The 128,112-nt window shown below is 44.0% G+C and overlaps 1 protein-coding gene across 1 annotated transcript; it reads right to left on the bottom strand.

Annotated features, from left to right (window-relative positions):
* Positions 1-27,933: 27,933 nt before the first annotated feature.
* Slc1a3 (solute carrier family 1 member 3) lies at positions 27,934-104,205 on the bottom strand. The gene is made up of 10 exons (XM_041631151.1): positions 104,064-104,205; positions 102,147-102,422; positions 81,417-81,554; positions 45,321-45,525; positions 42,530-42,572; positions 39,046-39,338; positions 36,170-36,403; positions 35,348-35,542; positions 32,764-32,898; positions 27,934-30,234 (listed from the first exon to the last, which is right to left on the bottom strand). Exons 2-10 carry the CDS (start codon positions 102,325-102,327, stop codon positions 30,027-30,029), a joined length of 1,632 nt encoding a protein of 543 aa, XP_041487085.1. The 5' UTR covers positions 102,328-102,422; positions 104,064-104,205; the 3' UTR covers positions 27,934-30,026.
* Between the last annotated feature and the right edge of the window lie 23,907 nt (positions 104,206-128,112).

The raw sequence follows: 128,112 nt of genomic DNA, 5'->3' as shown, positions 1-128,112 counted from the left end.
AACTAGGGATATCATGACCTGGCTCATATTCTATGCTGAGTGCCAGTCAGAGGGCTTTATCTTGTGTTTTTTTTAGAACCAAACTGAGTCTGACTTTAAACTTCTGGATGTAACACACAGGAATACATGCGGTACACATTTTTTAATGACGTGGATTTTCATTCTTGTGAAGGGGCCAACTGTATCTCTCAACTCAGAGAGATTAAAATGCTAACTCATTGCTGCAAGTCACTGGATTCTAGGTGAAATCCTGAAAACCTGAAACAAAGCAAAAAAACCAAACCACTGGGGAGAGGTGCCTGCCTCCAGGAATTGGATAAGGATTGGGGAGAGCATTAGTGTGTTCATTTCATTGCTGCTGTGACTTGGTAACTGACAGAAGCAACTTCAGGGAGGAAGATAGATTCCAGTTCATGGTTTCAGTGTGCTATGGTTGGGAGGAGATGGCAAAGAAGCCCACATCACGGTGGGCAGGATGCAGAGCGGAGAACTAACAGGAAGAGGCCAGGGTAGGATATAGTTTCCAGAGATTTACTGCTTTCAGCCAGGCCCTACCTTCTATAGTTTCACCACCTCCTAATAGTCTATTAAAAAATAGAATTCACTAATGGATTCAACCTACCAATTATCTCCAAAACCCTCCTCATCTCTGGCAATGAAATGCCCTCTGGGAAAAATGGAGTACCATGCCATGTTTGGAGATTTTTGAAGATGACAAAAGACTCAGTGGGCAGGGAAAAAGACATGTGCTTCTCCTTTCGAATCTTTCTGCAAAAGTGGCCCCAAGCTGTCCCTCGATTGCTTCTGTGTGAGTTTCTGCTCTGATTGCACTCTCAGCATCAGCAATGTTGCCCCTGATGCCGCCCTCCCTTCCCCGTCTACATCCTGATTGTGCCTCCTTTGGCCATGACAGACACCAGCCTCCTTGGCCGCTTTTGATGGTATCTTCTACTTCCTTTTTGCCCCTTTTGTACTTAACTGTGCTCAGCGAAAACTTGTTGAATTGAGCTTGGCTGGAGGATGATAAATCCTTTCTCTACAGGCACTGTTGCTTTCAGAGGCCTGTGGAGTCTTCCTCAACTCTCTAACTATATTGAGATCTCCCAATTAATAGAGCTGGGAAGGTAGCATTTTTAACGAGGGTCAGGAAGCTGGGAGACAATGCCAGTGCCTTGGGGTGCTGTAACTTTTCCATCAGCAAATCATTCTGCACTCTTTGTATTCGGTTGCATTTGGATCGCTTTACAGCCAGTAGCACTCGGAAGGGACATATATTTAGACTAAGCATCCAGCCTGTTATTAAAGCTTTCTGTATATAATGAAACACAAATGTTCTGGGATTTTTCTCTGCCTAACTTTCCCCCTCTCTAGCGCAGCCTCTGCCTGCAGTAGACATTGCTGTAAGCAGTGGCTAGGTGGAACCATTCAGTAGGGGACTGCTAGCTGGATTCCTTCTCAGATGGCAAGCTACCCAATTTAACTTCCCTATGAATCTGGAGCCACCTACGTGAGACTTCCCCATGGTGCCATATTCAGGTAGGCAGCTTGTACATTATACGACTATCAAGAAATATCCACATTGTAGTAAAAAAAAAATGCAATGAATGAAGGTTCACCTCCTTCTAACTCAGAATCTCTAAGGAGGAAACGCTGCATTTTAACAATTTCTCAGGTTCCTATAATTGCTAAAGTTTGTGAATCACTGTTTAGGAGATTAACTTTAAGAGAAAACTATGCCAGAAGGAAAGAAATGAGGGAACTCATCTTAGTGTCTATGCTATCCATAGATCCTCTGTTTCCCGACTTCATGGATAACTGTGGGTTATTGCCAATCAGAATACATTCGCCTCATTAGTGATCCATTCTTCCAAGCAGGTCTCTCTCGCTCTCTTTAACTGGGTAGTATCTCAAGCATGCTGTTTCCTTGGCAACATTCATGTTCCAAGCTTCCTTAGATGCATCTGCCTTTGTCTAGGGTACTCATCGTTGGTGCAATGAATGTTCTAGCTTCCTTCTTTACCTGTGGCAAATACGATGGCCGAAAACAATGTAAAAAGGAAAGGGTTTATTGGCTTCTGCTTCCAAGTCATGATCCATCAGTGAGGGAACTCAGGGCAGGAACCTGGAAGCAGGAACCACAGACGAATGCTGTTTGCTGCCTTGTTTTGGGCTCACTCGAAGGTACGTACCCAGCTACTTACACAGTGGCTTTCTTATATCGCTCAGAACCACCTCCCCGGGGATGGTACTGTTTACAATGGACTGGGCCCTTCTGTATCAGCCAGTCATCAAGACAATTCCCCACGATCTCTATGGGCCATTCCGATCTAGTCAATTCCTTGATGGTAGTGACTCTCCTCAGATGACTTTAGGCTATCTCTAGTTACAACTAAGGGACATTCAAGAAAGGGACCATCTAACTGACTCAGTCATGGGTCTTGTGTGTGTGTGTGGGGGGGTACAATGTGTGCCATGGTGTGCATGTACACACATCAGTGGACAAACTTGGGTGTTGCTCTTTACCGTATACGTTGTTTGAGAAAAGCCTCTTGTTCCCTGCTGCACATACCAGGAGGACTGGCACGTGAGCTCTGGTGACTTTGCTGTCCCCACAGTTTCTCTAAACACAGAAGTGCTAGGATGACCAGCATGAGCTACCTCGTTCAGTCTGTCATGTAGATTCTTGGGATGCAAATTCAGGTCCTCTGCTTTCCCCACAGGACCATCTTCCTGGCTCAGCTATGATCTTTTAATAAAGAAAGAATCTCTCTTTTTTGGAAGAGGTGTGTTATGATTTGAATCCAAAATTGTCCCCAAAAGGCTTGGTTGCAAGGCAGTGGGCTTTTCAAAGGTGATTGGCCCATGAAGGCTCTATGTCACCAAAGAATTAAGCTATCAGTGATTTCATAGCTGAATGGATTATTAGGTAAGGCCTGGTTGGAAGAAGTAGGTCATTGAGGGCAAGTCTTTCAAGGGTGTGCCCTATGCCTACCCTCTGACTTTCTCTATCTCTCTTTGCTCCTTAGCTGCTATGAGGAAAGCAGTGTTCCTTTGCCACGTCTTTGGGCTGTGACGTTTCTGCCTTGACATGGCCCTAAAAGCACAGGTGTTGACTGACTGGCCATGGACTGAAAACACTCTGAGCCTATGAGCCAGAAGTAATCCTTCCTCCCAAGTGTTTCCTCTTGATGGCTTGTGGTAGTGATGAAGAGTGACCCACACTGGACATGAACAAGGCTAGCACTTAGTATTAAGATGTAATAACATGAGGCCCCACCCAGAGGCATGTCCAGAACAGTAAGAGCTGATGTAGATGACCACACTTCACTTCAGACATTCTTTTCTAAGCGCTTCACTAGCCTTTAACCCTTCAAAACAGTGATCTGCTGTAAGTGTTCTACTCTTCTCATTTTACAGATTAACTAGCTGGGGGCTAGAACTTGCCTTGCAGTTAGTTCACAGATGACACTATGACTGGAAGCCACATAGGAACGGAGCCTTAGAACTGAACTGCTGTGAATTATGACTGCTGGATCATGCAAGAAATGCAGTGTGAGTGTATGCGTGAGTGTGTGTGTGTGTGTGTGTGTGTGTGTGTGTGTGTGAGAGAGAGAGAGAGAGAGAGAGAGAGAGAGAGAGAGAGAGAGAGAGAGAGAATGTTAAGAGGGAGAATACAAGACAGAAATTAGGTCAGAAAGGCAAGAATGCTGGAAATCCTCCACTGGAGAGATTTGGGGGAGGGAGTTGAAAGATGCCCTTAAGCAGCAAACTAGGCAGCATTCCAGCAAGAAATCCCTGGTGTGTGTGTGTATGAGCGCGTGCGCATGCACGCATGCATGCACACGCACATTGTGTGTGGGTCCTCTTATTCCTTCCTTGACTTCTTAAAAAGCAGTAGGAACGGCATATAATTATCAATGGTCTGATCTTTTTTTTTCTTTTCACATTCAATACCTTTCTTTGGAGTCACACCAGCTAGTACCAGCTGGGGCCTGCCTCTATTTGATAGACAAGTAGCGGGTTTAGGATTAGACAGGGAAGCTGGGATCAGAGTGCATTTAAAGACGTAAGGAGGAGGGGGGGGTCTACACATACTGTGGGGGAAGCACGGAGTTCACAGCAGGAACGTTGAAAGAGAAGTTAACTGTACTGCGATGACTCTTAGGATCCAAGCCCAGAACAGCCACTAAACCTGTAATCCAGTCTCCACCAGCGAGAGGCAATTATTCCAGTAACTCAGGTGGAGAGGGAACTATTGAATTACTGGGATAATTATCTCCATTTTCTTTCCTTTTTCAGAGAAAGAGAGAGGAGGGAAGGGAAGGAGGGGAGAGGGGGGAGAGAGAGAGAGACAGACAGACAGACAGAGAGACAGAGAGAGAACTTTTTGAGTAAATATTTTTCTGGGTCTGTATAGACCTTGGTGAGATGGTGCTCCTGAATCCGATCCTTTTACCCTTCTTGGCTGCCTTTCCCTTTCAACCAGTGTCTTGATAGGCAGCAGGGGTGGGACTGATTTGAAAAGAAAATGGCTATTTAGTGTCTCGTGTCATTGCAACTCACCATCAGTTTCTGCACAATGAAGAGTGACTTTACAGTCTCTACTGAAGGCAGAGAGACGAATAGGATGACCCCACCTTCCATATTCTAAGTGGACAGGTGACTGGGTGATGCAATGGGAAGGTTCTGCCCAACACTTGGTGCCCTGTGTAAAATGAATATGTCTGTACTTCAAATAGGTCTTGGTGTTGAGCGTAGACTTTGAAGGAGGGGACTGCTGTTCCTTTGAGAGACACTCACAAATATCTTCTCTGTTTCAGGCAGAGAGATTACTCCAGAGACCTTGGGAGTTTCAAGACAACTGAATGGAAGATAAGAAAGAGGATATCTTGAAAAAGGTAGACTGGTCATCCCCGCCGGGACTCTTCTGTAGGGCATGCTATTGACTTCAAGGCAAGAGGCCATGAAAGTGATTTTCTTCAAGACAGTAAACTCTCTGTTTTTGGAAGTGAATGGGAAAAGGGGTGTTTCGGCTCCCTGTATCAGTTTTCAGAAATGAGTAAATTGTACAATGTGTTTCAAACGACAATGCTACCAAATATCCCTTACTGGTACCTGACTGGTTTAGAAGCTCCTTGGGGAATCTGAAGAAAAACAGAAAGTGTTCTGTGTTACAGCAGAGTGAAGGAGACATTTCTCAATGACATCAAGCAAGCAGAAACAAACCATTACCTTTCCCTGACCCACAGCTGTCAAAGGATCACGCTAGACAGGTGGGGAGTGTAAAGAACAGTTTGCCAATTGCCACCTTACATCGGAGCTTTTGGCATTGCGCCAGGTAAGAAGCCAGTATTTGGGATTAGTGATGAGTTCTGTAGATCTGCCCCCAATGTCCATCTCACCTACCGTCCAGCATGCCTCTCTGCACCGAAGAGCCTGGACTAGTCATAGTAGCCACAGTTTCCAGACTCCTTGCCCTCAGGGGTTCTGGATTTGGGTTGAAGTCTAACCATGATGATGAATGGGTACAAGGCTGCGACAGACTGCAGTAGGCCAAACTTTTGCTGCTTCTCATATTCTTTTACATAAAACAAAATCAGTCATAGAGGTGTTTGCATTATGGATGTTAAGAGGCAGGCCACAGAAATCACGTTTTGCCTGGCCTGGTGTGAAGCCAACTTCCTGTCCATGAGAGCTTCCACTCTGTGTGACTTTCTGACGTTGGCAGTGAGGCTGTGGTTTACGAGGTGGTAGATTCCTAGTCCTGGGAGAGCTTAGACCTCCCTTGGTGACCCACTTCTACCGTGTAGCTGTGTGAGCTATTTTTGGACTCTCGACCTTAGTGCATTTACTCGGCTCTTCCAGTTGCTAAGTGAGCTTTTTAATGTCCTCTAGCAAATCCCTTCCCTCTCAAACTCACTAGAATGGCTAGTGTCCTCTTCAGTGGAGCCATGATTGTGCTCCCCTTTGTACCTTGACGGTTGGGGGCATTGACTAAAGAAATTAGAACTCCAAATTTGGTTTTTGTTTTCTGATGCAGTTTGGTATGAAGGAAACATTGATTAGGTTGGTGTGAAAGCATGGAACACTGGCAGTGCCTGGTAGGCCAGGGCAAAATAGTTATCAATTCATAACAGTAGCAAAATTACAGTTATGACGTAGCAACAAAAATAATTTTACGGCTCGGGGTCACCACAACATGAGGACCTGTATTAAAGGGTCGCATCATTAGGAAGGTTGAGGAACACTGGAGCTGAAGGAGGAGTTGCAAGCAAATGGGCAATAGTAAAACATTGCTGTACTTACCATGAACAAATACCAATTCAAAACCAAGCATGCATTTCTAGCCGTTTCTGGCAGTCCTTGGCCTGTGGTGCTTATGTGCCTTCATGGTAGCCTTGGTTCTGAGTGTACAGCATGAGCACTTTGCACTGTGCACGCTGTCGAGACACAGGATGCCAAAGAATATGCCTGCAGCACTGCGGTCAGAGATGTCACACGCTATGAACCGCAGTGATTTTAACTGTACTTAACAGACTTTTCTGTACTTGGAAAGACATAATGGTTAGATTATGAAAAGCAAACAAACAAAAACTATCCCACTGCTTGTGTGATGTATTGTGTTTCAGAGTTTGACTTTAACATTTGTTGTTTGAGTGGCTGGCTGGAGTTTCATAACAAATCATCAATTGAAGTTTGGCTTGGGAATGGGACAGATTTTTTTTCAACAATTTTTGAAATAGTCCTAGCCATACCTTTCCATTTTATACTATATTTCTGCAAAGCATTGTTCTCAGCCTTGATGTTTGTCAGAACATGGTCCAAGAACGGCGTTGTGTGAGGAGAATTCTGAGAGCTTGTATGAAAACTCCATGAAAACAGACAAGAGTCTTGTGACCTCTGTTTCGTCAAAATGCGGAATTGTTTTTGGAATGTGTTTCATGCTTCTCCCAGGTGTAGCAAACAGGGCTGAGTTTACTTCAGATTTTTTATTATCGCTTGCTGACACTACTCAATTAAATGTTTAAACTATCCTTTATTTGCCTCTATGAAAAAGCACGTTTTTGCCATGTGCAGCTAGTCCCTGTGATTGTATACTTTACTCATGTGATTCCTCTTAACCCTCCGAGTATGACCTGTCTATTGCTCTGAATAAAGCTGGCTACCGCACAGGGCTTTAGGCTGCCTCTTTCATTGGTCCCCATCTCCCAGGATTCATTGTAAGTCTAGAGTGGTGAGAGATGATCAGGAAATAAAAATATCAACTAACCCTGAAGAAACAAAAACTGAATATGTTCTGCATAGTTCAGAATAAAATATTAAGCCATGATTTCTACATAAAAACACAGAACACCCACTCACTGGTGGTCAAATTTGCCTTTATCTTTAATAAGCTGTTTGTACATCAAAGAATTGTTTTCAAAATAAATTTTTTTCTTTAGGATTTATTGTTCATAGGTGTTTGACTTGTACATCTACTTTTCAGGCTGATATACATGCAAGGGTTTCTTGGGTGAGCAGAGGTCACAGATGGAGAAAACCTAAGATCTATCATAGGACAACAGACCTGCCCACTGTACTGATAGCAGGATTGGGTGAACAAAATCTTGTGTGCTCTTGGTCCATGATCTAGACTATTGTTTTAATCATAAAAATGGAAGGGCTTATCACTTCAGTAAAGTTTATGGGAGTCTGTGGTGGTTTGAATGAGAACGGCCCCATAGGCTCATATATTGAATGCTTAGTCACCAAGGAGTGGAACACTTTGGAAGTGTGGCCTTTCTGGAGGAAGTGTGTCACTGAGGGTGGGCCGTGAGGTCTCAAAAGTCCACGTTAGGCCCAGTTCTCGCTCAGATCAGGATGCAGCTCTCAGCTCCTGCTCCAGCACCATGCATGCTGCCTTCTCCCCTCCATCATGAAAATGGACTAGACCTCTGAAACTGTAAGCCAGCCCCGGTTAAATGTTTTCTTTTCTAAGAGTTGCCTCGGTCATGGTGTCTCTCCACAGCTCTAGATCAGTGACTAAGGTACTTGCTCTATGATGTCACGTGGCAAAGTGGATTAAGGTTGAAGTGGAATAGAGTTCTTCATCCAGACGTTGCGATGGGAAAATTACCCTCATGGACACACTCTAACCACGTGATTCTTGCACTCAGAATGACCATCCTTGGAATCCTCGGCAGGCTTCAAAACACTCAGGCCTGAGCTGTATGGTCAGGGATTTTGGTTTAATTGATCCAAACAGCCCAAGAATTTCTCTTCACCACTTAGTCTAGTGTATTTTTAGGTTCCGGGGACTAGGCTATGACACTGTTTTATTTACTGTGAGGAGATAAGGAACAAGGGTATCGGGAACAGACACCGGGGATCCCTTTTCCACACTTAAAAAAAAAAAAAGCAAAACAAAAAAATGAGCCATTTAGTATTAACACCTCCAGTGCAGGTAAGGTTTCAACACGTCACCCAGGCTGGCCTTGAACTCTCTCTTCCATCTGCCCCAGCCTCCAGTACTAGGATAACAGCTTTGCACCACCACACGTAGGTTAACCATTTGAAAATGACAGTTTTTGTTAGCAGTTTCGGCAGCTGTCCTCGCAAATTCCTTACTCCACAGCTGGCTGCTCTCTGCTGCAGGCTAGCTCACCTAGCTCCCCTGGGCACTGTTGCACAGCTAATCCACCCAGACAGGTTCCCTGGGCATTTCTGAGACTTTTTGGTTTTGCTCTTTACCTTGATGCATGACTGGGAACACATGATTGAGCATTTTCTGTGGCAGGAGTGTTAGAGTTACGACCCCTGATAAGGACGCCAGGAAGTTCACCCTTCATTGCTGACCTGTCAGAAGCTGAGTGCTTCTCCAGGAAATCCCTGGCTTTGCCCACCAGTCGCCTACAATGGTTCATTTTATTTTTTTGCTCACCTGATGTCAAAAGCATCTGGGCCCACCCTCCACCAGCATCTCTATCCACACACTAAATTGTTACGGATTAGGCCCCAATATGTGTCTGGAGCCACATGGCAGGAGGAGGAAGGGTGGGTTATTCTGCAAGGACAGGAGCAGACTAGCCCTATGCCACACTGGTCATCCTGATGCAGATTCCAGGCCTTCCATCCTGGTCCTGGTGTGTGGGCATACTTGCTATGTTCTGGCGATGCTGGTGGCCGTTGCTTTCCAGGCTGAGGTGAATCTCTTGGGTTCAGTTCCTAGATTGGCATGCTGGCTGTCTAGAAACATCTTTCTCTACTTAGATTGAAGCACACTTGCAGTGCATGGGTTTTCTTCAGTCTTGACTTTCTATTTTTATATGTTGTAGTTCTTTATCACAACCTACATGCTATTATAATAGGGTATATACTTTTGCTGAGAAACTCTTCAAATCCTCCTGGACCCAGGATGTTCTAGGACATCAATGGTTAATACCCAGCCCCACCCCCAGAGAAGAAGTGGACACGAACACCAGCTACTTAGCTCACTCCAGCACACCAACAGGCCAGAGGGGGGGTTGTCTTAAATGTCACCCATTTCAGTATGGAGATCAAGAGGCCCTTGGTTGCCTGGTGAGAAGGGAAAAGCTTTACCTGATCAACCTCACTTTCCAAATATTACAAATAGGTAAATGACCCACGAAACCACAGTACCAGGACTGAATCTCAGGGGCGAAAAGGTGAAAGAAAATAGCCACCTGGGGCTTTCGCTTTTATTAAGAGAAGAGAATAAACAGGGCTAATTGCATTTCCAGCCAGAGACTGTGTTTTCTGACACGAATATGACTATTTTGACCTCGGTTGGTGGCATCTAAAAGTCAGATAAAAGTGCATATTCTGGATGGTGTGTCCTGGGTGTTCGTGTATACTGGGGAAGCTTGGGCAACCCCCCCCACCCCATTGGTCTCTTTTCTGCCACCTCTCTCCCCCCACTTGCTGTGTATGTCTGCTTCTTATTCTCCTTTTCCTAATTCTGCATGGAGTTTCTATGTGGGCCCCGCTGTTGGGCTAATAAGAGCACCAGCTACTATTTATTAAGCCAGTTCTACTTGCCAGGTTCTTCATGGACACCCTGACTCCGTCAGCCTTCCCGGAGTATGGCCTGATTTGTGTAATGAGACCAGTCTGGCGTGGTGTTTAATTGCCCCCTTATGTCTTTTGTCAGCACTGCAAATAATAAAATTATTGGTCTTCTTAATGTTTTCAAGCTTGACTTAAAATATATTGGTAAACAGGATGCTGGCCACTGGGAAAATTAAAAGTAGCAGGCTACGGGGAATTGGGGTTATGTTTCAGTATTGTTTTGAATTTTCTGTTCTTGAGTGACAATTGCTGGTGGCAAATGAAGGTTCTGGAAGCAGTTGTTTCACATTGAAATGTAGCCCATTCCTTCCCTGCAGTAAAACAGATACCGGTGAGTAAGAGTGCGGGAGGCGAGGAGGCGCTGAGCTGTGAACTCCCCTTCTCCCGGCAGGTTTGATATTAGTCATCCTTCTCAATGCCCGATCACCCGAGAAAGCAAAACTCCTACGGCTCTGCTCTGAAGTCCCCAGAGGAGACCCTCTAGGCTGTGTTTGGCAGATCCAGCCTGTGGTTGGAGACAACTGAATCTGGAAAAGACGCCGCCAACAAAGTTTGGGAATGGCGTCTTTTCCTCCCTCCTGCTCTGCCTCTCACCTTGGTTTTTCCCTGCGCTTTGTACATAGGATTCTCCAGAGCTCTGCTTCACTGGTAAAGAAAGCTCTGACGGCTGCATGCAAAGCCAGGGCTCTGGGGACTGGTGAATGTTCCAGTCAGGCAGCCCAGGTGTCACACAGGGACACGGAGCCAACTTGCTCAGGCACGGAAGCCCCGGGAGCCTGACCTTGCATCAGCCCTTGTGAGGCTTTCGTCAGTTGCCCTGCTAAGGAGGTTGGAATCTCTGATGCAACAGGACAGAACAGGAAGGCAGACTGGGACTCAGGTGACCCTTGCCCATGGGAAAATGAGAAGCAGTATCTTAAGGCACAGGATTTAACCAGCCAGTTCATATACCTGAGAGCATCCCACATCTTCCAAGATGACCTAAAAGGGAAGCAGATAAAGTCTCTTGGAGAAAAGCTTTCAGGGGCTTTTAGAGAACAGAATTGTCAGAATTTTTCCCTCTTAGTTTTGTCACCGTAAACAAGGTGTGGCCAGCACTTCTGTGTGTGTGTGTGTGTGTGTGTGTGTGTGTGTGTGTGTGTGTGTGTGTGAGAGAGAGAGAGAGAGAGAGAGAGAGAGAGAGAGAGAGAATTGTAAAACGAAAAACTTCAGTGTATTTTGAAACTTGCTGTAGTGAGCTGAATTATAGTTCTCTAGGACACCAAGTTTTAAACCTTGGAACCTGTAACGTCATTTGTTGTGTTGATGCAAAACCACAACCTCCAACTTAGATGGGTCTGAGAAAGTTTAGTCTGGAGTCAAATATGAGTGACCATGGACCAGATTTAGGTTACCCATAATTCCTTGCTCCAGTATGGAAGCAGTTTCACGGAATTTTTACACTAACAAAACAATCATTAATTAAGAAATCTTGAAAAAAATATTTTCAGGTATATTGGCAGTTATAGCAAGGCAGAGAAATTTCAGTTATGGGTCTCTCTCAGATGCTATCTGATGACTCTTGGCCTTCCAGTAGGTAGAAACTAAGGTTTGGTTAAATTAATATGCTACAAAAGCTTTTTATCCGTTAGTCACAGGTGTTCAATCTGAAACACAGGTGGGCAAGGAATGCCACTTAGGGGGCTAATGATAGCCCATAATAAAATATAACTAGGCTGTAAGTACTAGGGATCAACCTGCCTCCACTTCCCCACCACTAGCCTGGCATGTATGCACCTTCGTGCCCAGTGCTTTATGTTGGTTCTAGGGAGCAAACTCAGATTCTGTGCTTGCAAGGCAAGCGTGTTACCGACTGAGCCTTCTCTCCAGCCCCAGGGTGCAGTCTTGAGACCGATGCAAAGGAAGGCCAGTCTCTTCTACGGCGGCACTAAATGTTGTAACGTCACCATCTGACACCGAACAGTAGACTGTAAGGGACTTTGCGTCTTGCCTGATCTGAACATTTTTCTGGGTAAACTTTAGATTTCCGATACACAGAAACAAATTCTTTCCTCCTCTCGCAACTAGCGTATAAGACTTTTCTTAATACCGTGTGAGTATATAGACACTTACCCACCTCTTGCTTTCAAGAAAATTATACATTGGCTGGGGAGCTAAGATGAATGAAAAGGCAACAGATGATGTGTGATAGGAAGATAACTCCATAAACCTAACACATGCATGATTAAATTGTGAAAGTATCAAGTGCAGGAAGCGAGGCCTCTTATGGATGTGGTTTACACAGCTGACCAGCGAGTGTAAACAGAAAAGATCCGCCATTACTCCCCCACGCAGGGTCCTGAGTGGTTACTGCCTGCCGTTTCCAAACCGTTACTGTAAAATCAACTGGCAAATGTTTATCCTCAGCCTAAGAAGTGGGAATGGCGGCCTCCCAAACGATTGTGGTTTTCACTCCAGCTGCAACACTGCTATGCTCAGCTCGAGCTGTGACACATCCACACTCCTCTGTCACCGGAGAAACCAACATATGCATGAAACAGTCGGAGCTGAATGGGAGCTAAACCGAGCAGACGGCTCCATTGCCTATGGGAAAGGGAGAGACCCAACACCTGTGGAATATCTATTCCCCCCTTCCAGGCACAGTTAAAATCACTTCACTCGGTCTTCGTCCTGCGGTCCTGTGGCTGAGGAGGAATTTGGACGCTTAGGGAAGTTAGGCCAGACGTACAGCTGCTGCATGACAATGGAGCTAGGACTCACCCCAATCCTGACTCTGAAATTTATCAAGTTTCATAATTTTAGGGAATAAAGATAAATGCATTTCACAGCATTGCCAATTCCCGATATCTCAGTGGAGACCTCCAAATGCCGCGCACTGCGCCCCCATGTCTGTGCTCTGTGCGCTTGAACCCAGTTACCGAGCTTTGGGCAAGGGAGCTGGAGGTTAAAATACACAGACACATACAGAGAGACAACGACAAGATTCATCCTTGAATTCCCCAAGAATGTCCCCTTTATTGTGTTCAGGGGCAGCTTATATAGAGATAGCCACGCCCCAGCCAAACCCACCAGAAACCACTCTCCTGCCATCAGGAACTCCTGAAGGTCTCGTGCTCAGAGCAGCTGTAGGCACTCAGATCGGGGCATTACAAGAAATTCAGGATCTGGGGTCTCACTGCTCCCAACACAGCATAGTACTAGGAAATAATTAAAGGAAGACATAGCGAAACTGTGGTCTTGGAACTCTATGCCCTTGCCTGCCTTGCTCCTATTGGGCCCACATTGTCAGTATTTCTATTCTCAGATTCCTCAAATCCCTGCCGTGTCTCTCCTGGGGCTCATTCTAACCACTGATCTTCTCCTCCCAACCTTCAGCTACTCAGTGACCTCTTTAGTTTTCATTAGTAATGCCATGAACTCTTCCATAGCTTTCTCCTGATAGGTCATTTCTCCCTCTGGCATGCGTAGTCAAGGGTCATGTGTGTTTCTGGTTTGTAAAGAGAGTCTCTGTTTCTTCCATCGTATTCTAACTTTATCACTCTTCATCTTTCTTTCCCTGAAGTTCGGTCCAGTGTTCACGGAGCAGATTATCTGCAGGGATTTCTCCACCCGAGTTCCCTTCTGGCCGCTCTGTAATGTCCACCGTCCACTGCAGCTTCTCTTCTCCAGCCGTATTGCTCTTGTAGCACTTCACCACCAAATCCCAGCTCTCCTCCACCCACACGCTCAGCGGGAACTCGACAAATAAGACTTTCTGACACCATGGCTGCATCCTTGATAGTATTCGCCTTCTCCAGCGTTGTAGCCACTGGCCATGTGTGGGCAATTGAAGAGTCGACTTGCTGTTTTTATGTTGGGGATTGATTCAGAATTAAGAATCTGATTCGAGAAGACTGGGATGGCTGGGAGGTGGTGGCGCATGCCTTTAATCCCAGCACTCGGGAGGCAGAGGCAGGTGGATCTCTATGAGTTCAAGGCCAGCCTGGTCTACAGAGTGAGTTTCAGGACAGCCAGGACTGTTACCCAGAGGAACCCTGTCTCTAAAAATAAAAAAGGAAAAGAGAAAGGAAGAAGAAGAATACTGGGGATATAGTTCATAAAGTGATAAAGTGCTTGCTCACCATGCATGAAGTTTTGGGTTTGCTTCTTCGTGTTGCCTAAACCAGAAGTGGTAAGCTGGGAATGGTGGTGTATCTCTATGATCTCAGCACTTAAGACCATCCTCGGTTGTACAGGGAGTTCAAGGTCAGACTCGGATCTTTCTCTCTTGCTCTTTTCTAAGGGGGGGGGGGAAATAAAGAAAAGGATAAAATGAATCAACTTATTTAATTTTCTTTGAAATAATATCAATTGTTCAAATAATTGCTGCCTATTGGACAGTTCAGTTATCTCAACAGGGAACATGCTAGTCTTCCTGTATGAAGCCAGATGCCTGTGGCAATCCCACAGAAGTGCATTGTTGAGTTTATATGAACTGTGTCTGGTGGAAAGGTGCGCAATTCATTTCTAGGCGAGTAGTGGTTTAGGGCTTGCTCTCAAATTGTTTGGAGCAAGACATCATTCAATAAATCTGGGGACCAACATGTAAGCACTGTCTCTTGCCAATAGGGTGGCAGCGCTATTAAAATGACATTCACATCTATAAGGGAATGTGGGGAGACCCTGAAGCGGGCTGTTACCGAATTGCCCTAAAATCTCTCCAAAGACATTGAGATGCTAACTGGAAAAAATTCCTTCTCTTCTTTCCCTTCACTTCTGTCAAATTTAATTTTCTCATTTTCTTTTTCTGAAACTGTAGTAGCTGTCAAGAATGTATTGCTGGAAGCCAAATTTGTCATTTTTATCTCCGGTGGTTGGAGAACTTTGATTTTTCTTTCTGGGAGTGATGTGTCTCCAGTTAGAGGGCAGCTAAGTGAAAGTGATCTCCGGAAACAAGATTTGTTCCGCTGCCTTCCCTCAATTTGTCAAAAAGACAAAAACCTCGGCAGCCTCACTGGGTAATAATGCCTCGAAATTACTTAGAGCCATCTTCTACCTACTTTTCTCGTCTCTATTATCTCGCACGCATAGTGGAGAAGAAAGTGAACACATTTACAACATAATGTTCTGCTTGTACGTGGGTTGCCGAAGCTAATTCTTCTAAGTGATGGGTGTGTTTATATTCAAAGTGACCAGTGCCTGTGAGTATACATGACCTAAAGACAGAATTTTATATCTTTTCTTTGACAGTTAACCCTTTTGTGTGTTGACATGGATAAAGGCAACACAAGGCCTTGCATACGTAAAGGTTGTTCTTCAAAGTGGGAAGCTGAATGATACGCTCGTTACAGAAATTTCTTCGACTCAGTTGGAAAACAGGTATTAAATAAAAGCCTCCATTTGCAAAGAAGGATGCTGGGACCAACCACAAGTCAAGGCCTTTTACTTTCTCACCATGACTGTGTATCAGTAATGTTGAATATTCATCCTAACTTCTAAGCTATCAAATCCCAGCATATAAGCAGCGCTTCAGGCTGGCCCCTTACTCTCAACCCAAACCTGATGTCTATAGCTTGTGTGTCTAATGCTCACAGTGGAGAATGGAAAATCTTAGAAAAGGATTGTTGCTGTTTTCACAGGGTTGGTTAGGAGGGACAGGGTGCGTCCTCCCTGCTCTGGCAATCTGCCCAACGTGCCTGTGTAGAGTTCTCCTATGATCCCACCCTGTCGCTGTGCTGCACAGGCTTTTCATGACAAGGCTATGGCTGTATGTCAAGCTCAATGACACCAAGAGAGGCTCCAGATGAGGCGTGACTGAGAAAGCGATAGTGTTAGAGAGAAGGTATTCAAAACACAAAACAAAACAAAATACCTTGAGTGTGCCTGACTCAAAAGAAAGTAAATTCTATCAGAACTGGAGCCAGCATTTAGCTATCATGGTTCTTGACCTGGGGGCAAAAAATTTTCTTCTCAGAAGGACAGCTTCACTCAAAATTCCAATGAGTTACATCATCCCAAATTCCAATATTATCTATGCCTACACTGGAAGAAGAGCTTACCAAAATAGGTACTAACACTGGCCATTTGTTACATGTATGTGTGTATGTATTATCTATCTATCTATCTATCTATCTATCTATCTATCTATCTATTTATCATCTCTATCTTTCTATCATCTATCTACCCATCTATCTAAATTTTATTCTGTTCATTAGAGTACAATATGAAATGAAATACTTTCTGGCCCCCAAAGAAAAATCTCAGCTGGGAGTGAGGACTACAATATTTTACTACACTAGTAGTAGTCTTGGAGGTCAAGGCATGAAAAGGAACAATTTCGAAAGCCTTTGAGGGACCTGCTGTTCCTGTTGAATGGAAGATCAGGGAGAGGGTGGGTAGTGTTTGGGAGTGGGAGGATTAAATGGAGTGATGCAAGCATGGGTGAGACACAGGGGCCTGGGATTCAGAAAGCCCAGTACCGCTGGGATAGGACACTAAGTTCATCTTGTTGTCAAGGGCAAAGGTTGGAGATAAGGATGAAGAGGGGCGGGTCCAGAATGAAGGGCACAAAACTCTATAAGAATGTGGGCTTTATCTGGAGCTGAGAGAAGCCAATGCAGGCTTAAGTCAATGGTGACAGAAGCCTGTGTCAGTGACGATGCCGCAGCACTTAGAACTTTCCTAAAATCAGTATTGTCGCCATGTTTACCTACTGGGCAGGAAATAAGCTGAGAGTCACCCGGGACAAGGCTCTTCTTTGTTTATTACTCTTTAATGTGGGGTTATGGTATGTTCATAAGGTCTGGTGGGCCTCCCTTGCCAGGCTGGCCTGATCACAGCCAATGTCACCAACTGCCAGCTGAGGAAGGACGTTCTGTGGACAGAGTGCTCAGTTTTCCTCATCACAACCGGGAGGCTGAAATCACAGGAAAGGCTAGGGGACAAGACTAGCCAAAGCCAAAGACCGTAACATCAGACTTTTCTGGTTGGAGTTCCAAGTTTACCATCTGTTTACTCTTCAATGGAGACAGCAAACCAGTTAGCTTCAGCTTTCTCACCTGTAGATGAGAGGAGCATCTCCAAGGGCTTCATAAAGATTACATGGGAAAATACATGTGAAGAGCCCAACGCTTACTAAGTCCTCTAGGAGGGTTGAAAGGCATTGAAGGGGCTATTGGAGGTAAATATAATAAGATACTGATTCTCACTGTAGATGACTTTCTTCTTATGATGTCACAGGGACTCAGTTTGAGCAGCTTACGCAGAAACACATGACAGGAAGTGACCCTGACCCTGTATGACTCTAACTGACCTGTGGATTTCAGTTGCATGGAGAAGCAAGGTGGAAAAGGAGAAGAGAAATTCTGCTGGAGTTGGGGTTGGTATTTTTTCCCTGCTGTGCCGGGCATTGACATGCTGGCTTCTCCACAGTCACCAGATGTCAGTGCTGACGAAGGGTTGCTCTCGGGTTCTGCCTTAAGAGTTAGTTCCAGAGTGTTCTGGGGTCTTCCTTGAGCAGATAACGCAAACCTCCTGCTGGTGACCATCTTATAATTTACTGGGCTGTGGGATGCTCTCAGGGAAGTGGACCAGAGTGAAGGGAGACTCGCCCACTCGAGCATGTGGCTCTGGCAGCCTTTGTCCTTCTCCCCAGTTCCTCTGCCTTGCTAAAACCTGTTAGATTACATTTCTGAAGCTATCCACCAAGACTGATTCCCTTATTTTCCCAATCCCTCCTCCTGGAGCTGACTAACAAGGTTCAGCTACCAAAGTGTTGAAGTCCAGCAATCAAAAGTCCCCTTTGACTCACCTAATGACGTACCGAGTTAAAATTAAACATCTCATCCTAACTCGGGTTTTCCCCTTGTACCTTTATAAACTGCCATTTGTCTATCTGCCATGTGTCCCCCTACAGTCCTTTGTCCTCTGGGACAAGTACCCCTGTCCCCTTTCCCTTGATCCCTTCCCCTTCTTTCTCTTCTTCTATCTCTTGTCTTTGTATCTTATTCCCTGCCCTCTGTCCTTCTGGGGCAAAAAAATCTCCTTTGTGCCGAGAACTTGGTCTAAGAACTTGGTCTGAGAACTTGGCCTTGGGGGTCCTGAGCTGAGAGTTTTCTTCTCACAGAGGACCACACCAACAGAACTCAGAAGTGAATTTGCAAAATGTGTGGTAGGAAAGCATTTGCCTTTTTAAAAGCCTCAACATTACTCCCTAAAGTAGAACCTGTCTGTAAGAGACGAACCTTTGAAAGCTGTGAGTTCTGGAAACTAAAAGGTCCTCAAACTCTCGTAGTTCATAACATGAAATATTATTGATCAGCTATTAGTTATTGATCAGAAAAAGCTTAGAACTAAAGTTTTAAGCTTGTGATGCATGAAATATACAAGAATAAAAGTCTATACACATGAGTAACTGAAAATTTCTCAAAACAGGGCTTTTGCATGTATGACTATATTCTTTTCATTTAGAAATGATATCTGGGGCCACTAACCTCAAAACCTACAGAATGTTTTAGATGAAGTCCTGGATGTTCAGTGCTTACCTGGAGTTAACTTCCCGGGTTAGAGCAGACAACGGCAGGGGAATACCTGCTTTGGATGTAGACATGATTTAAGTTGCAACTTTACATTGAATAAAATACACAACCCCAGAGCTTCCACTTTCTTATAGTCAAGTAAATAAATTAAGGCCTATTTACAGAGTTGTTGTGAGGTGTTGACATGGAGCGGGCTTTCAGCACATGCTTCCCACTTCTGTATGTGAAGATTTTTATACTATACATCACAAGAGCCACTGTAAATGAAATAGGAGCATTTCTGATGTGCGAGGGAGATTGACTACTTAAACCAGAGCCTTGTAGATATGGACTCGCCCCCTGTGGTCCATGTGTCATGGTGCTTGGGACCAAACACCTGGCTAACTATCCCCATCGAGATTTGGAAGATGGACCTGGTTTGTAGGGTTGTTCCCTGGGACGCCCTGTCTCACCCTCTTCTTGTTTTCATCGCATGAATACCATTGCTAGTCTGTTTTCCATGGTAGGGTCTGTGCTTGTCTAGCTGATGCATGATTAATAAAACTCAGAGAAATTGGGGTTCAACCTGAAGGTCAGAAAAGCAAAGCAGCTAGCCACTGGCCCTTACCTCTACCTCAGTCCAAAATGGTGACCCTGCTTCCAGGAATCTCAGAATGAGACTGTGTCTGAGAGCTGTCTCCTCACATTTTATAATCCTTTCTAGGGCTTGGATTAAAGATGTGCATCACTGAGATTAAAGGCAAGCACTACCCAATTTATATGGCAACTAGTGTGGTTACTGGGATTAAAGGTGTGTGTTACCACTGCCTGATCAATGGGGCTGACCAATGAGGGTGTTTTACTCTCTGATCTTCAGGTAAGCTTTATTTATTAAAAACACAAATGAAATACCACTACATCTAGAAAATAGTAGGCACCCCACAAATAGATGAATTAATGCATCATTATCATGAGCCTGGAACAGGTAGACCAGATGTCTTTCTCAGAGGATCCTACTGAGAAAGGCTTGGGTGGTGAGGAAGATCTGGAAGGACTAACACTAGGGACCTAGGAACCTAGGATTTGTTTTATAGGAGTTTCTGTATTTTATAGTTCCCCAAGGAAGCAAGGGATTTGTTGTACTCTAGCTCCTCTGAGCCTTAATCTGTGTTACTGTTTCCTTGTGATGTGTTGATAGATAGCCCTCCTCACTGGAGCACTCATTCCTGCATCTGTCTTATTCTGGCTAAATAACTCACTTAAGCGACTAATAGACTTTAGCGCTAGGAAGCACAATGGTGGTGATTTGCTGCCCTCCTGTGGCAGCATTGTTCCTTATGCGGACTCAGTCACAGGAGGCTAGACACAGGAAAGCAGCACTTTGTGGTATTGTCACCAGTGTGTGTGTGTGTGTGTGGGGGGGGGGTGCTGATTTTTTTAGAAGTGGTGTGACCACACAGAGCCCTTGCAGCCAGAGTGGTGCCCTGATGTCCTGCTTAGTTTCAGCCAGAATAAAGATACAATTTTTTGAGTACCGTAGGTGCTGGACATGAGCCAAGAGTTCTTGATTCAATCTCCATAAACTTCTTTGATGCTAATGTTGCTTCCCCAGAGGGGGAGGTGGTACTGGGTACAGAGATGTGAAGTTACTAGTTCAGGCAGTGGACTGTGTCAGAAGAGGAGGCTGGGGCTGGAGAGATGCTGACTCCGTGGCTTAAAATATTTGCTGACAAACCTGATGACTTGAGTTGAAACCCTGCAAGCTAACAGTGGGAGGAGAGAACTGACTCTCACAAGTTGTCCTCTGACCTCCACACCAAACAAACAAACAATAATAATAATAATAATAATAATAATAATAATAATAATAATGATAAAGGTTCTGATGTTACCTGGAACTTCAGGCTACAAAGCCAGTACACACACTTAAGCAGGAGTGACTCCCAGTCTCAGGAGCTCAGAGCGAGCACTGGGTGGAGCAGGATAACATGAGAGAAGGCAATGGAGGAGGGAGTTTATTTATTCCGATAAGATGGGCCCTTGATTTCCTTCTGCACAATGGGAATTGGGTTGGAGAGGAGCTGCCGCAGCTGTCCCATCGCTGTTTCCTGCCGGGACAAGAAGCCAGTGGCTGTTGGCTTCTTTTCTATATTGAAGTTTTCCTCCATCCTTTTTTTGGGAAGGCTTTGAAAAGATGCCTGTTAACTTTATGTGAAGCTACCTCTCCTTACTAGGGCTCTTTTCTAAGGAAAGACCCAGAGAGGATTCAGACACAATGTGTGCCAGGCCAAGAAGTTGGGGCCAAGTTCCTTCAGCATCTGATGCCAATTCAGGTGGCGCCATCTCCTTCTTCAGGGGAGGGCTCTTAGTCCTTTATCTCATGGGACCTCCAAAGTACAGGAAGTCCAATGTGACCTGGTGGCCTGACCTGAAGCGACCTGCAATTTCAAGGGAGGGATGTGTGGAATAAATTACAGAGGAAAAACTCAGCCTGACATAAAAGGCCCAACTGGTTTGAGTTTCAGAAGTGAATAAATCTCCAAGGGAGACCTAGGAGGCAGGAGATGAGGGTTTGAAAAACGTATATAAAAAGGCAGGAAGAACAGTAGAATTCTCTTCTGCCAGGCCTTTTCCCCGCCTCCATAGCAATGACATAATATTTGAGGAAGAGTTGATGTAATTTTCTCTTTTACTTCTCAGAATACACTTTCTGCCAAGCCGGCCAAGGCCACTCATTTGCCTGGAGAAACTGGGATAATTACAGTTGAGGGAAATCAACAGGACTGAGTTTTGGTTCTGGAAATAGGATCTTGTTTCAAGGCAACAGGCTTGAGAGCAGGTATTAGGGAAGGATCCCATTTGCTAAATTCCCTCATTTCCCACCTTCCTCATCGCGAGCCAGACCGCAGGGCTCTTATGCCAGAGGAGGAGCGGGCAATGCAAAGCCTCTTCAGCTGTGGGTACGGCTGAGAAAATAAGGATGCCACACGGGAGGTTTCTGAGGAGGATGCTGTGTTTTGTGTCTTGGTCAACAGGGGTGACTCCCATACCTGAGGTTTTCTAATACCTATGAAATGGGGGTGACAGGCTGAGAAACAGGGGGTCCCATGGGGTGCTGTCTTGATAGGCCAGCCGGGGATGATTGGAGAATGAAGAGAAGAGGGAACAGGAAAAACAGGAGGCGGTGGTGAAGGATGCCAGCCATCTCAAAAGAAAGTGGCTGGAGGCTGGGCTGTGGTGGTGCAGGCCTTTAATCCCAGCCCTCGGGAGGCAGAAGAAGGAGGATCTCTGTGAGTTCAAGGCCACGTTCAAGGACAGTTAGGAGTGTTATACAGAGAAATCCTGTCTTGAAAATATGTAAAAAAAAAAAAAGAGAAGAAAAGAAAGAAAGTGGCTGACTAACACCGAAGATTTGGGCAAAAACTGGGATCGTCAAGCACTGGGGAATTTATGCAGAGCAAGGGTTTACCTTCCCGATGCTAGAGGCGAGAGAACTGAGGATAAAGGTTCAGTTGTCTGGCAAGAAACTCTTCCTTTGGAAGTTAAGAATAATGTTCTCCCAGGTGGAGGGCAAGAATGTGAGCAACCCAGGGCTGTAGGAGCCCCCTTTTATAATGCGAGCAAGGCTGTAGGAACCCCCTTTTATAAGGGCCTTTATTACCCTAGTCACCATCCATGAAGGAGAAGCCCCCTTGTCCTACTCACATCTTCAAGGCCCAAGGCATGCTGTCCCCATGCTATTGGTGAAGTTTGGAGGCATCACATTCACATCTAAGTAAAGGGTCTCAGCCCTTCACTCCCAGAGGCATCCCATCCTGTGTAGACTAAAGTCCTCCTCCTCCCTGTGGTTTGTAAGACCCTCCCAGATGGAGCCTTGGTCCTTGTCTGACTCCACCCCCTTATCCAGCCACTCTGCTTCCTAGGCAGCCCACACTGCACACCCAAAGTGCGTGGCTGCCAACTTTCTCTTCCCTTCGAGTCCAAAGCCCGTGCCTTCCAGAGGACCCAGGTTCAATTCCTAGCACCTACATGTCAGTCCATACCTGTCAGTAACTCCAGTTCCAGGGCTTCAAATGTGCACGCAGGCAAAAACCAATTGACCTTAAATAAAAATCAATTATTTTAAATAAATAAATAAAGGACCTGAATTTTCTTTCTCTCGTGAGCAAGTTTGCTAGTTTAGTATAGTAAGCCCCTTACGAGATCCTTTTTTCAAGCATATACGACGCTCAGTTTCACAGGGTCTTCTCAGACTCAGGATCAGTGATTCTAAAGCCTTGGTGTGCAACAGTTCTCGTGAAAGCGGACTGCTGGGTTCCACCAGGCCCACGATGGCTCCTGAGAACGAGTATTTTCAGTAAGTTCCTCAGGGATGCTAATAGCCATACACTTTGAGAATCACGCTGCAGGCACAGACCTCTTCAAGTTCAGTTTTCATTCGGACTTCTGAGCTATTTCTCAACTCACAGCCCTCCTTGAGCCCACCCATAAAGGTTTCTAGAGAACCTTCGATCTTTGTATACAGGGTGAGCTGATCTGGGCCGGGAGGCCCTTTGCCACGTGGTGGCAGCAGTGTTCCAGGCTCAGAGTGGCTTTCCTCTCCGGGCAGTTTTAGCGTCGCTTCCCCTGGTTCCCACCAAGGGGAGGCTTGACTGGCTTTTCCATTTCCACTTGGCTGTGAGGCCAGAACAACAGTGGGAGGGGGCCGGCAGCGAGAGAGGTCACCGGCACACAGAGGGACAGTTTTGTTCTCTGGGAGACTCTGGGACAGGAAGCTGGGTGGTCTCTTCAGAGTGCCGAATTGTGCGCTTCACAAAACCACCATGCAGCGCCAGGCTGCTAGGAGAACCAGATCTGACAAAAAGCTTCGCAGACCCTGGCAGGGACTGTTGGTCTGCCCCCGGTGCAGCGCCTGGGCCCCTCCTGAAGAGCACTGGCAAATTCTGGAGATGATGGTTTCCAGGGGTGAAAGGACTCCTCCCATAGCCTCCCTCCCAGAAGACACCAGTTTACAGCCTTCCCCTTAAGTTCCTTCCAGCCCACAGTGGACTCGGAGCCTAACACAGCTACAGCGCCCCACCCCCTACAAATCCCAACCCCCGCCTGCCCTCCGTGTCACCCAGAGGCCTCTTCTGCCTTTACTGGTCCATTTTGTTATAAACATTTTAAGAATCGTTGTGAGCACCAAGAACTAAGCTGAGAATTTCTTAAACACACACAAGCATATAAACGATGTTCATGTATTCCATTTATTTTTCCTTGCCACACCTGCAAAAGGAATGATTATATTCATTTAAGATGAAGAAGCGGGACATTAAACTACTATGTGCCAATCTTAGGTAACCATTTAAGGCTCATAACTAAGGTTATGAACATCCCTTCCAACGTATGGTTACCCGTGTGAAACCGATTTGGAGATGGTGGCCTTTATCTGACACCCCCCCCCCCACACACACACATGTACGGATGAGATCCCTGAGGTCCAGGGCCTTTGACCAGCCCATTGCCGATTAAGAATTCAGGTATTATGGTGGAGATTAACCCATCGTTGTGTGCAGATTTGGGCTTAATCAACCTCTCTGAAGCTGAAGGCCTTTAAATTTTAGGAGACATGAAGTTTTCTTTTCTTTTTTCTCTCCATCCCGTTTTCTCTCTGGTTGAGACATGATCTTGCATTGAGTAGTCCAGACCGGCCTCCATCTTGTGATGTTTTGGCGTCATTCTCCCAAGAACTGAGGTTACAGAAGGCATAAGCTAACATGCTTGGCATTGACGTTTTCCTTGGGACGGCTGTTTTCTATTTGTTTGGTTCATAGTTCTTCAGGGTTTAAAGGCAAGACTGACTCTTTGGGCTCCTGTATTTCAACGCAGTGGATCTGGGTGACAATTTTTCAGTTAAGTATTGGTGTCAAATTTTGGCTGCCCACATTCTCCCCAACACAGGCCATCTGATAGGCTCACATTGAGCTGAGCTGATTCCTAGATGATCTTTATGTTCTCTTCCAGTGGCTGTGTCTCAGAACTCCTGACTGGCACTTTTGGGATATTTTTTATGATTTCCTGAACCTACAGAGTTAGAGAAAAGGACTCCTAGGTTGCCACCTGATGTTCACTGCCGTCTTGAAAGCCGCGTGCCTGCCATCACTGGGGAGAATGTGGTTCTACTTGTTCCTTCTGCAGTCCCGGGTGATCCGTGCTTGTCCTGGTCACCAGGCCTGGCCTATGTAGGGATTTTACGGTGTAACTGCCATTCCCATAGACTGGAAGAAGATTTCACCCATTTCCCTCTCTATGACCCCTGGAAAATAGGCTAGAATAGGACAATATGGCAGGCACACAGGCACGTCTCAAAAAGCCACTTCCAAGTAAAAAGAAAAATGCCCATCTCTTGAAAGCAATGTTAGTGACATTTCTGTATTTTAATGGAGTCAGGACAGAGAGGGATGAGGGGGAGAAGGGAGAGAGAAAAATGAGAGGGAAGCAACACAAAACAAACGTGATCCTTCAATGACTTCGAGCATGGATAAGCTATTTCAAACAGCCGTGCAGAGCTCCAAAGGCCGTCCATCCATCAGGCTTTTAAATGGCGGCCACAAGATTTACAAGACATAATCAGTGCTAATGCTGCCAAGAGAAACAAATGGTAGGGAATTCTAGAAGAGGAAGTTTTAAAGAGGGTTTTTCCTCTCAACGAGCAATTGAAAATTGCAAAGGGGACACTGAAGACACCTCCCCCAGCACAGACTCTTTCACGTGCTGAGGCAAACAGAAATTATTCTCTAATTTCCATTTCATTTGTACGTGGGTCTCCCAAGTTATCAAATAATACGGACTATCCAGTGCCCTATTTTGCTTACTCCATATATTATTTAATACTTCCACTAAACAATATTGGTCGCTTATCTGAAGTTCAAGTTGAATGGGGTGTGCTGTATTTTATCTGACAACTCTACTTACACAGGCAGAATTTAGTGAAATACGAATATCTTAAAACTCAAAGCAGTGTTGCGGGCAGGATGACTGCCCTGTGGTGGGAGATGTTGCCAGGCTGCCTTCAGAGTGTGCTGGTCTGGCTGAGAAAGGAAAGCGTGACAGAATGAGAGTCCTCTCAACTCCAAAGCAGGGGCTTCTCAAGCTTCCTAATGCTGCAGCACCGGCCCGTTAGTACAGTTCCTCATGTTGTGCTGAGCCCAACCATAAGATTGTTTCTTTGCTACTTCATAACTGTAATTTTGCTACTGTTATGCATCGTAATGTAAATATCTTGAGTTTCTGATGGCCTTAGGCAACCCCGTGGAAGGATCGCGACCCACAGGTTGAGAACCACTGATGTAGCGGCGCCTGAGAAGTCACTCAAGGAAAATTCAAGGATGCTTAGGAAGATGGGGTCCCTTGGAGAGATTTTGCATAGGTAGGGTGGCAGAGGGAACCGAGAAATGGAGACCTTCAGGAATTTTGCGGCACTCGATGGCTTTTTGCAAATTAAAATCTGCTTGTTACTGCAGACTTTCCAATTAGGCGTCTGTTACTCAGGTGACTTCTCGGGCAGCAGGCCAGAGCCTCCTCCATGGTGGTCCTGGATGGGCTTCTGTGATAGCTAGTGGATGTTCCCCGGATTTCTCTTCGCTACCCCCCTCCCTCCCGGCTCATTTATTCAGAATGTGCCCTAGTCGTGACGTCTCTCAGCTGCCCTGGCCCGGAGAGGCGGCCACACAGAGCTAGGCATTGTTGATGGAGATCTGGGACCACCCGGGTGCGAGCAGAGGAGACACAACCCACTAACACAGAGGCCTGATGACTGACAGCAGCTTCGGGTCAAGTGCCCAGCGGGCTGCCCGGAAAGAGGCCCTGTGTTCCGGACCCCAGCGGGGTCTTGCCCACAAAGCTCCCCTCCAGCGGGAAACAAACCCTTCCTCCAAGCTCCCTTCAGACTCACTCTAACAGCGGTGCTGAATCCTCCAATCCCATCCCCAACCCCTTAGAAGGAAGGAGTCCTGTTGCTTTGGGCAGTGGGAATGACAGGTTGAATACAGGAAAAGAGCAAGAGATGGACCCTATCTTCTGAAGACCTAGAAATTTTTAAAAAAATGTTGGGGGGGGGGAACCAAACAAACAAAACACTAAATATATTTACTTAGAAACAACCAAAAAACCTAGCCTGATTTTTTTCATAGTTCTGTTTGTGAGCTGACTTATGACCTCCCACGTGGGGGTTCTCTCCCTCTTTCCTTCTCATTCTGGTTAAACTGGACGGTGCCCTATCCTCGGCCTCAGTGCCCCCTCCACAGTCTCACCGCCGAGATGAGCTTAAGACGGCTCTGTGCGGCGGCACAGACTCCACCTGAAGCTGAAGAGCGAAGAGAAATTGGTTAAAGAGGGAGTTCTTTCTAGCAGTGGGTTGATCTGCGGTGGTGTTTCCCAGAACACAATCCAGTGTCCAGAATATTCCACAGGTTTGCAGATAATCTCTCGGGGAGACCAGGTTTTGTTCTCTTGGATGTAAGCAATCTCCTTTCTATTCCCAAATGGACTAAGTGGCCATCATCTATGCCTTGAAAAAGAGGCTCAAATACAGTGTTTTGTAAAAAAAACAAAAAAAAAAAAACAAAACAAAAAAAAAACCCCAACAACAACAAAAAACCCCACCCTAATATCCTATAGAGAAACCGGTGCAAATTTAAAAAATTGCAAATGGGCAAAACTTTGCAAGAGGTGAAATCATACTAAAGCCTTCCCCAAGATGGCCTAGGCTCCTGGGCTCTCTGTGTAGTTAACTTTTTTTTGCAGGTGACTGCCCTCTGCTGGTAGCCGGAGAGATGAAAGGACCTACGGTTATAACTTCAGGCTAGAGATTTCATGATATTATCTGTCCACCAATTCTTTCTTTATTAAGAAGCTAGAGGGAAAATAGCCCTCCATAAGTGGTTATTAGTAACTAGGGCTGCTTTTGAAATACCTTTTGGGATCTAACTCTGCTCTTTTCCTAAATGGCAGAGCTAATCACATCGATAAATTTACTTAATTTGAAGGTTAGACAGGAAATCGCGGTTTGAAAGCATCCCACGGTAGCATTCACTTTTCAGATTCTTACACCGAAATGACTTCCTTTATCTGTGAAATCGGAATCCGACCTGGGAAACTAAGCACAAGCTGTCCCAGCACCACGCAGCCCACATCTTCCTCTGTGCAGGCTCCCGTTTTAGGAGCCGAGGCACAGGTGTCATTACATATTACGTCATGGCTAACTCCCCGCCCGCTGGCTCTGCCAGGACTTTCCTGTCCAGAGCGACATCTTTCTTTGGCATGCCTTGAGTTCAGTACAGTATCTCCATAAGTGGGGAAAACAATAAAAACAACATGCAAATACATTAATGTAAAACTATTTTTCTTTATTGAAAATACATCTACAAAGTAATGTTTTCCAGTACACAGTGGGTACACACGTATGCAGAGCCTCTGATGGACTGGCAAAGGGACCACCTTAGAGGACCTGATTTCATAAGAAATGGTTAGTACAAAAAAAAAAATCTCACACTGGGTAACAGCATTAATTTGACGTGGTTAAGTTTTGTTGTGCTAGTGTTATAAAATGACTGCCACATAATTAACTTCAGTAGTGTGCTTCCCAAATACAGCTTGCCATTATTAAACGATTATTCCACCATAGCCTAGTGTTAACCTTTATATGTGTGCCATGCTCAAGATCTCTATAAAATATCTCTAATTGTAGATTGGGAGACACATTTCTAGATACTCAGTTTGTTAGCGTCATTGTGAGCATTCGTCATTTTCGGTCAGAAACTAACGCAGCTGGTACTATCTGATGGCTCCCATCAAGTGCCTTTGACTGAATATTCCTAAGGGGGTAAAAATAATTAATCTTTTTTAAACCTGGGAGCTGCCTTGCCTGAAAGCAATGCCCCTGCTGTCTTTTCTTCCACCCTCATATTTTCATGTTGACTCATCTACCATTTTTCTTTCTTTCTTTTTCTTTTTTCTTTTGTAGAGCCACAAACAGAACTAAAGCAAACCCCACTCGAGATGAGAATTTTGAATGATTTGCCAAGTGGCATTTCTGTACAAAGGAGTATCTTGTTAATTTCATTCTAAGAACTTCTGTTTAAATTGCTAAACAAAACAAAACAAAAAAAACAAAAACCAAAACAAAAAGAAACCCAAAAAACAAAACATTTTCCGAGATGAGATCATCCACCTAGCACATAGATCTGTCCCAGAAATTTCATTTGCTTGACTTTGAAGTCCGAAAGAAGTGGCATTGTGTGTCATTTTTTGGGGGGACTGATTGGGAACAGAAGACAAAGTGTTCAGGTTAACAGAAAGGGCTGAGTTGTAGCTCCACCTTTTGCTTATCTTTAAAGAAGACCATCTATTCTTGCTCTTCCTAAAGAACCCTCTTTTTGTTGGCCATACCCTCTTCTTTCTCTGCTCTGTAGCGGTTCATAGTAAGACCATGAGCTAGTTGCTAGTTTTCTGTTGATTTCCTGAACATCTACTTGTCAGTTGATGGTGGGAGGCTTTCTTAGGGCCATCCCTTGGGTTCGGGAAGAATACCCAAGATGGGAGTGCTTCTAGTGTTGGTAAACAAAACAAAACAAAACAAACAAAAACAAAAAAGCAGGCAAAAGGGCCCCACAAATAATCCCACTCCTGGAATGGCCGTCCGCATTTCTACTTCTATAACCAACATTTTGGACCCAGGATCTAGTGAGCCACACACAGCCTGCCCCTAGAGAAAAACACCCATCCCTATGAAGTGTTCTTTTTGAGATCTCCATGTGATACAGGGCAGGGCCTTTCCTGATGTCACAGAAATCTCGGCTAGGGAGGCCCAGAGTATCTAGAGTTTCTCGTTATCAGGATGAGAACACGGAGGCCCAGGCATGAGATGAGTCTCACTCGAGACCACGCTTTCTGCTCCTCCTCCCCACAGCTGTGCTGTGTGCATGTGGGCATTGCCCTGGAACTGATAAAGTCAGGACAGAAGTCAAAAGAAATGAGGGACCATCTCTGCTTCCGCAAAGGTGACCTAATTGCTCATCAAGCTGTTATGTTCTTCAGACTAAAACTCAATGGTGTTCTGAAGGACTTTTGGATTTGGAGAGTTGATTTAGAAATATTTTTAACCTATCACTTACTTTTCCTTATAAAACAATCACACAGGATTGTTTGCCATCTAAATTGGTGATATCAAAACTATGTTTGGTTCCAGTAACTTACTTGGTAAGAATAACATGAAATGAATTAAAAAACTTCAAATGTGGTCCGAAACCTATACGTTTTGGCTGCTGCCAAGCCCTCCCTTGTTTTTGGACATTCTCCAATCCTATCAGAATAGGGAGGAAAAAAAGAAGGGGCTCACTGTGTGCGCGAGCTCAGTGAGATGGACACACTGCAGAAGAGCCTTCCAACACCGGGTGCTCGAGAGAAGCTCTCCGGCTTAGCCTACATCTTGGTTTCACTGTCAGCCACGGGTTTCTCAGGCTCATTGTCCTGGGCAATCAGCTGATAGGGCTTCTTCATTTCATTCTCCTCAATCACGGAGTTCCCCATTTCAACGTCTCGGTTCTTCAGTTCGTGTCGAGACAAGTGCTCAACGATCCCTGCTCCGAGGGAGTCACCCAGCACATTGGTGGTGGTTCGGAGGCGGTCCCTGCAGGTGGGGCAGGAAGAGAGGAAAGAGAGGGTCCTGTGAGCACCAGCAGACCCCAGCTTCTATTGGGAGCTGGCTGGAGGAGGCTTTGGAAACATCTTTTAACTCTGTAGTGGGTACCCCTCCAATGGGATGATTTCATCCTCGACACAACCTAGCACAGTCACTGTCAAAAGCAACAAGGGCAAGTAGGTGATTAGTTTTCAGTAATTAGTCTGGCTATAAACAGAAGGTGAACTGTGAGAGCTGACCATCCCCCTACATACATGTGTGTGTGTGAGAGAGAGAGAGGGGGGGAGCTCATCTGTGTACACGTATGTGTGGAGGCTCAGAGTGTGCTCTTTCATTATTTTCCACCTTATTTTCTGAGATAGGGTCTCTTGTTGAAGCTGGAGCTCATCGATTTAGCAAGATCGGCTCACCAGCCCTTCCCAATGTCCTCCTGTCTCTGCCATTGCATGCCAGTGCTGGTGTTAGCGGTGCCATTATGCCCTGCTCCTTTTTAACGGGTCCCGTGTGAGGATGGAACTCAGGCCTTCATGTTTACACAGCAAGCTCTTGTTCCAACTTAGCCATTTCCCCAGTCCCCTTTTCTTTTTATATAACATTTTTTTCTTTCCTCTCTTCGCCTACCATTGTACTAATGGTTCCTAAAGCAAGGTAGAGAGACTCCTTGGGGAGGTGTGCTAGGATAAAACCTTTTTTTTTTCTTTAGCAATACTATGTTCTCGTTTGTTCCCTTTACTCTTATTTTCCCAGGAATTTGTGGTAAATTTTGCATAGACTACACAATGTGTAACCTCATAGCACACTGGATGCAGAGACAGTCGGGAGAGTTGCAGCTGTCTGACGTAAAGCAGGATGTTAAGGGGACTTACAAAACCTAACTCTGTGCCATTCTTTTCAATAAACGTTTTGTCTAGAGGTGGCTATTTTTCACAGAAAAAAAATGTTATTTACGTCAACACGTAATGAATTCTTATACTAACTTCTAAGAGCAATGAAAACACGTGTGAGTTTTTAATGCTATGGTAATGGGTATAAACTATATAGCTTTCGTATGCTGCCCAGTTCAATCAGTTTTATGCATGAAGACAAAAAGAAAAAAAAATTTCAGAGTGGAAGCTTGTATTCTACCAAAGTCCTCTTGGCTTTAGTTGTACAAGTTTTCACTTGGCCCAGGCTGCCCTTGAAGTCATGCGGCCTCAGAGGACAGTCTCTAACTTTTGACCCTCTTGACTTCATTTAGCACACGCTGAGATGACAGGTTTGCACAATCGTCCTCCCCTCCCTCCCGGAGTACGGGGGACTGGCAATGAACACAGAGCCTCATGCCCATTAGGAAAACCCTCTACCAGCCGAGCTACAGCCCCAGCCCAGCCCCAAAGCGCTGGTGTTAATAGATGCCTCAGAGCCAGACCATGCGCTGAATTCTTTTTTTTTTTTTTTTTTTTTGGTTTTTCGAGACAGGGTTTCTCTGTGGTTTTGGAGCCTGTCCTGGAACTAGCTCTTGTAGACCAGGCTGGCCTCGAACTCACAGAGATCCGCCTGCCTCTGCCTCCCGAGTGCTGGGATTAAAGGCGTGCGCCACCACCGCCCGGCTATGCTGAATTCTTTCTTACCTGTCACTGAATTTCAGACCTAGAGTGTGAACAGGAGGCAGAGGGTGTGGGTATCTACACTTCTAGTGGAAGCTATGGTGGTCAGATAGGCTGACACTGTCACCGGGCCTGAGATGATGACCCTAGTAACCCGGGAACTCATGTTATGTCCCCTGGCCTTGGCGCACACTGTTGGACTCTTCTTAGCTCTAGTGAATTCATCCCACTGGACTCCAGCATCCAATGTGTTCTCCTAGGTGTTTGTTCTCTTCGGGCACACTTAAACAATTTTCCCCAGTAGATGGACTTTATGAGAGACTAGGAACAGAGAATGTCCCTGGAAGGGAAGAAGGCATGAAGACAGGCCCTACGTGGTGGGGTCTAAGGATGTATGGGTACATTTCTCGGGATTTTTCTCAAACCGTCAGATCGATTTTGCTTGATGGCATGAGCTCTGTCTGCACGGCTATCCCTCAACTCATGGGTCTCAGACACAACATCTGCCCTGTATTAGCCCTCTGTACTGGGAAGCACAAGGAGGAAGGGCCTGAGCTGGCATTTGGGGTCTGTAGCTCCAGCTGCTGAGGGATGTGTTGTGCAACCCAGAGAGAGACTGGCTGGCTTGTGTCAGCTCTGCAGACACTAGGTTTCCCAACTCTGCGTGGCTTTATGGAGTGGGAGGGAGAGCGACCAGATGTGCCCTACAGGCTGAGAGAGGAGGGACTCTGCATGGCGTGTGAGGCTGGGACTCCGTGAGGACTGGGGACCAGGTGATGAGGAAGATTCAATTGCAACCCGGTGTGTCTTTTGCTCTGTTCTGCGAGCCCATTAGACTGTTTGCTATTCTAGAATTGTGGGGTGCAAACAGGGGATGGGCTTATGGGTGGGAGCTATGGCGTGAGTCAAAACACGGTCCCTGAATACTCACAGAAACCAGTCCACTGCGATGATGAGTGTGATGTCATCCGTGGGCAGGCCCACAGAGGTCAGCACGATGACCATGGTGACCAGACCAGCCTGAGGAATCCCAGCTGCCCCAATGCTTGCCGCCGTGGCTGTGATGCTGTTGACAAAAGAACCCAAACAGAAAGGTTTACCAAGGAGTACCTCGCAAAACTCGGGTCTCCATGCTTGAGTGGAGGACCTGCTTTATAAAAATGGAAATAAATAAGTAAAAGCAATTCACGGAACCGAGTCATACTAACTAAAATCAATTACGCACTTTTTATTATGTGTCAGCTGATAAACTGAGCACGGTTTGCCTCATTCGATCATCACAGCGACCCTTGTGAAGTGGGCTTTGTTAAGTAAAGAAACTGGTGGATGGATCCTTTTCTATGTTCTTCCAATCATTCTGTAAGGTCTGGAAGGTCGCAGAAGGTGACTTGGTAGAGCATTTGCCCAGCACGTGTGAGGCCCTGGATTTAGCCCAGCACTGCCAAGATACTCATAGGTGAATGTGAACGTGCATGTGTGCATACATGCATGTGTGTGTGTGTGTGTGTGTGTGTGTGTGTGTGTGTGTGTGTGGTCAGTATGGACCCAGTTGCACGCGTGTCAAGTGTTTAAGATTTACTTGATAGGGCGTGTAACTGTCAATACAGTGTTGCCAAGATCTAAACTGCTCATGATTTCCCCCATCTCCTTCCCTGCTGTGGCACTAGAATGCCTACGTGGTAAGGCCACCTATAATGACACTGACACTTGCAAGCCTCCTAAATTCTAACTCACGAAACACAGATGGAAGTGACTGGCCAACCTTTGACTCTCCTTCTCACTGGCAAAAACTGGTAGACGGTGAGAAGTCGTAATGGAGCACCTGGGTGGGGGGCGTCACCTCGAAACTGGAACTGCAGCTTTCATTCCTCCCGTTGTGGAACACTGCCCAGCCTTGAAGGCTTGGTGGGGCAAACCTTACAGAGAACTGTATTTGTATTTTGTTTGGGTCACTGGTACCATTTTTATTATTAATTCACACGCAGCTGAACCTTTGTCTTAGCTCAGGGCTCTTCAGTCAATATGTGTGTCTGGGAAGTGTGTCTGGGAAGAGGTTATAGTGCAGCGAGACACTGACCTCCAGCCTCCGGTGTGGTTAGACTGAACCTCCCGATCCCTGGTCAGCCTATGATCCCGGATCATAGAAACCTCACCTTATCATTTCACTCGAAAGTACGCCACACCTATTACCCCTTCCTAACTACATACACACGCGTACAGACTATAACCTACTTCTAGATACACATAAGAAAAATGTGGGGTGAGTGATAGAGACTAAAAGAGACCCAAAACATATTTTAAGGCTGAAAATAGAGATTTGATCTGAAAGGAGAAAAAACTTGCAAAGGACATTTTGGGGGGGCATCTGGGGAAATCAAGATAGGATGGTATTTTGGAAGAACTTTTGAGACTATATTATTGTGGGTATGTAGAATTCTTAGGAGATGAATGCTGAGTGATGTAGCAGTGATGTATCATGACAGGAATACAGAGGGGAGAAGACAGTGAGAGCGGGGGAGAGAGCACAGACACCACAAAGTGTTAATTTGTAGGTCTAGGCAGAGGACACTGTAGTTCTGTTTTAACTACTCTCTATGTAGGGAACTTTACTAATAAGAAACTGTGAAGACCAAAGTCCGATTTCTAACACTGTTACTATTAGCTAAATTCAAGCTCACAGCAAGTTGATCTGAACTTGGAGTCTTAAAGCCTCTTGCTGCCCTTAGTCTTTCTGACTCCGCCAGGCAAGAAAGGGCAAAGGGTTAAATCTGCAGGGACACACGGGCTGTTTCAAGTGTGTTTTCATTTTTCAACATCACCTACAGGCATAGTTTAATGTTTTAAAGTTGGAGACTAACTTAATATTTTTAAAACATAATTATTCATACTATATATCTTATAGATATTAGAAAACGAGCTAGGTAGGGCTGGAGAGATGCCTCAGAGGTTAAGAGCATTGACTGCTTTTCCAGAGGTCCTGAGTTTAATTCCCAGTAACTACATGGTGGCCCACAACCATCTATAATGAGATCTGATGCCCTCTTCTGGTGTGCAGGCATACATGCAGGCAGAACACTGACTACAAAATAAATAAAAATAAATAAGTAAATGAGCGAGGTATACCTGTAAATTCTATATTGACAAACAAACCCATCAAGGAGTACATGGTATATATGGTATAATTAATTACTGAAAAGAAGTGTGTATGTGTCTTTGCATTGGAAGAGGTCTTTGGGAATCAGTCATGGACAATGGGTATCTAACAGAAAGATTTAATATGGTAACAGGTAAGTTATACTTTGCATGTGATATACTTCTGTATTATTTGAATGAATATTCTCACCTGAAGTTAAAAAGCTGAAAAATACATTCATCTAAACCCAAGACTGCTCCTTCCAACAGCAATCTCCTGTTCATGCCTGAGTCCCTCCCCGTTTCTTTGCCCAACCTTGCTCATTCTCTCATCTGTTAAAAGCATTCTAAAGAGAACGTTGGAGAGAAATCTCCCCTTGTACCTTATTGTAATAATCTGTCCAAAGTTCAGGTCAAAGTTGTTAACTTGAGCGATGAAAATGGCAGCCAAAGCCTCATAGAGGGCAGTCCCATCCATGTTGATGGTGGCTCCCACGGGGAGCACAAATCTGGTGATGCGTTTGTCCACTCCGTTGTTCTCTTCGAGACATTTGAAAGTGATGGGGAGGGTGGCAGAGCTGAGGACAGCGAAACAGGACATGTCAGCTGCGTGTTTCCGACAGTTCTATGTTTCGTCTTTGGTCTTTTGCACAGACAGTTCCTTCCTCTCTTGTGTTCTGACTAAGTCAGCACTTGTCTCACTAGGGGGTTAGGAGCAGTGTGGCATCGTCCTAGGGTTACTTGGCTACTCTTCTGTGCCTGGATTCCTCTGAGGAGTTACTCATGATTATTCCTATACCATGGATGCCTGGGCCACATCATTTTCTACCTTTTCTCTTGGGCAGATGTCAACAGAAGACAGGAAGATAGTGGATAGGAAAGGGCTCTTCCTTCCCTTTCACCCCACAAAGGATTTACATATAACCCTTCCTTGGATCCCAAGAAGGTATCAGAGGTGAAAAAAGTCAATTCAATGTTCCTGATTTTTTGTTTGTTTGTTTGTTTTTTGTTTTCTGTTTTTTGAGACAGGGTTTCTCTGTAGCTTTGGAACCTGTCCTAGAACTAGCTCTTGTAGATCAAGCTGGCCTCGAACTCACAGAGATCTACCTGCCTCTGCCTCCCAAGTGCTGGGATTAAACGTGTGCACCACCACTGCCGGACTAGACACTCTTTCTTAGAGGAGCAAGCCACATACACACACATACCTTGAGGAGGTCCCCAGAGCTGTGATGAGCGCTTGCAGCAGCCCTCCAATGAAAACCCAGGGGTTCTTCCGGGTTACCAGGAAGTAGAGGAGGGGCAGGACAATGACGGCGTGAATGAGGAGGCCAATAATGACTGTCACTGTGTACATGGCCAGCTGCCCACCAATCACACCCATGTCCTCCATCTCAACAATTTTCCCTGCGATCAGGAAGAGGATGCCCAGAGGTGCATACCTGTGGGAAGTAGCACAGGATCAGTTGGGGAGAAAAAAAAAAAAAAACCAAAGAGGGAAAGACGGGGAATTTTCAAACTGAACCCTGCAGAGACTACAGCTGTCATTCTTTTCTGTTTAAAACACAGAATTCCTCTGATTTCTAAATCACTCTGAATCGCTCTAGGACACCCCACCCTATACCCACCGGCCTTAGACCCAAGGAGGGAGAAGAATTTTTGGTCCTCATCTCCATTTTCCTAGACACAGTTGGGTCCCTGCTTGGATCTTCAGATACCTGTGATTCCCTCTCCCTCTTGACTCCTGCCAGGCACCTGAAACAAACCACTATGCGAATGCCCATACTTTTCATAACACTTTCCATACCACAGCCTGCTTCCTAAGCTAAAACAGGAGGTATGCTAAGCTGTGCTGTGCTATGCTGTGCCAGTGGTCATGTGGTCAGCTTTCTTACTCTAGGGTGATGTTTCTCAATCTGTGGCTCACGACACCCTTAGGGGGTGGAACAACCCTTCACAGAGGTCACCTAAGACCATCAAAAAACACAGATATTCACATGACGATTCATAACAATAGCAAAATAGAAGTATGAAGTCGCAATGAAAGACTTTTCTGGTGGGAGGTCGCCACACCATGAAGAACTGTATTAAAGGGTCACAGTGTGAGGAAGGTTGAGAACCACTGCTCTAGGGCCATTTTATTGCTTTCTTCTGTAGTTACGTCCCACTTAAGATATTACTTAGTGGATTTTCTTCAAGTCACCTTTTATACTTAAGTCAATTTCCTTCCTCAGGAAATTTTATGTTACTATGCAAACTAAATTCTAGTACCACTTTACCATAAATAGAAGACCATAAAATAAAGCCAGAGCTATTAAAATTAATAAAGTGTGTGGATGTACGAACTGCAGTCAGGTTATAGGCATTCGAATTAAGTCATTATCCACAGGCTGTTACTCCCAGTCCCTTGCAAGGATGGGCAAATGACCCGACAGCGACGCCTATATGCTGGACTAACCCTACTTGTTCAAAGGTCTACTTTCGACTCCCTTTGTGTGATGTATGCACTAAGCTAAAATGAAACACACTACTAGAGACAGAAGCCAATCACCCTGAAGGAGAAGGGTCTGTTGGGAACCGCGGAGGAGTTGCTGCAGCCCAAGAAATACAACGCTCCTTTCAAAGGCCAGGAAATCACAGAAGTACCTGTTCTCAGAAACGCAATAATTCAGTGCGGAGTGTGGAGGCGAGCACGGAGCCAGAAAGGCTCCATGTGAGGTTCGTTCAGTGGCCCTGAATGGGCTCCTTTCATGGAAGGGGTGAAAGGTGGAGGCATTTTAATAATATGAAGATAAATGTCCACTTTCAGCCCGGCCAGGATTTCAAAGGGGCCTTCCAAGTGGAGGCTCCTGTGGGTACCACATTCTGACCTGTCTTTGTGCCGAGTTCATATTCATCTTGTGCAAACTCCTAAGAAGTGGGTTTCTATGGGCTTCGGGGGCATTGGAGACAAAGGATATTTTTAATCATGTTGGTGAGTGAATGCTTTTCGTAGCGATGGATGCCTTCCTGCCCCAGGTGCCAAGAAGGACCCTAGTTATTAAAAATAAAGGATGAATGAAAACCAACTCCCACGCAAGGCCTAGGCCAGCAAGGGGCTCTGTCCCTGCTGGGACAGTTTACTTTCCAAAGTCAATGCTCTCCCCTTCGGACTTAGCCTTTCTTTTGTCTTCTGCTCTGAATTTTATTAAAGGTAGTTCTGTATAAATTGTGGCTTAGCAGCCCATAATACTTCTGTGAGCTCTTCTGTAGGCTGCTATGTAGCCTGAATAAGAATATATCGCTCTGGGTGTTATTATTTGTGATACACTGCTACAGCTCTGACACATACATTTCTTTCTTAGGGGTTAAATAAAAGGGGAAACTCATCGCCCCCTCTCCCCAAGGATCCAGGGCCCTTGATTGCTTGTTCTCCTACTGGGAATGCTCTTTTTGTACAACTGGACGTGCCTAGTCATTCTGATCTGAGCAAAAAAGCCACCCCGGGCCTTTCCGTGCCACCCAAAGCAAATGACACGCCTCCTCCCCCTTTGCTTCTTTCACCACACCTATGACTCAGGAATATGATATTTATGTGCTTGATCATTGTTTGTCTTCCTTAAAAGTGTCTGACATGCTAGCCGGCCGGTGGTGACACCTTTAATCCCTGCACTGGGGAGGCAGGCAGATCTCTGTGAGTTTGAGCCCAGCCTGGTCTACAGAGTGAGTTCCAGGACTAGCTCTATAGGTACTGGGAAACCCTATCTTGAAAAACCAAAAGAAGTGTGTGAGATCCATGCAGTGTACCCTTGTCTGCTCTCTGTTGTTGCGGCTAGTATGCTTGGTCCTCTCTTCTTATCGTAGGGTCCAAACTCAGTAACTAAGCACGTATAAAGTGGTGGATGGGGTAAGGAAGCCGAACATTTTCAAAACAAGGAAGTGCAGGGCCTCTGCAGTGCCAGGAAAACACCAACTCTCTTGTGGTTTCCAGAAAAAGATCCCTGCAACCAGCCGTCTGGCTCGGTGGCATCTTCCTCGGAACAGAAGACGCCGCCATCTCAATAAGCATCTCGGACACAGCTAGGGGGCACACAGGAATACCTACCACATTATCACGGCCACCAGTCTCATGATGGCTTCGTTCAGAGAATCAAAGAAGTCCCTCAGCGCTTGCCCCTGCTCCTTCATGTTTCCAATCACGAAACCGAAACACATGGAGAAGACAACGAGGCCCAGGGCGTTGACTCCGTTCACAGACCCGGGAACGGGCACCATCTCCTCCCGGATCCGGGTCAGGGTCTCCATGGCCTCCGACACGTTGCTGATCACGGCGCCCAAGAGTGTTTCGTTGGCCTGGAGGGGCACTTTAAAGCTCCTCTTCTCATAGCTGGTTTTAAACTTAAAATAAGAAGCACAGCAGAAATCAACTGATTTTTATTTGTCTTTTTATACTCCCCTGCTGTCCAAGTTTCCTATCATGATTTATGTTAATTTGTATTCACAGGACCGTGTTATATGTACCTGCCTATGTATCACCTGTTTCATTTGTGGCAGATCGCTGTTTCTCAACACAGACAAGCACACTGAAACACATATGAATCATAACAGACACTGAAGATGTCAGAATCGACATACACATGAACCTTTGCTTTCTTCGAAATCTTAGTAAAATGACTAAGAATTTTAAAGAGTCACAGACTCAAATATTTGTAAGTCCTTCTTCCTTTTTTCTTTCCTTCTTTCTTTCTTTCTTTCTTTCTTTTTTTCTTTCTTTCTTTCTTTCGACCATGCACAAATAACTTACCCTTCATTTCATATACCGCAGCTGTGAAACAAGATAACCACTGATTTTTCACCTCACAGGCTTGTGGCAATGACCAAATTAACCACCACAAGGGACACCATTTTGCAAACATAACGTCCAACATTAATGTGGACTAAATCTGTCCAGTGGCAATGCCCTTCATGGTTAGAAAGTTCAGAGAACGGGAAAGAAACGTCATTAAACACCTGGTCTTCAAGACTTTCCTGGCGCTATAAGTCCCTATTCTTAGGAGCTCCTTGCTTAGTAATTGGAGATGATAACCTTCTTGTTTCATCTCTCCTAAGCCAAGCCATGCTCTTTCCCAGTAGCTCCTGCAGAGAAGTTCCAGTCAGCAAGTGCTGAGAACATTGCTGTGGATGGCCACAGTGAAGCCTATCCCCCTGTGATCTCCAGAAAAGTGAAATTGCTGCCCTAGCCTTGATAGCGTTGGTAGTAAAGCAACAGTGTGTGAGTAGTGACTGGGTTTAGAATCCAGGAAGGAAGGCATGGCCGCATGGGAAGTGCTTGGACGCTTTTGTATCAAGAATGAGCAGGGGACTTTCTAGTCTATTGGAAAACCACTATCTCCAAACAAGGACATGGTCAGCTGTCAATGCTGGGGATTGCTGGTCACTTTCAAAACACATACAATCCTTTTACAGACAATGCTCAGTCTCTTCCTTCTGGCATTTGCGAATTCTGTGGCTTCTCCAGGGTACATTTTCAGCCTGGTCATCCTCTCTTAAGCCTTCTACACCCTCCACCTTTGGGCACAGTTAGAGCCTCCTCAGAAACTATTTGCATTCTGGTCTAAGGCAAATAGGCCTTAGGGCGACACATTTTCTCCCCCTCACAGTCCTGCAAATGCACCCGTACTAAAAGCCAGTCTGTAAAGGTCAGCACTTTTCCCATCTAACGGATCTAGAAATCAGCATTTTTGGTGTCATCCACTGCCAGCTCGTGAACAGACTCACGATGCCGGGTGGGTTTGTTGGATTGAAAGGGATTTATTCTTTATTGTTACTGTAGTTCTTGAATAAAGAATTTTGGCCGCCTGAGCATTTTTTTACTTTTGTGGTCCTGGGAACTAAACTCAGGGTCTTGAATGTGCTCTATAAACTCTCCACACCTAGACTGTATCCACATCCTTCTTTTTGTAATATACATGTACATATATGTTCAATTAAAATTTGGTTGCATTTATTTATCTAGTGGGGTTAGGGACACACGCCATGGTGCACATATGGAGGTCAGAGAACAATCTGGGAGAGTCATTTCTCTCCTTCCAACACGTGCCTCCCAGGGATTGGCTTCAAGTTATTAGACCTGGTGTCAATGCCTTCCCCAGCTAAGCCATCTGGCCTGCCCTTTGCTTTATACTTTGAGACAATGCCTCATTAAATCATGCAAGGTTGGCTTGAACTCACTCTGGAGCCTTGGCTAGCCTTGGGTTTGTGGTCCTCCTGCGTTCCACTGTTTTCTTTCTTTTTCTTTTTCTTTCTTTTTTTTTTTTTTGAAGGGAGTGTGTTTTGATCTTGCAATCTGCTTGCATTAAGAAAGGGGGAAAGATGGTGTCTTACATATGCAAACCCAGTTCTCTAGGAGGTAAGAGTTTGGTTTTATTTTGTATGTCCCAAGCAGAAAGGTTAGGTGAACTGACACCACACAGAGGAGTGTTTGGGAAGCAGCATTTGACCTACCGTCTATGCCCCCTTGCATAGCTTGGCGTTTCTAATCAAGTGAGGTTAGCATTTCCCAATATTGGGAGTTATTTGTATCTACCAAGTAGAGAGCCAAGAACTGCTAAACTAAGAGGCAGAGAGGGCTGGACCGCACCTTGGCCTCCAGGTGGAATCTCTGGGTTGCTTTCTAGGAAGCAACACGGAGCAGTAGGAAAAGGAGAGAGGACATGGCTCCGAATTCTGGGTCTGCCATTTACGACTTGCGAGAGCTTGTGCTTATTACATAATCCCCATCCTCATAAATGAGCGGCCTCATGGGTGAAGTGAAGACAGTGCTACTCGTCATGTTCATGTGAAGACTAAGTATAACACTGGTGCTTGGCACACAGCAGGCATTCCATAAGCCATGAGGCCATTCCTTTTCGATATGGTTCCTTTCTCTAGACTACCTAAGGCTCTTCATAATAAGTAGGCCAGAGACTTTTAAATCAAGCCCAGAAACTAGAATAATCTGTCTAACATTAATGCAAGTTGTTAGTGCATTTATTTATAATTGAATTTGCTTGCTTTGCTGAGTTTTTGCATGGCAGCCCAAGGAAGGGGAAGAAAAGAGAGGCATCTCCCCCCCCCCCAAATTAGTTCTCTTAATTAACACAGACTAAATGTGCTGTTTGTGTGCAGTATGTGTGAGCCTGGCAACTACCTTTAATACAAGTGAAGGACCATTGTCACCTAAGTTTCCCTTAATCCTGGTGCCTTCCATATGGTTAGCCAGAGAAGGATTTCTTACTTTAGAGAATGGAAAGGCAAGAGAAGGGGGTCCTACTGGCTTGATATATCCAAAAGGAATTTAAGTTTTATTATTTTTAATTATGTGTGTGTGTGTGTCTGAGTGTAGGTGTGTGCATGTGAATTCAGGTGCCTGGAGAAGTGTTGGATCCACTGGAGTTGAAGTTACTGGTGGTTGTGAGCCACTAGACATAGGTGCTGGGAACAAAACTTAGCTCCCCTGGAAGAGCAGTCAGTGCTCATAACCACTGAGCCATCTTTCCAGTCCCCCAAGAAGAATTTAAAAGGCGACTTGGTAGCTAGAGAGCATTTACCTGTTTAAAGCAGGCTTCCACCAGGTTGGGAGGGAACATGTTCCTGCGAAGAAAACAGCAGTCATTGCAAAACTTCCCCAATAGTAACTCTGTCCCTTAAATACTGCTTCACTGTGTCTAAGGTAAAGACTGCATTGAATCAAGTAGCAAAATGAGGAACAGAGACACTGTGACTCGAAACTGGATACATGGTTGTTCCAGGTATGGCCCATGCAATCCACATCTTTCAGAGAAGCCCCAAATTCAGCGCACACATCCTCTTCTCAGCTCATGAGATTCTCCAGTCAGTAAATTATTAAAACCTCACTGCTTGGAAGAATCAGTGAGAACAGAGACGCTATTCCCATCAGCAGGGTGGCTGCCTCTGGACGTACCCAAAAGTGGTTATGTTGCTATTGTGCTATGGGTCTAGGGATCAAAAGATCTGAATCAAAAGACAGGATTAGCAGCATCGTGGCATATTTTTCTCTGCGGGCTTTCAGGGAGTTAGAGATAGCATCCTAAAGTCTGAGGCTCTTTGGGAGTCAATGACGAGCTTGACCCAATATTTGAACTTGAGGCCTCTGTGGCAAGGTTTGTCACTTCCTCCAAGTGTCAGGGTGGTGGTTGAGGAGGAGGAAACAGTCTTGCTCAGGAATGTGACAATGGCCAAGTCAACGGCCAACCACTGATGTCTCAGTTGATTCATCTGTTAAGAAGGGGAGTGGATTAAACTGTCAATGGGATGCTAGGATGGAAGACTGGGAGAAAGAGACATGACTCATGAACTTGAGATTCTGGAGATTGTATGCTGTTGAGCTCATACTTTAAGGGTATATTTGCTTGTTTCTTTTTGCTGCTATCTGGACCCTCCTGTTTTCTTTTTCTTCCAATCTGTGCTCTGTGGGGTATATGTTCCCCCTACGATGCAAGTGTACATTCAAAGAGCTTCTAAGATAAACGCCCAAGCTAAGGGACTGCCACACACTCTTTACTGGGGCAAAAGATAGAAACTTACAGTGCTCTGATGGGCCAACCAGGCTGGGAATAACAAGATGTCAGCTTTCAAAGGTAAAAATTACAAAGACGGACAACATAATATTCCTAACCCAAGTTTAACATAGTAAACGCTTTAATAGTTCAATGAACTTAATAAAAGCATAGCTATCAGTTACTAATCTTCGGGGATCTTCATCATAACTTTTTTATTTTTTGAAATTATAATATAGTTCTATCATTTCGCCCTTCCCCTTCCTCTCTCTAACTCCCCCCTGCACATGTACCTTCCTTATTGCTCTCACTGGGCAGGAAATATTAGACAGCTGTTACCCCTACTGCCCTGGCATCTACTCTATGATGAGGCTTTCAAGAAAAGGTCTCATTGTGTTTGGGTGAGGCTAACATCTGGGTGACACAAGTTTGTCCCTGGAGAGAATGGAGAGCTGCCATAAAGAAGACCTTCTCCAAACGTCTCTTGACTCGCTCGTGAAATGACGTTTGGAATCAGTAACTTGGGGGAAGCTTCTTTCAGACAAGCAATGGGGAACCCTTGGGAGTGGCTGTCTAGCACAGGAAACTTTGGTTCTTTGTAGGTAAGATGGAAAGAGGGGAAAAAAAATTAGGCTTTGACCAGGAAGATTGGTACCACACAGTGGGAGAAAGCAAAGCAAACAGGAATCTAGAGAGGCCTGGGTTAGGACATCCTCCATTTGTCCTGAGGATCCATCCTGTATTCTGTGCTGAGCTGTAGGACCGAACCTGTATGGATTAGGGTATGGATTTGCTTCTTTTCTGACTCCTCTTGGTTTTGATTAGTGGTGTTTGCTGACAGCTTACGGGGTAATAAGAGAAAAAAGGTCCGTGTACATATCCCATCAGCCCATTGCCTTTTCCAGTTTGATTGAAGCTTCCTCCATCTCCTTCTATTAGCGTTCCTACTCTGAGGCCTGTTTCCTACAGGGGCAGTTCTTTCTGAGCTCTGCTAACAGTTCCCTCTCTGTGTCCCCTTATAGTCAAGGGTGGTGACAAAATATCTTATCTCATTATACCTTGGGGCCTCCTGGAACCTGTTAAGAGCCAGGATCTTGCTCTGCAGCTCAGGTGAGGCAGGCCTTGACCTCCTGATTCTCCTGCCAAAGTCACCCAGGGCTGACTTTCAGAGGTCCTTTGGAATATGTAGTGTGTAGAGAGAAAGAAGGCTCAAACTTTGGCTTGCTTTGATGATCATCCACTTCAATTTAACTGAGAAGACTCAATTGTAATCAGCGGTCCAGCTGGTTTATAAAATATGGCCAAAGAGCATCCTCCAACTTTTTATTACTCGTCTGTCAAATCCTTTCTTTGCAAATAGTATAGAAGAAGGATCTCTAGTCAGAAATGGTCAGAGGAACACGGAAGTCCTGGCTGAACCACGCTGTTGTTTACCATGGACGATGATGCAGACTACTCATTTCAAATCAGAAATCTAAGGACCATGTCATATGCTACTAAAAACTATTTTACAGAGCAAGACTTGGGAAAAGCGCATGAATAACCACCCAGTTAGTCCAGGGTGAACTGCACAGTGAGACAGCTTAGGGACGAGATTTTGGGAACTTCCAGCAGGGCTCATCCACTTCTTGTTCCTCTCACATCTGCTATGTGAGATCGGAAGCCAGACCCTCAATATAAACTTCCGTTAGAGAAAAGGAGAGTGTGTGACTTCCATGTCAAGCCTGACAGGTCTGGTTCTGTCAGATACCTCTTTGAGAGTTTGGTTGGCTTCCCAAAATACGAGGGTTTGGGTGGTCAGAGAAAGGTTATAAGGACATACCTGATTAGATCCAGGAAGGCATCGGCAGCAGTCACTTGGACGATTTTACCTTCTCTGTGCATGTTTTCCTTTGTGCCCTTTCCGGGATGGATGATGATGACAATAATTATGCCAATCACCACAGCAATGATGGTGGTAGTCATGTAATAGACTACAGCTCGCATGCCCATCTTCCCTGACGCCTTACTATCTAGGGCCGCCATTCCTGGGGAGGGCAAACAGAAGGTTTTCAGGAAGTCAATCCAAGGGATTCTCCAGTGGAAGACAAGGGGAATAGCATTTCCTTCTATACCCGCTTTCCCTCAACCCTCCCAGAAATATCTACGAGAATTTGCCAGTGAACATATGATCACCCATGCTCTACCCCAGATTGATGTTATGAGGGCCAAGGAACACCAGCTTCCTAAAGGCTCGAAGTGCAATTCATTTCTTGCTTGGGTTATTATTAGTTGGGAAGCTGACACGTGTCAGTAGCATGTGTTTGCGTATGTGAGGATGTTTATAGAATTACTTGAGATTTCCACCATGGTAGCATGCATTTACTAAAGTCCAAGCGCCATGTTGAGTCACGTATACATGCTGCCACTGAATTCTTTTTGAAGCTATTATTTTAGATGCGTGTTATGGAGTCTTTCGGGTGTCTGCTATGTAACACTTGTTTTTATTACAAGCACTTGCCAGTCGACAGTTTGTACTTCAGGCAAACACTGGGTTCTAAAAGCTCAAGTTCTCACATCACGTCTCTGCTGCTTTATGTCATCTCATTTAATGAAGTTGATTTTGTGGAATTCGCCTTGTTCTTGTACCCTGTCTCCCTCTTCCTTGCCCCACAGGACACCTCATGACATGTTAAAAATGCCCCTTCTCCTCGTTTTCAAGACATACTCAATGTTTACTGAAGGGGAGGTCCAGTGTTAGTCCAGGTGAAAAGAGATGTATGGCTTTCAAGGGCTCCCTGTGGTGCAAACTAATGGGACTTATCCCAGGATGTGCTGGGCTGGAAAACAACGGGAAAATAAATCCTCCAAAGACTAACTTAGCTATACTAACATATATAGTTATCTATCTATCTATCTATCTATCTAGACTCTGGTTTCCTTAGAACTCTTTCCACTTCCTTTCTTCATCCTTTCCAACCCTATCACAATACTGAAATCTAATTATTGTGTAATCTAATCATAGTTTATCAGAATACTTTACTGTTTTTTTTTAAAGATTTGTGTGTGTGTGTGTGTGTGTGTGTGTGTGTGTGTGAAAGAGAGAGAGAGAGCGAGAGCGAGCGAGAGAGAGAGAGAGAGAGAGAGAGAGAGAATGTGAATGCTCACAGAGTCTGGAAGAGGGCATCAGATCCCCAGGAGCTAGAGTTACAGGCAGTTGTAAGTTGCCCAGTGCAGGAACTGAACTCAGGTCTTCTGGAAAATTGGAAAGTACTGTTACCTGCTGATCCATCTGTCCAGTCCCATTATTTACTATTTAATTTATGTTTTCATAAATGTATTAAAAGATAATACTAGTGTATTTCTTTTTCTTCTAATGATTTCTTTACTTTTATTTCATGTGCATTTTATTTATTTATATTATATTTGTGTGTCTGTGTGTGTCTGTGAGAGGGTGTTGAATACCCCAGAGCTGGAGTTATACAGTTGTGAGCTGTCAGGTGGGTGCTGGTAATTGAACCTGGGTCCTTTGGAAGGGCAGCCATAGCTCCTAACTTGTAAGCCATCTCTCCAGACCCTTTAGTGTAATTCAGTGATATATGTCAGTGTCCACAGTTATACAAACATATTTAAGATAAGCACTTTAAAAAGGTTTTCATTATTGTTAAGTAACTGGTTAAATTTGCCTTAAAATATTGACACAAAGGTACTGAAGGAGGGATTGAAGTTCAACTTCCCATTTTAATTCCAATCATATTTGAATTGTATCATTTATAATTTTCATAAGCATTTACTTAATAATCATGTAAAGACTAAGGTTCTAGTAAATAGCAAGTAGAATGTACTAAGAACTCAAACTTAGATCTTATGTGACTAGGTTTTGTGAATGTGTGAATGTATTGCCCCTGAGACAATCAGTCTCATCTCTTAGAGATGAAGAGGCTGACTGGCTTTAGTGAATGACCTTGACCTCTTATCCTGGAAACCCAGGGCTAAGTGTCCATTTACTGAGATGGTACCACTCAGTGCTCCAGCTACATTGTAACTGGGCTAGTATGTTCTCAGTAGACATGTTCATTCACAGGACTGATTCATGTGCCAAAATAGCTTTCCTTTGCTGTCATTGTAATGATATTTCCACAAAGGGGCCACCCTCTGGCAGGACTGCCTGACTGGACACCACTTTACTACCCCATCCTTCTGGCTCTTTCCCTGTCTACTTAGAGAGTGACTGCAAGGGCTGATATCTCTGCCAGGAGGGACCAGGTGGCAGCGTTCTCTGCCCCTCAAAGAAGGCTTTCTTTTCCTCTGCCTCCTGTCCTGCAGTCCTCAGATGTCTTCTCTGATGCTCCTGCCCATGACTGCCAACCTACAGGCTAGTTAGAGAGAACACTGGTGGTCAAGACAGCACTGGGTCCAAAGTTGCCGATAGAGGAGGAGGCTTCTGTGCTCCTCCCCCTCCCCCTGTCCAGAGGCATGGGAATGTGATCATAGTACCCATGGCTATAGGGATAGTACCTTTAGGAAATGGTTAATAGATTTTGTTTTGTTTTTTTAAGTGCTTTGAATGAAAACCAAGTATCGTTTCATACTTACTAATTCTGAAATAACAAAGGCAGCCACCAGAAGGCATTTTCTTAGCAATAAGCCCCAAATGAAAACGATTAGTCAAAGAAGAGGTTTTGCCCACTTCTGCATATTGGCCCTTTAGTTGTGAGAGAAAATACGCTGCTATTTCAGCTGAAGAGGATCCCATCACTAACCAGTTCTCCACGAGAGTCCTTCTCCTAAAGGGAGTCTGATGTCCTGCACAGGACAACTTGCTCCCTCCTGCTCCTGGAATACTTCAGCTTCTAAAACTAAAGACAATACTAAGAACAAGGCCATATATCGTTGTCAGGGAAACAGCATGGCAGATGTGTGCAATTTGTTCCTCACACAATGGCCTCGCAACTAGTGGGGCCGGGGAAATGATCGGAGGATTTTGGAAGACAAACCGCAAGCAAGCAGGACGTTGTTCTTCCTCTCCCACACCTGGACTCTGGAACCATCCTCCCTCCCCCACATGATGAAATATGAGAGTCCAAGTTCTACAGCAGAGACTAAACACAAATGCAATGAGAGTCTGGGGCAAGGTTACAGCACTAAATCACTTTCGTAGAAAAGGGAACTTTGGCAGGAACGTCCCAAATGTTTAGAGACGGAAAGTTTGCATAGATTCTTGTCATTTAGGTTAAAATACAGGGGAGGAAAGGGCATTGAGGCGACAGGAGATGCGAAGTCACTTGGGTATGGGAGCGTGTTACGACCGCCGTGTAATCATCTAACATGTCTGAGATCACATTCCAGAGGGAGGCATAAAGATAATGATCTCACCGGTCTCTGTTTGCTCCTTTGACAGCTCACCTCAACATCTGTATGAGAACAAAGCCTGCTACCAGCATCCTGGACTCTGAAAGAAATCCTATATTGTGTTCTTGTAAAGGACCACGTTGGCTCTCCAGGTACGACCATATGCCCTTATGGTTTGTATGTTTTGTATTAACTGCTGTGTTCATCTGCAGGCTCGATCATCAAGTCCTGATGCTGTATATTCATGTAACTCCAGGGCATGGCAAAATGCAGATGTCATTGGTACTGTTTTGTGGGTAATGAGACAAGAGCCCAGGATATCACAGCTAATAACCGCGGTGGCAGGATCCAAACCACACTGCTGAAAGACCACCTTGCTGCTTCCCTCCTTCCAGAAGTGGCCCATAAAACACGTCTTGTTGCCCATGTTGACTTTTCCCTACCTTTTCTGTGTTGAGTTGAGATAAGCTACTTGGTGTGAGGAGGACACTATTTATTGTAGGGATGTAATTATGGAGAAAGCCTCTGCATGTCTTAGATCTACCTAAGGGCCAAGCTGAGTAGTCCCTGTCACAGGAAGGACTAGCGAGGAGCTGACCTGGTAGTGCTAACCTTCCCTCCAGTCCTGGCAACGTGGTGCAGAGCAGGCTGGCATATGGGAACGGACGGAGGAGGGACGTTCGTTTTTCTGACTGTGAGCAGGTTTTGCTTCTGAAAAATCTGCTCCTCAGTAAGCGATTATTGTGCAAGTAACCATTCCTGAAAACCTTCAATCTGCAAAGGAGTTAAGCACTAAAAAGAGATTAAACAGGGTCCTTTCTAGACTATTAAAGATAACAAATTGCTACAAATACCTGGGTGCCATAAGAAGCAAGCTTCTTGGAGCAAATATAGAATAACTTTTTTTTTTTTTTACCTATGAAGAAAGTCCTTGGGTAATCCGTTTAGCACAACAAATATGCGCCAAAAAAAAATTCATGGAGGAATATTTTGGAGGGGGAAGAGAGGCGTATTTCCTGTATACTATGTGAAACTCTGAATTGTAAATTAAATTTCCTTTGATACAATGTTTTGTATGACTCGGATAAATGAAATATGTCTTCAGCCAAGTTTTAAAGGGGCACATAAATAACACCAGGCTCCCGAGGTTCTGTCGTTTTCATGGATTCCTCTCTCCCATCTGCTAAAAAATCTATGCCTTACAAACGAACGTGTTTCAGTCTGCTTCTCTCACAATTCCTGTCTCTGGTTTTGGAACGAGAAATCCAAAGCAGCCTTCTGTTTTGAATTGTCTTTCCACATATCCTTATGACACTTTATTGTTCTTCCAAGGCCCCTGGACCAGGCCCAGGAGGGATAGAAAGGGCAGTGGCAGTTCCTGATTCAAGAAGATTGCTCTGCTTCGGTTTGGGGTTCTTTTTAGATGCGGTCCTTCTTCACAATGCACTCCCAAGCTCGCATCTAATGAAAGCCGCCTGTTCCCAGCCCTCCTAGAATTTCAAGATGGGCAAACTTACAGCAAGGAACTCGAGGATGAATATGTACCATATTCACGGGAATACGAGGTGATGTGGTTTTTAAAGACAGGAAAATTAAACTCTGAAAATACCGTTTATTTCATGCCTGTATAGTAGATAGAGAAATGAGTCCTGGTATCTTGAGCAGCTGCCTGCTGTTGAGTATTGGGCAAATGGTCACCTACAAAGGTGTTGGAATCAGAGGATCAAAAGGTCACAGAGGAAGGGGCAGTGGAGTTAGGGCATGAGCACCCAGCAAGTCATTTTAAATCCCTGACTAAAACTCTGCAAACATCTTTTGTATTGCAGTATTTTCTTCTGCACTCTTTATAGAGTAGGCAGTAATGAAAACGAGAGTTCTATGATTCTATTCGCCTTTGCGTGAATCTTTAAAAGTCAGGCTTCAAATTGTTGGTAAAGAATGATGCGTCATATTGGGCCTGGTGGTCTATAGACCTGTCAACTCTAGCTACTCAGGAGCTCAGGATTGCAAGTCCAGGGTCAACCTGGGCTTGCTAATGGTGCGACGGGGGCTGTGGCTCTGCGCAGCATTCGCACCCTCCTGTCTTAGCTTCTCTGCTGGCTGGTCTCCTCCATCCTTCCAGGTTAGCACACAGGGGCAATTGCTGTTGTTCTGTCTTTCCAGACTTGGACAGAAGAGTGAGTGAACCAACAAACAGACGACAAGAGAAAAGTAGACAGGAGAGGTGAGGTCTAAAGGTGAGTGCTTACTGTGCTTACTTTCTCAGGTTGTGCTTTAGTGGGTCATGACTGCGTTTTCTTTAAATCAACTAACCGAAGAGGACAGCACAGAAAATACCAGAAGATATCACATGCAATAAAGACGGGCAGTGTTTGGTGGAGATGTTTTTCAGCTTTCGACCTGCAGATATGAATGTGCCAGGCCACACTGAAAGATGCATTTGTCATTTTGGGTTCAGCTTTATAAACCCTGGCTCTACCCCCACTCAGCTGACAGCAGGGGCTCCATCTTCCCTTCTCTTCACTATCATTACCCATGACTCTGGGCTCCTCCTCTGACTTCAGAACTAGCGTTTTTTTGTGATCAGGTCAAAAGAGTAAGGGTGTTGATTTCCAATGTCTGCTCAGTTCATCTGAACAGAACTCTTTCAGGCATTACGATAAAGGAAAAGCTGCACTTCGTGGAGTCGTCTACAAGAATATGTGTGCGTGTGTGAGTGAGGGGCGCCTGAGTGTGCGGAGTCAAAGGAGGTGCCCAAGTGCCCTCTTTTGCTGCCTTAGTCCCTCGAGACAGGGTCTCTCACTGAACCCGGAGCTTGTCAGGTTTTCTGGACAAGGCTGATCCCAGCAAACCCCAGATCTCCTCTTGTCTTTGTCCCTCATGGCACTTAGATTACAAGAACATATAACTAGAGTAGCTTTTTTCTTTTAATTCAAAATCTAATTTCCATACACTATATTTGATCCTATTCCTTCCCCCTCCCCAACTCCTCCACATCCTTCCCACCACCTCTCTACCCACCCAACTTCACATTTATTCTTTCTGCCTCTCACTTTGTCTTTCTCAGCAAAAGCAAAATCCTGAAAATCAAACAACTATCTAAAAACAAAACAAAACAAAAAAACCCCACAAAACCAATAACACAACACAACACAACAACTAGGCATTTTTCAATTGGATTTAAAGCCCATTCCAATGAGAATGAATCCATACCCACCAACATTAAAGTGGCAGAGATCCCGAGGCTCGATAGGCTGTGGGCGTAGGGAAACCCGACTGCTATTATTCTGCTAGATGAGCATAGCAATAAAATGAGTCCTAATGGCACACTGCTAAACCATAAATCAGTGCCTTTGTATGACTTGGATAAATGAATATGTCATAAATCAGTGCCTTTCTCAGCCCTCATAGCAGAAGTTTCTTTTGGCAGTGGATGGTAATTCATACAGAGACCCACAACTGGACGGTGTGCAGGGAGGGAGAGTCTTTGGAGTGCTCAGCGCCTCCTCCAGAGGCTCAGAGACTGATATGAAAGAGAGGGCAGAAAGATCGGAAGAGTAGAGGAGGGACTAGATGACCCCAAGGAAACAATGTCTTCCAGACCGGACAGGACTGATGCACCTATGAGCTTACAGAGACAGTGACAGCATGCCCTAGACCTGAATAGGTTCAACCCAGACGAAATCTCAGCACTGAGAAAAGGAAGTACACGTACAACCCCTTGCTTATCCAAGGATTCCTTTGCAATTGGTACCTCTGGGACGGGGGAAAATCAGTTTCGTCAAGTGGAGTATCACTAGGTATATCAACCACAGTCCAGGAGAGGCCCCATGCTCATAGTTGACCAACACGGAATGGACACCAGAGTCAGCTTTTTAAGTGGGTGCTGGGCGCCCAAATGTGGGTCCTCAGCCTCCTACTTGCACCTCAAACCTTTTCAGTAAGTCATTCCCCAGCATTTTCTTTTCTCTTCTTTTTGAGACAGGGTCTCACTATGTAGCTATAGCTGACCCAGAAAGCACCATGTGGCTCTGCAGTCCCAACAATGCTTCTCTCTCAGCCTCCTGAGATTGCAAGCGTGAGCCCTCCTGAGGGTTAAATCATCTCCACAAAGGCTGACAGAGATTTCGCAGCATTCGCTGCCAGTTCAGTTACAAATACTTTCACGTGTTTTTGTTGTTTGTTTTCACTGCAGCCAAAGTTTCCGTCCTAATGATGGCTGATCATATCGAAGAACCTGTCGTTCTGTTTTCCTGGAATGCCATTTCGCTTTGGAAGGGTGTGCACGGGAAAACAACAGGGGCGCTAACACTTGGCTGCTTGTGGCTGGCGTTTGATTTGTTGGGAAAACTGATTTTTTAATTTGACCTCTAAAACTGGTTAACACATCTTTGAGTTACAGTGCTCCCTAGAAAAATAAAGCGTAGAAAGGTAAACAAGGAATGCCTTTTTGAAAGATTGGCCAGTGGAGGTGGGGGGAGTCAGTGGAGCAGACAATATTATTAGTGGCAGAAAAAGCCAAATAAACCACTTTGCTCCTCAGATTGCAAGGGCTAAGCTATTTTCTTTTTCTGTGGCCGTAGCTGTGGTGCGATTTTTTTTTTTTTTTTGGCTTAACATAGAAAAAGCAGCGAGGGGAAACTGAGGCCCATCATGGCTACCTCTAATATCAGAGCCAAAGTATCTGTTGGCTTAACCTTAGCTTGGCCTCGCCCTCCCTTAGTCATTCAGGCAAGGAGATCCCCGAGTGCCAGCGCTTTCCCTCTGTCAGTTTCCCTCCGTCAGTTCTGGTCCTAATCCAGCCCTGGAATTCTGGTGGTGCTGTTTACTCTGGACCCTACCCCAGGGACTTCCTGTCACTCTCAGCGAGGTCACCGGAAATGGTCGCAGAAGGCAGCTCTGAAATTCTTGTCTCAGAGGCTCCCAGCTGTGGGTGCAAGCCCTCCTGTGAGGTGGTTTAGATACCCATTTACCCTTCACAGTAGCCCATCCTTTGCTCACAGTATTGGAATGTGCCACACAATATGCTTTTTTGAAGAGGAACCAGAGAGTAATTCATCTTCTTTATGTGTGCTAAGCAGAGCAAGAGGGAGAGGCAAGCGGGCCCGCGACAGGCAGGGGAAGAGTGATTAGTAACAGCTGACAGCCTCAGACCAAGACCCATTCTTTGGTTACTTCATTGTAACAGGTCCGGCACAAAGGAAGCACTGTCTCCCTGCCAAGATTTAGAAACCCCGGGGACCACGGAAAGGAGCAGGAAAAAGACAAGCGTGAGCCGGGTAGAGGGGACAGCGGGGTGATCAGAGACGCTCGGGAACACCTTCGTACCTGTAGAGCTAGCGGACTTTGAGAGTACTCCCCTTTCTAGTGGGGAGACATGCCTTCCTCTGCGTGGTAGGCCTCTAGCGGCACCGCCAGGGGCCCTAATAGTGGGAAAGTGGGTGAATTCGCTAGCGGAATGAGCCTGCGGAGGCGGTCAATGGCTCTGGGTTAATGAGGGGAAGGAAGTCTTTTGAGGGCCAGAGCCCCAGCTGAGGGACCCCCCTCTGTCTCCCCCCCACTCCCAAATCACAACTAGCAACCAACCACTGGAGGAGTAGTATGGGATTTCCAAAGCAAGTGTTTTTACAGTTAGGCTGTGTTTCCCTGCTGTGGAGAAGACCTTCCTGCAGACCTCTTTTTAAAATGAAGATGCCCGAGACAGTTTGTCTCCTAGCTGCCAGAATCCTGAATGGCCATAGCGGATCTTACAACTGGGCCCCACTTGTGCAAAGTTAACCAGAGGATGTCTGTAGTTGAGTGCAGAACATGTCAGGTTTGTGTGTGTGTGTGTGTGGGGGGGGGGTGGTTGCTTTTTCTTTCTTCCCACACAAGGCTTCCTCCCACACAGAAGAGAAGGAACTGCAATGAAAGTCCCCTAGAAGTAGAAAGCAGCATGGATGCTAAAAACCAATTCAAACCTGGCCTAGCTTCATAAAAGAACAGCAGATGCAGGACAATGGCTCAGGCCCAGTGTATATCCTCTTGGGGTCAAAATAGCCACATGCGTCCATGCAAACCCATATTCATTCACCCCCCCCCCATTCCTTGGCATGCCACTGTCCTGGAACCAGAACCTAATTTGGATTGGGATTGAGGTTCAAGTTCAAGGCCCAAGCCTGAAATTAGGAATTTTTAAAAAAAGATTTTTTTTTAAAATCAATCAGAATAAACCTTACTCATCTATATCCTAAATTAAATATAAATCGTATTTATTCTTTAAAAGAATATATTTAAAAGCCAAATTCAGGTCCACTTTCTGATCAGTTAGAGCATTCCATCTGGGCGGTTGATGGCACACACCTTTAATCCCAGTGCTGGGGATGGAATTAAGGCTGGGATGAAGAAAGAAGGGTGTATAGAGAGAAGAGAACTGATTGACTGACAGGAAGAAAGAAAAGACAAAACAGAGATCGGGAAACCGAAAAGCAGAGGAACAAGGACCGTGGAGGAGAAAAGTACAGTTGGCGCCTTTATCTCGCTGCTATTTCTTGGCTGTGTCCCATGACTCCCTTTTGGCTATGATTAGCTTTCTCAGCATTTAAAAGCTCATCGATTGTTCTTATCTAATCTATAAAGGAATAGACACACCCAAGGCATCAGAGATTATATTTTCGCAGCTACCTGAGCCAAACAATAAAGCGATATCAGCCCCCGTGTGAAATGGTCCTCAGGTCTGGAGCCAGTCAGCCTTTCCCATCCCAGTCCTCTGCGTAGTATGGCCTGTTTCCCCCCTGTAACAGGAAAAGCTGTGTTGTGGCCCCAGGCAAAGGGGCAACAATGGATTGAAAGTTTCCTGAGAGGTTTTACAAGCAACACTGTCCCTACTTGCTGCTTTCCAGAGAAGAGTTAGATCTCTGGCTGCTGTTTAAGCTCTGCAGTGCTCTCCGGCATTCGTTCCTTTTGCTTAGTTAAAGGCTTTTCTTACTTCAAAGCCATCACTCCCCTATTTTAAAGGCTTTTCAGCGGCCTTTAAAAATTCTCCGAAGAGCAGGGCGATGGTGGCGCATGCCTTTAATCCCAGCACTCGGGAGGCAGAGGCAGGTGGATCTCTGTGAGTTCGAGGCCAGCCTGGTCTACAGAGCTAGTTCCAGGACAGGCTCCAAAGCCACAGAGAAACCCTGTCTCAAAAAACCAAAAAAAAAAAAAAAAATCCTCCGAAGAAAATTGGACAGTTTCTTACATCAAACTACATTTATTGCCAATGGACCAGGAATCCTGGGAGTGGTCTAGGATGGCTCTGTAGCCCTGGCTGTCCTGAGCTCCCTATGTAGCCTAGGCTGGCCTTAAATGCTCCTCAATAAACTACATTACCAAAAGTCCAGAGATCCAAAAGCATGAAGAAAAAGACCCAGAGGTGACCTTTGGTTGACCTGAGAGTGATGATATATGGGGCTGGCTGGTAGAGAAAAATTTAACTCAGAATTCAGGAATAGGGTAGATGTCGATGAAGCCAATGGGGAGGCAACCAATGGGGATACAGTCAATGGGGAGGCAACCAATGGGGATGCAGTCAATGGGGATGCAGCCAATAGGGATACAACCAATAGGGAGGCAGTCAATGAGGAGGCAACCAATGGGGCTGCAGTCAATGGGAGGCAACCAATGGGGATGCAGCCAATGGGGATGCACGGGGGATGTTGCTAAGGAGAGGCAAGGTAGAGGGAAACAAGATTCAAGAATGGATTTTAAATGAATGATTCAGGGCTGTGGCTGGCCCATTACAACAAGAGAGTTGGAGAAGTGGCAAAGTTGTTTTAACAATATCCTGCTTGTCCTAAAAGGGTATTTATTGTTGAAACAATTTTTTTCATTCATTCGTGGATTAAATCACGATGATGATTCTTCTCAATATTCAGGCTAGAGGCCTGAGTCTATCTGCAGTGGTACTCACAAGAGGGGAAGTGGTACAGTTTTGATTTCAAAACAAAACCAACAAATAAAACCAGCATCAAACCTCTGCTTAGGAACATAGGTTATCCTCCGAGACACCTTTTTTTTTTTTTCCCTTCTGGAAGTAAGTATCTAGAGCAAATCTGACCCACAACCACCAGGTCAATTTGGTCATCCTTCCTCTTACTAAATACCCTACTCCAAGGGTTGTCCTGTGTCATCATTTCCCAAGGTTCATTAACTGCAATGTCTTTTCCACCCAAACCACTGTCCTCACGCTCTGTCCCCAAGCTTTTTCCAGGTCTGTTTCCCACTCCTCCACCTCACCCTGCTCTTCCAGCCAGCCTAGACTGCTCAGTATTCCTCAGCCATGCTGCAGTTTTCCTGTCTCCACATCTTTGCTCTCAGGTCTTCCTCATTTCCTGTACAAATCCTACGGCCAGCCCAACCCCCAAGTTCCCACAGCACATTCTTTGTGCTTCTTGCTTTCCGGGTCTGCTTTGTTTTACGGTCATGTGCCTACCTGTCTGGCTCTCCATTTATATGGCCAAGTCCTTGACGCTAGTGGCCAGCAATGTCTCTTCCTAGCTTTATTGCCGGCACTGGTTTGCACACTGCCTGCTCGAATCAGGAGCCTCATAAATGTATCTTGGACTGGATTCAACACCCTCTTAATGGCCACTTTGCTTTGTCAAAGTCCCTCCTGAATGCGCTTGGAACACAGCACGTTACTTCCAACTCAGTGTGACCACTGCAGAGTAAAGTGAACTATTAATATTTCTACTGTGGAAGCACACAGCTACATTCATTCTCTTTTAGCCATCACTTCCTACTGTGGCTTCATATTGAGCTTTTAGCCACAGGAATTGCTGCCAAGCTCAGTCGCTCCCATCCTGTCGTTGCACAACTGCCTTTTGAATCCAAAAGTAGAAGTGTACATCTCTTGCCTACTCCACTTCATCTTGTTGGGTTCCATCCAGCACTGTTGAAGTCATTTTCATTGCGAGTGCAGGCATTTGCAGCGAAAGCCATCTTTTGTTTTTCTTTCTTTCTTTTTGGTGGTGATAATCCGAGGGGGGTGCAAGAGGGGCCTTATACCATCTAAAAACACCAGTAAGTGATTTCCATGTCTTTGAGTTGTTGATAAAATACAGAACAGGATGGATTTTTCTGGGAAAAGTGCACCGGGGTATTTTGCGAGGGGTTTTCCCAGGTTAACATAGAACCTTAAATACTTGAGATACAAATGTTCAGTTGATTACAGTCTTGCTCATCATCTTTTGTGTTTGTTTCTTTGTTGTTGGAGGCAGGGTCTCACTGTATAGCCCTGGCTGTCCTGAACTCACTGTGTAGCCTAGGCGGGCCTTGAAAATGCCTCCATCTTTCTGTGTCTCCCTCCTGAGTGCTGGGATTATGTGTGTGTGCCACCACATCTGGCCGCTTCAGTGTTTCTATCAAGCCCTCTTACTGATGAAGATATTGGGGGAGAGTTTACATGTTCCAGAATAACTGAAATAAATCTTATCACCAAAGTTACTATAAAATTAACACCAAGAAGTCATAGCAAAGGAGCACTTTTTTTTTTGAGTGTGGCGTTTTATTAAAGGGGAGGGAAGAGAGAGAGAGGGAGGGAGAGCAAGGGAGGAGAAACAGAGCTGCCTCTTCAGAAGAAAGGTGGGGGAAGAGACAAAGGAGCACATTTTAAAAGACAGAAAGAATCCTTAGTACATGGAGCTATTGCAAGATCTTCTGAAAAAAAAAATGTTAAGACTGAGCTTGTAACTTTAGGAAATAAATTTTGTAAAAGTATCACAGTGTATATGCCAAGTATTTACGTTCAGTAGCTGATATGCCATTCATACTCAATAATGCTACCCATCAATCAGAAAATAATTTAACCAGATTAAGGTGGACAGTTAAGTGATCAGAGTGACAATAACGCAGGGCTCAATATTTACAGCTTTGGCTGCAAGCTGCATATCACAGAATCACTGAGAGCTACCAATGTCCAGGCTGGTTCCAGCTTAAGTAAAGCATACAGTATGGCTTTTAATTTGCTTAAAATGCATTTATTTGTTTATTTACTTACTTGCTTATTTGCTGCTGGGCTGAACTCAGAGCCCAGGACAAGTCTCAGCAAACCTCCCCTAGAGCCACATTCCCACCCCTGCCCTCATTTCCATGCAAGGGGAACAGAGTTACAGAGAACATCAATCCACGGGGAATCCACAAACCCCCTTGGAAACCAAGTCTGTCATCAGAAAGCCAAAATTAGCCATCTAAACCTGAGGCTAAGTTAGAGCCCAGGCTCTCCTTGTTTGGCAAGCTGTACCAATGACCCCAAAAGGCTCCCTGATGTACAAAAATGACACTATTTGTCGCGGGTGCAGCCAGGACTGAATGACAGTGTCACAGCTTTTGCTAGCACGAGTTGCTCAAGGCCCTGCTTTAACACGAATGTGAAACCAGTACACTACACACCTGAAACCTTCCCAGTCTTGCAAAGTCACGTGCTTTCTTGGCAAACTCCTTTTTCTTTCTTTTTCCTTTTCTTTTTCCCCACCCGGGGGTGGGGGTGTTACAAGAATTAGTTTTCCAGGGAGCCACACCCACAGTAGTAGTGAGCAGGATTCAGGAGGCGTGTCAGCTGAAAGTGTGGAGAAACACACTCATTGTCCTCTCTGAAACTGGCCAGCAGTGGCCAGTGGGGATAACAGGAGGACCTGGGCCACGGCTCAAGAAATATTGCTCTCTAGGCTGCCTCTGCATGTAAGACCTCATGCCTGACCCTCTCCACCAAGGAAGGCAAAGGGCTTCTGAAGTTCATGCTCATGATGCTAAAACAGAATCTGAATAGTGATTGTGACTGGTGCTAGCCCAGACTCAGGTTAGATGGTATATAGCCAAGCTCCTTACTGAGCCCACCTCCCGGTGCAAAGGGTCTTTTTGTTATTCTCACTGCTACTACGATTTCCACGGCACAAATGAGCTCCAAATATAAGGAGGGCTTTCACAACCAGTCAGGGCTGAGTGTAGTATAGAAACTAGCCTGGTAGCCCTTAAGTTTATTTTCTTAAAAACCAAGCAGGAATTACCAGAAATAAGCCCGCGGTAGCCTGATATTCTCTGTCCCTTTCGCTGGGCCCCAGTTTAACTTTCCAGATGTAAACATCTTGCTGCAGTGGAGAGAGATGGACGGACTAGAGGCCAAGGTTAGCAGCTCCACGCTTTCCCTCATCAGTGTTTTGCCAGAGGAGTACAGTATTGGATGAACGAGTAGCCTTAGCTAGGCTGCTGCACAGAACTCGGAGCACAAATGCAACTAGGACTGGAAAAAGGAATGCAACATGGTCGCACTTGCTATCGGGACTGTTCCCAGCACACTCAGTGACAGCCCAGAGCTTTAAAGGGTTTGACGGGAAAGTGAAGACAATGCTGTGGTCCATACCTCCAAGATGAATATCAACTGTCTTTGTAAAACACCTCCTGGATACTCTGGAGCATCTTTCAAAAGAGGTTAAGTGCAAAGTTGGGAAGTGAGAGAAAGAAAGATGAATAGAATATCAATCAGATATTAATCAGAACGTAAGACAGGCAGATGAACTGGAAGTTCTGTTTTGAAGTGAAGTTTGGAGCATAGGAACATTTTCACTGGCTCTGACAACACCCACTACATTTTCAGTGCTTCGAAATCTGGGGTGTATTTTTCAGCAGCTCTTGGAGGGACCTCACAGTCGCCTGAAACTGATTCTGAGTCTTCTGAGCTTAAGTGGACAAAGAAGAAGGCATTGACATTTTCCATGTTCTTGTCTGACCATCCTTGGCTATCTCATTTGGGATACATGTATCGATCACTGACTGTGCTAACTGTAGGAGCAATAGGCAGAAATGCCGCATAGCCTGTGCTCTCAAAGCCTGACTGCCCAGGGGAGCACAGTGTCTTATCAGATCTGTCGCACAGAATGTGAAGTTGAGAAAGAAGGGTCCCGCATGCTGCAGAAGAATGATGCGGACGTTGGTGTTCTGGCAACACCTCCTGCTGTCGGCTAGAGAAGCTCATCTCAAGAGAAGGAGTGATTTAACTGCCCTGTTGGATCTGTCCATACATGTTTACCACATCTCACCAGAAGCCAAGGATTTAGCAGGGATCTGCCAGAACCAATGAAGAAGTTATGAGACCTGGTGCGGGGAGAAACATGGAACCGGCAATTGAATGTTTTTGTGAACGTGAGAACATGGGAACACATGGAGAGCTTAAAGGCTGCTGAAATTCTAAATAGGAGACAAGAAATACCCCAACTCCTGAGGGCTAGCATCTCTCATGATGCCCAGCACCTGTTCTCATCTAATACGAGTCATTTCCTTGGGGAGGAAAACATCGGAATGGAACGCAGCAGCCGAGAATTGCGCAGCTACAGAAGCTGCTTCCTTACCGCAAACCTGCGAGGGAACGCTAGGGCACACCGCTCCCGGATATACGAGTTCGGTCAAGATCCAGGTTTCTAGGAGGTGTGGGGCCCCTTCAGGAGTCCATCTTAGAAAACGAATCAAGAAGCAAATGAGATTTCAATCTGAGTTCTCACACAGTTTTTTGAAATCGCCCCTGTGTTCTCCAGCAAAGGCACCATGGCTTTCTGCACTTTAATCCAGAGTATTTCACAGGATTTATGACAACCTTATTAATTTTCCCAGTTCCACTTTGGGAGGTATTAACATTATTCTTGGTCTAGAAACCATGTGTGTGTATCAATTTCCTAAGCGTTGTTCCTGGTAAAAGCTTGCATTTTGCATCTCCATCCTACAGTGACTCTGGAAGAGTGTAGGTAACATGCAGCTAGGTTGGGTTACTTCCATTTTTCACTGGGCATTTAGGCCCAGTTCTTGCTGTGTGGGTAACTATGGGAATTCTCCGGAGGCCGGTAGAAGACGTGAATCTAGGGCTTTGTGTCAGTAACTGTACACCTGTTATTGATGCAGACTATGAAAAGAGCACACTAATCACACACTGTTCTGTTTTTACGCGATTGTACTGAGCTCTGGGAGAGGGAGAGATGCCCTTTCTCCCCTCAAAAGTCACTGAGAGCCAGCTATTACGTTGTAGTGTAAATGTAACTTCTGAACTTTGAGGATGTGTAGTCCTGGGCACTGAGGGTGAGTGTGTGTGTGTGTGTGTGTGTGAGTGTGTGTGTGTGTGTGTGTAGTGTGTGTACATGCCCGCTCTCATTGGAGCTGGGATGCCAAAACATATCTTTCTTCACATCAGAAATGCCTGTCAGGGAAGGGACTTAGCTGGCAAGCAGAAAACTCCCATGCCATGCTTACTGCTGTCACAGCAGGCTGACACAGCCACGTATCCTAGGGCGGATTGCGTGCTTGCTCGCCACAGCTTTAAGCGGGTATTCCACCAATAGTAACTGAAAGACTGAGTCAGTGAATCTTTCCAGGAAAAGCATGACAAAGCCATCTGACTGGGAGAGAGGGAGAAAGGAAAAAGGGAGGGAGAAAGAAGGGAAGGCAGGCAGGCAGGAGGAAGGAAGGAAGGAAGGAAGGAAGGAAAGAAGGAAGGAGGGAAGGAAGGAAGGAAATCCAACTGCATAAATTGGCATCAGGAAACAAAATATCTCTTAGGCCAATCTCTCTCTCTCTCTCTCTCTCTCTCTCTCTCTCTCTCTCTCTCTCTCTCTCTGCCCCCCGCCCCCAGATGTAACACTGTTGAAGGGAGCAGTTCCAAGCAGACCCTGGAACATCATTCCTTCTCCTCCTCCCAAAAGAACTTCTGTAAATTTCTGTATAGAATTTTTCAGAAGTAAAAGTGGTGACATTCGCAACACCATAAAATAACTAAGGACCCTCAGGAATGTCAAAACCACAGCTGCCAGTTCTTAGGGATGGAATGTCGAACAGAGCGGTCCTTGCCTTCAGGTCACAGTGGGATGGAGGACGTGAAGATGGACAGTGGGACTATAACGCAAAGGTAGAAGAGATTCTTGGAGCAAGGCTTGCCGGGTAAGACCTGAGAGTGAGGCGGGGTATCGCGTGAAGACGCAGGGAGAAGGAGTTCAGGTAGACACGTTGGCAGGAGTGCAGGGAGTGGCTGGCTGGGATGAGAACTGAGGTGGAAAGACAGACAGGACCCACACCAGACGTGTTCAGAAGTTGGGACTTCATTCAGCCATGTGGGAAAAAGCTCAGAGTTGAGCTTGGGAAAGATCATCCTGGCTTCATAATACAGAGAAAGTCGGCAGGAAGAGTCAGAGCCTGGAGAGAGGGATTGGGAGAAAAAACAGGGAAGGAAGTTCACCACACACCAGGATTGACATGAGTTGTTCAGAGGGTGCAAGAGGGGCCATTAGCCAGCATGGCTGATTGGGGGAGCAAGCCAAGGATAGACCTACTTCCTGGCCCAACCTTTAGCTTCTGCATTACCTCTGTCCTCTCTTTTTTCCCTGTGAAATCTAAAACAGGTGACTTCTCCAGACTCAGGTTCTTTTTCACCCCCTCCACACACACGTGAGAGAGAGAGAGAGAGAGAATGAATGTGAGAGGGTATGGTGGCACACACCTTTAATCCAGGCACTCAGGAGGCAGCGGTAGACGTGCAGACCTCTGCGAGTTCAAGGCCAGCCTGATCTACATAGTGAATTCCAGATCAACCAGAACTATAAACTGAGAGCCTATTTAATCAAACATTTTTTTTTAAAAAAAGAAAGAAAAGGAAATGGAGGGTTATCTTGTTCTTACTTTTCATATTTTTGTTTTTAGAGGTTTCACTAAATAGGTCAAGCTAGTTTCAGATTCACAATGTAGACCAGGCTGGCCCCAAACTCAAGCACTTCCCGATGATTCTCAGTATATTTCATTGTGTGCCAGGCCTAGTGATGAAGACTTTTGAAACTGGACTGGCTGATAATAATAACGGCGTCTTGATAATTTTAAAGAGCAATATGGGTATTATAATTACATTTAGGAACCAGGCGGTGGTAGCACCGCCTTTAATCCCAGCACTTTGGAGGCAGAGGCACAGAGGTCAGGTGGATCTCTGTGAGTTTAAGGCCAGCCTGGTCTACAAGAGCTAGTTCCAGGACAGGCTCCAAAGCTACAGAGAAACCCTGTCTCGAAAATCAAAAGAGAAAGAAAAAAAAGCCATCTTCTAGTTTTAGAGGCAGATAAACAATTCCAGTAGAAGGCGATCTTGCCACCAGACTCTGGCCTCAGAAGAGAAGGCTTCTGCCCCCTCCCCGGACTCACTGCGCACGCACTTGATCTCATAGCTTTCTGTTTCCTCACAGGTCCATACATGAAGGCGCCTCTGACTTTCCAACTGTAAATTAGACAGACATCTCCAAGCTCAGCTTTCACAATCGCTCAGCAATATATCCCTCGAGGAAGAATACGAATGCTCCTGCATCTGAGTGCACCACAGTGATCTGCGAAGGAACTAACACCGAGATCTCCAATTGCCAAGGCAGATTTCCTCAAGAGTTGAGAGGAGGGAGCGAATTCTCAGGATATGAGAGGAACTTTCAAAGTCTCCACAAAGCTAAGTTTGCACATTTCCCTTTGCTTCTTCCACGCCAACAGTAAAAGCAAAATAAGTGGCTGCATTACTATCCATGACTAAGAAGGGAGAGGGTGATTTTGTTCTATTCTGTTGAGACTGGCACATTTTCGAGATGCACTGATCTGAACTTTTCTTTAGGGCATTTTCTTAAAGTGGATTATACCTTGCTCTTTCAGCATAGTTAGAGGTTGTTTTAGAACAGACCTGTTGAAATGAAGCTCCTGAAGACGACAGACATACCTTTCTTTTTAACAGGTAACAAATCACAGAAAGGCTGCAGCCCGGCTCTCCATGCCTCTTTTTGGTCCCAAATGCCTCTATCACACAGTGTTGGGGTTATAAACATATACTCCCACATGCCTGGCTTTATAGTGGGGATAGAATCCAGGGCTCTGTGCACGCCATGCAAGCGCGACTGAGCCTTTTCCAGCCCCTAGGAGACCACGAAGTGCTGTGGAACAAACATTTTGTACAATATGAATATGTACTGCTCTCATTGGTCAATAAATGCCAGTGGGCACCTTCATCAAATGAGACATTGAAATGGTCACACAGGGCATTCTAACTCCACGGCTGTGGGGAAGTATTGATGATCCAATAACAGGGCTCTGTAGCCCTTTCTAAATCAAGGTTGGGATGAAAGAAAAACTAGAAACAAAAAAGCCATGGAGTTACTGGATAGACTGAGATGCTAAGGATGATAATAATTGTGGCAACTGTTCCCTCTCTCAAAAACTGATTTTAGTTATAAAATAAAACAAATCTCTGAAGGCTGGATTCTCATTAAGGAAACATCCTTCTGTTGAATATAAATCTCCTTTTTTTCTGGAGCTAACACAATTCACCATCACTGGAAAGATCACTGCCTTTTTTTTTTCATTTTGTTTGTTTTATAATTTGCTTGTTTGTTTTAAAGATGGTTTCAAGTTGTCCAAGCTGGCCTTGAACTCCTGATCTTCTTGTCTTCCTCCCCAAAGTACTGGCACTATAGGCGTAGCCATCACACCAGGCTCTGTCCTAAGTATACAGGGTAGAAAGGCAGAAATTGCTGCCAAGGAAGATTTTCCTTTCACTGATGCATTTGTTCGCTGTCCCTTCTTTCCCCAGGGCAATGTTTGGGGTGATTTTTGAATGCCAAAGGAAATACTCCCTTAGTGAACAGTCCATCTGAATTTGAGCATATCTTGATGGAATGTCAAAAGAGAAAACATTTGTTTGGAAGGATCAAGGATGCTTTGTTCCAGTGAAATTCATGTCAGATAATGTTGCCCTTTGTAAATAGAAAATAGGCAATTTATTTTGTTTAACTTAGCTTAATAGGTTTCATTGTGAGTGGTATGTGGCTGAAAATGGGAACTGGTCAACAGGGAGTGTTTGCTGAAAACTTGCCGGGCCCAGAGGGTATTTCGAGAGGAAAATGATCAAATTTGACTCATTTGAAATGAGAGGAAAGAGAAAGAGAGAAGCACATTTCCAATAGAGTAATTAAAAAAAAAAACAAATGAAGCCATATTCCACAATAGATAGTGTCCCCTAGCCCCTGTATTTAATTAGAATAGATAGGTAGAGGGCCCTTGACTGGTGACATGAGGTTTGGGAATGAAGTTTTTTTTTAACCAGATACATGCTATGAAACCAGTTCTATCTATCTCCTTGTACTCCAATAGCACAGTTAATGCGGGCGAGTTTATTGTGCTTTTAAATTCTTGTCAGTACCCCTGCTTCTCACACTGTCCTCCACTGAGGCAGGATTCAAGGTATTCCTTCTCTCAGAAGTATCCCTTTCAATACTACTTTTAGGCACTGTTCAAATAAAAAGATGGAAAGACTTAGGGGTAACGTGGAATTTCCTCCTGCAGAAACCACATTATGAAACTGTGAAGGATTTCCCACTTTTCGCTAGGCTGGTGACACACCCTCATGAACCTTTGCACAGGCTTGCAGAGTGCCCAGTCAGGGGTGCAAGTGGCAGGGCCAGGCTGCCTGTAAAGCCCAGAGTGGAGCCATCATGTAGCTAGCGCTTGGAGAGGAAACTGGGCTGAGCCACCAAAAGCAGAGCCCCAAACGGAAGAATAAAGCCCATACAACATACCAGAGTGTGGTTTTGTTCAACCGCAGCGAGCGGACAGTGTGAAACAATGCCTAACATTCAGATTTCTGAGAAGTTTGGGATAGTTTGTTTACTTTCTTTTTTGAGGGTTTGTATTTTATTATGCCCCCGTGTAGATTTCAACACAGAAAAGATAATCTGCAGAAGCAAAATAAACAGAGGAAACCAATTGTTAGTGGAAAACAGACATCCCTTGTCATCAAGGGCAGTGTGCAAGATACAGTGGTGTGCTTAGCCTCCAGTGTGCCTTTGGTCTGACTAATCATCCATCCTGTTTCCAACAGTTGCACCAGCAGAGTATTTAAGGGTGACAATGTGGTCTTCTTTGACAGACTCAACCATCTTTCATTTCCCCTTACTGGCATAGCTCTGATTCCTTAAAGATTATTTAGTAGCTCACATTTTGATTATACTAGGGATTCTTCTGGGGGTGTTTTCTTGAATGAATATAATGGAATAACCTATGATCTATACATGCATTACAGTCAGGCTTCCATATCTATGAATGTCAAACCTGTGGAATCAACCAAACACATAGAAAATATTTGGGAAATGCTTTCATTTTTCCTGAACATACACAATTTTTTTTAAAAAAAAATAACCTTTAGGCCTTAACAGTACTTAAATAGAGAGTCCATCACAGGTATTAAAAGTAATCTACAAGAGGGAGAATTATGTAGGTTACATGCAAACACTATACCATCTTATGATGGACCCAAATAGAACCTGTAGCCGCAAAGTCATTCTGTAAATCAAGGTGTTCTGGGGACCAGGCACCCTGTAAAATCCACTTCATACCAATGAGATTTGTATCAGCATTCTGGTCTTGGCATTCACAGTTCCTTAGTGGAAACTCCTGTAAAATCTAGTAAGTTTTATGCTGAAGTTTGTGCCTTCCCCGACACCTTCTCTGACCACCACCTGAAGTCAATTACAGGGACAGCTGAAGAATGTCTTAACTAGGAGATAGCTAGCTGACCACTGCCCCCAATATTTCTTATTCTGAATAACTCAAGTATTTGGATGACTCATCTCAAAGTAAAACCAGACAGGGGGAAGGCTATCTGATGCAAAGTATCAAGTGTTGAGCTTTGAAAGCTTTTTCGAAAAACTGAAAACTAAACAGAACCCAGAAACAGTGGTAACAGAGTTAACTGTAGTAGGTTATATTGATAGGCTAATATTAAACGCTTAGAATGTTTGTGGCGTTTTGCTCAGCCACAAAATAAATAAATAAATAAATAAATAAATAAGAATTGCCAAGTACGATGATGCATGCATTTAATCCCAGGATTTAGGAGGAAGAAGGAGGCTGTTGTCTGTGGGTAGTGAGGCTAGTCTTATCCACATAGTGAGTTCCAGGCCACCTGGGATGACATAGTGAGACCTTGTCATTAAGAAAGAAGAAAGGGAAAGGAAAAACGGAAAAAAGAAATGAAAAAAGAATTAAATTATTCTGTTTGAAACAGATCAACTGGATGAAGATCATCAAATTAAGTGAAACAAGCCACACTCAGAAAGACAAACACCATTTTTTTTCTCATTTGTGGATCCTAGGTTGCCTATAGCTGCATAGCGCACACACACCTGCACACATAGCAATTGCTATGTGGTTGTGTGTATTTCATTTTTAAAAAGTAATTTTAACATAGAAATGATGAGAGTTCAATAATAGAAAGACAGTATGACTAAAAATGGATATGAAATCTGAACAGACAACTTTCCAGGAAGGATTTGAAAGGGCCATGTATACATATGACACAGAGATAGGAGGAAGTCTGGGAAGCAATGCGCACAGCCAGGAGGGAGTAAGGGGAGGGTGGGGAGGTATGGTTAAAGAACATGATAGATTTGTATAAAAATGTGCTTATGAAACCCACCACCATGTACAATAAATACATGCCAGTGAAATTTATAGTTAAATTAGATCAGTCTTTAAAGTTTTTATTTTTGAAATTAAAATATAATTACACCATTTTTTCTTTCCTCTCTCTAACTCCTCCCATGCACCTCCTTGTTTTCTTTTTCTTTGTACACACACACACACACACACACACACACACACTCTCTTCTTGATAAATAAACACATACTGCTCCGTCTGTGTAATGTTACTTGTATATGTAGGATTTCGGGGCTTTTCCCTGGGGAAGGCTGTTTTCCTTCTCTCAGCATTTCTTAGTTGGCCACAGTTGTCTGGGGTGGGGGCTTTTCAATTTTAATTGTATAAAGTCATATAACACAATTATCCACCCTAGGCGTTTTAAAGCATAGAGCCAGCTCAGTAGAGTCAGTGCGTTCAAACTGCTATGCTTTAATGAACTTCATTTTCATTAACTGTAACTAAAAAGTTTTAATACTTCTTTACTGCATTCTATTCTATTGCATAAAAAATGTGCAATTGGCCAATTTAGAATCTATACTTTAAAGGAATTCAGCCAAGAGTACATGTGCCAAGACTGCTGTCCCGCGGTGTCTAGGTTTTAGCTAAAACACAATACACAGGAAAGCAAGAGTCTCCCTGTGCATTAGAGGAACAAGACATAGTTTAAATCCCATATCCCTGTATTAGACAAAGTCACCAGCACTTACGTTTCTAAAGGAAGAAATATGTTTCATTCAAGAGTCCAGAACTTTCACTAGTGTTTTCTTCCTCGCATTAGGTTTTGTATTCAGTATTTATGAGTGCTTACCTACAGCATTAACTAAAGAATCCTTCTCAAGAATAATCATGACCATCTTATGGCAAATGATACACATAGTCATTGCTGTGTATGGAGGGTTTTTAAAGCACAGCTTTAATATAGAAGGAGCAATTACAGTTCAGTGCTGAAAAGAAAGATCTAAAGAGCCATCCCTCCAAGGGAGAACTAATGGACAATAACACGTGAAAAGATATTCAGTATTACCATCTGAATACTCCAAATTAAGTCACGAAGAGATAAGGGTTTGTACTGGCTTTGACAAAAAAATACATGTGTCAACAAAATGACAGTTCCCAGCAAGTATTGGGAAGAAAGTGACAAACACAGAGCTGTCCTACTGTTAAAGGATAAAACAGTGCAGTCATTAAAAAAAAAAATACGCTGAATTTTTAAAGGCAAAAGAAAATTACTTCAAGTCCAAATGGATCAAAGACCTCAAAATAAAGTCAGCCACACTGAACTTTATAGAAGAGAAAGTGGTAAGTACACTTGAACGCATTGGCACAGGGAACCACTTCCTAAATATAACCCCAGCAGCACAGACACTGAAAAAAAACAATTAATAAATGGGACCTCCTCAAACTGAAAAGCTTCTGTAAAGCAAAGGACATGGTCAACAAGACAAAACAACAGCCTACAGAATGGGAAAAGATCTTCACTAAGCCCACATTAGACAGAGGTCTGATTTCCAAAGTATACAAAGAACTCAAGAAATTGGACACCAAAAGATCACACAATCCAATAAAAAAATGAAGTACAGACCTAAACAGAGAACTCCCAACAGAGGAATCTAAAATGGCTGAAAGACACTTAAGGAAATGCTCAACATCCTTAGTCATCAGAGAAATGCAAATCAAAATGACTCTGAGATTCCATCTTATACCTGAAAGAATGGCCAAGATCAGAAACATTGATGACAACTTATGCTGGAGAGGTTGTGGGGGAAAAGGGAATACTTTTGCATTGCTGGTGGGAATGCAAGCTGGTACAGCCCCTTTGGATGTCAGTGTGGCGATTTCTCAGAAAATTAGGAAACAACCTTCCTCAAGACCCAGCAATACCACTTTTGGGTATATATCCAAAGGATGCTCAATCGTGCCACAAGGACATGTGCTCAACTATGTTCATAGCAGCTTTGTTTGTCATAGCCAGAACCTGGAAACAACCTAAATGCCCCTCGATCGAAAAATGAATAAGAAAAATGTGGTACATTTACACAATGGAGTACTACACAGCAGAAAAAAATAACAACAGCTTGAATTTTGCAAGAAAATGGATTGAGATAGAAAACATTATTTTGAGTGGGGTAACCCAGACACAGAAAAACAGTTATCACATGTGCTCACTCACTGGTGGTTTTTAAACATAAATAAAGCCAAGAAAGCCAGCCTACAAACCACAATCCCAAAGAACTTAGACAATAGTGCGGACACTAAGAGAGACTTACATAGATATAATCTACATGGAAAGTAGAAAGTAGAAAAAGACAAGATCTTCTGAATAAATTGGGAGCATGGGGACCTTGGGGGAGGATTGAAGTAGGGAGGGGAGAAGCAGGGAGGGGAGCAGAGAAAAATGTAGAGTGCAATAGATATGAATTAAAAAATAACAAGAAAAAAAAGAAAAGAAAATTATTATAAAGCCCAGTAATTCTGCCTGGACGGTGCTAGCACATGCCTTTAATCCCAGCACTTGGGAGGAAGAGGCAGGCAGATCTCTGTGAGTTCGAGGCCAGCCTGGTCTACAAGAGCTAGTTCCAGGACAGTCTCCAAAGCCTCAGAGAAATCCTGTCTCAAAAAAACAAAACAAAACAAAACAAATAAAAAGAGTGTAAAAGTAGGCACCATTATCAGGTAACTACCAAAAGCTTCATGGGTATTAGCTTGAATCCTCACAATAGTCAGTAAAGAAGGTATCAATCATTCCCATTTTGTGGCTAAAGAAACTGAGGCACAGAGAGATCAAAGTAGTTTGTCTAAGGTCACTGAGGTGGGAAGAGTTCACACTGGGTTCTTCGTTCACTCTGCCCTCAGCACACACTGCTTCCCAGATGACCGTGAGCACTGTGTGCAGCGTCTACCTCTACAGGGTGGCTAGCTTTTCCCTCCTCCCTTTTTGCTCATCAATATTTATTGGTGTCATTTTTAATGTTCTCTACATACGACTTTTGTCATTAAAGATAACCATTAAAATACATGCTATCAAGTAGGATGAGCAACAAGTCACATAATTACAGAAGACACGATCCCAGGGGAGACCTTAATGCAGTTGGTGGGATAGGGCAACAGTGTGTGCTGGTGATGTGCATGTGACCCTAGTAGCTATTCCAGGGAGAAGAACCTGGCTTTCAGTTGGAGCTGGCAAGGACAACTTTATGCAAGGTCTGAGGGCTAAGCCGGCTCTTGGAGGAGTCACAGAGCCTCAGGAGGGCTGTGCAAGAAGTTGTGTCAAGAGACAAAACACCAGGAGGAAGGATGAAGTGCTGAGGGTACTAAAGCATCGAAAGAGGAAACTGTGTCTGGGAAGCAGCGGGCAGAGAGCTGGCACAGCGGCTCGTCAACTCTGTCAAAGGTCTTGGCTGCCTTTCCAAGAACTCATTCTTCAGGCGATGCAAAGAAGAGATGAGGCAAAGACACAGCATTCTGTCCAGGTCTCAGTGAGGGAACAGATGGTGTTCCAGTAACTACGAAACAGAAAGAAACCCATGCCTCTAAGAACTAGGAACTCTGCTAGAGCAGAGGTCTGGGCAAGCCAGGATGGCTTCCTGGAAGAGGGAACAGATGAACTAAATGGCAACACTGGGGACCCTAGCACTAGAAACCAGAGGACAATTCTAGGGAAACTCTAACATGGGAGCTCTCAACCCTGAGTCCACAGTGGAACCACCTTGAGGAGACATCAATTTCCCGGCACCATTTTGAACCAATTAATTGAAGATCGCTTATGGTTAGAGTGATTTGAGGCCCCAATGCTGCCCCCAGATGGTGTGATGAGTCTGAACGGGTCAGCGATTCTTCTCAGACTGTGAGCTCTGGACCTAAGGCAGTTATGATGGTTAGTTTAAATCAACAACTTGATGCAACCTGGAGTTGTTATCTGGTAAGAGAGTCTCAACAAGGGACTGTGTACGTCAGGTTGCCTTGTGGACACATCTGTAGGGATTGTCTTGACTGCCACAATTGTTAACAAAAAGACCCACCCTAAATGTGGGTGGCATCTTGGTGGCTGCCCCGATAAAAAGGCACGGAAGAAAGGCCTTTTGCTTTTTCCTTGCTTGGCTTCCATTCTTGTGGCCCGGTTCAGGTTTAACCATGCTATTACCGACACTCCCAATTCCTTTGCTGGTATGGGAATCAGCTTCATCATACTTTTGGATGCATTGAAGACCACTGGCTCTCCGGGAATATGCAGACTGGGACAACTGAAACACCCAGCCTCATGATCTGGCCAGCTGCTGGCTTCTTGGCCTCTCAAGTATGAGATGGCCATCTTTGGACTACTTGGATCCTATTGTATAAGCCAATCTAATAAATCCTGTTTTAATGCATATTCATTCTAGTGATGTTTCTGCTACAGAATCCTGACTGACACATGATGTCTCATTTTAGGACCACCCTGCCCCCTTAAGGCGCCTGCAGTACCCACCCCAGCACAGACCTCCATGACAGGATACATCCTGATCTTACTGTACAGTATCAAGTGCACAGGGTTGTCCATTTCCAAGGCACCCAGAGACCTGTGTGGGTTGCAGGTCTCGAGGAGACCATCCCATTGATAATTAAGCTGAGAAACATTTGCTTTTTCTTAGAGGAAAATAGGAGGCTTTTTACATTTTTTAACAATGTTTTCTAAGCCAGAAATGACCTGAAGCACAGGCTAACTTGAAGTTTCTGACATTCACAGATAAGAATCTTGGCCTCACCCAGCATCCCACCCTGAACCGTGACCCTGTGACCTCTAGTGATGAACTGTTTTGCTTTCATCAAAAAAATCTTTCCACAACATCCCGTTCTGTGGGACTGACTGGTCTGTTGTAGCTGGGCCAGATCACTGTCCCCACCCTGTCACCCAGCAACTGGAGTTCCAGGGTCAGTCCTGGTCACATGGCTGGGTGTGGGAGGTGGTCAGGATGGTGAAGGACTTGAGGAGCAGGCCCGTCAGAAGCACTGGGACACCTTTCGCAGGCTCAGCTATCCAAGAGACACATGTGAACCCTGTCCTCTCCGCTCTTCACTTGGCACAATTAGGGCTAGCAAGGCAGCGCTGGAAGAAATCAAGTTTCAGGGCCAGGTGGTGGTGGTGCACACCTTTAATCCCGTCCTTGGGAGGCAGAGACAGGTGGACGTCTCTGAGTTCAAAGCCAGTCTGGTCTACAGAGCTGGTTCCAGGATGGGCACCAAAGCTACAGAGAAACCCGGTCTCGAAAAAAATCACACACACACACACACACACACACACACACACACACACACGCATGCACAAAAAAAGGAACAAGAAAAAGAAAGCTTCAACTAGACAGCCAGGTGTAACTTCCTTCCAAGGTGCTGGAAATGCCTCTCTGATAACACAACATTGCCTCTGCTTCCTTTTTCGCTCAGGGGCTCCCATCTGCTATCTCCCCTATGAAAGGGACAATTTCTGTCTTTGAAACCTCATCAGGCACCCCTTCTCCCTCCCTGACTTTCTATCTGTGAGGTCACATTTCCTGTGGTGACTTTCGGTGGGGCTCCAAACTCCTTGTTTTCCAGGACTCACAGGGCCCCGCCCCTGGCTCCTGTAGCATTTAATAGCGAATGACTCAGGTAACCACTCAAACAAGACCTTTCCCCTTCTCGGCATGACTGGCTCAAGCGGAAGTCCGAATGCTCGAGAGAAAAGTGAGAAGGCAGCACTATGCCTCCTCACAATGTCTCCACCAGGGTTATTCTACTGTCACCATCACCCTCCATATCCCAACAGTGGATTAAGCTCCACAAACCAGACATCTAAATTTTTGGATGACAGGGACCTTATCTTCTTCATTTAAGAATCCTTAGGCCCTGGCACTACAATGCTCGGCATTTACGAAGCCTCAATAACTGCTCGTTAAGTGAAGTTGTCATACTGGAAAAAATGCCATTTCTGTGATGGCCAGATTTCAATGACTTTGTCTATACCTTACTTCCACCCAAACTCACGGACATAAACATTTCCTTATTTCTTTTATACATGATGCAAAAAGTCTGGAGTTTGACTTGCCCCTCAGATGGACTTTTCTTACTATATCCTAGGTCTTCCTTTTCCAGGTAGGCATTGCTCAGCCTTCTTTCCCACATTTGTGACCAGTAGTTGACCATAGGAACAGTCCGTGGCTTCAAATGAACTCCTTCCAGGTCTTTATGAGTTGGGTTTGGATGTTATGGTAGATGCAGAGTTTGCCCAACACTCTGCTCCTAGAGGCGGTGTTCACTTCCCAATGAAATCCAGGGTGCCCTACACAGGCTGAGTTTCTCAGGGAAGTCTGGGAAGTTGTGTAACCAACGATAAAATTTAAAATTAGGCAGTTGCGATCAAAGAAATCGAATCTCACGCTGCAGGGCAGAAACCAATCACCTCTAGTGGTGAGGAAGGAATTCTCTTTGGCTTCACGCTGTTTCTGGATTAACTTTACTGGTTCTTTAATTTACTTTAATAGGAAAACGATCACACAAGGATCAGAGACAAAGGAGACTTGTGGAGGCAGCAGCCTTAATGGCAAGCCAACAAACTCAAGTTCTCTGTTCTCACTGTTGAGTCTTCATGTGCGCACAGAGAGGATAGTTCTTGCTGTGCTGTCAATGGCTACCATCAGTTGAGGACATTCTAGGGGCAATACTGAACCCTGACACCAAACCTAGAGCAGACCCCCACCATGTCACTGAAAATGCGAGGGAAGACTAAAGACGTTCGTCTCTTTGGAGAGCTAGCTGCCTTTTATTCTAACTAATAGGAGTGAGAAGCCTGCCTCAAGATCTTGCCTGTAAGTGCCCAGAGTATTCAATTTGGCCTTAGCTACACATTAGACACTTGGCAACTAATAGTCCAGAATATTAAATTCCCCTCAGCTGACCCCGGCTCTCATTTTTGCAAGCACTTAACATTCGCTTCAAAAGCCCAAGAACTATAAATTGTTTAGCTCAGGTTTTTGTTTTTGGTCGCGCTTGTGTTAAATGACAAAATTTTAGTTTGCTGTTGTTGTAACTGCCATTTTTCTGCAGCCAAAGGGCCACACTCTGAGACACATTTACTGCTTTTATTTTCATTATTTTCTCAGATAGAAGAATCCTTTGCTGGTAGGCCTAGTTGTTGGCTTTGTGTATCGTCAAGTCTCACCTCCCAAAGGATTCTCTGGTCTAGGTATTTGAAAGGAAAATGTCTAAGTGACATTTGGCCACAAGAGAGCCTGTCACATGGACAGGGAATTACAGGCAAGCAGGTATTTTTTTCTCCTGTTTCTTTAAATTTTTTTGGCTTGTTTTGTTTGGGGTAGAAAAAGCACCCTTCATTTTACAAGAATATGTGAGTTCCAAGGATCTCCTGTTCCTGGAAATGTCTGGGCAGAAGCTGGACAGTCACTTGGAAAGGAAACTGTAGGCACTGATGAACAACATCAGTATTTCCCAACCAGGGGTAAATATAGAGTTCTGGAGGGAGAGAAACAATTTCTTCATTTATATGAAATCACTCAGAAAATGAGAAACCTGCTCTTTTTTTTATTACCTTTCTATTCTTTGGGTTAGAGGAAAGAAAAAGCCCTCAGAGATAAGGTATATGTAACATCTCAAATGTTGGCTAATTGTTTCTCTTTTCCTTTATTTTTCTGTTTTTTTTTTGGGGGGGGGACAGGATTTCTCTGTGTATCTATGGCTGTCCTGCTCTTGTAGACCAGGTTACTCTCAAACTCACAGAGATCTCCCTGCCTCTGCCTCCCAAGTGCTGGGATTAAAGGTGTGCACCACCTCCTGACATTCTCTTTTTCTTCTTAGGATATGACAGTGAGGGTCTTGGTGTAATGGTCTGTCCTGTCTCTTTAAGAGACAAGCCATGCCCACTTCCCCACTCCCCTTTGCTGAGGCAAGCTGCCCTTCAGCTTCTGTCTAGCCTGAGTTTCATCCTTTTCTGTCTCAAGAGGCAGCTTCTGCTTCTCTCCACTTCTCCCCTTTTCCCTTCTGTTTTTCTCTCTCTCTTTCTGCTCTTCTCCTTCTCCCCTTCCCTTCCATAACCCACTAAATAAATATCCAACTTCACTCTGCATGGCCTGCCCATCTGTCTGTCTCTCCATGTGGCCCGCTGCAGCCACTTGAGAAACTGCACCAGTCCCTACCTAGGACTGGCTGTTCTTGGACCCGCTGCCCACTGCTGCTGCTTGGGGACCTGCAGCGTTTCTGCCACTGCAGCCACCAGGGATTCACAGCATTTTTATTTAATCATTACACTTGGTCCCTTGGAGTCTAAGTCAGGCCATGGTGTTTGTTCAGAATGTCGTAACATCATAATTCATTACATCTTCACAAGACAAAGGATGGGAGGCTTCCATGATTAGTAGTGATTTGAAACTGTGTAAAAACTGTGTTAACTTGAAGAAATATTTATGGGAGAATGTGGATGACATCTATGCTGGTAAACTCCAGGGTAGCTGATGTCAGGTAGGAGATGCCACAACAGTAGAAAATCAGATTTGGAATCAAGTCTAAAAAGTGAACCAAGAGGAAGGTGAGGGTGGATATGATCTAATTATGTTGTATACGTACATGAAATTACCAAAAAACATTTTAAAAAATCAACTAAACTGCCTCTTTCTTTTTGGGCATATAGAGAAGCCGTAAAATTGGAACAGGAATTTGCTCACAAATACTGTGACTGTTGAGGAATTTGGAGAGCCCCTCTCTTCCTACCCAATGCACTACTGAGGGACTTTGACTTTGTATCTAGATACCTGCAATGCCTAGCCTGATATCTGACATAGAACACAGCTGCAAGTGAATGAATGAATGGTTGAACTTCATTGATTTTGTGATCTAAGGTCCGGTATGCCCCAACATAGGCTTCAAACTGTTGCTTTTCATAATGGTACCTAAAGTGCCTCTCTTACCTCTTTCTCTTAAAATATGCTCTACTCCAAAGAGATCGTCTGCCAAGTGCTTTTCCCTTCCAGAAACCTGGGGTCGACAGCAAAGTTTTCCTGTGTGGCTAGCGAGTGCAGGAAAGTGCACGCCGAGAATGAAAACACAAGAGAGCCCCCGTGTTTGAATAAGATGCAGAAGTAGGGCTATCTACATCCACTCGGTATAACCAGACATGGCGTTAAATTATTATCCTGTGCATTAAATCAGGCCGAGCCAGCCAAACCAACTCATATTTCTGGCATGAAAGAGCTAGTTTGGCTGCTGATCCTGACCAAATCAATAGAAACTGGCACCAAATCCTTGTTTTATTGTGTGATGTGTTGGCACAGGCATACTCTTCTTGTTCAAGAAAGGAAGAAAAAGGTACTTGAGTATGAATGTAGCCATTGGGCTTCCTCCCAGCTTCTCCCCGGAGCTTCTGGAATGCGAATCCACAGCGAGGATGTTTGGGAAGACTGAATTTCAACTCCAGGACAAGAATGTGGCTTACGGAGCTTTAATGCCTCAGCCCACAAACAGTAGTGTTTCAAGTACAGCAATCTGTTGCCGAGCTCTTTAAGTTGGTCTGGGAATGTAGCTTCGTGGTAAACAGAGTGGCAGAGGGCTTGCCTAGCATGACCATGGCACGAGCTTTGTTTCCTGGCACCACAATAAACAAACAATAAAATTTTAAGAAATAAAAATGTGGCAATAGTGGTTTTAACTGTTAGAGTATATTCTCTAGAACCTTCCGAAACTTAATGCAATAATGATTCTATTCAGGTTCGTTACCGTCTGCACAGACCCAAGGCTTTTGAATGAGAGAACACAAAAGCTGTGAAGTATTTTCTCACAGGAAGACTTCTTGTAAGGCAGTGCGAGCTCTGATTTCTTTCTAGGATGCTCCTGTCTGACACAAAGCAGACCAGCTATGACGCAATACGTCCCTACTCAGAAGACAGAGAGGAGAGCCTTCCCTGTCAGTTCCCTCACAGCAATGAGCATGGTGTTTCAGAGCTCATTCCACATGAGGTAAGCTTTGTTTACTTTAGGATTACCCACGGGTGAGTCAGGTAACACGGAAGCCAGTAAAAGCTGGAGAGAGGTCCGGAAATAGTGGGATGTTTCTCAAGCAGTAGCGCCGACACGCAAACACGCGTTTTGATATCAGTAAGGTTGACTGACCCGGCTGATATGCTTTGCTTGACTGTACTGTCCTGTTTTGTGAACTGTGTCAAGCCCGAAAACTTGGGAGGATCTCTTAAACCCTTGTGCAACTAAATTCTCTTCGAAAAAAAGTCACACTTTGGTCTTGTGGACATATAGTAGCAGCTGGTTGAAGCCGATTAATCTTCTGTTTTTGGGGTCTCAGCAGCCTCCTTGCCCCACTTTTGTCCACGTTATTCTGCAGTGCGGTCACTCACCACTTAATCATCTCGCTTAGCCCTGCTCTTTCTCCTGCTGAAGAAAATATTTCTCTGTATCCATGACTATCAAAGCAGGAACACAAGAAGTAGCCTGAAAGGGCATCTTCATATGTACACGTCACCCTCTTGACCGCTGCGAGCTTTCGAGATTGCTTTTTCATTCTTGAATAATGGAGCCTGGATTTGTTACCTCCCAGGGCAACATATTTCGCCAGTAACATCGTCCAATAAAGCCCAGGGGATCCTCTAGGGAGTCCTGGTAATTTGCAAACATTTCCTCCTCTATATCCCCACTTTTAGAATATTTTGTATTTAAAACCACAAAGGAAAGTCTCATTGAATCAATCATTCATTTTAATTGATCACAAGTATCTAGATTACTGTGTAGTTCGGGATTACTCCTGGGAGAGAACACTGTAAAAATATCTTTCTTTAGCTAAACTCTGCTACAGACCCCTTTCCTTGGCCTAGCCCTGGATAAGAGATAAGACTCTTAATGATTTTATGTGACAGCATTCTCAACTTGCACCTAGATCATTAGTATATTTTATATTGGTTGTTTGCAATTTGCTGTTATGTTTTTTTTTTTAACAGCCGTATTGTAAGGGTTGCTAATTTACCTAATGTTTAACCAAATTTTTCTTTCGAAGCACTGAAAGGGATTAGATCAGAGTAAATCTGTTTTTCCTGAAAACTTACTCAACAAAAGCTCCTGTTCCTATAATAAACTTGATTATTTAGTATTTCATTTTTTTGTAAATATTTATTTATTTATTTATTATGTATATAATATTCTGTCTGTGTGTATGTTTTAGGCCAGAAGAGGGCACCAGACCTCATTACAGATGGTTGTGAGCCACTATGTGGTTGCTGGGAATTGAACTCAGGACCTTTGGAAGAGCAGGCAATGCTCTTAACCACTGAGCCATCTCTCCAGCCCTATTTAGTATTTCAAACACTAGGGAATTCCACTTCAGGGGAGAGGATTGTTTCTAACAGGAAGCAATGCTTTTTCTAACTGTGTTGTACAAGAGGTTTCTGTGTCTCAAAATAAAAATTGCATAATTAATTGCGAGAAAGCAGAAACATGGGTTCCACTCTAGAAGAGACAGTAAGAGGGGTCTGGGAGACATCAGCATGTGTCCAGAGGACTTACAGGTTCTCAGCCTAGAAGTTAGCTGCTAGGGATGACGCAGGGGGATTCACTGCCACACTCAATAAAACGTTGGACATGGGCTCTGACTTAAAAGTGATTTCTACAAAGATTTTTTTTTTTTGAGAAAAATAGCTAACAAAATGAAAATGTGCCCCAGGCCAACATTTAATACAGCTTCTGTGATCGGAATTATATCTTCTATAGCTACAATTACCCCTAGTTAACAACGGACCAGTCCAGTTTCACAAACAGGTGCCCTAAAGGGTGACAGGACTGGTTTGTGGTCAGGTTATCCTCCACTCTGAGCTCATGTACATGCAATTACTTGTTTAAGGCCCTGGACAAGTGGTAGCCAGCACAGATCTGCAAGGCACGGAGGAGTAATCCGACATAGTTTCTGTGCATGTAACGGCCAGCCCTCTAAGGCACGTAGTAGTCAGAATGCTGCCCCGTGACCTTTGAGTTGCTCTATGAAGTTCTTGTTACACAGACAGCTTGGAAGAGTATAATTCTCTTTGAAAACTCATGGGAAGAGCAGAAAAGACACAGCTCACACAGAGGCAAACTGGCCTGCCCAAGAAGGACAGTGACCCCAAGTGGAAAAAGAGGCCAGGGTCAATAGTACCTGAGGTTTGGGGCTTTATCTATAAACCCAGACACCATCCTGCTGGGGCAGTGTTTATGGACATTCTTTCTCCAAGTCAGAGATGGGCTGTAGGGAAAGAGAAGAGTGGGCAGGAAGGAATGTACAGTCATTGTTTCTTCTTTCTGCAACTTCTTGCCCCATCCATATTTGTCAACCACATAACTAATGACTCTTCAACCTCTAGCCATGCAGGAGAAAGCCACACCTTCAACTGTCACAGTAAAGAGATCCTATCCTTCCAAGCTTCCTCTAGTTGAAAATCAAAGTGTCATGGACAGCGTAGCCAATGGGGACATCTCCCACCCCCTCCCCATTCTCCCACCAGCATTAAAGGTAATGGGGGGTGGGTGGGGAAAAGGTAGAAGGAAATGAAACCATGCAGGCACACCAGGAAGAGATAAGTGTTGGTGGCGGCAGAGTTGGTGAGTGTGCTGTGGGCATTACCTCTTGATGAGGCTTCCAGGAAGGCTCCCGCTCATGTCCTGGTGGCTCTGAGAACAAGCATTCTTGCATCAATAGCTAATAGGCTGTCCAACCAGATGTTCTCTGGGTGGGATAAGAGGGTGAGAAAACAGACCTGTTGTATGCTTTAGTCAACTACATCACTGTGGTCAGAGAAGGCGGGTGGTGTGGTGTTTAGCAGGGTACCTCGGTCACGGGGAGGCAGACCAGATTACATGGCTGTTTAAATCCATCTCCTTTTGTGATTGGTGAAAATACGAGTGTCATAATCATTCATGCATTATTACTAAAGCCCTCCTTTCCATCATTTCAAAGGGACTTGTTTTATTTTTCTCTAGAACAGAGAGCATGCATCCAGCAGAAACCTAAAGCGTTGGCTTTTCTAAGCGTTCTTTTGCAATAAACACACTTAAAAGAAACAAAACAAAACAAAAAGCCACACAGCAAAAAGTGTAGATGCCAAGTACCTGTGACAAGACTGGAGATGATGAGGGGTAAGACCAACATCTGTAACATCCGCATTAGAAGCTCCCCAGGAAACGAGAAGTATTTGACTTCCCTGTAGCTCATTTTGTATGGCCGGAGGGCAAATCCAAGGATTGTACCTGAAGAGAGAGAGAAAGAGAGAAAGGAAAATTGAGTCTTTTAAAACTAAGGCAACAGTCTCTAAAAAAATGAGCAAATATCTAGCTGGCAGCTACTCAGTCTGACTAGAGTATTTTATTTAAGTAGCAAATATTTATACAGTGTTGGGAGCAAGGGACGTATCTGTCTTCACAGTCATTATGTGGAAGGGTTTGCTGAGTCCAGGCCTTGAAGAAGCTTTCGCAGAAAAAGCATTTCTGAACCGAGCAAGTGAAAAATGTCGTTGTCTAACTCAAATGTGGTGGGACCCGTTTTGACACGGCTTGGTGTAGGAATGAAGACTAGGGTATAATTGGAGGACAAGCCAGACAGTCCCGAGCAAGGTGATATGGGAAGAAAAGGCTTCACGAGAAAGCTCCACCAGGACAGATGGTGCAGCTGTGAGCATAACCACTTATACAAAACAATTAAACTTTCCAATTGCAGAAAACCCTGGCGCTCTCATTGTTAACCTGTCTCACCATTTCTCTGTCTGCACACACCACATTTTCTCTCTCTCGCTACACGATCTTGACATTGCCTTGGCAACTATATTGTACTGAGTTGCTATTTGCTGGCATGAGAAGACTTTTAAAACGAACAAAAAAAAAAAAAAAAAAAAAAAACCTTTCCCTAAGATTTCCTGTTGAAAACTCAGTGAGAGGTGGGTACAAAGAAAAGACAGTAGCTTCCTCCTTAGCTTTCCTTCTGGTCTTGAAATTGTAGAATATTCTTTTAGAATAGTAAAAGCATATATAAGCTAGATGATGCGTGACACCTGCCGACATTCAGAAGCTAATACAACTATCAAACACCTTTACTCCATCTTCTCTTTCTCCAACTGACTTTCCTTGCCCAAGAAAATTTAGTCATTCCAATATCGTAAACACTTTTCAAATATCCACCTTGAGTTGCAATTTCACATTTTAAAAAGACCGAGTAAATTATAAAGAAAAGAAAATACCCAATATTGAGGTAACTGGAAGCCAGGGTCAGGGATAGGAATGGGGAGGGGTGAACCCAAGGTTTTCCTAGGAACACGAGAAGTTCTTACGGAAACTAAACTTTCCCACTTTCTTATGAAATGGCTTCTCTGCCTTATGAAATGGAACACAAAGTTCACTCCAACTTCCACTGCTACTCCAATTTCAGTTCTTGGGTCTCAGCAAGCACTACTACCCATTCTCCAACTTGAAACTGTGACCTTGTAATAAAAAGCATCTCCGTGTATGCAACTAGAAAATCCAGTTGACCCAGGTCTCAGAACTTCAGGAAAATACTTAGCAGTTTACTGAAATGTAGGAATAACAGGCAAGCGAGAAAAACCGATTTAAAAATGCAGAGAGCTTGGAGCAAAAGCGCTTGCATTGGCTTTACAACTTAAATAAAAAGGAAGTCATTGAGGCTCCCAGAGCTCTTACTACAGCTTAAATAAAAAGAAACTCATTGACGCTCCCTGAGTTCTTACTACAACTTAAATAAAAAGAAACTCATTGACGCTCCCTGAGTTCTTACTACAGCTTAAATAAAAAGAAACTCATTGACGCTCCCTGAGTTCTTACTACAAGCCAGGCATTGTCAGAACTTTTACTCCTGTAAGCAATTTAATCCTCACAACAACCCCAGGATGAAGATGCTATTTCAGCAACTTAGTGGTGGGGGAAACCTGATCACAATGAATGTAAAATGTGTCCAAAGTCAAATATACTCTGGTGGCAGAGCTAGGATTTAGGCCCATGTCGTTTCTACTCAGACCTCATGTTTTCCCCCATCTCCAACCCTTCCCGCCTCTCCTGGCAAAGAGTTAGTGGTTCATAATGAGTTTATTTCTAGAATGTTCCAGCACATAATTTCATACATGGGCAGTGTACATCTGTCAAAATCCCTTCGTTCTAACTGCCAAATTGATACTGAATGGTGTACAAGAAGGACAATCAGGGAGGCAACGTCTCAGAGGGTGCTAATATTCTGTGATCTTTAGTCAACACACTGGTCTGCTGGGCACCTGCTCCTCTAGCGTGCGCCTCAGTTTCTCTGTGGGTTAGCATACAAAGCAACTGGTTCAGCTTGGCCCGCTCACGCAGATTATCATCTCCCTCACTACCTGCTCTGTGCCACTAACCATGCTCTGGCCTGTTTCCCCGTTCCCAGAGGTGTCATGACCTCCTGCTTTCTTATATATGTATTCCTTTGTCCTCTCCTCCTCCCTCCCCTCTCTTAAGAGCTATCTCTTTTTTGGGTGATGATAGTGCACCCCTTTAATCTCAGCACTAGGGAGGGAGAGGCAGGCGGATCTCTGTGAGTTTGAGGCCATCCTGGCCTACAAGAGCGAGTTCTAGGACAGCCAGATCTAAATAGCGAAATCCTGTCTTGAAGACAAAAACAAACAAAGAAATCAATCTCTTCCTTCTCTCTTCGGATCATTTTTCTAGTTTCATGACCTATAGAGCCACACTGTAAACACACACACACACACACACACACACACACACACACACACACACACCTCAGTTTCACATGTAAAAGAAAAACATGGAATTTGTCTTTCTGAATCTGGCTTATTGCACTTAATTTCATCTCATTCCATTTCCCCTTAAAATATGGATTTATTTCTCTTTACCAATGAATATAATCCCGTTGTACTGCATTTTCTTTATTTGTCTGTTGTTGATGGAGACTGAGGCTGGTTCCAATTCCTGACTATTGTGACTGGTTTAGCAGTAAGTATAGATGTACCATCATCTCTATGACATGAGGTCTTTCTAAAATCTCATTTTAAAAACCCTCCTCCTCTAGTGCTGCGGACTGAACTAGGGCTTCAGGATGCACTGTGGGCTGCAACCCTAGCCCTGCACCCTGTGTCTACAAGCTCCTTTGTGGCGGGAACGGCAGAGATGTAGCAGCACTCATTCGTGAGGTGTAGCTAGCTCAGGACCAGCGCTTTGGAGAGCGAGGGAGTGCAGGATTGAAGCAGATGGCCGGTACACCGGGAATCAGTTTTGTCCTGCATTATGTTTTGGTGTGTTTACTCTCTCGTCTTTGCCAAGTGAGTGATTTGTACTCTTGGGAAAGAGAAGCTTATACTGGGGAAGGGGATGTTTATTGAGCCCTTATTACGTGCTAATGGCATTGTTTAGCTTTCATCCTTACTTTATTAGGATGATATTATCATGTCCATTTAAAAAATTGATACATTAATCTAAGAAGACAGATAGCTTGCTCAAACATAAAAGCCTGATAAGTGGCTGGGCGGTGGTGGTGCACGCCTTTAATCCCAGCACTTGGGAGGCAGAGGCAGGTGGATCTCTGTGAGTTCAAGGCCAGCCTGGTCTACAGAATGAGTTCCAGGATAGCCAGCATTACACAGAGAAACCCTGTCTCAAAATAACAAAAACCAAAAAGAAGAAAGGAAGGAAGGAAGGAAGGAAGGAAGGAATGGGTTTCTAAGAGACAACCAAAATAACACAATATAATAAGATAAAACAAGGCAACCCAAAAGGAAAAGATCCCCTAAAGCAGGTACAAGAACAAAGACCATTCATTTAGACACTAAGCTGAAAGCTATAGCAAATGCATAGAGGCCCTGCTGCCTGCTGCTTCAGTCTCTGTGAACTCCTGTGAGCCTAGCTCAGTTGCTCTGGCTCTGATGTGGTTCAGAATTCACAACCTTAACAAAAGCAAATCACCTCTGGGTGATGGCAGGTGACGAGGCCTCACAAACAAGTTACTTCCCAAATCCTGTTGAGGCCAGAACTATATTATTCTACACATCTCAAAGGACAAGAGCACCTGAGAAGGCGGACCAAGTTCCAGCACCACACAGCTGGTAAACTGTGTTGCTTCAGTGGGATTAGGGAGGGTGGAGTAGTCTGCCTAGGGCCCTCAGGGACCAGCACAACTTCGCCCTCTCACAGTCTGTACTGCCCTTGGCCTCTCAAAGTCACAGTGCTGATTTAAGGAATCAAAGTTATCGCATCATATTTGACCTGCCTTTTGGGTTCTCTTACAAAGCAGAAAACTTACAAGTAAACAGGCTGTTTAGGTTAACTAATTCTGGTGCTTATGTGGGAGGAAAGTGCTGTCAGATTTACCTAGGGAAGCTTTCACGCTACTCAGATGCTGAGTGAGTAAACAAAAGACATTTTTCTTCAGTTTTCTGCCCTAAGCCAGTGATAGGTTGGCTAGCAATCAGCTCCAAATGAACAGAAAATGTTCTGAATGGGAAAACTGTATTTTTTTTTTGAGCAGTTAAGGTTTTCTGTTTTCTCATTTTCTCATTACTTTTACCCCAGCAATGAAAACAAACAAACTAACTAAAAACCAACCCCACAAAAAAAACCTTCTCTGAAACCCAGTGTGCTGCAGACTTCTGAGAGCCCTCATTGCTCTGCCTTTTCAAGCAGTGAAGGGCAGCAAGGTGAGGTCTTCGGACGAGCTCTATCTAATAAGCTGGCTTCCCTTTGGTCCAGCAGCGAAGTCCCTGAGAAGCTGATCTCCATCAGTGGGCACTTTAGACACTGCCTGATGAGCCCAGAGTCAACACAAAGCCTATGGTGGCCACTAGAACGTCAGGGCAAAAAAAAAAAAAGACAGATTTGTGTTGCACAAATGACCCCAAAAATCAGAATAATTCTGTTAGGGCCAAAACATACTTAGCCAAATTTGTACCTTGATGACATATGAACAGGGATGTCACGCTGTGCATGCTCAGTCCAAAATCTTCCAGGATTCTTGGCTTAAGTAATTTAAAAAGAAGCCCAGAATCTAGGGAGCTCCCTAACTGAGATGTTCAAGGTGGTGAAAATTCTGTGTGGTTGGATCCTCGGAAGACTGCTGCGTTTCTGTCTAAAGGGGGCTCTCACTTAGGAAATGCTCAAGGAGAGACGCCAGCAGGCATTTGATGTTTCCCTGCAGAGGGCACACAGCATTTCTTCAGAAGACTGACACCCTCTCACTTTCTAAACCAAGACAAGGTGGGCTTGTTTTCTAAGGCTCAGTATGCACAACACGTTAAAAGTGGTAAAAACTTGCTAATAGGCCAACTGTCCAAATCATGGAAAACTTGAAAATGGCAAAAAATAAGAGTGAGAGGATGAGACACAGTTGAAGTGAGATTTGGGTCAAATCATTGTATGTAGCTTTTGGTGAATGTCGGTGTTTGGAATGGAAACATTTTGCTAAAGCTCTTTTTTACCCACAAACTCTTGCATCGAATGCATTGGCAGACTAAAGCCTTCTCGTGTCCCTCATTCCTCACAATGCAATATGCTCCAAGGCAAGGAGCTAGAGAGAACAGGTGGAGCTCAAAGGCACAAAGGAACTCTGCTTTGCTGTGTTCTGTTGCTTAGAAACAAGTCTCAAGCCCCAGGCAGTTGCACATGGAAGTCAGGGTCTCTCAAATCTGCAGAGGTCGATGAGGCTCCTCACTGCGCTGCTTCTCGTGTATAGGAGCACTCACTGAGGATGCTTCACAGATGATGCTCTACTGATGGTGGTGATGCTGGGATGAGGCCCAGCCCTGGCTTTACCTTCCTCTATGACCCTGGTCATGCCCTTAGTCTCCTATGCTTTGATTACAATATGTGTGTGTGTGTGTGTGTGTGTGTGTGTGTATGTGTGTATGTGTGAACACTCACAAACATGCATGCATACATACATATAAACATACATACATATCTATATCCATCCAATCATCCATCTATCTGTCTATCTATCTATCTATCTATCTATCTATCTATCTATCTAAATGACGGCTTCAGCTATGAACACTCCTCTTTGCCTGGATTGCAGTAATAAGCAGCCTCCCAACTGGATTTCCTTCTTCTACTTAGCCTACTTGATGTCCAAAGGGACTCCTTTAACATCTAAAGTAGGTTGTCACGGATACCTCTCTCTGATGGTATCAGATCCTGTTGATTGATGGCTCTGAGAACCAGGAAGCTTCCTCCTACTCCACCTTCCCTTGATTCTGCTCCTACCTTTGACCCCCATCGCTCTCCCATCCCTTTGGATTAATCCCACCGTATGCTCTTTGTGAAGAAGTTTAAAAAGAAGGAAAAGTATGGGACTGTGGGAAGGGTGAAGATTCCCTTACCCTGGAGTTTGGCTGAAGCTTTCAGGAATCAAGCTAAGAATCAGGAATTCCAGCATAATTTGTATTTTCTTACTTAAGGCCTTCCCCTTTCCTAGGTTATAAACTTTACAGTCTTCTATCTATCTTACTAGGAACTTAATTCACAAAGACATATCCTGAACCCCTTGTACAAATCTAGAGGCACCTGGCTTTCTCAGATTATATTCCCACCCAAGACACCGCTGCAGCCACCCTACGATCCCACCCATCCAACAGAGAAAAGGAAGAGGTTCTTAATAACCCTTTGAGGTATAACTTGAAAGCCACAAAAGCAGAATGTGTAGCTAATGCTAAAACATGCAACGAACTAGCCTGCCTCCATTGTAGGCTTAAAAGTCATCTTCTAGTAAAGACAAACTAGCCTCATTCCACTTTATGATTAAACCTCTGTTTCTCAAGGATTGGGCTATGTCCCACCTGCAACCTTAACTACAAATGGTTCTGTACTGCCTGTTCCAGGAATGGCAATCCTGTCTTTGTTTCAAAAAGTTGTTTATACAAGTGCATCTCTGACTCTTCTGTTGGGTTGCATTGCCCAACTTTGATAGAGGGTTTTGTTTTTCTTAATATATTTTATTTTTATGTTAAAAATAATAAATAGCACCATCAAGTTATTTATTATACAAGACTTAAACTAGTTAGGATAGGATAACTATTGAGTATATTTGTTCTTATTGTATTTAATTTTTTATTAGGCTTAGAACTCTTTTATTTAAACAAAAGGGGTAGGTACTATAGGAAGTCTTACAGCCAGTGGTTACCTGCCTACTGGGGCATGGCCTCTTATACTATATAGGCTGATGCACAGCTGGCGTCTACCCTCTTTTCCAGCCTCTCTGTTTCAGTTGCGGATTTCGTTATCTGATCTCTGTTCCAGCAGAGGATTCTGATTTGTGAGTTTACCCTTAAATAAATAACCACCTATTTCTTAAAAAAAAAAAAAAAGTTGTTTATAATCATCCCGCAACCCTGTCTTTGTTTTAAAAGGTTATGCAACCACCTATGACTGCCTTGTTATGCCCACCTTGCAACCTTTGTCTTTGTTTCATTGGCATGCCTATGTTCTGCTCCTGTAACCCCGCCATTTTGCACACCAAATCCCCCATCTGGAAACTTCCTACCTCTGAGCTATAAAAACAGCCTTGTCTTCCTCATATCCAGTGATGACCTCTCGAACTCCATCTTAGGGGGAAGCAGCCCGAGCACACAAATGAAAATGCTTGCTTCAATTAATTGCTTGCTTTAATTAATTATGATGATTTGGGTCAGTCGTCTTTTTCATCCCGTCTTTGGGATTAACATGTGCAATGCTGACTTTCCCTTACGAAGCTCATTTTCACATGTGTTTACAAATCTATGTTAAAATATCTTTAATAAGTGGCAATTCTTCTTTGAGAAACTTGCCCCATGATATAGTGTGCTGTGTTCTTTCCCTGGCAACTTTCTTTCAATTTTAAATGAACTCCAACTCTGCTTCAGGCTGACTTGTAGGCAGACTTTTCTTTCCCACAAACCAGTTTCCAAATAACCAATATGGAGACTCAAAATTAATTATAAATACTCGGCCAATTGCTCAGGCTTGTTACTAGCTAACTCTTACATTTTAAATTGTATTTTCTTACTTAAGGCTCTCCCCTTTCCTAGGTTATAAACCTATAGTCTTCTAGCTGTCTCATTAGAAACTTCCTCTCTGTGTCTTGCTGGCATCTCCCAAACTCTGCCCTTTTTCTTCTCCGTGTCCCTAGTCTGATATTCCCACCCAACCTTATCCTGCCCAGCTATTGGCCAGCCAGCTCTTTTATTAAACCAATCAGAAGGTGCCTTGGCAAAGACACATCTTCACAGTGTACAAAAAGATCGTTGAAGGCTGAATCTTGGGTTTAACCTGAGTTGATGTGCTCCAAAATTAGGTGAACTCTATAGGCTCCAACTGGTGACAGTGAGGAAATTGTGCCTTCTGCTGTTGACAGTCTCTGTGACCCTCTATCTCCTAATACACTGTTCCCAGATAGTTAAGGGCTGTACTTCCTTTAAGGATAATCTCCCCATGAAATCTACAGGGTTTGTCATTTTGCCTTGATGAGGAGATTGGAAGTGGAAGAATATTCCATTTGTGTTATAGTAAGCAAAGTTGCAAAATATGTTTCCAAACTGTTTCTTTGGAAATCTTCAAATCACGCAAACTCACCAGAGTTTTTTTTTTTTCCAACTGTGCAAAATGGGAGAGGGGTGGCTAGATTATTAGGACAGGTAGTACCTAAGATCCTTTTGTTCTTTAAGATTCTCAGCTAAACGTTCTGAGTTTAAAAGAACCATGCAAACCCAAACATAAATGTTAGATATTTTACTTGAACCCATCTTATTTTTCTAGTGAATTCTAAGCTCTTTTATAGTGCATGCAAGCAAAAATAGGTTTCATCAATTTTACTACCATACTGTATTTTATTTTTTAATCTGACATGTACAGGTATTTTACCTGCCTGTGTGTTTATGTTCCACTTGACTGTCGGGTGCTCATGGAGGGCAGAAGAGAACTTCAGATCTCCTGGAACTGGGGGTACAGATAGTTATGAACTGCCTTGTGAGTGCTGGGAACTGAACCTGTTATGCCCAGATCTGTGAAGTCTCCTAGAAACCAACAAGGAGACCAAGACCCAAATGTAAAAGCAAAGAGCCTTTATTTTATGCAAGTTGACAAACTCGGTCTCTCCGCATGTCCAACGTATTGGAAAAGTCAGAGTTCCAAGCTCAGTTAGAGTTGGTTTTTATAGTAGTAAAGGTTAAGGTTCAGGACCCCTGATTGGCTGACATTTGTCTAGGGGTGTCCTGGTGAGTGTGTGCTGGCAAGTGATCCTATCTATAGCGGTTGGAACGTTAGGCATTTCCTTTGGATGGTCTGTTCTTGGGTGGTGTTCAGGTAATCTCAGTTTGTGGTCCTTGCTGCAACCAGGTATTGCTTCAGGGTAAACTACTGAGGCTCAGGTCTCCATTAAACTTATCGATGGCTGAGTCCTACTCTGGCAGGTGATAATGGTTGGAAGTTTAGAACTTCCTTTGGGTGGTCTGTTTCTATTTAGCTTATCATGGCTGGCGCCTACATTGGCTGGCTCCTACATTTCCTCCTTCACAAGCACAGATGATTTCTCCCCCCTCTATAGTATAGTTCTAATAAGCTGATAGAGCAATGACTACTTCCTGTTTGGGTCACAAGCTCAAGATTTTATATTTATTTTAGTTGCCATTTAAATATGAACTAAAAGTTTTTTCTCATCAGGCCAAAGGCATCTCTGCCCAAACCATACATGGTTCTCTGAACATGCTTCTAAGCAAAATCTGTAGTTTTTGCTAGGACTCAAAGGTATGAGTCTATTTCTTCTGTTTACAGATACCTGTTATCTGCGGTTTTTCTACAATGTGGCTTTCAATAAAGTATTATTTTTCCTTAAGTACATAAATTTTAACTTCTGTTCCTAGTTTAAACTTATCTCAATAGGCTTCCACTTGGCTGGCAGATACAACTAAGCATCAGTTGCTGACTATAACCTGCTCTAAATGGCAGTGAGCCCTGAACTTCCTGAAAGCTGATGTGGACCAGTCCAGCAGACATGAACGCTCCCTGTCCCTTCAATGGAGTCCAGTGAGTGTCCCATTGCCTAAATTCCCCCCTTACCTTTGGCTAGCCTTTAACAATGCACCAATGTCTGCTTGAAGTAGCTGTGGAAAGGAACATGTTGTCCCATGCTCCTGCCCAATATAGGTTGAAAGGCTGAGACAAGAGGGAACTCCCTGGCATGGGGGACAAGATAACTACCTATAATGCTCTTTGATATACCAGGAAAGTAGGCCAGAGTTGTCAATAAATAGATTTGTTAACTTAAGTTGTTCTTAGGTCCCAATAATACCTCCTTAAAACCATGGGCAAGCAGGACCCAAGATTGGGTCCTGTCGGTGCTTGGGAAGGAGAAAAATGTAGGAGCCAACCATGATAAGCTAAATAGAAACAGACCACCCAAAGGAAGTTCTTTACTTCCAACCATTATCACCTGTCAGAGTAGGACTCAGCCATTGATAAGTTTAATGGAGCCCTGAGCCTCAGTAGTTTACCCTGAAGCAATACCTGGTTGCAGCAAGGACCACAAACTGAGATTACCTGAACACCACCCAAGAACAGACCATCCAAAGGAAATGCCTAACGTTCCAACTGCTATAGATAGGATCACTTGCCAGCACACACTCACCAGGACACCCCTAGACAAATGTCAGCCAATCAGGGGTCCTGAATCTTAGAAACCACTAGATCCTCAGGCGACTGGCCCAAGGATTCTGGGAGTTTATTCATGTGCCCCCTCTAAGAGCCAGGCTCTTGAACATCTCAAGCCCTTGTTGGTAAAGAAGTTCACCGTCTGAACTTCTGCTAAACTGAAGGAGAGATCTGAGGCAGGGAGATTAAAAACTGAAGTCTTGGTTCAAGCATTTTGGTTTGATGTGAGGGTTGTAGGTGGTTTGGGATAAGAAAGTGCTTTAGAAGTTGAAGCACTTTGGGCATTTCATTCAAGGTAAACCCAAGGTTTGACAGGAAAGAGAATACCTAAATTTGCTTAATTGTAGCACCCAAATTGTCTTTATACAGGTTTCTTTAGTTTCCTTAATTTGTCTGGTCAGCAGGCCCATATCCTAAAGCTCATCCTTTCTTAAATCTTTCAGTGATAGCAGCAAGGAAATTAAAACAAAATAAAAACAAACCTGCAGTTCAGAGAAGCAGATTGCTATAAACTTTATGGGACAGAAATTATACAGACTGGTGTAGGAGGTTCTTCTGTTCATGTGTTGCTTTCATTGGTTAAATGAATAAAGAAACTGCTTTGGGCCAGATAGGGCAGAACTTAGGTAGGCAGAGAAGACAGAACTGAATGTTGGGAAAAATGGCAGAGTGAGAGACCCCAGGGATTTTCTGCCTGGGATGGACGCTGGTTAGAATCTTGCCAGTAAGCCACAGTCATGTTGTGATACACAGATTAATAAAAATGGGTTATAATTAAGATGTAAGAATTAGCCAATAAGAAATTAAAACTAATGGGCCAAACAGTATTTTAATGAATATGGTTTCTGTGTGGTTATTTTAGGTATAAACTAGCCAGGTGGCTGGGACAGAAAAGGGGCCCTCCTCATGCAACAGACTTATCTGAACTCCTTCAGACTCAGCAAGTTTATTTCTAAGGATACAGTCCACAGATCTATTTCACCATCATGAAATAATAATTCAATACTTGTCCAATACAATATTATCCACCACATTGCTTTTACAATGATATATAAAGGTTAAAACAATCCAAGTGTCCCATCAACTAGAGATGCTTAAAGAAATTATGGTACATTAGCTGTAGCTCAGAGAGAATAAGGAACTTCTATGTGTCAGTTAGAAATAACATCCAAGATACAGGGGAAAATGGAAAGGCAGAAAGCAAAATTTTATACCATGCTATTGTTTGTGTATAAGAGGAAAAACAAACACCTCAGAATTATAAAAAAGATTAGGTATATTCTTATTTTTATATTCACTAAATTACTCTAAAGACACATGAGAAATGGCTAAACTATAAAGACTCTCAACTTTAAAAACTCTTAGTGAAGTCAGGCGGTGGTGGCGCACGCCTTTAATCCCAGCATCTGGGAGGCAGAGGCAGGTAGATCTCTGTGAGTCCAAGGCCAGCTTGGTCTACAAGAGCTAGCTTCAGTACAGCTAGGACTGTTGCACAGAGAAACCTTGTCTCAAAACAGAAAAACAAAACAAACAACGCAAAAACCAAAAATCAAAACACTTACTGAATTTGTTTCTACATGACCTCTTTATTTCTCCTAAGAAGCTGCTCTTTCATCCTGAGTTGGTTTCTCCTGAGTTCTGCTTTAGCTTGCCAGTGAAGACTTTCCTTACTTTGAACAGCAGAGAGAAGCCTCTAGTTGGTGCTTGGTTAATGGACCACTCTGACCAACAAATTCTGGTTTTCTAGAGATCAGGATCTGAATCTAGAACAACTCCGATCTTAGTTGCTGTTGGCTCCTACGCTACTTCAACCACTTAGCCTTGCTGACAGAGGCACCGCACACACCCACCTAGATGACAATACCTCAGCCAGCCGTGGTGGGTGCTCCACCACCACCCATGGCCTTGTGAAAAGCACTACAGGGTGGAACTGACAAGACAGTAGGAGTTATACTGAATAAGGTAGTCATAGTTTTCTGGCAGTATTGTCTGATTTTCCTTCAACTTAAAATGAAAATCCAAGAAAGCAAAGATGAATCAACAATAGAAAAAAAAAACAAACCAAAACAAAACAAAAATGGCAACTTTGACCACAGGCCTCTCTTCAAAGACTTATGTTCTGTCTTGATGCCTTAGTTTCCCATTCATTAACAAGAACAAAGGCAGTGTTGGTCGCAGGCTGTCTCTAAACAGACAGTCTTGATGCTTTTCCGTTCACATTCATCAGTAAGCTGCAAACACAAGCAAGCTTGTCAAACCCAGGATCCCTGAAGTTTGTTCTTCTTGCTGTAATGGCGGGTTTAAGGGATGCAAAACGTGAACAAAATGAATCATCGTTTCAGAGTGAGAAGGGTGAGAGCTGCCCATCTTTACTCTCATTAGGGGTAATTGCGCCTCCTCTTGCAAGGTTCTCTCGTTAACAAAGCCCTGTCCTTAGTTGGACCCTCCCTGTCCTGGAGGCCTTAGAAGGAGAACCCAAGAAGTCTCTTGGGGAGAGAAAGAAAGGAATGGCTTCTCTGGAGACAAGAACTCAGTCTTGAAATTCAAAACTTGATTGTGCTTCTCACTCAGTCTGCTGCTTCTAATTTTCCTTTTGGGTCTTTGATAAACAATGGGAAGAAGGAGTGCCTTCCCCTCTCTGCCCAATCTATCTCTGGTTTTTCTTTCTCATCTAAGCCTCCCTATTTGGTGCTTTTATCCACTTTTTATTTTTTTTTTATTTCAGAACTTCTTGAGTATCTCTCTTTTATTCCTTAGTACGTGAATAGTTCTTTAGGATATTTAACTTTTTCAGAACTGCAAGAACTAAATTCAATTTTTACCATATGTGACTTTCTGGTCTGAAATGGTTTACATATAGGACAGGAAGGTGGTTTTGCTGCATAAATCTACTGAGTGACTCCATATACTTCCTTGACCTGAGCAATTCAGTTTGAAGAGCATGCCTTTTGATTGGTCATAGACATATGACTACTCTTGGCCTAGAAAACAAGTTCTGGGCAATTTTGATAGCCCTAAACCTGGACATAAAACTCATAATTCTTATACTTAATGAGTATAATGGCTAAACTTGGTGCCCTGAAATGCTTCGTGTATTTCCTCATCTCCTGGCAATAATACAGCATCACAGTTGCCAGACCAAATACCTGATGGATGATAGCATCCCTGAGCTCTATAAATACAGTGTGCTCTCACACCTGGAATGCACAACTTGGAAGAGATGGTGTTTAAACTCTGGTTGCCTCCCCTACACAACGTGACCTCTTTACAATTTTGTTTACATGAGTCCAAAAACAAAGACTCCCTGTGTTCCATCGTGGATCCCTGATGGATGAGTACCAGTGGCTTTTGCAATATGCTTCCCCTACATCCTTAAACCCTGGATAGGAAGCATCTATCGTGGGACATGTGGCCAGATACATGATGGCTGTCCAGGAGTCAAGAGGAGATAAGGCTCGTTTCATTGGAAAAACTAGCTCAAGGGAATGGATCATCAGGCCTTGGAAAAGGGTTCTGCTATGGTCAATGCTGGCATGAAAATACGTACTTTTCCATACATCCTAATAATTTAGAGAAAGGTAAAGCATGTAACATAAGAGTTGGAAGCAAGCGTTGGTTCAGACTTAAGTGTTGAGAAAAGAGGCCAAGAGATTTGGTAGTCAATCATCAGGCAAGTGTGTGGAGAGCACTGATTGTAACCAGGATCTCAAGGTTCTCAGGACTTCTCAGCTGTCTCCTAGAGATCTGCTGAAAGGAACCAGATGCTGGGTGGGCTGGCTGTGGCTTACACTACTACAGAGAATCACACTTTACAAACTATAACCAGCTGGAAACAGAGGGCATTATTATTGTAGGTAATTGTCTTGAACAATCGGATCATCCCCCACTCAGAAAGAAAATTAGAAATTGCTTGCTCTGTTTTCTCTACATCTGAATTAACAACAAGAAAAACATAGCAAAGTAAAACCCCGAGATAATCTAAGAACATCAAGTCTTCGTCCTCCACTTCAAAATAACCTGACCAACTCTCTTGGGAAGCAGCAACATTTCTCTTGCCAGCTCTGCTCCTCCTGCCAGTCCCAACTCTGATGAGCAGTAAGAGACAAAAATACTGGAGAAAAGAGCGGGGAGTGTGTGAGCTCGTCCTCCCATAGGCCTCAGATGGCATGAATAAAACTGTTGTGTATGACACATTTATTAAAAACACCACTCAATTAAAAACCCAGCTGCTCTCCTGAGAGTCACCTCCAGCTAGCTACTCCCGCCATTGGGTAATCTGTGCTCTGAGAATGGCTACACGGGGATTCTCCTTGGTTCTCCTCAAGACGCCATGGTGGAAAGGGTCAGATCATAACTGTATCACTCACTGGCTTTCAGTTCTGCCTCTCAAAGCCCTTTACAGATATCAAGTCTCTTTCTGCTCTCTGGTCTCTCTTCTCCAGCCAGGAAATCTGAACCACATCCCTTCAGCCTAAACCAGGTTAAGTGTCTCCTCTCATCCCCACGTTCGTTCTCCTAAATCCTTGGGTCTGGCTTTGCTAGCCCACGAGAAGCACCAAATCGGTGGATAAGATGGATCCTTGCCATGGCAACAAGCAAGCAGAACACAAGTTTTGTGTTCCCTATGGATTCACTTAGGTCAAGCTCATGGCAAAATTATCTACGGTTTCACGGCTTACACGAGGCTGAACTCAGAGAACCAGGCAGAGAGTTTGGATATGTGAAGAAATGGAGGCTCAGATCCAGAAACTGGGCTACAGACCTAGATTGTGTGACACCAGAAGCCAGAGCTCTGATCGCCAATATTCTGCAAAGGACCATCAGTGCAAAGCTGGTGTCCTAGAACGCTTTGGGAGAATGTGGGAGACAGCGACAGGTTCTGGGTGCAGTTGGCATGTGTGCCAGATAGTTGCCTTGTTAACTCCAATAATCTTTCTGTAGTTCTGCTTCTGAGTGTGTGTGTGTGTGTGTGTGTGTGTGTGTGTGTGTGTGTGTAGACTCAGTCCTTCCTCCCAATCTCTGTGTTACTTCTCTAGAGCAAGGACTGTAATTCCATGGCTTCCTTCCCCCCAGTCCTCAGCCCCAACAGCCCCTGATAAACAGCAGCACAGGTGCCTCTGCTAATTCCAAGGGAGGGCTTCCCAGGGCTATCATTCCTCCCAGCTTTCTCCAGAAGTGTTGAAGAAACCATGGAGCCTAAAACCTGCTTACTATTCTTTGGATTCTTGTTGTTCAACCTGTGTGGAGATGCCTACTGTCAGGGGCTTCAAGAAGCAGAGTGACGTCAGCGTGGGTATCAAACTGTGCCCGTTCCATGACTCCAAGCAGGTCACCAGTGTGGTCTCACTAGCAGTCTCCCCAGCCCTCTAGCTGGTAGTAAACTATCTTGTATTCATGTGGCTTCATCTATTTGGCTCACCCAGCCAACTTGAACAGTGCAGGTGTCTGAGGAGCAGAGTACATAGCAGCCTTTCTGGAAGGTGACTTATTTCCAGGCACGAAGGACTGTGCTTAGGCGGGATGATGCCTTGATGCACTCACTACTCATTACTAGTTTGTTCTCCAAAGCCATCTCTATCCTCCACAATGTGATAGGAATGTCCTCCAAAAGTGAACCCCTTCCATGGCCTAGTCCCCGTAGGTGCGTTCTGCCTTTAACTCAATGAAAGCCCAGTTGTTACTGCAACACACTGATTCTTGGCCCTTTCTCCTGTTTTCTAACCCTCGTATTCTATCACTTGGTCATAGAAGAATAAGGCCACCACCATCCTCTTTCATTTGGTCATCAAGTCTCGTGAACGACCTTTCTTGAGATCTCAGCTTCTCCTTCTCATTTCTCACTTAGTGCAGGTCTTTAGCTAACGGAGAACACAACGAGGATGAACCATCCCTGAGAGCTGGGGCCGGCACACAGACACACAAAACAGTGTGAGTACCAGGACGAAGCTGGAGCCAGAGTGGGGGAGAGAGAGAGAGAGAGACTGTGTGTGTACGCACATGCGTGTGATGGGCTCTCCAATTATTGGATTCAAGTGATCCTTTGGCCCCAGCATCTTCAATGCCGTGACCACAGGTGCGTGCCACTATGTCTGCCTAGAATCCTCAGTATGCATCCACACTGAGTGTCTGCTTTAGTTTCTTCATCTATAAAACAAGAGGGTAAACGTGCTTCCCTCCCTGGTGTGACATTTAAGCAAAATTAATCCAGAGGAAGGTGTGGCAACCAGCATGCGAGGTGGCTAGCATTGTGAGCTGAATCTGACTTTGATGAAAGCTGGGGACACCAAGCCTCGGAGAGATTAAATACTTTGTTTAGGGTCACACAGGTATAGACTAATACAACTACTGTAGGAATCCAGATACTTTTCTTATCAAAAGCTCAAACTCTTTTACCATTAATATGGTACCTTTAGGGTTCCCAAAGGTGGTGTGATGAGAAAACAGAACCTCTGGGATGCCAGCAGACAAAGAGGCCGTCTAACAAAATGTGCATGCTCTCTTGTTTTAAAGGTTCAGAGTACAAACTTCTCTATTGCAACCTCTGGCTCTTGTGTATTTGTTTTTCATCTTGCTTTTCATCCATCTCTCTCCATAAATAACCCAAGACCTGGGAAAACCACTGCAAGGCACAGGACCAAATATGCAACCTTCAGTGACTGTTGAATTGGTGAATAACATTGAATTTTTATATAAGTAATTTAATTTATTACTTTTTAATAGAGAGAAGGCAATAGTCAGTAGTATATATATTTCTAAAGCATATATATGTATATATGAGATACAAAATTCAAACTATACACTTAATCAGAGAAAAATAATATACTTTTCATCTAACTCTCCAGACACCCATTCCAAGAGGCATCCATAATGGTCACTGTTTTGAGATGTTATTGGATTATACTGAATTTTTGTCTACTTAAGTTTATTGCCCAAAGAAGTTAGAGAATGGGAGGAAATGATTTATAAAGATGTAGTCAATATATTTTCTTTTCTTTCAAACTCAGGTAAAGGCTGCGCTGATGCCAACTTACTTGGTGTGTGTGTGTGTGTGTGTGTGTGTGTGTGTGAACGTGTCCACAGCAATACCAGCAGTGAGTGGATCTCATGGTTGTGATTTTATTGTGAAAGCACATTCCCTTGACATGGTCACATTCGGTGTCTTCCATAAGAAAGAACTTTCCCTTTCTTCTAGCAAGATGCGAGGATACTCTCACATGATTAACCACAGTGGGCAATGACCAAGTGCTTTCTAGAAGAAGGGAAACAGCCACCCTTCTTAGTGTGTTCTTTTTGTCAAACAAACGTCTGCAGTGGCCCGGGAAAATACATGCGGTCCAAGGCTTTCCACACAAACCCTTCCAAAGGGACTCAGTGCTTGCTGCTGTCTTCTGCCACTCTGCCAATTCCCCCTGGTTTTATGAGGCTTTGTCATGGCACAACAGGTTCACCCCTTGCCCTGCCTAGAAATGGCACCCAACTGCACATGCTCATACTTGCAGAGGACAAGATGGTAAAATAGCTACAATTCTCTGCTTCATCCCGAAGTCATGAATTCACACAACTCTATCCATCGTCCACAATATTTTTGTCTAGTTTTCAATTTCAGATTAAATGTACATTCAACTTATTAGAAAAAAAAGATGAAACAAAATGGATAAACTTTTTAAACATCTTTTCCTGAAAGCTGACAATGCCTAAGAATTTGGAAACTAAATCCTATGGTTCTCAGTCAGATGTTGGGAAAATGACTTCTTCCTTTTCACTCGCTAGCATCTGTCTTGACTCCTTCCCCCACAAGAACTGATGTCCAGACATATTCCTTCCCCATTATCTTGCTTAAGGCTAATATAGACACAGGCTCCCATGACAAGTGGAGGCCTTGTTTCAACTGGGCCCCCCAAGGAAGACCTACCAAAAAAATAACCAACGGCTTCTTCCTTTTCTCCTAAATCTGTTTGCTTATAAGTTGTCTGTTTGCTATTCAGGACCTTTGGTGTGAACTTGGTGGTCTCCCTGACTGTCAATGAGCTCTTTTTGTGTTTCTTTGTTAGTGCTCCTTACTGCTTCTAACCCCTCAGTTTCCACTAGTAAAGCCAACCACGAGGGCATCCAGCCAACTCATCTACCCCAGCTCCGCCAAGTCCGACTGCATTTCTCACAAATCTGAGGAAAGGCCCCACTGGGCTAGGAAGCGAGAGCCCTAGAGAGAATAGACCCTTAATTCCTGGCATTTTCTTGTTAGGAGTGAGGCTATTTCTCTGTGTTTAGCAACTTCCTTCTCTATTATTCCGACTTCCAGGCTCACGTTCTGCTCCTTTCCATTCCTCTGTTCTTTAATGGAAATGTTTTCGTCACACTGACTGAACTCTGGTTGTTGAGAACGCCATTTTGAATAGCTCATTTTGTCTTTTTTTCCAAACACACCGAGCTCCATACATATTACAGCATGCGACACAAGTGGTTATCTATTAATTGGGTGTGAGGGGTGAGACTTAATTGTAGAGTGATCATTTTTCCCTTGAGTTTAACCGAACCAATCAAACGGTAGAGTGCTAATGCTGCATTAGCTTTAGCAACAGTATTGCTCATGGGCCTCCACATCACGTGACATTTCCCATACAAGTCTGTAGTCAGCAGAGCAAAGGTAAGATGGGTCTTTACTTCTGAGGCCGGTGTCTGGCACTAGGCTGACTTCATTTCTCTTCTCTAACATAGTGACTTTGGACAACTGCCTGGTCCCTGACAAGTTTGTACCCTTAAACCGGGGATGTCGGTAGGATCACACCCGCCACCACAAGTGAGAGCCGAGAGCACACGCAACCTTCCCAGAAGGTATCTGGACTAGTTTGTGTAAACACTCCGGGTATTAGGCTGTCTCTTGGCTGGACAACAGCTGTGATTCAGAGCATAAAATGAGGGAGACAAGAACATTGCAGTTTGCCTTGACTCGCAGGACCAGGGCACAGTGTGTGTTAAAACTCTTCTTCCTGGACCGGAATCACAGCTGGGAACCTACTGAGGACAGCCATTATTTCTCTGGCTCAACCAGTTCATGCCACCTGGAGTATTTCTATAATGAACCGGAAACTCACTAATTAGCAATCACTGAAAAGAGCCAAAGGTGCTAAATGGACTAAATCTAAAGTTTATGACCAACTTTTCTCTCGGACAGTATTTCTCTTTGTCACTCATAAAGTCAACTCTCTTGACAAGGTTATATCCATATGTTATACAAGTTTCTTAATTTTTATGAAGTCATTCCTTCTTTAAAATGTATGGATTTCTTGGCTAATTACAAAACAACAATTAACATTTTACATAAGTGCCTTTTGGTGGGAAATTGGTAGAAATTTATTTGAGGACTTAGTATATTGGTTTATGTTTCCAGCCTAAGGATGCCTAAACTGGTTTTGCCAAAAATTTCGGATAGTTATTATTTTTGTCTGTATTTTAAGGTAAGAACTGTGTTGTCTGTAAGTAATAAACTAAAACTTCAAATAGCTTTAAACCAAATAAACTGAAGTTTTATTAATACAGATTGCCGTCAACCAATGCTAAATTAGTAAGGGACTGAAATATTTAAAAAGTGATGTAGCCAGCTATGGCAGGCTCTATGAGGCAATGAATGAATGAGACCTGTGTTAACACTTTCCCAATTTACCTTCCCAAGTCACTGAGCAAGAGCATGCAAACACAGGGCAGACCTGACTTCCAATTTTAAGCACTGATACTCAGCTTCAGGTCGGCACTAGCTAGGATATAATTACTACCAGAGGTTCACGATTCATCTTGGGTACACTAATTGTATAAATCAGTTTTAAGAGAAAGTGACATTGTATAAGAATTATACTTCTTTGGCCACGTCTAACGTGCTTAGATTTGTTTTTGTTAGTATTTAGATACTTGTGCCTGATGATTCAATAACACAATCAATGGATGAAATTAATGCTTATCAACAATTTTTTCTGATTAGCATATATGACTCTCAACCAACTGCTGTGTTTTCTTGTGGGGGGGGGGAAAGGAGGGCAGGAAACCCTCTTCAAATGCAGAGGAGATCCTGAAGTATCGATTTGAATACCTACAGTCAGTCTATCTGATAACACTCCCAGGCATTCAGAGGTCCCGCAGAAACAGGATACAGGCTTTTGTAATTTTGGTTTTGGTCGAATGACTCACCCACAATGACAGCGGTGACGGTGAGCAGCACAAAAGCGTTCCTGAACAGGTAACTTTTCACATCCTCCTTCGTGATGTTCTGCACTTTCTTCTTGGCCAAAAGTGTGCGCTTGCGGACTCCTTGCTGGAATCTCTCCATCCTGCCCCCCATCCTGGGCTCTTCTCCGTTGCTTTTGGTCATGTTTTATCTTTCGAGGAATACCGTGACCTTGTACTGCCGTGTCTTGAAATTGTCCCCAGAAAGTGAGATCTCCTCTTCGGTGTCAAAGAACACAACTAGAACAGAACAGAAAGAGACAAGAGTTACAGCCTCCTGGGCTGAGAAATCAATGTTGGCTCATGCTGAGATGGGCACTGGGTAAATTGAACTAGAAATTGAAGGCTGGAGAGCTACACTATCAAGTTAGATTGTGTTTTTTTTTTTTTTTTTTTTTTTTTTGGTTTTTCGAGACAGGGTTTCTCTGTGGCTTTGGAGCCTGTCCTGGAGCTAGCTCTGTAAACCAGGCTGGTCTCGAACTCACAGAGATCCGCCTGCCTCTGCCTCCCGAGTGCTGGGATTAAAGGCGTGCGCCTTTTATTGGACTATGTATACAAGATGGACATACAGTTAGAATAGATGAGCAAAGAATTGTGTTCCAATTTCCAGTTTGCTCTTTCCCCTCAATGAGTAAGGGGTTCTTCAGAGTTGGATGTAACCAAGCACCCACATTTCCACTGTGTTCCTCAGAGCCTAGCCAAGCACATTGCACAATCCACGCACTCAATAAATGCCCAGTTGAACTGAACACAGAAAATTCTACTCGATAACTCCTGTCTTGTATGTGGGTGGAGACATAATAACTGTGCCAGTAAGAAGAACCGAGATCTTTGAGATACTGACATGTGGTCATTGACATACGTAGTGACTCTTTGGTTTTATTTATTAATTTCACTAAGAAAGAAACATGAACAGCTTAACTTGTAAATATGGCCATGAAAGGAACACAAGTGCCCAGGGGACAGTAGAGATGCTTTTGAGGTTTTTCAGGATAATTTTTTCCGTGAAATAAGCATGCTGCCCTAAGCACATCTCTATATTATCAGAAATCATAATTCATTTTCATATTATTAGAAGTAAGAGCATAATGCCACATCTGTGTTTATGGCAAACCCACAAGTCGCACGAGCCTTCCAAGGAGACCATCACTGCTGTCTCCATATTTTGAAATTTAGGATTTCTGCAACAGATGAGAGAATCCAGTTTTCATTCCAAACATTACAGCGTGTGGTTTCTGGTTTCTTTAAAGTGCTCTTAGGTTATTCAAATACAAACGGCTAAACCATTTTCCTTGCTGGAAATCATGGGCTTCCTCCCGATGCTGTGCAAGACTCTTAATCCCTAGTCTTTAGCGATGATCAGTTTTGCCTGTGGACGTGTGTATCTGGCAAAGCCAGAGCCAGCGTGTGCGCCCGTAGGGGAGGCAGCTGCAACCCAGACACTAGCAGGCTTTCGGTAAATCCAAGAGTGCAAAAAAAGACTTAACAGTTTGACTTTTAAATAAAATTGCATGTTGAGGTTATTGATAGTAAGACCTGCAATGTGTTTAAGACTTTACACTAGATTAAAAGCTTAGAGAGTGGGGAAGAAATGGAGAGAGGAGAGTCCAGATTTTTTTTTTTTAAACCCTGAGTTCTGATGTACACCAGCTCGATCTTGATTTTATTTCTGGATCTCGGACCTCCTTTACCCCGAGTCCACCTTGAACGACTGAATTTCCAGTCAAGAGCGGACTGGGCTCGGCTAATTAGCACACGCTGGCGGCACTCGGTCCTAGCAGGACCTTACCTACCAACATGGCTAGCTTTACTCCGCCGCTCGGCGAACAGAAAAATGGGACACGAAATTGAGCCCCGCAGAACACAGGAGGCTGCGCTTACCTTTTCTGATTCTACGATGGGTGGAAGACACCCCAGGCAGTGTCAAGGTGAGTTTCCCGGCAGGTAGCTCCGAGTAATAGCTGAGCGGGCGAGCGGCGGGGCAGGCTAGCCCTGACAACATGCATGTGCTCGGAAACCGCCACTTACTATCAGGCAACTTAAGAAAAGGGGCGGAGCCGGGGCTGGGGAAAGGGGGAGTGGGGAAATGAAAACAGCAGGGGAAGGAGGGGGAGCCCGAGCTCTCCAGAATATTGATTAATCTTGGCACACCAGAAGCGTGCTCGCTCGCTCGCTCGCTTTGTTTTGCTCCTTAGAACTCTTTCACTCTCTGTCAGCTCGCTTTTTATTAGAAATGCAAAATCAGACCCTGGAAGAATCGAAAACTAAAGCGCACACACACTTGGACAGTGGAAGTCCCGATTAGAACGTTAGGAAGGCTTCTCCAGGGCCTTATTGAATTACCTCAGTTTATTTCAGGTTTCCTCCCCTTCGGGAGACGTCAAAGGGTGTTCTTTTGCCTGCTCATACAACTGTTGTGTGCCCCCCCCCCCCTTTAGCATTGGGGACATAATTGACATTTCTTGGAAGGATCCTGAGTACAATTAAGTACAGAGAGGAGAATGTTTAGGGCCGCCCTCTCAACTGCCCTCTCAACGTGTATAAAACTTACTCAAAACACAAGGTGAGACATGCTCCTGCTTTAGTAGTTTAAAGCTCCTATATGACAAATCTAATTGAGCTCTGGCTGCCTGCTCTGCAGACAGAAAGGTAAGAAACACCGAAGTTCCAGGATCACTGCCAAATGGTGTTTTAAGAGCAAGAATGCAAATGCATTCAAGATTTCCAAAGGTAAAGTTGCTGTTCAGCTGCTTCCTTCTTGGATACTCAATGTCCACTTCCCTGTTTTTTAGAAGTTAGCAATCTTTCCTGGTTTTGAGACTACTGCTGCTTTCCTGGCTCGCTCGCTCTCTCTCTCTCTCTCTCTCTCTCTCTTCCTCCTCCTTCTCCTCCTCCTCCTCCTCCTTCTTTTGCTTTTTTGTTTTTGTTTTTTGTTTGTTTTTTGAGTTTCTCTGTGTAGCCCTGGCTGTCCTGGAACTTGTTCAGTAGACCAGGCTGGCCTCAAATTTAAGAGCTCCACCTGCCTCTGCCTCCCAGGTACTGGAATTAAAAGCCTGAGTCACAACACCTCACTTGGCCACTTTTCTCAAAAGGAAAAACGGGACTGCACAAATAAACAACCTATTAATTGAAAATGAATTGTTGAGAGTGACTTCCCCTCCCCCCCTAAACTTAAAAACTGGTTTTGGTGGAAGAAAAAGGCTCATTAGAAACCTAAATACATACCCAAAATCATGGCCGCGTTCTATCGACTTCTTTGCTAAATTCCTCAAGTGAAGTCTGCTCAGTTTTTGTGTATGTCATCTAACACCAAAATATGTATTTTTTTCCTCATTAGCAAATACAGGGAGCTAGGGAAAAAATGTTCTCTGCTAGCCTTTAATCGTTCATGTGTATGCTTTGGAACGGCTACCGGTTGGAAGCCATGGCGAACTGTATGAGTGCCCGATACGACAAATTAGCAGCGGTTTTTAAGGACTTCCTAATTTGACACCACTTCAATAATTTAATGAAAAGACAGCCTCTTGTCAGTCTTAGCCCTTGGTGATCTTTCCTCTCCTCCTATCCCTCAGATGCCTTAATATCCACACCTGTTGCTTAACACTTAACCTGTGTCCTTCGCTTTCAGATCAAGTCAAGTCTGGGCTTCTCAACCAAATGATAAGTTCTTTGAGGGCAAGAACCTGCCTTGTGCCTGATGATCAGGGAACACTGAGCAAGTCCTATGAATGGCTGATATCATCTAAGAGACTATATCACTGAATTGCCACTTTCTATGGTAAACCAAAGTTGGATGTTTTTCTGTTGGTAGCTTGGATGCATAATATAGGCCGGAAGAACAGAGACCATCATTTTCTCCCGAGTCGTGCGTTTGGAACTTCTATGCTCACTTAAAAAAAATAAAAAACAAACTGTACATGATTTGCATTTTAAGGGAACTTTAAAGAGAAATGGGACAATTTTAGGTGGAGTTTCAAATCCCTAAGAACATTTCTGTTCATACTGCCTACCTCCCAAGGCCAGCAAGAAAAGGGTCTGGAAAACCACTCAGAGGAAGCAGCCTGGTTTTTACTTCTCTCTCTCTTTTCTTTTCTTTTCTTTTCTTTTCTTTTCTTTTCTTTTTTCATCCTTTCCAAATCTCTAAAGCTTGGCTAAAACAATTTTATTATTCTGATTTGTGCAAGCAGTACAGGAGTCTGGCGTCCATAGAGAAAGGAATTAATTCACCCTTGAAAGTTTTGTTGGTTGTAATAAAAGCTAATAAGAAAATGAGATGCAAAGAACCTCAATTCAGAGTTCATATGAACTGCAAGGTTTGGATGCAGGCCAAACATTGGGAACTACTTCTTCTGTAACAATAATGTCCCAGGGGCAACCTGGATTTGGTCTGCGTATTTCTCCACTGCCCCTCCACTTTAGAAGCAGGACTGTTGAACTTTAAAATGGTTTCCTCCCTTCACAGACATATCAAATAGATGAATGAACAAGACATTATGGACAAATGTCTGCCCGTTGTATTACATTTAAAGCTACTTAGAGACTGGACACAGAGTTCAGGAAGCGTTAGCACTGGAGGCCCAGACTAAGGCAAATAAAACCCTCAGGCAAACATATACGGTAGCAAATCCTGTTCCTTTTGAGAAAATTGGTCCAATTTTTCTTGTGAGCATGCGACAGCCGCCTGTGGTTCAGGAGAATTCTTCCTCCTGGAAGAGATAGGATAATGTGACGGCTGAGCATCTGTAAGGAAGCACCCGGTACCTGGCTCGCAGCGTGAGCGATGGTGACCAGAAGTGCTGATCTTGACACCTGCGGGGCTGTGGGAGCCCATCATCTTACTCTGTGAAGTGGTTTGCAGTTTTTGTCCCTCGCCCCTCGAAGGAAGTTAATTAAGAAAACTTAAGCTTTGTTGAGTATCTCCTTCCTCCATCACTTAGTTTCAGGAGGAATTTTTGTCTCCTGTGCAGTGTCTGTTCTCACAGTTTGGAAATCAGGACTGTTAAGACAATGAGAAGAACCTGACCGGCCCCCAGATCGTAACTGTAGATCAACTTGAGAGAGCAGGAGTAGATGCGTGGCTGGAGGTAGATTTCCATTTTGTCACGTACATCCCAGAAGTATCTGTGGTGAACTCCAGGCTGTTAGCTTTAACTGACTAAATTCCATTATAAAAACCATATGAAGACTGAAAAACACCACTATTCTAACTGCAGAGGTTAGTTAGTTTGTCATGCATACATTCGTATATTCATCCAGCCAATAGGGAGCAAGCACTGTTCTCCAAATGTTGGCTTCTTTCATAACCACACATACATAAACTTTGTGCAGCAGACCAGAGAGCATTATGGGAATTCCACGGGGAGCCGGTTAGTTTGCTAATAAGACTGAGAACGAGGTGAGTGTGGGAGCTTTGTGGACTCCTGCAGGATGTGAAATCATGGAACCAGCATGCGGATTCCTTCTGGAGAAGAGGCAAGGATGCCCAAAGCATCACATTAAAGACTTTAAACTGAGCCAGGTGCCCTGTCTCACGCCTGTAGTCCTGGTACTAGGGAGACTGAGGCAGGGTGATAGCCCAGAGTTTAAGATCAGACTGTATATATGGTGAGTTCCAAGCTGGTCTAGGCCTTACAGTAAGACCTAGTCTCAATCCACTCTCTCAAAAGACCTTGAACTATACTTTCAGGTAGTGGGGGCCATAAAGAATAAGCACATGAGTAATTTTAATTTTAGGTAGGATATATGAGCAACCCTTGAGTTAGGAAAAGAGAAATGGAAACAAAAGAAGGTTCACATACGCATGAAAACTTCTGTCCTATTGAGGGATGGAGATCTCACGATGTCAAAGGCTTTGAAGGTGTCTGTGATAAGGAGTCAAGGCCGCTTCTTAAGGATACTTTCTCTCCAGGTCATTTGCCTGGCCACTGCCCTCTTTTTTATTACCAGCATGAGTCTCTGGCATAATTTGATGGTTTGACCTTTTATGTGGTTTAAGAAGATGTCAGCGCAAAGGTCCAGAGGACCCCTATATAAGGGAGGAAATGAAAAATATGAGCCCCTTAAACAGATAGATACCCATGTTTTGTCAATCATTGTTATTAAACATTAGTTAAGCGTTGAACTGAATCACGACTTTAAGAAATCCCAATGGATTTCCATTATAGGAAAGCTGAAAGGGTTCTACTTTGTAGTACAGATTCCATTATTGCTATTATTATTACTTATATCGTAAAGTATATTTTCTCATTGTTTAACATAAGCTAAGCGTCTATAGTACCGAAGTCTTGAGTTACTGCCAAAGAATAAAGTAGCAAATGATAACCGTAGGGTTTTCCAGCTTTGTTAGTAGTTTAAAAAGGAAAATGAGTTTCTTTAATTTTGTTTTATGTATATATGGGTGCCATGGGGGCCAGAGGTCATTGGATCCCCTTGAGTTAGAGTTACAGGCAGTTGTGTGTCACCCAATGTGAGGACTGGGAACCCAACTCTGGTCCTCTGAAGGTACAGCAAGTGCTCTTAACCACTGAGCCATTCCTTCTGTCCTTTTATTAGTATTTTATACACACCATCTCTGTGGGGATGAAAATGGCTGCATAGGCTCATAGAAAGTGGCACGATTAGGAGGAAATGTGTCACTCTGGGTGGGCTTGGAGGTTTCAGATGCTCAAGCCAGGCCTAGTTTCTCTCTCTCTTCCTGAAGCATGCTGATTGAGATATAGAACTCTCAGCCACTTCTCTGGCACCATGTCTGCTTGGATGCTGCCACATATCCCACCATGATGATAATGAACTAGACCTCTGAACCTGTGAGTCAGTCCCAATTAGTTTTCTTTATAAGAGATGCTGTGGTCAAGGTGTCTCTTCACAGCAATAAAACCCTAGCTAAGACACCATCCAATCTGATCTTCATGATAATACTTTCGAGATACTTTCTGTTAATACTGGTCCCGTGGGCCCGGATGTTGAAATGGAGATTTGTAGAGATTAAGCAATTTCCCCAGGATTATTATAGCGAAGGAGGGCCTCTGCTTAAAAAGTTCTTGGGACTTCAATGTCTCTCTTTGTTCAAAAGAAGTCTTTAGTAGTTTTTATTAAGGACAGGTAGGATAGAAAGTAAAGAAAGTGAAGGTTCTTCATCTGTGTTTATTCCAGGAAGTCAACTCTAAGCCCCTCCCATCCCCACCTCTTTCCCCAATCCAACAGAGTTGCTGTGCCCTCCCCTCTCCGCTCTCTTAGACCCTTGGGCATATGTTTCTAAAGTCGTTCCCACTCTGTTCGCCCACAATTCTAACCCCTGAGGAGAGCATAACTGTAAACATCAAACTTCAAGAAGGAAAAATGGCCAAGTGTTCCTCTCTTGATCATTGCAGAGGAAAATACACACAGGCAGGCTGCTCTAACTGATGAGTGATGTGTTCCCTTCTAGCCTCCCTCCGTTAGCTCCTTCTCTTTTTTTCGAGTCTCTGGGTTGATTCTGTGCATCACAGTTTGGAAACAGATGAACAAGGAAGTCAAGCCAAGTTTTGCCATAACTCTTGTGTCAAGTTGAGGTTTAGAATACGGGTCCCTTGACTCTTGGTCCCACTGTGTTTTCCATCACAACGCTGCATGTCCCCTCTTCTAATTTTGAGTGTCATCTATAAAGTTAGATTCAACTAGATTCTTTGTCTCAAGTCCCTTTTACAATTTTAAATCTCATTATACTAACCATGGGCTTGTCATCCCTTCTTTGGTCTGTTTAGTTACTTTTCTGTTTGTTTGTTGTTTTCAAGACAGGGTTTCTTTGTAGCTTTGGAGCCTGTCCTGGAACTCACTCTGTAGACCAGGCTGGCCTCGAACTCACAAAGATGTGCCTGCCTCTGTCTCCTGAGTGCTGGGATTAAAGGCATGCACTACCACTGCCCAGTTAAGGACATTCATTTTTGTATATTAATTAATAGCTTTTCATTAGGTTGCTCGCCTGTAAATTGAACACAACATAATTCAGTCAGCAGCGAAAGCTTGTTGAAAGGCAAGGGTTTCAGGAGGCAGGGTGATGACATGAGTCTTTTATAACTGTTTGCGGGTATAGAATCATAATTACAGCAATCAAGACAGATACACATCTTTTGTAAGGAAAAATAAAGTAATTATAATTTAAAAGCACACAGCTTAAAGTTGCCATCACAAAAATGACTATTATAGCAACTATTTCGCATTTGGACATTTTTTTGGCAGGAGGTCTGAGCATTGTTTATTGTGAATCAGAAACAGGCACTGAGAAAATATGCAAATTTTTAAGCAACAGAAAATACAGCTTTGAGTTGAGAAAGCAGGGGGGATGGGAGAAACTGTCTGGGTCTTGATCACAAATCAACCTCAGTGGCTGAACTGAGTTTTCGTCATCCGATGCTTTATAACAATGGGGATAGTGGGTGGGACAGGGAAGGTTAGAATAAAGTTAGTTAGTTTATGTGTTAAAACTTACATTTAAGATTCATGTTGTATTCCTGAGCAAAACTCCCATCTTCCACCGAGTCTAGATGGAAGGAAGATTAGGGAAGAAAGCATATTCTGGGCTGAGTACATTAGGGAGATGTTACCTTCATGAAATAATTCACTTCCGGTTACTGAAGATTCACAGGCGAGCCCCATCCAGCTGCCTCCCCACCAAAGGAAGATCATAAATTGCAGAAGTCAAATTAAGGCAGGTGACCAATCGCTTGTACAACAGGAAAGGTTGGATTAAAACAGAGCAGTTTGAGAGGGCAATCACATGTTATATGGCCTTGGGACCCCATTAAATCCCAGGATGAAGGCGAGAGACGTAACAGAAGCATTAGTTTACCCAAAGTCAACTAAGTGAATGGTAACACCAAGAACAGAATCTAAGTGTGATGGCTGAGTGCTAAGCATTTCCAGAAAAACATATTATACTGTGGTACTAGTTGCCTTGTGTAGATGTCTGGGACCACAGAATTCCTTTATGAGGCAGGAGATTTGCTTGTAATGCTATGAAGTTATGGGGCTCAGCACAGTAACTGCTCATCACTTGGGATTTGAATTCAGTTGGTAACTGAGATACTCCCTTTGTATGTAAAGCACATGTTGGGTTGTGAACACAGCCCTTCCCAAATGCACAATGTATCATGGACAACCATTTGTGTGTTGGTTTTATAGTATAATGGTGCTATTTTATTGTACTGGATTAAACAGAAAGTGTCACCATTCCCTTTTACAACCATTGCTGGAGCAGCAGCTACCAAGGTGAAGAAAGGATGTTCTGAACTGGCTGCGGAAGGGAAATGTCAATCAATCCCCTGGTAACTCCTGGCCAAAGCAAGAGCCCTGCAAGGCATTTCAGCACCCCATTCATAGCTGGAAGCTGGTGTCTTGTTCTCTTTGCAAAGACTTGGGACGGAAGTACAATGTCCGACCTATACCCCTCCAAAAGAACGTAGCTCTGGTTGCATGGGGACGGTAAAGGTCAGCAGACTAGCCACGCAGGCCGGGTTTACAGGAAGAAAGATGTTCTTTACCTTTAAACAGAACAGCAGGAAAGGGAACCGGCCCAACTGTCCATGTGGACATCCAACCTGAGGAAGGTACCGGTCACCAGGTAAAACTGGACAATGGTAGGAAAAAGCCATGGAGAACCGAACTTGCCAAACAGGACAGGAAAAGATCCTTGAGGCGCTGCAGGGATAGGATGATCTTGAACACGACTCTCATTGAAAACGGGTACATGCTGAAGTTAATCGCACCTGTTCCTTGGCTCCTGTTAAATGAACCAACAGAAATTTGAAGCTACACACCAGACTCATGTTCTCCTTCTGGTCAGCAGCAGGCCGACAAACGATTGCTCCTCAGAGCAGGGTTGGAAGATGGAATTGGCAAGACCAGAGAAAATTTCCTCTCCAGACCAATTTACTTAAAGAGATTAACAAGTGCTCAGAATATTTTGGTTTCTGTACAGAAGTTTAATGTTAAGAATACTGTAATAACCGTAAAAATATCGACCATTCATTAAGTTTCTTCTATGCGGGGCACTGGGCCCAGTCCTTTCTGTTTGCCTCGTTTGCTTGTTACAACAATCTTCTTGTTAGTGAGGCTCTATTTTTCCCACTTTATCAATGAAGGAACGGGGATTCCTAGAATTAGCAACAGCTAAGGCCAGAAGCTGCTTGAGCATCCATGGCGCCGGGACCCACCACGCCTCTCAAGGCTCAGGCGCCTTGGTGCCCTACAGTTTTACTTCATTGAGATAAAATTCTCAGTGGAAATATACCACCCTTAGGGTTCCGAAAACTCCCCAGGCTCTCCACAGCAGTGGAGGGAAGATGGGATGTAGAGGGGCCAATGTATTTGCAGTCCTCAAGGGTCTTACCACAGAGCAGGAAAATGGGGAGGAGATAAAGACAGAGGAAGCCCCGCTTGGAGTGATTGACTCATAAATTCCCCCGGGGCGCATTCACAGGAGGGCCAGCACAGGTGATAACAGGGCTGCACATTTCTCGAGCCCAGAAGAGAGGAGTTTTGAAAGTTTTCACTACGAACAACCCATGTCTGAGGAATAAATAATCTAACCCATTTAAACATTATTCACTCTATAAAAACATCGCATGAACTCCTAATGAGCACATTCAACATTTGTATTTTCATAAATGAGTTAATAAAGTAATTAATAAAGTGGTTTTTTAAATTAAAATATCCCAGGCAAGTAGGAGAAAGGCCATGGAGAGGAAATAAAGGTTTCATAGAAAAGACGCATTTCAGATGGAACTCAAAAGGTGGAAGGTTTTTTTCCCCAGTTCTCAGAGTTAGGAACACCAAGGAAAGGCATTTCTGATGAGGGGGAAAGTGTCAGGAGCAAAGATAGAGTTGAGAAGGGCCCAGCAGATGGCCTAGAATGTGCTCTGTTTGAATGTCAAAAAGAGAGAGAAAAGGGGTGTGTGATATATGAGGGTGGGGAGAGCTCTATACTATTTATGAGAGCACACATGGAAAGTAACAAGAAAGAAACAAATGTATCAAATATACCCCAATCCTTCAGTAGACGATTACAGCGTTGAGAAGATCAAGGGCAGGTTTGTGTCGCTGCACACTATAGAAAGCTTGGGTTTTCCCCAGCATTTGCCATAATGTGCAGCAATGGTCCAAGAGCTGTCCAGCCTCTGTCAGGCACAAATGAGCAGAGACCGGTGATGGACAGCAAATGGGGATTGTTCAGCTGCGCCCACCAGACACTCCCACCCTTTTATAGCCAGGTGTTGGTCAGACCCTTGGTTTTTCTTCTGTTCCATTAGAAGAAGCCCTTCATGAGACTGATAGACTTACCAAGGAATAACAACCACTAACATTTGAGACTCAGGCAGAAAAGACTGCGCGAAGAGCCTGTGCTACCTAGAGCAGTGTTTTTGTTATCTGCAATTGTTTTAGTCGTGGTATTTGATTTAAAATGAATTTACCCCTCACAACTAGATACAGTGAATACCATCTGCCCTTTAGATAAAGGCTGCTGGGATTTCTATCTTTCCCAAAATCTGGAGTTGGAGCTATTCCTTTTATCTGGTTTCAGATTCCTCCAGGGCTCTTTCTCCAGCTTCTTTAGAGAAGTTTAAAGATTAAATGCAATATCAGTGAGATTCTAGCCTGGGGCTTGCTCTTGCTGACTTGTACAGGATGGTGTGTGGAAAAAAGGCTTGCAGAAGGTAACTTCCTGTTGCTTGTCTTTTTCCAGGCAAATCCCAGTTCTTCTGGAACTGCCTCCACCAAGAAGCCGTTTACTGAGGAACACAGTGATGCCAGCCCTTGAAAGGCAGAAACAAGGGGATCATTACCAGTTCAAGGCTAGCCTGGCCTCTTACACGTTTCAGGCCAACCGGGTCTGCAAAAGACAACACCAACAACAAAAACCACAAATAAACAAAATCCCCAAACAAACAATTACAAAAGTAGGACTCTCCAGTCAATCCTGCTGTTCTGGGGCTGCCGTAGCATTTCATTTAGGCAGTAGGAAGAGAAAACAAAGCAAAATCTGCCACAAATCCTTAAGTCTTCAGGGCCTGGAACTCTGGTACAGAATTCATTGCCTCTGTGGTGAACAGTGGATATAAAGGGCAATCTTGAAGGGTAAAGCTGAGGTTTTAGGCCTGGGTTTAGCTGACATGAACAGAATCAGAAGGCTTAGGCCATGAAGAGCCCTGTTGTGGGCTCTCTCCAGTCTCCAGATGGTGATGTCCAGGTGGCACGACATTCTAGAGAGATGAGGCTTGGCACTCCACATTTGGGACTTGTCACTCACAAGGAATCTGAAGCTCTGAGTAGATGTGCCAAGAAAGCATGAGAATGTCTGGCATTTGAGACAATTCATAAATAGATGGGATGGAAAAACGGGAAGTGAAATGGAGCTATTTTAACACTGTGCTTTCGAATTTGCTAGAACACTGCAAAAGCTGGTATAATAAATGGTCAGGCACTGTTATTCTGCTTCATATTGCTGCTACATCGTCTTCAGCATTTATTGGCTCTAAAAGGGTGACCTCAAGGAGTTTTGGCCTGAGCAACTAGAGGAATGTAGTTGTAATTTACTGATTTGGGGAATAGGCAGGGCGTGGTCAGAAACACAAACAAGGCAATCAAACAGGGAAGTTGGGCAGACTGTCGATACAGAAGAAAGAATTCAGGGGAGAGGCATGGTTAGAGATTAGATTTGCTTTTTATCAGCGTAGCCACAGTGCTTGAATGGGATGTGACTGACTGTAGCCAGAGAAGAAATAATCAGGGGATGAGTCCTCACCTGGGTCTACAAAGAAGATTTGGGGGCAGAGGAAGAGGACTGTGAAGTCATGAAGGAAGGAGCTAAGAGGTGTCAAAAATGCCAATTATCTTGACCATGAAAGAACTTAAAATGCCACAGAGTCTCACATGCTTCCTAAGCCCAGAACATCTATAGAATGTAGTAGGTCTGATTTCTACCATTCCTGTATTTAAATTTAAATCTCCCCAGTAGTTGAGATACACACCTGATGAAAATGTAATTGTATCCTCCAAGCCATCTTTCCCAAGTTGCTTTCCCCAGGCAATGCTTGGAGTTCATGTATTCGCTTCCAGGGTTGCCCATTATTTAGGGTCTTTGATCATGTGATGTGAGGTTGGACTCTGAGGGAGTGCCTCATTCAGACACTCTTTAGAGTTTCTTTGTCCCGTGTTTGAGGGACTGTGTGATCACATGACTCAATGCTTAGGGCTTTGTTTCTTTTCTTTTTATTTTTCTTTTCTTTTCTTTCCTTTTCTTTCTTTTTTTTTTTTTTTTTTTTTTTTTTTTTTTTTTTTTTTTTTTGCGAGACAGGGTTTCTCTGTGTTGCTTTGGAGTCTTTCCTGGAACCAGTTCTTGTAGATCAGACTGGCCTCAAACTCACAGAGATCCTCAGCCTCCCAAGTGGTGGGATTAAGGCGTGCGCCACACCCACCCGGCTGGGGTTTTGTTTCTTTATCTTACTTTAAGCAACTTGGAGTTTGCATTTTGTAATTTGCCATTCCTGGTCTTTCTAGATTATATCAAGATCTTTCCCTGGAATACTGAACCCAGTATCAGAGAAACCTTCCAAACTGTGTGGCTAGAACCCGTGGACCTGTGAACTTGGATAGGATAAGCATTGCACATTTATTCGTGAACGTTTTAATAAAATCCAGCTTATTTCTTCCTTCATGGATAGAGTCAGTGTTAGTAGTATTCAGGCATCTGTCCTGGCCTGCCCTTGGGATCCTGATAAGATACGTCCTCAGCAGTGCTCTCTAAGAGCACCTCCTGTACAAATTCACTATGTTCGCTTTTAGAAGGTGGGCCTCGCCCACCTTCCATCTCTCTCTCTCTTTTCTCTCCTCCTCTTCTTTTCTGCCACTCCTGTCACCAGAGGCCGGTCTTCCCCTTTCCTCCCCCATCTCTCCCAATTCCTTTCCCCATCAGAAAACCCCTCCATGTGGGTCCTGTCACGTGTTGTCTTTTCACAGACCTCTAACTCTAGCTACAGGAGATTCAGTGCCTATGACTTTCTGGGGTACCCACGCGCGCGCGCGCGCGCGCGCGCGCGCACACACACACACACACACACACACACACACACGTAATTAAAAATAAATCTTAAAATAAAGCAGAAAGTACACGTCTGTATTTGGAGTACCTCTGTAATTGACTTTGTGCTAATATGCATTTTACTGTGGTCTGACGGGGCAATGAGGCAGACAGGCAGAGGACCCTGCTGCCTGTGAATTTACATTCTTCACATTTGTGCTTCTTACGCGAAGTGTCTCACCTTGACGTGGCACTAGTACTATCAAGGACATCATTTATGAGTTTTTTTTTTTCTCCTTCTTGTCAGAAGCTTGATGTGGCATAAGAGGAATCTCTTATTTTTCCTTGTCTATTTATGGCTTCTGGGTTTTGAATATTTCTTGGCAAGGCTTCCTCCATTCACAAACTATAAAAGCATACAGTACTCTCCAATATTTTATAAAAGCATACCGTACTCTCCAATATTTTATTTCAATTTTTTGTTCATTTATTTGTTTGTTTCTCTGTTTTCAAGACAGGGGTCCTCTGTGTAACCCTGGCTGTCCTGGAAATCACTCTGCACACCAGTCTGGCCTTGAAGTTAGAGATCCACGCTCCTCTCCGCTCCCGAGTGCTGGGATTAAAGGCGTGGCCACCACACTGGCCTTATTTTTTTTTTTTTTTTTTTTTGAGAGGTTGTTTCTTTTATAACCCTGGCTGGTCTGGAACTGACTTTGAAGGCACTTGAAGTAACTTCTGCTTCTGCCTCTGTTTCCAAAGTGGAGTGTTAGATACTGGTCCAGGTCCTTCCAATATTTTAATAGGGTCTTGTTTCCAACCAATTGGAATTTGTTATAATGTAAGACATTAACTTTCTGTTTGTTTTTCTAAAATGGCAGCAAAGTATTCCATTGATTGAATAGTCAATCATTTCTTAGCTCACCCTATTTTTTAAGCATCTTTATAGTATACTGTATTATATACTATATATATAGACTACATCTTCTATTCATATATAGTTAACATATATAATTTGGTAAGTCTTAACTTATATATAGACATGTACAACCATCACTATGATAGAGTCATTTTTATTTATAAATGACTTTATTTCATTTACGTATTTGTTAAATAAATATATTAGTATGATTCACGATTCAAAGACACATTGTTATATGTTAAAATGTTTCTATATCACTACATATCTAAGCCCAGCTCCCACTCCTCACTTCCTTCTCAGGGTGCAATGGATGCCATTTGTTTCTTTTGTGTTTTAGTGCAAGTATTTTGCATACAAAAAAGAAAACATAAACATCATACACATATATAAAATAGAAGCTATCGATATATATATGTTTACAATAATATATTAATATTGCTGGTTCCTTTGTCAGTTGTTTTGTGCAGTTTTAGTCTTGCAAACTTAATAGACAAAAAAAAACCCCAATAGTTTAATTTACTTATCCTCTTGAGGAAGGACACTAAACATTTTTGCTGGCTTTAGAAGCCATTTTGTGTTGTATCTTGCTGAAAAATTATTTTTGACATTTCATGCATACATACAACAAGTTGTGATCTATTCACCCTCCATTTCCCTCTGTATCCCTCTTTCGTTCCTTCAGACACCCAACACTGCGACTAGCCCCTCCCCTACTTTTGTGTGTTTGTGTGTATGCGCGTGCGTGCATGCATGTACACGTGTACACACATACATACACCTGTATATGTCAGTGAGTTTAATTATGGCTGCCTATATGAGCATGAGTGAAGATCTATTTTCTAGAGCAGTGGCTACGTCCCGGAAGCTCTTCTCCCAACCATTAGCTGCCACTAGCTTCTTAGAGAGGAGTGAGCTTCACAAGTCCCTCCCCATTCATGACAGAAAGTTGAAGGGCCCAGTCTTCTGCGGTTCTTTGTAGATAGTCACAGCAGCTGTGTGCTCAGGATCCCAATAGCCATATCCTGTCCAGAACACAGAATCTCATAGCAACTGCGTGGTCAATCCTTTTACCTCTGTACCTTATTCTGAGCCACAGAACTCCTCAGAACTTATTGTGGAGTCCTGAAACTTAGACATTGTCCCCTCATTTATGTTCTGAGGCAAAACAATACTTACTTTTGAATTGATCTTAACTGTGTATTTGCATGGGGTTGAATGAGAAGAATGGGTTCATTTTGATTTTATGGATGAGAAAAGAATCATGCTTTATTGCATAACTTTTTGTAGAATTACATCACATTTTTTATGGTTTTTCTCTGTGTGTTTGGTTTGGTTTTAAAAATTTCAGTATCAAAAGTCATTCTCTAACAGCCGCTGAGCACAAGCGCTCACCACTGAAGAGCCTGCTAACGGTCACCACCGCGTCTCTGTTGTAGTTGGGGAGGTCCGTGGAACTTAATTGGAAAGAAAGTTGGCTCCATTGAAAAAAGAAAGCCTGGCTGTTTGGCGACCCTTAACAAAATAATTCTTCAGCTTCCTCTTGATTTGTGTTTGTAGCTAGGTTTTCCCAGAGGAAGGCTAAAGGCAACCCTAAAACAGTTCAGGCAGACTGCTCTCTCCCCATTCTATCTTAGGGCTCCAGATAAGAGCCCCAAGGGCGAGAACACATTCAACCTTCACGGCAGGACATCGGTACTTTATAATAACCTCTCCACAGACCCGAGCCCTTAGCCCTATTCATTTTGTACCAGTACCCTTCACACAAAGGAAGACTTTGAAAGTCCCTGGACCCCACATCCCTGCTGAGAGCCAGGCTACAGGATCCCACACAGCAGTCATCAAAAAGCCCCCTAATTTTATTTCCATCTCTGGTTTCTGGGCCAGTCTTCTGCTTGAACAAGGGAAAGTGCAGCTGTGTAAATAAATACAGATGACTGCCACAGGTTACATAGTTCCCCAGTTGCTGCATGTAGGATGGGTAGAAGCATAGACAGGAAGAGCTCGCATCTAGGGCATTCTTGGATGAGGAGCTTGTCAGTTATTAGGCAACTAGGGGAGTGTTCTGTATGAAACAGTGCTGCTGGTCAAGGCAGGCAATTGCATCATGCTGTAGTTAGGAACTTGAACCCCACAAAACAATCTTTCTAATGCAAAACCAACCAAGCCCTCATTCTATAAGTGGTTATTAAGCATTCCACAACTCACAGAGTTTGTGAAGACTTTTTGCAAGCTTAAATATGATATAGCTCTTTTGGCTGTGGAAACAGTGAGGCAGAAGTCATTAAGAGTTTAAATCTCTAAATCATTTGGCACAGTCTAACTCCTTTACTTACTGGCTCTGTGGCCTTGGTCAAGTTGCAAAGCCCATCTGTGTCTATTTCTTCCTGTCTACTATTATTGAATGATACGATGTGCAATCTCTATTCAATAGTTACCCTTAATATAAAGGCTACTATATTCAGTTAAGGCATAACTAAACTGCTGTATTAATGAGTGTTCAAAGTCCACTAGAAAATACCATGGTGTTGTGCAGATACAAGAGGTTTGGAGCCACACAGACTTTCATATGTAGTCTCTGGCTTTCACCTCTCAAAGCAAGGCAGTTCTCCAGCCCTTACCACTCCTGAGATATCAAGAAAGGTAATCAACCAGAGGAGGATATGCTTGGTCCTCTTTTAACTGGGGTATATAAAGCCTAGAGAAACATTATTCACTGGGTTGTCCTGACTCCATCCTGTGTCTCTATCTTTTCATTTTTTAATCTTCACACTTCTCTCCAAGCACAAACGAATAAGCCTTCATCTGGGTGGGACCCAGCTGATGTTGTCGCCCGGATGTGAGATACGGCACCACTCCATGTTAGAGTGTTGATGGCTTGATCTTACGCTAGTCTTGTGCGGACAAATGCAGCTTCTCTGAGGTTATGAGTGCAGTGGCCCTCTTGTACCCAGGAGACACCGCTTTGCCACAGTCCTCCCCAACATTTGTCCCTTACAATCTTTCTGTACCCCCTCCTGCATGTCTTGCTCCCTCTGCCTCTGACTGGTGACTTAGCCTTTCTTCCTCACAGAACTCTTTCTGTCCACAAGTCCCAGCTGTACCCCCTGCCTAGCTTTTGGCCATTTAGCTTCTTATTAAACCAAACACAGTGACATATTTTTACACAGTGTAATCAAATATCTTGCAACACACCCTTGCTGAGCCTTTTCGTGGGCTTTAGTTTCTTCACAGGACTAACCTGGATAAAGAAATAAAGATGTTTCCTTTGCTTGCTATATGGGGTTGTTAGGAATATTGGGAAGGGAAGCAAGTTTGAATTTAGTCAAAAAAACAATAAACTTGTCAGCAGGATGCCCAAACCTGACAACCTGAGTTCAAGCCCTGGAAGCCACAAGGTAGAAAGAGATAACAAAGTCATGCGAGTTGCCTTCTGCTCTCCACACGTCGAATGTGCTTCCCATCCCCAATGTTAAAAAAATAAGTAGAGGAGAGGACCAAAACATACAATTTTATTTTTATTACACTTATGATAAAAATAACCCCATTTCAGCTAAGCGAATTTAAGCTTCCTTAAACTTCTTTGTAAAGTATTTTAAAGAACATTTTCATTTCTTCACCCTGTAAAAAAATCTTTCATTTAAAAAGATTTGATGGTAAGAGCTTTGTTTCCCCAGATAAAGTGGGTTTTGAATTCTCTGTGTTACTTATAGCCTTCATCTTGCGTCCCACGGAGGGGCTACCTGCAAACATTGTTGACTTGTAACGGTTAGTTGGAGAATCTGAGCTAGAAATGCACATTTGGGGATCCCCGAGCTTATTATCTGGCAAACGTCATGGGCAGGGGAGTAGTTGGAGGAAAAATAAGGCACAGGACTGAGTTCCCCGACATTCCTATGTGGGGTTCGGGTGGGAGAGAGGAACCAGTAAAGAAGGGAAAGAAAGTAGCCTTGTAGAAGCTTGCCTGCCGACTCCCTTCCTTCTGATGAAGTGTTGTGAGTTTCTAGGTATGTCCTGTTCTGTGAATGTGTGCAGGTGACTGTGAGCCTATGTGCGCATGCGCCTGTGAGGAACTGGCTATGGGAAGTAGACTGAGGATGTGCTCGTGACTGTGAGCTTATGTGCGCATGCTCCTGTGAGGAAATGGTTGTGGAAAGTAGGGGCTATTTCTAAAGAAAGTAAGCAATGAGCAAGTGAATGGAATGGTGGACAGCGTCAAACTGGATGAAGTAGAAGCCCGATTCATGTCAAAGTGTTGATTTTCTACTTCTCCTACTTCAGATCATTCCGGGAAAACCCCAGACAGAGTGGTCCAGGAGAAGGAACTGAGCAAGGAACTCTTGCGTTCACCTCTGGCCTTCTTGGCCGTTTCCACAGAACGCTGTGCAATCATGTGAAATCCCCAGCACAGAGTCTGGAGGTCTGAGATTGGGTGGAAGTTTCTTCATTTCGGAGGGAATTTACAGCTCTGCACTGAGGGTTTAGAATTCCCACTCAAGGCTTTCTGGGAGAGATTCTTGGAGAGGTGTCGAGATTAGCACTTTCCTCATTGGTACTGTGAGTCAAGCAGTTCTGGTTCTTTTACTTTGGGTCAAAAAGTACGAAATTCCTTACTGGAAAAGGTGGAACCCGTGCTAGGCCTTGGAGAGGTGGCTTAGAGGGGGCTCATGGTAAAGTTTCCTTCACTTTCCTGTGCAGTTTTCTAAGGTATTCCCTGATGTGGCTTGAATATCGCTTCAAATCTCATGTTGGGAACTTAATTCTTGTCTCAGTTATTTTCTCCTTGCTGTAATGAAGCACCAGACAAGAGGAAATTTAAGGAAAGAAGAGTTCATTTTGACTTACAGTTTAAGGGATTTATTCTTTTTAAAACATTGCTATTACATTTTTTCATTTACTTTACATACTGACCACAGTTTCCCCTCCCTCCTCTGTTACTGTTCTCTCTCCCCACCTCCCTTCTATCCCCCATCCACTGGTCTTCCATCTTCATTCAGAAAGGGGCAGGTTTCCATGGGAGTCAACAAATATCTTGTTGTTTGAATTCTCTAACCCTAAGTCAAGATGGAGAGGAGCCACTTCCATGAGTTCCCACAGAGTGGCGATATTAGGAGGTGTGGCTTTGTAGGAGTAGATATAGCCTTTTTGGAGGAAGTATGACACTGTGGAGGCTTTGAAGTCTCATAAATGCTCAAGGTATGCCCAGTGAGACAGACCACTTCCCGTTGAAAAGGTTGTTTTAGTTGTGTCCTTCAATGAATAAAACCACAAAAAGCAAGTAAAATAAGAGAAATATGTATCCATCTTAGAATTTTGAAAAATGTTGTGTATTCTTAGGAAACTAAAGCTTTGCTTATTTCTAGTATCTGTGAACACATTTCTTAAATTGGTATTGCCTTTAGGTAGAACAGACAATTGGGATAATAACTGACTTTTGGTTTTGTTTTTTGAGACAGGGTTTCTTTGTGTGCTGGAACTCACTTTGTAGACCAGGTTGACCTCAAACTCACAGAGATCTGCCTGTCTCTACCTTCTGAGTGCTAGGATTAAAGGTGTGTGCCATCACACACTGCTTAATAAATTACTTTTGAAACCTAACTTTATAATATAAACATTTCCCCCAGAATTCCTATTCCCTCTTTATTTATATTGTCTGGGGTGAGTTTCTCAGCTTCTCTTGGCCTCACTGCAGTCATGTGTAAAATAGAGAACATGGTAGTATGTCCTTTTCTATGTTCATTAGGATGAGAAAAGCCCCCAAATAGTGGTTGGTCTGGTAAATATTCATTACATCCTAGTTAATACTTTTGATTTCATTATTTTATTATCAAAATATAATTTCAATAAGCTGTTGAATAGCTGTCTGTACAACCTATGCCATTGTGCAGTCACGCTATGATGTGCTTAAATCACTTCCTGAGTTTAGAAATTGATATTGGGTAAACATTTCACCACTGAAGAACCTAGCAGTGAAAGTCCTTCATAAGAAAACTGTGCATCTATTGGGCGAAGGTACTCTCCAGGTGGAACCAATTCCTGAGAGGAGAGAAGGAAACATTGGTGCAATTGAAGTGTCCTCATCCATGTCAGCCCAAAGCTTTCCTAATTCCCATAAGGAATCTGGTAGAGGTCAATGGTTTGCCGATCCTTTTCTGATGGCCCCGGGTTCAAGGACAAAGAGGGACATTTTGAAAGGCTTTTTTTTTTTTAAAAAAAAAACAACTCTTCCCTTTTTATCTTCAATTCTCAAAGGGCTAGAAATCCTGGACATCACATTCTGTGCATGATCAAAGGAGGAAGCAATGATATCTCTTGAAAAATCTAGGAATTCACATTCTGAGTCCTGCGGCAGAAAGGTAACAGTTTTGAAGTCTGAGGTCCTAGGGTAGGTGCTTGCTACTCGGGGCACCCATAAGCAGTCCCGGAGGATTTACTTTGAGGTGATGCATACAGGCCTGGAGAGTATCCAGCACTCCACGCGGAAGCTGTCTTTTCTCCAGCTAGTAATCTTATAGTAGCCTTATAGACTGTAAGAAAGAATGATGTATTTCTCCCTGAGTGACTGTAGATGAAGCAACGTGTATGGAGTTGTTTAGTGACCACCAGAGTGTGATTGTTGTTCTGGATGAGGAGAGATGTGAGCTGACCTCTTAAAGAACTGACCACCGAGCAGGAATTTTGAGAAAGAGCCTGGCAGCCATGATGAATTGTGACTCTCAGCTGAAGGGTATACCGCCCAGCAGCCACTTCTGGAACGGTACCTGATTGTGGTGAAAATGCTTAGGAAAGGGAACTGGATCAAAGGCATAGAGGGGGCAGTGCTAGCTAATCACTCAACAGTTACACCTGGTCCCGGGGCAGCAGGAAGAGGGCTGTTCACAGCAGCTGGAGGCTGGAGATGTGGTAAAGACGAGGCCCTCACTCCTTCACCTTTGTCCCTCTGCCTTAGGCTCCCGAGGGAAAAGTTGCAATGAAAAAGCTTTAAAAACAAACAGAGTAGAGAAAGGGAAAGATGAACCAAGCTGGCTTTCCAGAACAATTGTGAATAGGACATCTGGGGTGGGTGCTTTGGCTTGTGGAGTGAGGGAGAAATGGCTTAAGTGCTGCCTTTTGTCCACTATCCAATCATAAAGTGTAGGACAGCTTAGCCCGCCACACCACCCTGCGTCCTGAGGCTGCCAAAGTCCACCCAGGCAGAGGAGGGGGAATCTACTTTTTGTGTGTGTGTGTGTGGGGGGGGGGGGGTGCTTTGAAAACAATGCAGAGAAGGAGAAATTTGGTTTTGAGAGAGAAAATCGAGGCCATCACATACTGACACACGGGGTTACCCAAGAGAAGTGGGACCCAAGAGCAGGGCTGTGACGACAGCGGGAGTCATGTGGGAAGCTGCTTGGCCTGCCATTCTGAAATAGGTGGCATTCTTAAATGGAGAAGGATTCAGACAACCCTTGGGGTTTGTTGTCATGGAATAGGTACCCAGCAGTTCTGTCCCAGAGTGCCCCTTTGCGTAGCGCCGTGGCCAGAAGAAACTGTTATGTATGGCCCCGAGTCCCTTCTGCGTGCTGAGAGGCAGGGCTAGAGCTGAGAACATGGTAGTGCTGCCCTCTCTGGGCTTATAACCCAGCTCTGATACTCAGGTTATTAATATATACCATTCCCGGGCTGTTTCCTCTTCGTAAGTATGGAAGTGGTGTCAGCTACGGATCGTCATAGAGTTAAATAGGCGTATACCTTGAGAAGACCGCTGACACCATGAAGTGCCAGGCACAGTACGAACTTCAATGCAGCTTGGCTGTAGTCATTAAACACCCACACTTAGAAGGTGTTTCATGGAAGGTGTTTACTACCAGGACTGTCTTCGGGAAACACTCCCTGATCCCCACGGGCGGCTCATATGCTGTGCTTTGGGTTTATTCAGTGTGCTCAGTTGACTAGACGCTTTTTGCTGAGGAGTTTGAATTCTGAGGTGGACACATTGATGTAGGCAGACACAAGAGGTTGAAGAATAACCTGGGATTAAGGCACAGAAGTAATGCGCCCTAAAAATCTGGGTGTTAGCAGTCAAGGAAGATTGTGCTGACTTTTAATGATTGAATTTCATTCACGCAGGTGGAGTTTTAAAGCTAATTGCATGTAGGTTTATGGCTGTTGAAGCTGTCACATGCCTACCTAGAAAGAAGCCTTTCCCTCTCTTTTTTTTTTTTTGTGGGTGTTGGGCCTCATTCATGTTATACACACTCTGTCCAATTGAACTATAACCCTATCACTGCAAAAGAGATCTTTATTGGAGTTCCAAGAGATCATTTTCATCATGACAAATAAAGATCATAACATTTTTAATTATTATAAACAGCAATATTTGACATGTTGTGTTAATATTGAGTGCTATGTTGTATATAGAAAATATTATGCCTAAATAAACATTTTCAGTGATATTTTATTTATATAATGATGGATTGGAAAAGATACCAGCTACAACATTTAACCATCTCAAGACCCTGTGGTGTGAAATATTTATTATGATTTCCATCTGACAGATCTGACGGATGAAATGGAATTAGATTTATGATGTTCAAAGCTAATAATTTGAATGATTAATAAAATGTCTTAAAAATAGAGTTACGGGATCAAGCTAATAAGATCAGGTGAAAAGGGGTTGAAGGGAAAGCCTGGCTGTGCCTTTAGAAACGCAACTGACTTGGGAATGTGATGTGGACTAAGAAACAGTTCACACAAAACACATGAAGATTTTCTTCTCTTTTTCTTTGGGATTTAAGTAGGAGACATGGCTGCCCAAAGAGTAAGTTGCTGAAGGTGTAGCAATACAATTATCACCTGCAGAAACATAGCTGTGAAGGCACAGGCAGTGGCAAATGGGATATTTTGGGAATACTGATCACAGAGGAGGGTTGAAGGATATGCTGGTTTCTGGCAATTTCAATAATGATAACATGTTCAAAGTATTACAGTAGCCACCCCCCCCCCAAAAAAAAGGAGTAGCGATGTTTACTGTAATATTTGATCCTGGTACATATCAACCATGTTTGTAGGCATCGACTCTTTCAGTCCTTGTAAACCCCAAGTAGATTTAAGGTTATTATTCCTTTTTTTTAAATACATGAAGGAAGTGTGTTTCATGTACAGAAAACTAAGCTAGCAGCCCTGTGTCCTTTTCTTTTGTCTGTTGTTGTCACATGTAAAGTGCACATTCAGCGTAGACAGGATTTCTACTCTGATATGGTTAAGTATGGAAAAGGACCAATGGTAATATCCCTTTCCATTTTACCATTGAAATATATCTTAAATCTACACATTCTAGCTATTCATGTTTAAGAACCTCCTGCATGCATCTTGAGTAAATAATTGCAGCTCACCCTTTCTTCCTCTCTCTCCTTTGAAGACAGCGTTTCTCTGCATAGCCCTGTCTGTCCTAGAACTTGCTCTATAGACCAGGCTGACCTCAAACTCACAGAGATCATCCTGCCAAGTGCTAGGATGAAAGGCATGTGCCACCTGCAGCTCACTCTTCTCTTTAACACTGCTTTCTTTGTCTTTTCTCTTTCTCGTCACTTATGCCACTTTTATGTCACTTATGGAGTGTGGTAGGCATACCAGCCTCAAGATTCAGATTATCCACCAGTGAGAAACGTGGTAGGTGTTAGACCGCGAAGTAACCGCTGGACCCGAAAACCTAACTATAGGAAAAGAGATGTACTTAGAGAGGACTACACATTTTCTTGCTATAATTATTTTTACGTGGTTTTGGAATAATTTCAGTAGCAATAAACCACATAAAGAGCAAAACTCAAACTAAAAATAATGACAATAAAACAAACCAACAACCTAAAAGTAAAAAATTGGGTGTAGGATGTGATTTCTCAAGATAGTTGGTGATTGTTCTATTTTGAATCTAGATTGTTTTCTCAAAGGCTGACGTACTGTGTTTTGATAATTAGTTTGCCACTCAGGAGAGGGTCTTCGAATCTTTAGGAGACGGAACAGAGTGGGGGTTTTCAGGTCACTGGAAGTCTTCCCTAAAAGGGAACAGTGGGACCCCAATACTTAATCTCTCCTCTATTAACAGCTACGAGTTATGGTAAAGTGTTTGCCTTACAAGCATGGTGAGCGGGGTTTGATCCTCGGAATTCCCGTGAAAAAAGCCAACTGTGATGGCAGACCCTTGCAATCCTACTGCTGGATAGGTTAAGCTCTGGTGCACTCTGGCCAATCAGCTTTGCCTACTTAAGCAGGCCTGGGCCAATGAGAAAATTGCTTCTCTCTACCACAGGCTCCCAGCCAAGTTGTGCTTGCTGCCTTGTCCTTGGCCTGAGGCAATCAGACCCATCAATGACGGGGTGAAAGTTGCCAAGTGAGCCAAAGTCAACCTTTCCGCCTTCGAGAATTTGTTTATCCCCGTTATTTGTTACCGCAATGGAAAGAGGCAAAGACAAAGGCAAATTAAGGATTTGCACCAAGTGTTTGTTGACATTTGCCATCCATCTGGGGATTTTAGTGATGTCACTAACATAAAAAGCGAAGAGATCCATATGCCGGAGGATCGCCAGCACCTACTTCAAAGCTTGAGGCTATTTTTTTTTTAAGAGGATTTGTCTCAAAGAAAACAATATGACATGCACAGCTGTGCGAGTTTGTTTACACATCACACTTTGAAGTGACTTTTCATGGAGATGTCCATTTTCCTACATCAATTTCAATCATTTTTAGGACTCATAGTAAAAATAATCTTCCATGAGCCATTGAAGACGTCTGTGAACAGTTAACTAATTCCAATTTTACATTAAGGTCATCTGATTCCTTAGTTAGGAAGTCAATCCAGTTCATTCTAGTTCATGGCTTAACTTTGTTCCACCTGACACTTTATGAAAGCCGAAGTTAAGCTTCCAAAGTTTATTTGCTGAAGGAGAGACATCTGATATAACTGTAAATACCACGGTAAATTT

This window comes from Microtus oregoni, unplaced genomic scaffold (assembly GCF_018167655.1).
Source record: "Microtus oregoni isolate MIOR12 unplaced genomic scaffold, Mior012 000036F_ref0000092, whole genome shotgun sequence".
Taxonomy (NCBI): domain Eukaryota; kingdom Metazoa; phylum Chordata; class Mammalia; order Rodentia; family Cricetidae; genus Microtus; species Microtus oregoni.
This window is presented reverse-complemented; position numbering and strand designations above follow the sequence as displayed.

What these genes read in the sequence shown, in the direction of transcription:
- Slc1a3 (XM_041631151.1), bottom strand. Translation starts at nt 102,327, where the DNA reads ATGACCAAAAGCAACGGAGAAGAGCCCAGGATGGGGGGCAGGATGGAG. An exon ending in GCCTTCCTGGATCTAATCAG is followed by an intron (nt 42,573 to 45,320) that starts GTATGTCCTTAT and finishes TTTTCTTCGCAG; the next exon opens with GAACATGTTCCCTCCCAACC. An exon ending in TGGAAGCCTGCTTTAAACAG is followed by an intron (nt 39,339 to 42,529) that starts GTAAATGCTCTC and finishes TCTTATTTTAAG; the next exon opens with TTTAAAACCAGCTATGAGAA.